This window comes from Protopterus annectens, chromosome 4.part0, assembly GCF_019279795.1.
Source record: "Protopterus annectens isolate FY-2018-M chromosome 4.part0, PAN1.0, whole genome shotgun sequence".
Classification (NCBI taxonomy): domain Eukaryota; kingdom Metazoa; phylum Chordata; order Ceratodontiformes; family Protopteridae; genus Protopterus; species Protopterus annectens.
Window position 1 is genome coordinate 614,406,807 of NC_056733.1, and position 144,179 is coordinate 614,550,985.

General features: G+C 39.7%; 1 protein-coding gene across 2 annotated transcripts in view; it reads right to left on the reverse strand.

Moving 5' to 3' along the window:
• Nucleotides 1–142,108: 142,108 nt before the first annotated feature.
• TMED2 (transmembrane p24 trafficking protein 2) overlaps nt 142,109–144,179 on the reverse strand; it is a 535,599-nt gene continuing 533,528 nt past the window's right edge. For both annotated transcript variants that reach the window (XM_044068555.1, XM_044068556.1), the window contains one exon: nt 142,109–142,398. In XM_044068555.1, the coding sequence (XP_043924490.1) occupies nt 142,274–142,398 (125 nt within the window). In that variant the 3' untranslated portion in view covers nt 142,109–142,273. The remainder of the gene's footprint in view (nt 142,399–144,179) is intronic.

Below are 144,179 nucleotides of genomic sequence, written 5' to 3' on the forward strand. Positions count from 1 at the left end.
AGGTGTTGGATTTCCACAGTTTTTCTGACACTCCATATATCAGTTCCCATTTCTCTTTTAAAGCACATAATTTTTCTACACTTTGCAGTTACTTGGGGGCGGGGGTTCCACAATTCAAATGTAATCCATACCTCTCAAACTTCAAGACCAAAAAGTCTGGACAAAGCCTAAATAATGGGGGAAGGTCAAAAAATAGGGACAGATTTTAAATATTGCTCTTATAAACTTAGGAAGTTGCTAGAATAACTGGATCTTTATTATCATGCATTTTTTCTGAAGGATAGGAAGTCTGAAACTCAATGGTCTGTCATTTAGTGACTTCAATCACTATTGCTTTGCCAGAAAATCACCACTTTTATCAGGAATAGATCAAAAATATGAGGCAGAAATCTTAGTAATAACACAGTGTAACTTCAATACTGCAATGAAAATGCAGTAAGCTACTTTTTTCAGTTTAGAAATTCAACACGATTTTGCTGTGTTTGCTTCTTGTCTCAGTAATTTCTTTGTTGAGTACATATTTCATATTGAAAAAAAAGCATTTCCAACAACTAAGCACATTCGTATCTTGATAAGTAGCCATCTAGTTATTTCATATTACTCTGTCAAAATACATAATAGTACTCGTAAGTATGCCACTGACATGCTACATGCTATTCACTTCTTTTTGAACACATTGAAACAAGTACTTACACTTGCTTACATCTGTCTCTCCCTCCCTTCCTGGTTCTGGTTGTGGCAAAAAGAAGCCTCCCATTCTGATTAGTATTCAATTAGGAATTCACTTATTGCATTTTGAGCTACACCTTTGTCAGTCTCCCAGGTGAGGGGAGGGGGACAAAACAGCAATTCCTCTTGAAGTACATATTCAAGTCTCTCTTTCTGAAAAAGCAGAGTACAAATGTAAGGTCCAAAGGAAACTACAAATCTTTCTTCAGTTATAGCAGGAAACTAAGAAATAATATCTGGCAATGCAATGAGCTAATCTATAATAATATCTCACATTTTGATTTCAGTAATATAGCCAGTTCGTTATCAGACAAATTTAGTGCTAATTTTAACCTATCCAGTGGTGGCTGGTGACTTCAAATCAAACGGGGGCTGCAAGAGATAGCTGAATGTGTGGGGCCAATGGGAAGAGGTGTGGCCAATTAGAACGGGGCGGGGCTATGTTCAAAACCACAAAAACTGGGACTTTAATTAAATACGCTGCCCTGGGTGCCAAACCATCATTATGAGAGTCCAATCAAGACAAAATGAAGTGTAGAAAAAATATTTCAATGCATTGACTACATGACAGCTTATTTAATGTCCAGATGGAAACAAAAAGGTTGTGAGGGATGAAAAAATAAATTACTTTTTAAGTATATTACTGGAATGCCAATCAAAATCAAGTATAAAAAAGCAAGCAGCACTCAACTCAAACCACTTCTCCTTGCACTGTAGTTCTAATTATAATTTATATTCAGCTTTACAAAAGTACCAAGTAACATGCTGAAAGTAGCAATTTCTGTGATAGCCCCACTTGTAAAAATGTTTCTTATCCAAAAAAGACCTGCTGCCTGACAACAGCTATCTACTTGTTTCATGGGGAAATCATGATCAAAGTAAAAAATGAACGGCAAACAAGAAATAAGCTCAATATAAATTGCTTATGGGATTACTGCACAGGTTCTGGACCACACATGATAGATTGGCATTCTGTTTAGTTTACGGGTAAAGCCTGCAAAGATGACTGCAAGTTTCCAACAAACGTAATGAGCTTCTGAAAATACTGTAATCCTGTCCTTTATTACAAATACTGTCATATGCATTTCAATACCTAAGGCTTATATGTTATCTAGTTATGTAAATATTCTCTGCATGGCAACACCAAAAAGGCTTTCAGTGTTGGGAATTCTTTAACAATATGCTTATTGAAGCTTACTTGTATCTTACAATCTCAGACAAGCTTACCTGGTGGTCATTAAAGTATTGCTACTTAAACAGAGAGGAACAGGCACTGCAACAAGATGCATTTTTTGAATAATAAGAAACATAAATCAACAGTATAAAAATATGACAGAAAAACCAGACCATTCTGCAAAATCAAGGACAGATGAAAAGCCACTGTAGTACTTGTGTCTACGTTGGATGGGAGGATAGTCTGCACACTTACACTGCATAAATGCTCCTTGCCTTGCGTAGATACATCCAGAGTCACTACATGGGGGAGGGGGGTGCAACAAGTATGTCACAATTTGAAATGTCTCTGGCTGATGGTGATGGCCCTAACACATTTGTCATGCTCTCAACCACAGAGCAAGCAATCTGGGCAAACCCATAAATAAAAGTGGAACAAGTCACAAAGGCCCAAATAAGGACAATTTTTAAATATGTACCGAGGTGGTGGTGCTGCGGTAGCGTTGTCGCCTCACAGTAAGATGCTGTCCGGTTTGATTCTCAGCTAGAGCGTCTTCTGCGTGGAGACATGCGTGAATAGGCGTGCCTTCATTGAAGGTTGTGCATCAGGGCTGGTAACTCGGCACGTAAAAATCAACTACCAATCATTAGTGGACCGGAGTTCCGCTGTGGTGACCCCTAGGGAAAAGCTGAAAGAAACAACCAACAACTCTTAGAAACTTAGACAGTTAATAAATTAGTAGGTCTTGCATTAGTATGAATTTTCTGAAGGGTATGAAATCTGAAACTCAAATGTCTGTCATTATTTTCTAGCTTCAGACTTTAATGATTTGCCACTAATTTGCCAGAAAACCACAATTTTATGAAAAATGGACCAAAAATGTGATGCAAAAATTTGTACACACACACACACACACACACACACACACACACACACACACACACACACACACACACACACACACACACACACACACACACACACACACACACACACACACTCGGTAGCAGATTTCCAGAAATAAATTCTAGAACTGATGATGGAACTAATCAGCATGACCACTTTTAAATCTTAATTAGGCTAACATAAGTGAGAATAACACTATTGTCTTGCTACAGAATTTACTATACAGTTTAATACCATGGAACATATAAAGTTTGTTTGTTTGTGTCTTTCGGCTTTTCCTGGTTAGGGGTCGCCACAGAGGAACTCCGGTCTGCTAATGATTGGCAGTAGATTTTTACGTACTGGCTTGCCGGGCCTAACGCACAACCTTCAACGAAGGAATGCCCATTCACGCATATCGCTACACAGAAGATGCTTTATCTGAGAATCGAACGGGCAACGTCTAACTGTGAGGCGACAACGCTACCGCAGCACAGTATCATACTTTTTTTTGTTTTGGTGAATGAATGTTCATTGAAATATGTAGTCTAGTTAAACTATTTTACTTGCTCCTCCTATATGGAAATCTTTTCTCTATATCACACAAAGAATATAATTTATAATATGTTGCATGGTATTGTTCCACTAGCTTTTCACATTAAATTTAGACCTCCACAAGAAGGAAAAAAATCAGCATCTGCTGCCAAAGATGTCTGAGTGCTCTTCTACAGACATTTGGTTCAAAACATCATGAACACTAGGGACCTCAGTAGAAAAAAACTAAAAATCACAACAAGGGTCCATTTATCACACTCACAAGCCTTGCATCACTGTCTGACATAAAAGAATGGTAATTCTTTACCTATACCTACTAAAACATCCAGTTTTCTATCCTCAAAGTACACTAATTAATGCCCTCATTAGCAAATAAGCTTAAAATCAACACTGTTCATCAGTCCTTACATTTTCAAGATGCTAGCTCGCATACACAAAACACACACACACACACACACACACACACACACACACACACACACACACACACACACACACAAGTGCACGCACACACACACACACACACACACACACACACACACACACACACACACACACACACACACACGAGACACGTGCACTTTCGAAGTGATTCTGAGGCAAAGATAGCAGAAACTAGCAGGATTGGTGGAAGAAAAGGTAAAATGAATTACAAAACTTTTGCTTGTGTGTGTGTGTGTGTGTGTGTGTGTGTGTGTGTGTGTGTGTGTGTGTGTGTGTGTGTGTGTGTGAAGAATTAGGGCAGTGTTTTTTTGTGTGTGTGTGTGTGTGTGTGTGTGAAGAATTAGGGCAGTGTTTTTGTGTGTGTGTGTGTGTGTGTGTGTGAAGAATTAGGGCAGTGTTTTTTTTGTGTGTGTGTGTGTGTGTGTGTGTGTGTGTGTGTGTATTAGGATGCAGACTTTCCTTTGATACTGAAAGATCTGAGCCCTGCAGGTTTTATCTTCACACACCAGCTATTCATACATACATTCCATTACTGACACTGTAGCACAGTTTAGGGGGTGATCATTGTTCTCTTAAGTCACTGTGTCTTAGAAAAACACAGAAAAACAAATGACAGTGATGTGTGTCATTTTCCTGAGATAGTGATAAATCAGATGAATGAAGAAAACATCATGAACTTGCCATGACAGAGCCAGGCTTAATTTATTCCACAAACAACATGATTAACAAATAATTATACCAGCAAAAATCTTCAAAATACAAAATAAATAACGTCCTTAACCATGGTAATTCAACTACTTTCAATCCAAAATATAAACTCAAACTTATCTTTAACTTAGTCCATCTCTCCTGAGCCTTAATTACTTTTTTCCATATAACTTGCAAGTTACATTACATGTCCCGATAAAGCAAACTTAATAATTGAATAAACATCCATATTTTTTATTACGTGTATTTTGGTGCAGGTTTGTGTATTTGATCCTGCGCTGTGTAGTAATATTGTCACTGAACGTTTTCAGTATTGGTTTTGGGTTAGAGACAGTGGAACTGTTATGATTAGCATGCATTACTGCTAGATCCTGGATCAGCTGGTTTGAAGTCAGGATTCCATCTCACCCCACCATGCAGCCAGCAAGTTTACATACCAGTATGTGGGTAGTAGCTAAGTGAATAAGTCAAAAGGGCTAATTTAAGTACTAGACCTCCCTCAAGTAATCTTATTAATACTTACTATTGAAATTATCATATCATAATCCAGAAAAAAATAGGTTTTATGTTTCAATTACGTTTGCATTATCAGTGAGGTTATATCTTACCTTAGTACTTATAATCACATGCTTTGTACTGCACAGGCACAGAATAACTGCCACCAGTCATTATTAAATTTAAAGAAATGGAAGTGAACAATGCTTCTGCAGTCTATACATAGATTTTGGCCCAACAAAGAGAAATGTGCTAGTAACTGAAAATACATTTGTTTGCTGCCACATGCTCTTGCTGGCAAGTGTCCTGACTTGAATTAGTCCAGTCCTAGTGAATTACTTAGCTTTCCCACCACCCAAGGCTACAGAATTGCATAGCCCTACCTAGTCCCTAATCCTAACCATAGCACTCCCCTCCTTAACCCTAAAGTCTCCAATCTCTCCCAAACCCTAAAACTCTACTCCTTATCCCTAAACCTAAAACTTCCAAACCTGCTCCCAAAAACTAATTTCCAATCACTCTCTAACCCTAAACTCCCCTCCTGCACCCTAAACTTAAATCCCCCTCCCGAGCACTGCTTGAAATCCTAACCTGCATGCTTCTCCCTTCCCATCGCTGCTGCACTAAACTTACCCAGACTTGGTTATTGTGATTTGGTGAACTGCAGCAAGCCCCCCTCTACCAGAGGTTGCCACACTTGAGAAAAACATGTAGTTGCATTACAGTACAAAGAGCCAGCTATATGAGCCATAAGATACCTAAGTTTCTTGAGAGAAAGTGCTATTTGACTGTTTGTGATTCAAACATTTGTAGTGCACCCAGAAGAAAGAGCATAATAACTTGCAATGTTGCATGTAGGTATTTAACAGCAGAGGGTAGACTTTATAAAGATACTGTAAGGTAATAATACTAAGAATGCAAGCATCAATTGATGACAAAACTACAATTGCCCTGTGTGTTTGAATGGTTTTAATAATGTTATAGGTCTGAAGAAGCCTAGTGGTGAAAGCTCTAATCTGTGTGTTTTATTTTTATGCAATAAAATAACGTTTGGATATTTTTACAACTTTTACAATCTCTGTTTGGCATTTGGTGTTTCGAGTACCTTGGATGAACACAGCTGTGTATTACCTAGTGTCGCTACAGCTACTATTGATTTATATTACTAAAAGATTGTTTTAAGCTTGTCTTCTTCCCCATCCTTACAGATGTTAGTCAACAACTGCAATATTGTCTCTACAATTAAATACCTCAAACCAGTTTTGGAGCAAGAAATAAATGGGCTTCCGAATGAGTTATATCACATCTTACCACAGCAATTACAAAGTAGTGTGCTCTGGTTAAATAATAAAATACTTTCAGATGATATACCCCTTACACTGTGCAAGGCATCTATTACATCACCAATATAAAAACCTAAATCAAACTCCTTTGAATGCATCTCATTAAGTTTCATACCCACAAATACTACAAACAACAATTTTTATGGCTGTCTAATGAGATGTGCTGAAGTGTTTTTTGACTGAGCTAATAAACAAGGATCATGGGATAGCCACTTGGCATTGTGAAAACTGGCTTCATATGATGGTCACTGTTGGTGTGCCACCAGACTGTTTAATATGTAATCATTGTTATATTCTCATTGGATAAATAAAGTAGCATAATTTGATCAAGTGGATTGTGCACATTAGAATAATCTACTTGTTTTCACTTCCTGACAGCAGTTATCCATGCAATGAATAATTTTCACAAAACAACTCAATGTCATCTTCATCATGTGTTAAGTTTAGTAACTTTCTTTCTTCTCCAATAAATATACTATCAAGAACTAAATAAATTTGCCCAATGTCCTCTTTGGTTCTGCAGTGCAACCACTGGCAAAGATAACCAGACAGAATGTAAGCATGCAAAGACATGGGATATTGAGGGCCAAAGAATTCACAGAAGGTGTGGTCATTATTTCCAGATGCTTCAGATTCTTCACCAATAACTTCAAAATCTTTCCAGATGGTTTGTTACATTTTCTGAACAATAAGGATGATTACCTTGAGTCTTCTTGACAGACATAGTAGAAGACGTTATATTTGAATGAACTGAAGATTTTAATTTGTCAGATCCGATCCCCGATCAAAGTTATGAACTCTGAAGTCTGACCAAGATAAAAGTACTATCTGATGCTGCAGTGCTACTGAGTGTTTCTCGCACTGGAGAGTGAGAACCAATCAATAGCCATCCAGTCATCCACGTTATCTACGTGACTGTGGACGTGGCAGTCCGATCTCCTTCCAGTTTGCTGCAGTTCAAAATGCATAGACTTCTGGGCATCACACACTAATGCCTTCTCTCCTTAATTCAGACTGCTTTTACAAGAGTCCGGATTTACAGAAACTATTTTTTTAACCCGGAATTCACCGAGCATGCACAGTTCGAGTTCCGGGACTAAGCGAGTCAATCGGACTCGCAACTAAGCAGCAGCCAGCCAGTATAATAAATAAATGTAGTAGAAGAATACAAAAATAAATATTTTATTTTTTAAAATGTTCAACTTCTTTCCTTTTCTTTTCACAGCTGGGAGGGCTGCAGTCCTGCAGCCCAATTGCACAAGCTGCCACTGAACCTATCTACACCCACTGCTACTCCAGTATCCCTGAAATGTGTCTTCTCCAGAAACCACCTAGGAACAAGTCTTACAATCCATGTCAAGGGCTGAAAAGAAGAGTGAACATATTTTCTGGGAGTGTGGTGAGTTGGCGAACTAAAAGGACCTGAAACAATAAACAATGAACCAACTCCAAAAAGTTAAAAGCTGGCTCACAACTCTGGATTCACACAACAGAATTTATTATAACAAGTAAAAAAGATAAGAGCTTTCATACAAAAATGTTCAGACTTCATTAGATAAAAAAGATTTGAAAATCCGGGCTTAAAATATGCTTTACATTTCACATGACTCAGCATTTTAAATAAAGACCATAAATTATTTAAAGCAACAGTAACACAAAACATAAAATTGTATTATCTATCATGCGATTTCCGTTTTAGTAAGCACTTAATCAATAACATATCATTAAGTCCCGGGAATTTATGCATAGGAAAATCCTTAATGTGTCTAAAGAGGGCATTGGATTGGTAGTCTTCTCTTTTCTAAACTCGTAATTGTGTTTATATATATATATATATATATATATATATATATATATATATATATATATATATATATACACATACATACAGTCTTTAATCATATGTTCAAATTTGCCTATATAAAAACTGCTGCACTGTTGACAAATTGCAGGATACACATTGCCTTTTGTTTGACAATTAAATTTTCCTTTTAGGGAGATGTTTAGATCTCTAATAATAAGGGAATTGGCCTCAAGTATAAAAGGGCATTGTGGGCATGCACCACATTTCTTCATACCAACCATAATAAACCTGTTCTTATTTAAAACGCCATGCTACCATAAACCTTTTTAAAACTTTATCCTCTTTTATAGACAATACTCAGGGCATCTCCTAAATGCTTACTCAAAGTGTGATCATTAATTAAAACTGGCAAGTTTTCTTAATGATGTTACTGATTTCTGGACTGTCAACAGATGAATTTGCCTTTTTGCTGGTGGAATAGAGTCCATTTGTGTGGTGTGCTGTTCACTGCTTGCTTGGCCCCAAAATAGTCTTCAGAAACTACTGTGACTGCTGTTGTACTAGAGCCATTAAGTTGCTAATGGAGTCATGGATACTTTCCATTTCCACAGAAGAAACCAACCACTGAGTGCCAGTCACCAGAATACCGGGACTAATGATATGTTATCAATTAAGTGCTTACTAAAATGGAAATCGTATGATAGGTTATATTTTGTGTTACTGTTGCTTTAAATAATTAAGGCTGATTCATGTGACATGTAAAGCGCATTTTAAGAGAGGATTTTAAAATGTTTTTTATCTGATGAAGTCTGAACATTTTCAGATGAAAGTGCTTATGTTTTTTACTTGTTATAATAAATTCTGTTTTGTGAATCCAGAGTTGTGAGCCAGTTTTTAACTTTTTGGACTTTAAGGATTCCCTGCACGATGCACTGTTGGAGATGCTGGGTGGGCAGATTGGTGTGACGAGAGAGAGGATTTTTCTGAGTGATGATACAGAATCGGAATTGACTAGACATGGTAATGCCTTGCTGTGTCTCATTATGGTGTCTGCCAAAAAAAAGCTGTTGCTAGAAAATGGAAATGAAAATCTAAACCAACTATATTAAAAGTAGTGAATATAGTAACAGAGATAAAACTGGAATTGAGATCTTTAGAAAAGGGTAGGAGAAAACTACATAGGAAAAAATGGGAATTGTGGGAACATTACATACAGGGGAGGAATGAGGTTTAAAAGAAGGCAGGACTTGAATACAGTGTTTGACTGAAAATGATTGGGTAGATTATAAGTGATGTATAATGTTTGCAACTGGAAGTGTGTCAATATGGTTTGTGATGTAAAATACATTTGTTTTCATTTATATAAATGTAAGATTGCCTATGTTGTAAGTGATGGTTTAATAAAGATGTTTCTTGTTAAACAAAAAAGCTGAAAATAAGAGTTCTATGCAACAAGATAACACACCAGGCTATATTCACATCAGTGCCAAGTATGCACTATCCAAGCCTCTCCTTAAAGTGTTCAACCTCGTCTATCCACAGGTTTGTGCTTAGTGCTTCAAGAACAGCTACTATGTGCAACACAAGGGTGACCTCTCTACAGGTCCAGATACCTTACAAGCCCATCAGCCTCACCAACCTTATATGCAAAGTCATGGAATGTACCATAACAGAACTCATTTATGCAGACATGAACAATTTAATTGACACAGACCACACAGTCTGTTTTTTTGAACGGCAGGTCCTGTCTTCTGAATGTAGTATATTTTTTGAAACACAATACAGAGACTATGGTCAGTGGTCAGTCCATGCATGCTGCTTATCTGGATCTGGTCATGGCTTTTGACACTATCCCCCATGCTGGAATTATTGAAAAAATAGACAAACAATTTAAGCCCCCCCCCCCACACCCACACACATTGTCTGCTGAATTGCAAATTACACCTATTCAATAGATCCCATGCTGTAAAATTTGCTGGAAACCACACTGAACACAAAATTGTAACTAATGGGATACCACAAGGATCAGTGCTGGGCCCTTTCTTCCAAGCTAATATCCCAGAAGTATTGTTGGCCAAGTCTGTTGATGACTGCACAATAGGCAATATTATATTCTTATTCACTGATACTAAACTGTACCAACAAATACCTGGTGTACTGAAAACAGTCTCAAGCTAAATGCAAAAAGGTGCAGCATAATAGCATTTGGCAAAAAAGCTGCTTCCTCCTCATATGTTATAAATGGCACTCCTCTTCAGACAGATGCACTCATAAAGCACCTGGATACTTACTTGGATAGCTCTCTCTCTCTCTCTCTCATTTGTTTATCATGGTTTAAACATGGTCAGGAAATCCTAGCTGTCTCATGTGCTTTCCAAGGGAATATCTTCAAGATCCAAAGAAGCCATCTTACCACTGTAATTTTCCCTTATCAGACCCATCACTGAATATAATGCCTCCTTTGATATATACAAAGTCAAGCCTATCATTCAACTAGAAAAGTCCCAACGATTTTTAACCACTAAAATTAAAGGCCTTAAATCCTTCAACTACCCCAATAGGCCAGCAAAACTCTCCTTACATCAGTAGACTATCATGTGCTCTGAAGTGATCTGTGTCTCGCGTTTTTGAGCCATGAAAGGTACAATCCTATTTGACCTATTTCTTCACAAGACCAGTAGCTTTACAAACACTCATACTAGAGAGTTAAATCTATGCCAGCAAATAAACAAGACTCGCATGAAGGATAGGTTCCTAACTCAGTTTATTCCCAGGCTAAGAATAAGTTACAACTACATGTCAAGCAAAGTATTATTTTGCCTTTAAGACTAATCTTGATAACTGGATGGATAGACACACCTATGTACCGAGGTTACCATGTACAGCCCTGGAGATGTGCACTATTAAATGCTTGCAAAGGATGGCAAGAATCCTTAAGTGTGCCTACTTAAAGGTATATATGGCTAGACATCTTATGGTTCTTGTAATCATTTACTTAATATTGTTCCTATGTTCTACAGACAGCGAAGTCAACTAACAATGGGTCTGTGCTTAAAGGCAGAGACATACAGATCAAAAACACAGCAAAGGTTTATATATCTAGACTGACCTTTGCCCATCAAATAACCACCAATATAGTATTAGCAACTTCTGGAGACTCCTCTTTATTATTCACTTGTGCTTTACTTAACACTGAATTATCCATTTGAAAAAAAGGTAAGAAAAACTTCTAACTTAGATCTTATCAAGTCAAAAAGTCTCTTAAAAGTATAAAATAAAGGCGGAATTTAAAAATAAGGTGGAAATAAAAGATATGGAGTTGGTTAAGAAGTAACAAGAATTATTTAGAGGGACTGACAAATGTTAAATTATTGCAGAATTGGGGGAATATCACAGAACAAGAAGAGGATTAACTTCAGAATGCTAAACAGAAAATAAGGGATTACCTCGATAATATGCACAAGTTCAGAAATATTGCTGTTAAGCAACTCATCATCATCATCATCAGCCCCCCTTTTTCCATTTTTCTACATGGGGTTGGGGTATCATGTTAACTGTTGCCAACTCTCTCGATTCAGTGCCACACTCCTGCCTGCTTCACTCATGCCTGACTGTCGCAGATCTTCTTTCACACAATCCATCCACCTCTTTGCTGGACGTCCTCACTTTCTCTTACCTTCTTCCTGTCTGTCCCAGATCTTCCTCACCAGATTGTCTTCTGCTTTTCTACACATGTGCCCAAATCACCATAATCTGTTCTCTTTGATCTTTTCTGCAATTGGAGCTACTTTGGCTTCTGCTCTTATGTCCTCATTTCTTCGTCTGTCCCACAGTGTGCATCCTACCACCTTTCTCTGGCTTTTCATTTCCATCACCTCTAGCTTCTTCAACTGTTCTGCTTTTACTGCCCAGGTTTCTATACCATACAGTAGTACTGGTCGCACCACTGTCTTGTACACCTTACATTTCAGCTTCTTTGGCATTCTTCTGTCATAGACTACACCTGATACTCTATGCCAGTTGGCTGCAGCCCCTCTGATTCTAGCTTTGACCGCTTCATTCAGACTACCCTTCTCCTCAACCACCCATCCCAGATACTTGAATCTGTTTACCTGTTCCACTATCTTCCCTTTTATCTCTATTCTCAGGTTCTTCTGATTTCCCGAATTTGCTGCCATTACCACCATCTTATCTGTACTTAGTTTCATCCCATGTGCCTTCAGATTTACATGCCATTCTCCTATCCTTTGCTGAAGTTCTAGCTCAGAGTCTGCCTGTACTGCCACATCGACTGCATACAGCATCATTGTTGATCTATCCCCTCCAGCCTGTTTGCTAATGTAGTCCATCACCAGTATGAACAGCAGTGGTCTCAAACTGAACTCTGGTGTACATCCACTCCCACTGGGAACCCCTCTGTGAGGCTGAACACTGTTTGTACTTCAGTCACTGGGTCCTTGTACATAGCCTGCAGTAATTCTACCAATTTTCTGGGACTTGAAACCACCGCAGAACTGCCAAGATCAGTTTTCTTGGGACCTTGTCATATGCTTTCTCCAAGTCTAGGAATGCCCAGTTGGACCCTCTCCTCATCTCTAGCTTCTTCTCAAGTATCTGTCTCAATGCAAACATCAGGTCAATTGTGCTGAATCTTGATCTGAATCTGAACTGCTTATCTCCCATCTTACATTCTACTACTCTGCATATCCATTTATCAATCACCCTCTCCAGAACTTTCATGCAATGTGGTAGGAGTTTGATGCCTCATGCCATTTGTTCTTGTACACTGGCATGAGTATACTTATTCTCCAGTCATCTGGGATACGCCTTTCTCTCCACACTGCTATTAGTACCCTCAGGAGCCATTTCTCCCCTATCTCACCAAGAATCTTTATCATATCTGCTGTGACCTCATCTGAGCCTGGTGCTTTCCCTGACTCCATCTTCCTTAGTGCTGTTCTTACTTCTTCTAAGGTGGGTTCCTCATCTTCTCTCATCATAGGCTGTTTCTGGAGAAGTACAGCTTCTGTGGGGGGGGGGGTCATTCAGAAGCTGCTGGAAATACTCCTTCCACCTGCCTTTGATGTCCTGTGGACTGGTGAGCAGGTTGCTGCTGGCATCCCTTATGAAGGGTATCTGACTATCTTCTTTATCTTCCTGGCTTTGCCTTGAAACCTGATATAGTTTCTTTGTGCCCCTGACTGAGTCACTTTCCAGAAGTTGGTAGAGTGCCTCCGATGCCCTATTCTTTGTTATTGCAACTTCTTTCTTAGCTTCTTTGTTAGCCAACCAGTAGTCCTTCCTAGCCTGGTCAGTCTTTTCCATCTCCCACTTCTTCCTGCACTCCTTCTTTCTTTTGATGACTTTCTGGACTTCTGCATTCCACCACCAGCTTTCCTTATGTACTTTATTTCCATACCTGGCTCAGCCACATATCTTTTCTGTAGAGCTAACAAATGCTGTTTTTAGGTGCTGCCATTTTTCTTCAACTCCACCTATTTCCTCCTCTTCTTGGGGTGCTAGAGCCCTGAGTAATTCCTTGAACTGCTGTACTTTCTCTCCAGTCATCTTCCAGGTCTTCAGCCTGTTCTCTGTTGACCTTAGAGCCTTCTCTGACCATTGCTTGCAGCTGATTGTAGCAACTAGTGGTTTATGCTGTGGGTCAACTGTTTCACTGGAGATGGCTTTGCAATCATGGATTCTACCCCAGTGCCTTTTCCTTACTAAGAGGAAGTCTACCTTAGTTGCATGTTGGCTACTCTTGTATGTGATCTTGTGACTGTCTCTCTTTCTGAACCACGTGTTGGTTACTATCAAACCATTTGCCAGACAGAAGTCTAGAATGGCTTCTCCTTCTTTATTCCTGTTGCCCCACCCATGTGGACTAAGGCAGTCCTCATATCCTGTTCTGTCTGTCCCGATATATGCATTCAAGTCACCTATTATCAACACCAATTCATGTTGTCTTGCTTTATCTAGTACGTCCTGCAACTGCTGCCTGAATGCACTGTTTTCCTCACTATCACAACCCTGCTGTGGGGCATAGGCTGAGATTATGAATACTACCCTATCATTACACTGGAGTCTGATTGCCATGGGTCTGTCATTAATTCTGATGATATCCCTCACTGCCTTCTGAAGCCTCTCTCTCACCACAATTCCTACACCATTTCTAGCCTGTCCCCCACCTGAGTAGTAGAGTCTGGATCTCAATCCAAGTGGCTTTGCTGCACTGCCCTTCCATCTTATCTCTTGGATACATAGGATGTCCAGCCTCCTCCATATCATCATGTCATCCACTTCCAAACTGCGTCCTGTCAGTGAACCCACATTAAGCATAGCAATTCTCAGTTCATGTTTGGCAGGTTGGTTGGTTTTATGTCCAGTTTTCACTCAACAGCGCTATCCCAGGTAACCCAGAATGGGCAACTAGACACCGGCCAGCCAGTAGCTTATTAACCCAGGGCTGCTGGGTTTTATGGCAGGCACACACTGGCCAACAGGGGCACATATAACCCTCCCACCATTAGCAAAGGTCCCTGGCATGGGTCAGATTAGGTCAGGTCCTCAGCTCATTTATCACCAATAACTATCCATGCCCATTTTTGGCGACATTAGTCAACATGACCGAATCACCTAGAGCCATATTTTACACTGTCGAGTGACTAGCCCTGCTATGGCACACAGTCTGTGATCCATGTTCTCCTATTTTGAAGATACTGTGCACCACAGTAGATGCCCAAAGCAGTTGGTCTGTACAACTCTTCTCCCTATAGGGCACCATGTAAGGTCTATGCTGCTGCCCAGAGCTCCATTCATTGGTGAGTTGGAAACACTCAGCATGATTTTCAGACATGGGAGAAACCCCACGGAGACACAGGAAGAACATGAAAACAAACAGGCATTGGTCGTAGGTCAGGATTGAATCTTGTATCTTGTGCATGGGAGGTAAAGACCTTAACCATTAAGCCATCTGGTCTCTTCTGCTGTTAAGCAACTGTTTTTTGATAATAACAGTAGAGCACAAAAACATTTAGCAGAACAATTCAGGCAACAGAATGTAGAAGGGTCTGTCACCAAGCTTAAGGAGCCTGTAACAAGGAAGCTAACAAAAGATCCTATAGAGGTATTAGAAATATTTTGGAAATTCTACAAAAGTCCGTATAAAGCAGAGAAATATGGAAATCCAGAAAAGATATAAATGGAAATGTTTATGGAAGAATTAAATATGCCAAGGTTAGCAGTAGATGAAGCTCAATTACTAACGGTTAGGATAGGAGGAGATGAGATAAAAATTGTGACGTATAACCAATCTACAGGAAAGTCCCCAGGAATAGATAGTATTCCTGTGGAAGTTTGGAAGCTAGGAGGGAAAAAACTGATAAAGATCTGAAAGGTTTTGTTTAACAGTATTTAATAGGAGAGAAGTACCAACATCCTGGAAGAAAGCAGTGGCAGCTGTAATACCTAAAGAGGGTAAAGATCCATCATACCCAGTTTCATACAGGTGCATTTCAGTACTAAACCATGATTATAAAGTGTTCATGTCTATAATAGCTAAAAGAATGACAAAATTAATGCCAAAATTGATAGATATGGATCAATGTGGTTTTGTAGAGGGGAAGCAAACATTTAACAACATTAGCAGAACACTGATGATCCAGAAGGAAGCAGAATGTAAGAAGATACCATTGTTGTTGGTGGGTCTTGATGCAGAGAAAGCATTTGACAGAGTAAGCTGGGACTTTATGAGCAGGGCAATGGAAGCATTTGCAATTCCTGAAAAAATAATAAGGTTGATTAGGAGGATATATGAGGGATCGGAGGCAAAAATTAAAGTGAGTGGGGTCCTCTTTGATAATTTCTGCTTGAGCAGAGGAGCCAGACAGGGGTGTCCTTTTTCTCCTTTGTTATTTGCATATATTTAGAACCACTGGCAAAGAAAATAAAGGACTCAGAAATTCAAAGATATAATTGGTATGGCAGTCAATAAAATCTAGCTGTATTTTGTAGATGATATAATTTTATACCTGACAAAACTAGAAAGAGACATTACAGTGTTGTGGAACATTTTGAGACAGTTTCAAATCTTTTCTTAATACAAAATTAATGAAGCTAAAAACAAAGGCAATAGCAGTAAATTATGTACCCACACATGAATTGGTTCAGTGTTGATTCTAGTGTGGCAACTAAGGATATGTGGGAAGAGACTAAACAAAGGATAATACAAAACTGTGAAAATTGAAGCTTTGTTATAGGGATATGGATAGTAAGATACAAGCACTCAAAATGTTTTTAGTCCTTTTAGTCTTATATGCTGTTCAGGCATATTTTTATCAACCAGAGGAGAAGTTGTGGATAGAAATTAATAAAGAGCTGAAGGACTTAATCTGGGAGGGGAAGACAGCAAGAGTCAAGTGGGATAAACTGATTCTTCCAGTAGAACAGAATGGATTGGGATTACCCAATTTGAAGGGGTATTTCAGAGCTACACAGTTAAGGCTCCTATACATAGCACAAGCAGAAAACTATAATTCAACGTGTAAAGGGATGATGTTGAAACAGGGAGGAAGCTCAAGAAACAAGGAGAGACTAGCTACAGTTGTTTCAATGGTGTCTGTGATGTATACTATTTGCAACTAAAGTGGTGTCATTTTGAATATTTTTCATTTATATAAATGCATGACTACCTGTGTCATATGTGAATATTTAATAAAGATGTTTGTTGGGAAAAAAGAAACAATGAGAGACTAGGATTTTGGATTCAGGCCTTTAAGGAGAAAAACAATAATCATTCAGAATATTATATCCATAAATTAGCAGAAAGTACTCTAAGAACTAAACCAACACAGGAATAGAGAAAGTAGATTCTGCTGATATGGATGACTGCAATTAGGGATACAGACAACAGGCAAGAAGGGGCTGTAATTTATTGGAGAAAACTGGCAAAGGAACCAAGGTATTGGGAGCAAATAACTAGAAAGAAAAAGGTAATAGAATGGGAAGTGGCCAAGAATTTATTTGAATAGCAGGTTAGAGACTGCCTTCCCTATCAAGGATTGATATCAGAGTATAGGCAAAGAGAAAGAAATGGGGGGGGGGGGTTCTAAACAAAAGACCAGCACTGATAGAGTTTTTAGTAGAATCTAGAACAGAAGCTGCCATTAAAAAAGGAATAATTAGTACAGCATATAAAATATGGCATGAAAACTATAAGAATCAATTAGAGGAGGTTAGAAGGGATTGGGAAGAGCGATTGGATAAGCAATTCACGAAGAAACAATGGGACGATATATGTATGCCTCCCAAATATGCAACAAAATCTAGACAATTTAGGATTTTTGCTTGGAAATGTTTACATAGATATTTCTGTACCTCAAGCAGACTCCAGAGAATTTTTCCTCAGGTAGGCAGAAAATGTTGGTGGTGTGACGGGGAGAAAAATGTACTTGGGAACATATTTTATTTGAGTGCGGTGGATTGGCGGACGTTAAGGATTCCTTTTTGGATGCACTGTCGGAGATGCTGGGTGTGCAGATTGGTGTGACGAGGGAGATGATTTTTCTGAGGTATGATACAGAATCGGAATTGACAAGATATGGTAAGATCTTGCTGTATCTAATTATGGTGGTTGCCAAAAAAGAAATTACTAGAAAATGGAAATCAAAATCTAAACCAACTATATTAGATGTAGTGAATATAACAACAGAGATAAAACAACTGGAATTGCGATCTTTAGAAAAGGGTAGGAGCAAACTTCATAGGAAAAATGGGAATTGTGGGAACAATATATACAGGGGAGGAATGAGATTAAAAGAAGGCAGGATGATTAGGTAGATTATAAGAGATGTATAATGCTTGCAAATGGGAGTGTACCAGTATGGTTTGTGATGTAAAATGCTTCAACTAGGATTTGTCGGTGTGGTTTGTTTTCATTTATATAAATGTATGATTGCTTATGTAGTCAGTGATGGTTTAATAAACATTTCTCATTTAAAAAAAACGGGGGCAAGAATTTAATAATTTATGTGATGTTGCTTAGGTTATATGATATATAGCATTATATGTGAAGTATAATGTTTGTTAATATTAATTTGTTAATACAGTTTGATTATTTTGTATAAATGTAAATTTGCTTATGTCACAAGTGATAATTCAATAAAGGTGTGTTTAAAAAAAGTCTCTCAAAAGCAAAAGTCTCTCAAAAGCAAATGTCAAAAAAGTCCTAAGAAGGCAGTTGACTGAGAAGCATACCCAATAGAGCTCTCCCAGTGTGAGAAAGTGTTTAAAAAGCCAGTACAAGTAACTCGTTTAGGGTAAATTTGGTTACTGGCTACTAGGCGGTATACTGTTTGAATGTCCACAAGGAAAACATCTGGAGAAAAAAAAAAATCAACTAAAAAAGAGAAGAACCTGTTCTGAATTAGAAGAACCTCAAAGCTGATCAGCAGGAAGCAGACATATGTGCATCATCAGTGCAGGAGTTAACTTCAGTAAATTAGAAGAAAAAAATAAGGTGGAACATTAAATTATCAATTCTATGAGCTGCTAAGTTTGAAGAAGTCAGAAATAGCAATGAAAGACAAAATAACAGAGACTGAGGCATCAAATGAAGAAATCTTATGGAAAATAGTAGATCTAGATGATAGATCTAGATGATAGAACACAAACAGAAAACATGAGGCTTTCTGCAGTACCAGGCGTTGGAGGGAGTAGACTGTATTAACTTTATGATGGACACATAAGTAACTGTACTAGCTGCTCCAGAGGAGGATGTGTTAATCAAAAGGGTTCAACAAGAAGCTGAGACCTATACTAGTTAAAATGCAGTCATACCCATCGGATCATAGGATCACAGGAAGTTACTAGGCTATTGGCCCTGAAGCCCTTATAAGCTTAGCCAAGAGTTTAGCCATATTTAGCCAAATCAGCATCCAATGTGCCTGTCTAGCAGGGACATAGGTGGAATCCAGGGGTGTATTTTCTGTTTCCCATCCAGTTATCCAGGTTGCACTTAAAAAGGGATAATGAGGTGCTCTGCTTGACGTGGAGACTGAGTCTATTCCACAGATGGGGGAGTCTTTGGGATACAAATCTGTCCCGCCAACAAGTCCTATTGATGTCACAGACCAGGTTGAGGTTGCTCTTGCAGGTTACTCGGGTGGAGTTTGACTTGCAGATATGCAGCAGTCCTATCAAGGCAGGGTCTGAGATTGCTTTGTATACCAGACAGAGGTCATCCATGAGGAGTCCGTATGAAACTGATTAGAGGGACAGGGCTTTTAGCCTGTCAGTGTAGGATAAATGTTTGAGGATAAGGAGTCTCCTGAAGAGGAACCTCTATGGTCTGTCCAGCTGCTGCATGTGCTTTGCGAGGTACATGGCGAGGGGGGCGTTGTACTCAATAATGAGCCTTATAAGGGAAGAATACAGGGATATTATGACCTCCTTGTCCCCGGATGAGATACCCTTACGTATAAGGTGGGCCATGTAGAAAGCTTTCCGTACAACAGAAGCAAAATGGTGGTCAGAAGTCAGGTTGCTATCAACCTGGATGCCCAAATCTCTCACAACTGATTGTGTGCTTAGGATGTTGTTATTAATGTGATAATTTGTGGGGACATCACTCTGTTGGATCTGAGGTACACATAGGTTAAGATGGATGGAAAAGACAGCATCAGATTATATGCGTGCGACAAAAAGATTTCAGTGCAGATATATGACAGAATAGCATGGTTAGGAAAAGAGGTATTATATTGATAGGAGAAGGTGCTTCAACTGCGGTAAAAGAGGAAAAAAGACAAAAATGGAAGATTTATGACAATAAGATGATACTGGCAAGTAAAGAAATTAACCTTGGCATGCATTTATAGCCCCCTTAAAACTGCAGTTACTGATTGTGAAAGAATTATGAGAAAACTAACAAGTTTTCAGCAGGGCATTTTATTGTGAAGTGGTGAACTGAATTTAGTGTGCAGCACTGAATATCAGATGGCTCTAAAAGGGAAACTACAACTAGAGAAGGTATATGACAGCATTTGGTGTGGAGGATATTTCAGGAACAGCAAAGAGGGAATTTACATATTGTCCAAGACACAACAACTAGGCTATGCTACACAGGAATTATATATCACAGCAGTTAGTGAACTATATTAAAAATGTAAAGTGCAAATAGCTATGCTGCAGGAGACACATTTGGAAAGAACTGAACATGTGAATTTGATAAAGAAACATTTTCAGGATGGTGATTCAGCAGAATACCTGGGACAAAGGAAAAGAGGAGAACTTATATTAATTGCAAGAGGAGCTCCAACAGTGATATAAGAGAATAAAGAAGATAATAATGGTAGATTTGTAGTTCTAAGGGGTACTGCCAAGGGAGGAGGACTACACTGCCATGTATTTATATTCTACCTAAAACTGCTATAATGGAGCTTAAGGAAATTCTGGGAGAAATAACCAGCTAGGAATATTACTTATAGGAGGAAACTGGAATTTGATTTGCAGCAGTGAAGATGTGTCTGGGGGGCCCCAGAAGGGAAAATATAACAAAGGAGGGTAGATTTTTGAAGAAATTTATAAAATCATTTGACATGGAAAATATGAATTCAGTAGGAGGATTATAGAGTGAATTTATTTATTTTATTTATTTTACATTTGTTAACCAGGGGTGTCTGACTGAGCCTAAAAGGCCCTTTTTCAGCAGAGGCCCAGGGAGAAAAGCTCCACACATAAAAATAATTACATACATATTATTCCCCAATGGACGGCTGCGGTGGTGCATCAGTTAGTATTGTTGCCTCACAGCAAGAGGCTCTCCAGTTCGATCTTCGGCTGGGGTGTCTTCTGTGCGGAGTCTGCATGTCCTTCCTGTGGTCATGTGGGTTTCCTCTGGGTGCTCTGGTTTCCTCCCACATCCCCAAAGTGTGCAAGTGGATTGGACACGTTAAAATTGGCCCTAGGCGTGAGTGCTTGCGTGTGTGCGCCTTCTGTGGAAGGGTGGGCGCCGGGGTGGCAACTCGACACCGTAAAAACTCCACTGCCAATCATGAGCAGACAAGGTGATTCGTTGTGGCGACCCCTAACCGGGAAAAGCCAAAAGAGAGAGAGACATATTATTCCCCAACATACAAAAACGGAGCTAAGCTAGACAGAATTTACAGTTCACAGGGACAAGTGCATTTAATTGAAAGTCCTCATATGCATTCAATAACTATTTCAGATTGTGCCAATAATAAATAAAAACACAGGGTAATTAAATAAAAATGAGACACTGCGCTTTTCCACCTATCTGTTGCAAAGAGAGGAATTTAAGTAATGGGTAGTGAAAATTATTCGAGTTATTAGAGAAGATAGAACATTTTTCTGAAAATAGAGCTAGGGAGTGGAAAAAAATTAAAGTGGAGTTTAAAAATAGGTTGAAAAGAAAGAGAGATGTGGTTAAGAGGCACTTCTATGGGCTAGGCTTGTTAAGGTTCCAGGGTCATTAGCCTAGTACACACCTATGAACCTATGAATTATTTAGAGGTACAGTTAAGGTTAAAGTATTGCAGAATAGGGGAATCTCACAGAACAAGAAGAGAAGCAACTGCAGAATGCTTAAGAGAAAATAAGGGATTACCTCAATAATATGCACAAGTTTGGAAAGACTGCCGTTGAGCAATTGTTTTTGATAATAACTCTAGAACACAAAAACTTTTAGCACAATCGACTCGGGCAACAGAATCAAGAAAGGGCTGTCGCCAAGCTTAGGGAGCCTATAACAAGGAAGATAACAATAGATCTGGATGAGGTACTAGAAATATTTCAGAAATTTTATGAAAGTCTGTATAAAACAGAGAAATATGGAAATCAAGAAAAGGTACAAATGGAAATGTTTATGGAATAATTAAATACACCAAGGTTAGAGGTAGATGAGGCTCAATTACTAACAGTTAGGAGGAGATGAGATAAAAATGGTGATGTATAACCAATCCACAGGAAAGTTACCAAGAACAGATGGTATTCCTCTGGAGGTTTGGAAGCTAAGAGGGAAAAAAACTGATAAGGATCTGGAAGGTTTTGTTTAACAGCATTTTAAGAGGAGAATTACCAACATCCTTTAAGAAAGCAGCGGTAGGTGTAATACCTGAAGAGGGTAAAGGCCAATCAGATCCAGCTTCTTACAGTCCCATTTCAATACTAAATGATGAATGTAAAGTTTTTATGTTTATAATTAGATGGCACAGTGGTGCAGCTGTAGTGTTGTTGCCTCACAGCAAGAGGTTCTCGGGTGTGATTCTTGGCTGGAGTGCCTTCTGTGTGGAGTGTGCATGTCCTCCCTGTGTTCATGTGGGTTTCCTCCAGGTGCTCCGGTTTCCTCCCATGTTTCAAAGACATGCATCTGGAGCATTTCTCCTTGGGTCTCCGCTGAAAATTGTCTTCATTCCAAGTCGGACTTTCCCAGTAAACAAATGTTAAATAAATAAATACATAAATAATGGCTAAAAGAATGGCAAAAGTGTGCCAAAATTGATAGATATGGATCAGTGTGGATTTGTGGAGAGGAAGCAAACATTTGACAATATTAACAGAATGTTGATGATCCTGGAAGAGGAATGTAAGAAAATACCACTGCTGTTGCTGGGTCTTGATGCAGAGAAAGCATTTGACAGAGTAAACTGGGACTTTATGAACAGGGCAATATAAGCATTTGCATTCCCTGATAAAATTAAAAGGCTAATTAGGAGGATATATGAGGGACTGGAGGTGAAAATTAAAGTGGGTGGGTTTCTCTTTGATAATTTCTGTTTCAGCAGCGGAACCAGGCAGGGTTGTCCTCCTTCAACTTTGTTATTTGCATTATATTTAGAAGCACTGGCAAAGAAAATAAGGGACTAAGAAATTTAAGGATATAATTGGTATGGCGGTCAAGAAAAGCTGTTTCTATTTGCAGATGATATTATTTTATATCTGACAAACTCAGAATAGGAAATGTCAGTGTTGTAGAACATTTTGAGAAAGTTTCAGATCTTTTCGTGATACTAAATTAATGAAGCTAAAACAATAGCAATAGTTGTAAATTATGTACCCACACACAAATTGGTTCAGCCATATCCATATTTATGGAGACATGATAAAATGAAGTACTTAGGAGTATGGATTAAAAATGATTCCGGTATAAAAAATGATTCCAGTGTGACAACTAAGGATATGTGGGAAGAGACTAAACAAAAGATAATACAAAAACTGAGAAATTGGAAGTTCTGTTATATGAATATGAATAGTAAGATACAAGCAGTTAAAATGCTTTTAGTCTCTTTAGCCTTATACACAGTTGAGTCATATTTTTGCCAACTAGAGAAGTTGTGGATAGCAATTAATAAAGAGCTGAATGATTTTTTTCTGAGAGGGGAAGACAGCAAGCGTCAAGTGGGATAAACTGATTCTTCCAATAGAACAAGGTGGATTGGGATTATCTGATTTGAATGGGCATTTCAGAGCTACACAGTTAAGGCTCCTATACATAGCACAAGCAGAAATCTGGAGGCTCAAGAAACAAGGAGAGACTAGTATTCTGGATGCAGATCTTTAAGGATAATAACAATAATCGTACAGAATATTATATTCATAAAGTAGCAGAAAATATTCCAAGAACTAAGCCAACATGGGAATGGAGAAAGGAGATCCCGCCAATAGGAGTGACTGCAATTAGGGATACAGGCAATAGGCAAGAAGGGTCTGGGGTTTATTGGAGACAACTTGCAAAAGGAACTAAGGTATTGGGGGCAAATAACTAGAGAGGGAAAGGTAATAGAATGGGAAGACATCAAGAATTTATTTGGACTGCAGGTTAGAGATTGCCTTCCCTAACAAAGATTGATATCAGGGTATTGGCAAAGAGAAAGAAACAGCGGGTCCTGAATAAAAGATCAGTGCTGGTAGAGTTTTTAGTAGAATCTAGTACAGAAGCTGCTGTTGAAAAAAAGAATAATTAGTAGAGTAGAGCATATCAATTATTGCATGATAACTATAAAAATCAATCAGGGGAGGTTAGAAAGGATTGTGAAAAGAGAATTTATAAGCAATTCACAAAGAAACAATGGAGGGATATATGCATACTTCTCAAATATGCAACAAAATCAGGATTTTTGCTTGGAACTAGACTCCAGATAATTTTTCCTCAGGTAGATAGCAAATGTTGGAGGTGTGGTGGGAAAGAAAGAGGCAATTGGGAACATATTTTCTGGGAGTGTAATGAGTTGACAGACTTTAAAGATTCCAGGCAGACTACTCTATCAGAGATACTGGTTGAGCAAATTGGTGTATCTAGGGAAATTATTTTTCTGAGCAATGATACAGAATCAGAATTGTCTAGACATAGTAAGGCCTTACTGAGTCTAATTATGGTGGCTGCCAAAAAAGAAATTACTAGAAAATGGAAATCAAAGTCTAAACCAACTGTACTAGATGTAGTGAATATAGTAAGAAAGATGAAACTACTAGAATTTGGATGTTTAGAAAAGGGTAGGAGGAAATTACATAGAAAGTATGGGACTTGTGGGAACAATACATAGAGAGGATGAATGAAGTTTAAAAGAATGCAGGATTTGAATGAGCTATGTAATTTTTTTCACTGACAATGATTGGGTAGATTATAAGTGATGTATAATGTTTGCAACTACAATTATGTGAATATGGTTTGTGAAGTGTAATGCTTGTTACTAAGATTATGTCAAAATGATTTGTTTTCATTTAAATAAATTTATGATTGCCTATGTCATAAGTGATAATTTAATAAAGATGTTTTTTATTTAACTAAAAAAGAATCCCAAGACCATGAAAAGTAAATGGAGGTTAAAAGCAGAATGTATTGTATTTGTTTTTAGCATTTTTATGCATGGCTTGTGTTAATTATTAATAATTTGGTCTCAGGCATTTTGTATATATTGCAATAAGGTAAATTATTTAATTTATTGATAATTTATTTATTTATTTATTTTCAGTTTGATTACCGGAGAAGTCCACTGGGCCGAATTGATCCATTTTCAGTGGAGGCCCGGGGAGAAAAGCTTCAAGATGCATTATACAATTTAGATACAACTGATAGTTAATATTAAAGATAATATTTTGTAGAATAGTTACTCATAAATGCATTCAATATCATGCATAGTTAACAAATCCATTAAGCTTGAAGGTAGGGATCATACAGTTCCATTTGAGGAAAACAGATATGTGTTAGGTGTGAAAACACTTTACATGCAAACCTTTTAAGAAAATGTAAATACGCTTTACATGCACACATCAACAGTAGAATGCTATTTACAATATTTACAAGGTTGGGCTGTATGAGGGTAGCTGTAGGAGTTGTTGAGAGCTTAGAGAGAAGTTATAGAAATTGTTGAGAACTTAGATAGGCTCATAGGAAGATAACTATGAGAGTTGTAGAGCTTGGGAACCAGAGAAAGAACCCCCTTTGCTTAGGCTGGGTGAAGGCAGGTACATTTCCATTTAGTGGACAGATGTTTGAATAGTTGGGTTTTGAAGTTTTCTGAGTTTGGTATGGTTCTTAGTGTGGAGGGAAGAGAATTCCATTTTTTGCCTAGTGAGGAAGATAGGAGAAGTTGGCCAGCAGGACGTTTAGGTTTATGAATAGTAATTAAGTTCTGATTTTCAGATCTGAGAGCTCTGTTGGGAGTACAAGGGAAGGAAGGATGTTAGAGTGGGACATTTTGTTGGGTGAAATACGAGTCTTTATGCAGTAGTGAGTTGGAGATAGTCTAGGTAGTTTGGGAGTTCAAGCCAATTCAGGGATTGTAGGGTTAGACAGTGATGGGTGGTATTTTTAGATTTAAAAGTAAATTTAGAGATTTTGTTGTAGCAGTTTTCTAGTTTGGATGTGATAGAGGAGGACAGGTTGGTTAGGAGAGGGGCTCCGTATAATAAGGAAGGAAGAAGATAAGTCTAGGCCAGAGTTTGCCTGGTAGAGTTGGAGAGAAAGCGATTATTCCTATACAGTATACCTAGCTTTTGGTGGGTTTTCTTAATATTTTGTTGAATATGAATATCAAACTTGAGGTGTTCATCTACAGTAATGTCAAGTAGTTTGGCAGAGGGGACCACTTCTATAGGCGAGTTGGTTTGACTATAGACTTTGAAGTTGTTATTATCATAGGAGAGGGTCTTTGTTGGAGGGAATAGTAGAATCTTTGATTTATTTGCATTGAGAGAGAGGTGGTTTTGGCGCATCCAGTTTTCAGTTGTTGAGAAGGCAGTTTGGGTTTTAGTCAGCAATTCAGAGAGGTTTGAGGCAGAACAGACTAAGGTTGAATCATCTGCGTATTGAATAATTTTAGAATCAGAAATAGCAGTATGAAGTTATTGATGAAGATGTTAAAAAGCATTGGCCCAAGGATGGATCCCTGTGGTACTCCAGTTGGGGTAGGTAGGAAGGAAGAGATGGAGTTCTTCCATTTGACTGCCTGTGATCTGTCTGATAGATAGCTGGAGAACCAGGATAAAGCATTATGTGAGAGATTAAGGTTTGAGAGATGACAGAGAAGGTGCTTGTGGGAAACGGTATCAAAGGATTTAGACAGATCAAGTAAAACAGTAGAAACTAAGTGTCCTGAATCTCGGGCTTGATTGACAGTTTCTAGGAAAGAGAGTAGAGTGGTTATTGTGCTATGGCCTGGACAGAAGCCATGCTCGGTAGGAGTGAGAAGATTGTTTTGGGTCAGGAAAGGCATAAGTTGGAGGTGGATGCATTTTTCTAGGATTTTGAAGATTGGTGAGAGCAAAGCAATGGGGCAAAAGTTTGAGATGCTGGTATTTTTGCCTCCTTTGTGAAGAGGAAGAATATAAGCTGAGCGCTAGAGTTTGGGGACATATGATTCTTTTATGGATTGGTTAATAATGATGCTGATTGGGAGAGCAATGCCATCAGCAGCACATTTTAGGAAAGAAGAGGGAATATTGTTGGGAGAGTTAGAGTAAGGTTTAAGTCTCAACAAAAGTTTTTTTTATAAAGTTAGTGGAGATGGGTTTGAGTTCAAACGGATGTGTTGAGTTAGAAGGAGGAGAGTGTAGAGCAGTTGGGTTATTATTGGGAAATGTCTTGGTGAGGGTAGTAATAGTTTCTATGAAAAATGAGTTAAATTCAGAGCCTAGTTCGAGGTCAGATTTACTTGGGTCAGGACAGGGATTATTCTTGGAGCCTGGATTGAGGAATGAGTTTATTGAGTTCCAGAAGTTTTTGGGGTTTTTATTGCTATTGGACTGAAGTTTGATATATTAAGATTTTTTGTCTTTGGTGATTAGTCATTTTGCATGGTTGCGGAGCTGTTTATATTGGAGCAAGGTGTTGGCCAGTTTATTGTTTTGGTAAAGCTTCCATAGTTTGTCTCTGTGGTGCATAATCTGTTTTGTCTCTTTGGATAGCCAAGGAGCAGTTTTAGTTTTTATCCTTTTGTTTCTTAGTGGGGCTAGTGAGTTTAAATTATCCAGAAAGACAGAGTTGAAGTATTCTGTAGCCTTGTCAAGAGGATGTTTAGAATTTGCCAGTTCATTTGTTTGAAAGTATTTGAGAAAGTAGTTGGGTTGAAGCTACTGAGGTTACGAGTTTGAATGTATTGATACTGGTGTGGGGAGGAACTAGTTGAGAGATGCATAAAGGCTGGGAGGTGGTCGCTAAAGGTATCAGGAATTGTGCCAGAATTGGTTATTTTATTTGGATCTGAGACTAGGATCCAGTCTATAGTGGATCCTGGAGGGTTTATTTTGTTAGGTCGAGTGATGGAGAGGATTATTTGAGTGAAGTTATAGAGATTAATGGATAGGGAGGGAGAGGGGCAATTGATTTTATTCCAGTCAATATTCACATCACCAAGGATATAAGTTTCATAGTTAATTTCAGTAAAGGCCCATAGGAAAATATTTTCGAGTGTAGAGATATTGCCAGGTGAGATATATAAGGCAATGATACAGATATTTTTATGTTTATTTAGTTTTAGAATTCCAGCAGTTAGTTCAGTGTTCTGGAATTGAGGAATTGGAATTTGGAGGGGAATTAAGGTAAGAAGGTTGGAGTAGACTAGGGCAGGTGCTGCCACCTTTTTTATTTAGTCGGTCATTTCTAAGACAATGAAATCCTGGGGGCAGAATCTCAGAGTTGGAGATAAAGGGCTTGAGCCAGGTTTCGGAGATGGCTAAGATATCTGGTTGGTTATGGCTTAACCAAGCTTGAAATTGGTGTACTTTGTTGTTTAGACTTTTTGCATTAATTGTAAAACTCTTTAGGGTGTTGAGATAGGAGGAAGAGGGTAAGGGATGAGTGTTGTTAATAAAAGATGTAGTACCAGGGTTATGATGGATATCACCAGCTTGGACTAGGTTGTTGAAGGAGATATCCTTTAGCCACATTTGTTTTAATTTATTCACTTATGTTATATTTTAAACCTTGATACATTTTGTAATAATTTTTTAAATTAAACCTAATAAAATATTTTAAGAAAAGCAGAATGTATTTGTGATGTTATGAGGTAGTGCCATCTGTACCAAGGAGAGCAGTGCAGTACATGTGTACATATGCCAGCATAGCTAGTTGGAGTTTTGTAAAGAATTTTATGTTATTTGACTATCACACTGATTTGTACAGATGTTTGAGTTACAATATATTTGTAAAGTTATTTGTGTTAAAATGCATCAACAGTAGGTCCTGCTGGACCGAAGGAATGTGTATGTATATATATATATATATATATATATATATATATATATATATATATATATATATATATATACACTGCGGTGGTGGTGCTGCGGTAGCATTGCCGCATCATAGCAAGACGTTGTCCTGTTCGATTCTCAGCTAGAGCATCTTCTGTGTAGAGGCATACATGAATGGGGCGTGCCTTTGTTGAAGGTTGTGCGTCAGGGCTGGTAACCCGGTACGTAAAAATCCACTACCAATCATTAGCGGACCGGAGTTCCGCTGTGGCGACCCCTAACCGGAAAAGCTGAAAGACACAAACAAACAAATATATATATATATGTTGCATTGTTGTAACTGATCAAATGTGTATGTTTTATCAGAGAACCCTGGAAGGGTGGAAAGTTTGAAACTGAGTTATAGCTTTCAGATGCTGCCACAGATCTTAACAAAGCTCTGTGTCTGTATTGTACCAGAGTCAGGTTATAAGAGGTGACGTTATCCTCTAACCAGCATCTGGTTTCTTTGGAAGTCTCACAGCACCACTTTGGAACCTGACAAAAAAAAATTCTGACAAGATGTATCTTACATATCCACACATACAAATAGAAACATCATCTGGCTTTTGCTGTGATAAGACACTCAGCACACATCAGCTTGCTTTGCTTAATTATGTAGTCAGGGAATAGTAATTCCTTAGTCAGGGACATTTAGTGAGAATAGTTTAGTCTTGTTTTCTGCATCTGTGAGAAACTATCCAACTGTATTATTTTTTTATATATCTCAGTGTTCTACGGTTTTCTGTTTTATTATTTATCATTAAATATTTAATGCCATTTATTGTGGCTGGCCCTTTATAGAATACTTTTAATATCTTGAGAGTACTTATGTTTGTTTTAGTGACATTGTGGCCACTCCTGAAAGCCTTGCTGCTTTGGTCACACTCTACCATTTGTATTAGTATTAATTTTACACAGTATAATTATATACCCTTTGTAAGAGTCTTAGGGTAGCTGACTGGTGTCAGCGTGATTACCTTAGAATCTGGGCAGAAAGGGGCACAGCTAGTAAATCTTTGCCAGCTTTTCCCAGGTGTGTGTGTGTGTGTGTGTGTGTGTGTGTGTGTGTGTGTGTGTGTGTGTGTGTGTGTGTGTGTGTGTGTGTGTGTGTGTGTGTGTGTGTGTGTGTATTTGAAACTCAAATATCCCAGTTACTGGAAAAAGGGACACAGAGCTTCATAGAGGTAAGTGTGGAGTTTTGTGTGGGTCTGAAAAGAGAAATAGAGCCCAGCCCTAGGTCTGGAGCATACTCCCTGTGTGCTAAGGGAAATTGTGCTTGGTGCAGGGGGCTGCATCTGAAAATACTGTGTGAATCCATCTTTGCTCTTAGTGACCATCCCTCACAGGAGTCAGGGGTGAGGATTGAGTCTTCTTGATTGCTAGCCAAGAGTAGGGACCCATCACATATTAGTGGTGGCTGGATGGGATATTAATTGAACTTCAGTTGCCAGTGGACAGTTGTTACTGAAGGTGTGAGTACTCTCAGCAGCCACAAGGTAAACATACAGAGTTTCATTTTAACAACAGTTTTATTTATTTTTGTTAGTTTAGTTTAGTCAGGGAAAGCAGGCAAAGATGGCAGCAGAGGATTATAGCAAACTGACAAAGAACCAGTTGGCCAAATTGTGCAAAGCCAAAGGACTGGTGCATGCCAACCTGACTAAAGAGGAAATGATTTCAGCCTTGGTCACAGCTGCAACACAGACCAGCAACCCAGAAGAGAACCAGTCTGGTGATGGGAATGTGCAGTCTTCAGAAAGAGGACAGTTCACCTTTTCCTCAGAGGACTTAAAAACCTGTCTGGAGTTAAAGAGTCTTGAACTGGAGACCAAACATTTGGAAATATAATCAGCGGAGAGACTGCAGCATTTGGAGGCTGGAGAGAATGACAGACTGTTGCAGTTAAAAATATGGAATTAGAATTAGCAGAAAGACTGCAGCGTTTGGAAGTTGAAGAGAATGAGAAACTGCTGCATTTGGAGGCTGAAGAAAATGAGAGACTGAGGTGTTTGGAGGCTGAAGAAAAGGAGAAACAGCACCAACATGAGAGGGAGATGCTGACTGGATGGAGGTAATGGGGAAAGGAATAACTGAACCCCAGAAGCAATAAAGGTCAGTAAATTTCTTCCACAGTTTACAGTGGGTAATTATTTTGATAGTTTTATTCATATATTCGAAAGAGTATGTAAACAGTATAATGTTGACGAAGCGCTCTGGGTACAGTTCCTGACCCCCTTATGCCATGGTAAAGCTGTAACTGCTGTTTCTAAATTGTCTGATACTGATTGTTTAACGTATGATAAAGTAAAATAATGTTTATTGAAATGTTTTAAATTAACAGCTGAAGTTTACAGAAAAAAAAGTTTTGCGAGCATAGACGCAAGGCAGATGAACGTGTATGTGATTATATTGCTGAGTTAAGCACTTATTTTTATAGGTGGGTGAGTGAGTTTCAGGTCACCACTTTTGAAAGGCTGGCAGACCTTTTGGTGAGGGAACAGGCCCTTAGCACTTTGTCTGAAGACATGAGAATCTGGTTGGCAGATCAGGAGTGTAACTCTGCAGATGAGCTGGGGAGAAAAGGGCATCTCTACTTAACAAGCAGGGCACCACTATACAAGAAGAGGATACCCAGCTCTGCACACTGTTTTAGGGGGACCCATGGTGGGCAGCCTAAACCACCCCAACAGACTACACCAGTAACATGGGAAGCCACTAGTTCAGGTACATGGCCAGGATCAAGAGTTAGATGATTTAAATGTAACAAGAGGGACCATGTAGCATACAAATGTCCACTGAGGCAAGGTGAACAAAATGTGAAGGAGCCAGCAAGTGGGAATAACAGCATGCCAGTGATAAGTTGTCTGGAGACAACAGGGGTACCATATTATCACCAAAGTTTGTATCCTATCTTAGTAAATGGACGACAGGCCATTGCTAAGAGAGGCACAGCCTCTGACATAACCATTGTGAAGCCAGCAGTGGTTAAAGAGGAAGAGTACTTGCTTGGGCAGTCCACACCAGTCAAAGCTTTAGGAGGGACCCCATTCCAAATACCTCTGGCCAAGGTTCACCTTGACTGGGAGGGTAGAAAAGGAAGCAACTAGGTAGGTATGCTTAAGGATATCCCTGCAGATGTCTTGATATGGAATGATTTTGATAATGCAGTACCTTGTGTGCATGCAGTTACACATAGTCAGGCTTGGAGACAGGCATGTGGGTTAGGTAGCCTGGGGGAGACCCATATAGGCCCCACACCTGAAGCTGGGGCTGGTGAAGTGGCTATTTCAGGGAGGGAGCTTCCCTGTAGCAGTGAGCTTTAAAGTGAGCCACAGATACTGGTTGGTACTGATGTTCCCATAGACTGGGTGATTGCAAGGGCAGAAGGTGAGTGGTAGTACCCAGGCTGACAGTGAGGCACAGCTGTCTGAACAGACTGAACTTCCAGTGGAAAGGGATCTGGGAAGGGTCACAAAGGTAGAATTGAGATAGGCTTAGCTTTCAGGCCCTACATTACAAGGCTTGAGGAAGGTAGCTAAGGAGGGACCTAATTCTCAAGGAAAAGGGGAGACTGTATACTGGAACAAAGGGTTACTGTATAGATAGTGGACCCCAGAGGGAGGGATACAGGGTGAGGTAATATAGCAGTTGGTAGTGCCCAGAGCCTGCAGGGATGTAACAAGGTACTGCAGGACCTGTGAGCAGTGTCAAAAGGTTGGTGAGGCAGGAGACAAGGTCAAGGCTTCTTTGATGCCTTTGCCTGTGATCGAGAAGCTGTTTCAGACAGTAGCTATGGATATTGTAGGGCCTCTGAGTATCCCAAGTTCCACAAGGAAGAAGTACATCCTGGTGGTAGTAGATTATGCTATTAGCTACCCTGAAGTGGTGGCTCTGCCCTTCATTGAGGCAGAGAAGGTGGCAAATGCTATGTTATAGAGATTTTCAGCAGAGTAGGATTTCTGAGAGAAATACTGACTGACAGAGATGCCAATTTTATGTCAGACCTGCTGGCCTGTCTGTGGAAGCACTGTGGGGTGAAGCACCTAAAGACCACCCTCTACCACCCCTAGACTAATGATCTTGTGGAGAGGTTAAACTCTACACTAAAGACCATGCTACTGACATTTGCAGACCAGTTTAAGAGAGAGTGGGACAAATATTTGCCCCATCTGCTGTTTGTACACAGAGAGGTACCCCAGGAATCCATAGTTTTTTTCACCCTTTGAGTTGCTTTATGGGCATAGGGTGAGGGGGTCTTTAGATTTGATTCTTGATGAGTGGGAGGTGAGTGTGAATCTCACAAAGAATCTATTGTGGCATATGTCCCAAACTTCAAGACAAGGCTTAGGGAGCTCTTGGGCTTGGCCCAGGATAACCTAGCAGAAACCCAACAGCAGAAAAAGGTCTGGTATGACAGGAATGTTCGAGCTTAAGAATATGCTGTGGAACAGGTGCTTATTCCTGTCAGACACAATAAGCTGCAGGCAGTGTGGGAGGGACTCTTCAAAATGGTAAGGAAGGTCAGTGATGTTAATTACATAGTAAACCTGTTGGCAGGAGGCAGGGGCACAAATTGCACCATGTTAACATGATGAAGCCTTACCATAATAGGGAGACTGCTGTGTTGAGTATTTCCAGTGGATGACAGGAGGAGTCTGCCTGTTACCAAAAAGCAGGTGAGGACATTCTTGGGGACATTGGGGTACTATAAAAAGTTTGTTCCCAATTACAGTATAATAGCTGCCCCTGTCACAGACCTGATGAGGAAAAACAGGCCAGATGAGTGTGGACCCCAGCCTACAAGCAGGCATTCCAAAAGCATAAAGGGGTTTTGCTTTGAGAGGATCCCCTGTGTTAGCCAGTCCAGAGTGCAGAAAATAATTTGTTGTGCAGGTGGATGCTTCAAACTAGGATTGCTCAGAGCGAGAAGAGCACCTAAGCTGTATATCTCAGCTGTAGACTCCAACCCAGACAGGGATGTTATGCAGCTGTAGAAAAAGAATAACTAGCCATTGTATGGGCACTGCAGAAGCTTCAGTCCTATCTGTATGAAAGGAAATTCACTGTGGTTACAGGCCACAATCCCTTAACATGGCTGCATCGAGCCAGCCAGGAAAATGTTAAGATATTAAGGTAGGGCCTAGGGTTGCAGGCATGTGATATGACATGACAGTGCAGCACCGTAGTGAGGTCAGCAATGCCAATGCAGATGGGCTCTCAAGACAAGGTATAGGTTAATGTGTTCCCAAACAGGCCAATTTCTCTCAGGCAATGTTTTTCCAAGGTTTCTTGAAAAACTAAATTGAGTTTTCAAAGGCGAGGAGAGATGTGATGTTATAAGGTAGTGCCATCTGTGTCAGGGAGAGTAGGACAGTAAATGTGTACATGTGTCAGCATAGCTAGTTGGAGTTTTGTAAAGAATTTTATGTTATTTGACTATCACACTAATTTGTACAGACATTTGAGTTAAAAATATATTTGTAAAGTTACTTGTGTTAAAAATGCATCAACAGTAGGTCCTGCTGGACAGAAAGAATGTATGCATGTATATTAAGTTGTATTGTTGTAACTGATCAAATGTGCATGCTTTATCAGAGAACCCCGGAAGGGTGGAAAGTTTGAAATTGTTTATAGCTTTCAGGTGCTGCCACAGATCTTAGCAAAGCTGTGTGTGTGTGTGTGTTCACCGGAGTCAGGTGACCAGAGGTGATGTCATCCTCTAACCAGCATCTGGTTTCTTTGGAACTTTTGCAGCAGCACTTTGGAAGATGACAGGAAAGATTTCTTACAGGATGTATCTCACACATCCACATAGACAAAAAGAAACATCATCTAGCTTTTGCTGTGATAAGACACTCAACAGACATCAGTTTGCCTTGCTTAAGTAAGTAGACAGGGAACAGTAATTCTTTAGTAAGTTATGGACATTTAGTGAAACTAGGCAAAAGCAAATGCACTGCACCAGATAAAGTCCAGACCAGGCTCCAAAAATATAATGCAAAAAATCCAAGCAGGCAAAGAACACGCACAGTGTAAAGCCAAACAATTTATTTAGTAAAAAACATGTAAGCGCTTTTGCATAGTACTCCTACACTTCATCAGATATAAAATTCTATCACAAGCCTAAACATTTTAAACACTGTTAAACCAATCACTGCTGGCAACCTTTTTCCCTACAATTAAATAATTAGTGGAAACCAAGTGATTTAAAGTAACCTAACACTTCAGCAAAATAAGTACATTTTAGTATGTTCCAACCACAACTTATATAAACGATTTCAGATATAATAAATAAGGCATATATTGCAAATATCTAAACAGTATAATATGCATCATGCATAATCCATCTCATCATGCTGTTGCAAATATACTGATGTTTTGGAAAATTTAATGCAGAACTGCGTCAACAAAGGCTGAAACAGTCCTGCCATCCACATTGTTAACTAAGTATTTAATTGAATTTCTTTGCTTGGATTTCTTGCATTTAGTGAGAATAGTTTAGAATTGTTTTCTGCATCTGTGAGAAACTATCCAACTGTATTATTTTTTTATATTTCTGTAGTTGAAATGTTGTTGTTTATTGTATTCAGTATTCTCCTGTTTTCTGTTTTGTTATTTATCATTAGATAATTTAATGCCTTTCATTCTAGCTGGTCCTTTAGAGAATACTTTTAACATCTTGAGAATACTTGTGCTTGTTTTAGTGATATTGTCTACCATTTATAGTACTATCAATTTTACACTATAATTGGATACCCTTTGCATGAGCCTTAGAGTAGCTGACTACTGGCAGTGTGTTTACCTCAGAGTCTGGGCAGACAGGGGCACAGCGAGTAAATCTGTGCCAGCTTTTCCCAGGTGTGTGTGTGGGGGGGGGGGGGTGTAACTCAACTATCCAAGTGGGTGTGTCAGCTACTGGGAACAGGGACACAGAGCTCCAAAGTGGTCAGTGTGGAGTTTTGTGTGGTGCTGGATAGAGAAAGAAAGTCCAGTCCCAGGTCTGGAGCATGCTTCCTGTGTGCTGTTAAGGGAAACTGTGCTTGGTGCAGGAAGCTGCATCTGAAAATACTGTGTGAATCCATCTTAGTAACCATCCCTCACCTGAGTCAGGGGTGAGGATTGAGTCTCCTTGATTGCTGGCCTGGAGTAGGGAACTGCCACAATATGAAATGTAGCTCAGCAAAAAACTTGGGTTGCTGCATAAAAAGAATTAGCAAAGGTAAGATAAAGACCGAATGAGAGATGGCAGATGCAAGACAGTTATAAAAGATATCCCGTGCATTGAATATGGGTATTGATGGGTAAAGAAGCCACTGAAAAGTGACTTTAAAGTATGCTGACTCTGGAAGGACATAAAAGGATAAGGGAAGCTTTGAGTGAAGGTTCAGAAAGACTTCAGAACTGACTCTGTACTTCTCATGTGCTTCCCCCTTCCATTACTTTCTTTTTCTATAAGCAGTCGCTGAAGCAGGGTAAATATTTCATTATAAAATAATATGATAAATAATATTTTTCAACTGTGTCAACCTAGAAAAACTTTTATAAATGTATAAGAGAAAGTTAAATGCATAAATATAGGTCTGAATAGATGTTATGCACTACACAAAGGTATTTGTTACAGAAAACAGAAGAGAGTAAGAAAGTAACTGTACTAAAGGAATAAGAAATGTACAAATGATAAAGCAAATGTAAAAACATGCTGCATTTGAATAACATAATGAAAATGGGGAAACTGTGTTCTAAGTCAGTGTGTCTGTAGGGGGAATGTGTAATCTAGTTAAAATAATCTCATTGACATGAATGATGCAGGATTGATTAGTGGGTATAACTATGTGAAGCTAAACTATAAAGCTGAGGGGAGGTAACTAGTGGGAAGTAAAGGGAGAGAGAGGTAGGATCTGAGAAAGTTGCAATTTACAGAAAACAAAGAGAAGGATGATGGAGGAAAGTATAAACAGAGACTGAAGGCGCAAAAAAGAGATGCTATGAAGTTTAAATGCAAGGCTGTATGTTAGATGTGAGGCTGGAAGAGAACATGCAGAATCGATAAAAGAACAGAAGAGAAAGAGCAATCAGGAATAAAAATAGGTCCTGCAGAGTAGGGAAATGATATCTGTCCCAAGTGCATTGAGCACTGTCATGGTAGTGACAGAACTACGGGTAGTAAGAGGAAGCATTTCAAATAGCGTAAACATGACTCCAATATAGGAAGTATATGTTATGTGTATGCACATATATGCATATATATATATATATATATATATATATATATATATATATATATATATATATATATGTATATATATATATATATATATATATATATATATATATATATATATATATATATATATATGGTACTGCGGTGGTGGTGCTGCGGTAGCGTTGTCACCTCACAGTTAGACGTTGCCCATTCGATTCTCAGTTAGAGCGTCTTCTGTGTGGCGACATGCGTGAATGGGCGTTCCTTTGTTGAAGGCTGTGTGTTAGGCCCGGCAAGCCAGCACATAAAAATCTACTGCCAATCATTAGCAGACCGGAGTTCTGCTGTGGCGACCCCTAACCGAGAAAAGCCGAAAGACACAACAACAACATATATATATATGTGTGTGTGTGAATGTATATTTGCATATATACACACAGTTGTTAGGGGGTGTTGTTATAAGACAAGCAAGGGGTGAGAATCGGTGAAGAAAGACATGGAAGGAGAAAAATGTAAAGATTAGGAAGAGAAGGAAAAAAAGAATATGAGATAATGCTTGGGGAGAAACTGAGTGGTAGGAAGGCTACATGGGAGCAATTATCACGAGTGAATTGGGGTAAAAGTATCACAATGGAATGTTAATGATTTGGGAAGTGCAGATAAAGGGATAGATAAGACGCGTTTAAGAGATTAGCAGCATAGTTCTTGGTCTTGTAAGAAACACACATCACTGAAGGAGCATAACAAATTATGTAGGAGGGGGAGTAGACTGTTAGCTAGTTCACCCTGGAAGAAAAAGAGGCATAGGAAGATGAGAAGGGAGAATAATAAAGAATAAAAGGATGGGTGGAGAAAGTGAGAATAACACTTTCACTTTACCTACCACCCAGAAGCTGCCTAGTGATTAGTGACTGGAACATGCTTACTACTGGGAAGGATGAAAATAAGGGCCCCAAGAAGAAGGAATGTTATGAAAGAAGGGAGGTCTTTAAGAGCCATGTAGAAGCAGTGGGTTGGAAAGAAGTTTGAACATAGGGATGAGGATATGTTTGAGTGACAGATATCCTTTCTTCTCTAGTAGCTATCAGAAATGGTCCAGGTTAGACCTGGGGATATATAAAGCATCAAGATGGATTGGGCAGGGCTGAATGTGACAGAATGACATTTGCATGTCACAAGATGCTTCCCGTGGAGTTACAGTTAAAGAAAGGGAGATGCCGAGGCAACTCATCATTATCAGCAGTAGAGATATAGGGGACAAACATGGGATAATTGTAAGAAAGAGATAAAGGATGAAATATAAGAGTGAATAGGACAAAGAAATAGGCAGGCAAGAAGTAATTGTTGAAGAATGTTGCAGGAGCTTCAAGATATTAGAAATGGTCCAGGTTAGACAGGGATATATACACATACAGTACCAAGAGGGAGGTGGTAGATTTGAATGTGAATGAATAAGATTTACAGATCACACAATGCTTCCTGTGGAGTTACAGTTAAACAAAAAAAGGGAGATGCCAAGGCATTGGAGGTTACAAGGCTATCTGTCAGAGTATAGGAGAAGTAGAGGAAAAATTAACAGATACAGTCAACTCAGCATTATCAGTGGTAGATGTACAGGAAACAGTCATGAGATAATTGTGAAAAAGAGATAAAGGCGGAAATACAAGACTAGGAAGGACAAAGAAATAAACAGGCAAGAAATAATCACAGAAGAATGTTGAGGAAGCTTCACAATATTCAGAGGCGAGGAAAGGACAAGACACAAACAATAAAGATAGTGAGAAATAAAACAAAAATTTCAAGCATGGGATGACCAAAAGTTACTAGAGAGAGGAGTGGGGAATGGAAAAAGTGTATTTTGGTTAAACTCCTAAAGCTACCAAAGTTCTGGCAGTAAGAATGAGACAACAGGAAATGGAGAAGGGTATATAACAGATACAAGGAGAGGGGGGAGGGGAGGTATCAAGATCACTTGAAGGCATTATAGCAAACCTGGCAAGATGCTTCTGAAAGTTGAATGGGGAGGATAGAAAGAGAGGGAGAGCCAGGAAGGTGGGGAGTCATAAGAATGGTTTGATCTGGAGCTGCCGAAGCTGAGGGAAGAACAGTGCCTAAGACTGATGGGGCCAGTTATGAATTACAAAATAAATAAAATTTGGGATAAAATAAGGAAGGGCAAATCACAGGGAGTTAAGGGCTTACCTTTGATTTATGGGGAAGTGGCTAAGCTGAAAGTGCAAAGGATATGGGTGCAACTATATAATAATATAATGCAATTGGAGGGTATACCAGATTCATGGAAAGAGGCAGTTATCACGGTGATCTATAAGGAGGCGAGAGACTCACTGCTGCCTTCCTCAAGCAGACCCATTTTGATACTGAACCATGATTATAAGCATTTTATGTTAATCATGGCACAGAAATTTGCAGTAATTCTCCCAAGAATACTACACACTGATTAAACTAGGTTTGTGGGTGGAAGGAGAACAGCGGACAATATATTGAGGACATTACTGATATTGCAAGATGCACATAATGAGTGGAAGAAGCAGGTTATTTTCTCACCGGATGTTGAAAAAGCATTCAATAGGGTGAGGTGGAAATATCTGTTGAGTTACTGGGGGAAATGGAGGTGCTCAGACAGGTGAGTTAATATGTTGAAAGCAACATATGAGGGGTCTAAAGTAAGGCAGAAAAGCATCAGTAGGGGAATGAGGCAGGGATGCCTGCTGCACCCTCCTACTTGTGCTCTGGCTACAGAAGATAAGGAATTCTTGTATAAGGGGCAGGATTATAGAGGAAAGAAGAAGGTAACTACCTTATATACTGATGATATTTTGCTTACCCTAAGTGACTCAAAGAAAGACCTCAATAAGGTTTGGATTTTTTTTGGCAAAAGTCTGGGTACAGAGTAAATTAGGAAAAAGAAAACAGTCTGACCATACATATGACAACCCATACTTTGCAGGAAAAAACAGTAAAAGAGATGACAAAGAATCAAATAGCATACTCTGTGGATAAGGCTAAGGAAAACAGTAGAGGATATGATAGAATGTGCCAATGAGAAGGTATATGAGAGTGAAGAGGCAGAAGGAGAAATGGAAATGTGTTAAAGTGGGCATGGACCAAAGGATACAGATGATGCAGCTATTTATTTTGCCTTAGTTTTTACATACAGGACAGGCATTTTGGCTGTTACCAAAAGAAGCATATCTAAAGTAAAGCAAAGGTTGAGGAAGTACTTATAGGATGGAGAAGGAGGCAATGGGTAGACCTGGGAGTACCTCACCCAGGAGAAAGACAAGGGAAGATTTTGAGTGCCAGACATGAAAATACACCTACAGCAGTGTCAGTTAACCTTGATGCTGAGGCTGCTAGATATTCAGTAACAAGCAGATTGGAAAAGCATGATTCAGGTAATGAATGAAAGACTAAGTCATGGAGAAGATTTGGTGGAACCACAAGAGGGTGGGCTGAACCTCTGCATATGTTAAAAGGGGTTCCATGTGTTTGAGCGTATATTTGTTACAGTGCACAATTAGGATGACTGTTCTTCTGAACTGTTGGTTTATCGCAAGATACTGGCATTTGTTTAGCAGAATCGCTACAAAATGGGGGGTTACACTTTCCCCACTGCTTTGTAATCTAGGAGTTTATATATATATATATATATATATATATATATATATATATATATATATATATATATATATATATATATATATATATATATATATACACACAGAGAGAGATGGATATAAATGTATATCTATCGATCTGTATATATATATATATATATATATATATATATATATATATATATTTGTGTATATAATTATAATTAGAGGGTGTGGGGGACATAGGCCCCTAGGCCTTGCCCCCTGCATAAATTGTTTCTTTTTATCCCCTGACTGACTTTCAACTATTTGTTGTCAATGTAGTGCATGCAGATTTATTGAGTCAGCGATGTAGTGAAATATAACTGTTAAAAGTGCTGCAAAACCTAGCTGGTAAGCTGTAGGAGTCAAATGAGTTGAAGGGATGGAAACAACAGTTGTTTCTCATGCGGGAGGGGGACAAAGGAGCAAGCCTTGGTGTTATGGAGATAGAGAAGAAGGCAAGAAGAAGTAAAGTACTACAGTATTGGCCACAGGGGGTAATAGGTTAAAAAGCAGGCCTGAGTTGCAGAATACATTTTACCTGCAGGAATATCAAGAAGTAATAGCCAAACGGAGAAAGGCAGACTGGGAGAAATAAGAACCTAGAGTAGCCATGAATACTGAAGCAAATTAATGTTAGAAGGATGGTTTTGGAAAAGAGTGGTGTCAAAGGGATACAAACTGTTAAAGGAGATAATGGGAATATAGACTCAAAGTAAGAAAAAAGTCTTGGAAAAAGAACTGAATGAGCAAATCCCTGAAAGGAAGTGAAATCAGACAGTGCAAGTAATTAAGGGAAGTAAATTCTGTGGGAAGAAATAGTCACAGAATTGTTATAGCTGGACTTGTATAGGCCCTAGGGCCGATAGCCTAATACCAACCTATGAACCTGTAAGTGCTAAAAAGTACAGTCGTATAAGTAAACTTACTATAACAGTAGATGTCTGAATGATCCCTGTTGCAATAGCCTTAGATACATGGGTTACTTTCTACCAAGGATATAATGGCCAGCCAGCTTCCAAAGCTTCAGGCACCTTCCGTCCACCCAAACTGTAAGGCAACTTGAGCTTTGCTGACGACTAAAAACAGCTTTGGGTATCAAGCCCTTCAAAGCTTTCCTGGAAACACAGAGATGAAGACTGAACCCTGAGAGGGCAATGCTACCAACAATAAAAAATAAATGCCCACACCCTGGCATAAAAAGCACCAAAAAAGGGGGACTGAGGGAGGGAACAGCTACTGCAGTGGTGATCATTTGAACATCTACCGTTATGGTAGGTTTACTTACACAACTGTACTATGTTCATCATAGCTTCACTGCTGCAGTAGCCTCAGCTATATGGGTAGATTACCCTCTATTACTACATTTGGGAGGTGGAAGGAGAAGAGTCCAGGCGCCCCTGGAGAATGGCCCTAGCAAAGTCTGACCTGGACCTAGAGAAAAAATCAAGCTTATAGTGCTTTGTAAAAGTATGTAGAGAGAACCAAGCAGCAACTTCTAGAGTCCAACCCTTTCCAAAAAGCCACAGATGAAGCCAAAGCCCTGGTAGAGTGGGCCTTTACCCTGCCTGGAATAGTTTTGTTATGGTGAGTATAACAAAACGTAACAGTCTTAGACAACCATTGGAAATATTCTGTTTTGACATAGGTTGTCTCTTCTTCTTCCCTTCGCAAGAAATAAACACTTGATCCAAAGATCTGAAAGATTTAGTTCTGTCAAGATAGTACCTGAGTTGTCTGCAGATGTCCAAGGTATGGGATATTCTTTTCCCTCATTTTTATATTCAAGAAAGAAAATGAGGAGATGAACCGTTTGGCTTAAAGTAAACTTGGATGCCACTTTAGGCATAAAAGAAGGATTAGTTCTCAAATAACTTCGTCCCTGTGGAAAATGAGACAGAGTTGACTCACCATACCAGCTTGCAACTCAGATACTCTTCTTGCAGAGGTCATAGTAATCAGTAAAACTGTTTTCCTTGTTAAGAACCTTAAATAAGCCAGGTTCAAATGGAGCAAGTGTTAGCTTTTCTAACTAAAATCCCATGTAGGGGCCATTGGTTTACTTGGAGGCCTCTTGTGCAAAACTCCTTTTAAAAACATTTTGACATGAGACTGCATTGAAGGAGGATGGTCCATGGGCAGGTATGCTGAAATGGCCAATAAATGAACCTTGCTAGAGGAATAAGAATAGGATAGTGACTCACACAAATATTTTAGAAGTAGAGAACGACTAGCCCTGAATGGATGCTGGTTATGTTGTTGGCTCCAACTAAAAAAAAATATATTTGCTAATATATGATTTTCTAGTAGCACGCTTTCTTGCCTCAGTTAGGGCTCATTGCATGTCCTCAGTAAACAGGTGCCTAAAAAGAATTAAGACCATATTATCCAGGCAGTCAACTGAAGTTAATCGACGTGGGGGTGTATGAAACACCCTTGTTCTTGTGTGAGTCAGTCCAGTTTGTGAGAAAGTTTGTGGTGATTGTCCCTGGCCATATCCATAAGAAGGGGGGAACACTATTGCCTGTGCCAGAAGGGAATTATCACAATGATCTTGAAGGATTCCTTCTGAATCTTCAAAAGTATCCTGGATAATAGTGGAAAGAGTGGAAAAGCATGCAGGGATATTCCTATCCAAGGAAAAGAAATGGCATCTCTCTTCCAGGCCTAGTAGCATGGAGTCCTGAAACAGAATCTTGTCAATTGATTGCTCAGAGAGGAGGCAAAGAGGTCTACTTAAGGAACTCACCACAGATAGATCAAATCTGATCTGGTTTCCATTCGTGAGGGTCTGCCCTAATTCTGCTCAGCTTGTCTGCCACACAATTTTGCTCTGACTGAATGTAGGATGCCTGGACGGTAAGATTGTGCTGTGAAGCCATATCCCAATCTAACAGGTTTAGTCTGCAAAGGGGGTCAGACCTGCCCCACACACACACTTTTTGGTGTATCACATGACAGTGGCATTGTCTGTAACAACTTGAAGAGGTCCCGGGGACCAAAGATGATTCAGACAGTTGAGTACCTTGATCAAGAGAAGCATCTCTTTAATATTTATATGCTTGTGGCTAACGTTGGTGTCCCACAACCCCTGCACTTTTATCCCTCCTGAAAGTGCTCCCCAAGCAAAGTCCAAGGAGTCTGTGGTGACTGATTGCTTTGGAACAGAGAAATAGAAGGGGAGACCGGGATGATTTCTCATCTGAAAAAAAACCCTGTACTGGTACTTGAAATGACAAAGGGTGTTGGCGCTGGGGGCCAAAGATACTTCAGATACCACTGTATCTTTCTTGTGTGGAGTTTTGCCAGGGGTATCATAGAAGTCCATGAGACTCAATATCCCATGTTATTCCCTTGCAGTGAGCGAAATATGAGTGTGCAGCCTTAATAAGAGATTTAGATATAGAATTATTTTGTTCCTGTGGAAGAAAAGCTCTTTGAACTGAGGTGTCTGACATCCAAGGAACAGAATCTTGTGTGAAGGAGTCAAAAAAGACTTTTGAAAGTTCTCATGGAATCCCAGCTTGTGTAAGAGATCTCTTACCTAAAAGGGAGATTCCTTGCACTTTGAAAAAGACACTGCAAAGGTAAGCAAGTTGTCTAAATATGGAAGAAATGTGGACATCATGTAGCCTGCAATATTCTCTATTGTATAACTGAGATGAAAGTGCTTAATTTTTTTTGGAAATAAAATGACTTTTGGTTCTACAATTCACTGGTACAGTTCTTGGAGAGGTATGGAGCTTATGGTGTGATCCACTCAGGGTCCTTTATGTTTTTTCAAGTTCCATTTATTGGCTTTTTTCTACGTTTGCTTTATTCTTTGTGGTTTCATTACATGGATTGTGGAACACACGGCTGATACCGGAACTGTTATAATTATTTGTGGAAGTGGACAAAATTATTTCCATTTATAAAGAGCATTTTTCCCACTGGAAATTCAGTTTTCTTGTGATTACAGCTTAATTTTAAAGGCATGACAAACAGTCAAACAACTGTGGTGCCCTCTTCACCTATCTTGGGCAATTCTTCAAACAGTAATGGTAATTCTACAGTGTCAGTTCACTCAGATTGTAACCCTGCTTTCACAACAGGTTAATGCCCTGGAGAAGAAAATTGATGGACTACAAATCCCAGAATGCAGTGAGACTGTAAAAAGGTTTTAACAGCTCAGTAACAATAAACAACACCAGGCAGATGAATGAGTCGGACATTTCCACTGTTAACAACCCTAATTTCAACTTTAGAGATTGGATTTAGAGGGACATTGTTTTTTCAAGGTCAGACTTCAAGATTTTATGACCACAAGCACCCTAAAACATTGGAGAGGAAAATGAAGGACTTAGAGCAAATGCTCTTTAAAGGAATACCGCACCCACAGACTCAAAAAACATGTTTAAAACATCATGGCATGATGTTTCCTACACTTTAACAGCACTCTGGGATTATTTACAGGATTTTAAATATTTTTATATGTAATTCCAGACTCTGACTGTCTGGAGGCTGGCATATTGACGTGGTTTGGATAAATCAGGTTGCCATCCAGTATCCCAGAAATCATTGTGTGGCTCAAAAATGTTACATCATGCAGGCCTCCGTTTGCCTAAAGTTCCTGTCATTTCATAGATGTTGCATCCGTACAAAGTACTGAGTAAAATAGAACAGTGTAAGTAACATTCCCTGCTGCTGGATGATTACTTAAAACAGAAACAGTGCAAATGCCACAGAACACACTCAAAGTGCTGTTTACTGCTGCCTTTTTTCATATTTAGCTTAAATGGCACTAATTTGTGAGACAATGAATTCCAGTCCATTTACTTCTCCCCTCCCCCATAACACTTAGCTTCCCTAGCTGTCAAAGTCCTGAGGGTAATTTGACTTGGTAATTCCATTGATTGGCAGATCTCAACAGGGTGCTTGACTCATGTAATTTAATCTTTGCTCTAGCATTTTCTTTGTTAGAGGGGACATTTTTTTGCTGCACTATAGCCATGGCCTTACTTGACTGCAATCACATCCAGTAAGGTCTTGCACCAAGGAAAAAAAGAATAAAACATTTATACTATTAACCAGTTTAGATCTTTATTAATTTAAGTGTTAAGGTATCACTTCATACTTCCACCTTGTTAAACATTGAGATTTACATGTGCAAAGTGTGTTGGTATGCAGTGTTTGCCTTCATATGTTTTTACTCCACTGGTTGGTTTGCAAAAAAAACTTTTGCAGTGTCCCTGGATTTGTCTTTGTACATACAAACCACATTACTATATTTTCCCCTTCCTTTTTCTTGTGTCCAGAAGTCACTTATAACAAAGTACATTTTTTATTGATTTTTTTTTTTAAATAAAGGACATGAAGGTTAACTTACCTTGAATCAGATAATGGATGCCACTGCAAAGAATCACTGTTGAAATATTTGTGCATGGACAAAATCCCTTGAATCAGATAATGGATGCCACTGCAAAGAATCACTGTTGAAATATTTGTGCATGGACAAAATCCCTTACTAAATCTATCTTCCAGCCTCCAGTTCAATTGGTGCTATGGCTTTAATATACTGTTGTGTTTGCTCATGCCTTCCAAATATCTCCACCATTACATATCAGTTTTGCAGTGTAGTAACCACCCGACATGTCCATACACCTTTAGCCATCAATATGCAGCTACTCCTGTTCATGTGAGTATGTGAATTCATTTTCAGATTTAAGGTGTGGAAGCTGCACTGAATAATTCTAGGTGTTTGTTCAGGTTTCACATGGTGCTTGCTTAGAGCTACTCTCATGTTAAGCCGCTATGAATATGTTGCATTGCCACCTCTGATACCAGGGTAATGTTTTAATCTTTCTATTCCTGCACTGCACACTAGCAGTATCTGGTGCAAATACAACAGAGCACCTAAGCATCATTTGACGTGCAGAATGTACAAGTATGTATACCAAATTTCTGTGCTTCCAAACATCGGTGTTACTACACTACTACTGAATAAAATGAACAGCACTCAGGCTGGGAGAAGGACAAGGGAGCCATGACATCACAGAATGGGTGTGTCTTATTATTTTAGTTAGAATCGGATGACGGCTGTTGTGATGTCACTTTGGGGGAGGGAACTGATTAAAAGTACCTGCACTGCCTGGCCTCGATGATGTCAGTAATTGGGCGACTCCAGCAAGCTTTCTTCAAACATGAGAGAATCATTTTGAAAGTGAAACCATCACAGTATGAGAAGGTAGGCTTCTGTTACAGAAGTAAGGGGAATTATAAAAATTGTAAATGCTTTATTGTTGTTGCTTTACAGAGGACAATGTAAATAGGGAGGAAAAGGGCCGTGAAGTTGAGGAATACATTAGAGAAACCTGTTGTACTCCTTTAAGGTACGGAATCTCCAGTGTGATAGTATTTATTTAAATGAAAGCCTAAAAAACAAGCATGTACCTAAGGGGCTAAGAATATACAAATTTCTAAATGGGCTTTCAATGGGTGACTCTGAAAGAAATGAACTTTTGTCACTTTTTGATGGTTTTGGTTTTAAGTTAATGCAGTTTATTGTTAAATGTAATGAACAATGAATTAGTGAATTGTTTTGTGAACTAGAAAAACTTAATGAGGAAATTATTAGTGACTTACTTTTTCAACATAATGCTGCTAAATATGATAGTATTGTTATAAGAGTAAAAAATAATGTTTCTGTTAATTTAGATAGGAAAAGACACAAACTGAGTAGAGATGTTCAAGACTATTCAAATAACAAAGCATACCCTTTTCCTAAATCCTATGCTAAGACTAATTATGATGAAGTACAAGCACATGGGTTGGATAACAAACAAGAGGGGGAACCTGAAGTATATTATTTATTTTGTAACATCTTATATATTTTTGCATATTTTTATATTATTTAGGACTACTGATTGGTTAAAATATTACTATTTAAGTTGTATGGTATGTTTTATGTAGTCATACTGTTAGCTGTTTTTGTATGTTACTATGTCTTTAAAAGAGAGAAAAAATGTTGGTGGTTAATGTTTGTCACACTACAAATTGCTTGATCAGTGAAGGCTTTTTAGTTCTGAAGAAGTCTCTATTGTATAACTGAGACAAAAGAGCTTAATTTTTGGAAATAAAACTACTCTTGGTTCTACAATTCACTGGTACAGTTCTTGGAGAGGTATGGTGTGATCCACTCAGGGGCCTCTATGTTTTTTCAAGTTACCATTTATTGGCTTTTTTCCGCTTTGTGGTAAAACTATCTGTTGCCAAACAGAAAAATGAAGATTCAAACTTTCTGGAAGAAAAAAGGGGACAGGGTGGGAGGGGGTCACAAGGTCTCTTGAATAGTCAAGCAGACTTGTTGGACTGTCCTTGGTTTTGAGAGGTTTGAGGCTTCTTTTAGGAACCCCATTGCCATGTCTTCTTAAACGTCTTTTCACTTGTATTTTATTCAGACTGTTATTCTACATTTTGCCCAAACTGGATGAGGAATTACAGATTCCATTAGAAAATTTTGAAAAAGAGGTCTGGAAATCTTAGCAATTCCCTAGATCAGAGTACCCCTTTCATCCGTATTTGATCATTTCTGCAGTAGAAAAACCAAAAACTAAATCGCTATCCAAAGGGGAATTTAAAATCTAATTTTTAACATAATCTGGAAGGTTTTGAGAATGCAGCCATGCACACCTTCTCAAAACAGTACCAGTGGCCATAGCCTTGGGGTAAACATCAACAGAGTCTCTCTCTCACACACACACACACACACACACACACACACACACACACACACACACACACACACACACACTGTAAACAAGGAATAGTTACCTCTGTGCAACAGAAGAAACTCAATTATTTAAAGCAGATTTTTCCTCATAAGAATAAACTGCAGACAAAACACTTATCATGCTTTCACAATTAGAACAAACTTTAGCATATAAACCTGACAGTTCAAAATTCTGAAAATCAAAGTTGCAGAAGTATACACTTTCCCCATATTTAATAATTTCCCCATCCTTATCAGAAAGAGTAGGATTGGAATTACGTGTTTAGCAGCAATGGTGTCAAGTAAAGTTACAACTGCAAGATCAGGTTTTATGATGGTGTATAAAAACTTAAAGACTGAGAAACTTTATACATCCTAGCTGCCTTTTTAGGGGCAGCTGGCTATCAGGAAGATTGCCGGCAGTAGCACACACACACTAAAAAAACACAGAACAGAAGGAATGGGTGTAAGTACTCAAAATTCCTTCTGTACTAACTCAATAGTATTTTCTGAGGGACAGAGAAATGCCAGTTTTCTCCCACTGAAAACATTAATAGATTCTAGCAATAGTCTCAGAGAAAGAGAAACACCCAACCCACATGGCGAATCAGAAACTAAGCTCTCCTTGGAGTCTGAATCAGAAATTTGAGGAGAAAACCCTGTATCTGTCCTTTCATCTTCCTGTTCCGATTCAAAATTTTGAATTTGTTCAGGAAAAGAGTTATCCCTTTTTCTTTTACCAGAGACTCATTTACAAGAAGGAGCAATAGCCTGAATTAAATCCCTCAGCCAGACGCAGTAAACTACTCCTGTCTGAAGAAATTTGAGGAGAAGTAGACACATGCTTAGTTTTCTGTTTCTTTTTTTAACAAGATGCATCTTTATTAAATTATTACTTATGACATAAGCAATCCTAGAGTTATATAAATGAAAACAAACCATATTGACATAATCCCAGCTGCATGCATTCTGCATCACAAACTACTGACACAATCCTAGTTGCAAACATTATACATCGCTTATAATCTACCCAATCATTATCAGTCAAACATTACATAGCTCATTCGAGTCCTGCCTTCTTTTAAACCTCATGCCTCCCCTGTATGGACTGTTTCTATAATTCCCACTTTTTTCCTGTGTAATTTGCTCCAACCCTTTTTAAAGCTCCCAATTTCAATTTTCATCTCTGTTACTATATTCACTACTTCTAGTACAGTTGGTTTAGACTTTGATTTCCATTTTCTAGTAATTGCTTTTTTGGCAGCCACCGCAATTAGACTCAGCAAAGCCTTACTATGTCTAGACAATTCCAATTCTGTATCATAGCTCAGAACAATAATTTCTCTAGTTACACCAATTTGGTCACCCAGTATTTCCAACAAAGTAGTCTGCAGAGAATCTTTAAAGTCTGCCAACCCATTAAAAACCCAGAAAATATGCTCCCAATTACCTCTTTCTTCTCCATCACACCTTCAACATTTGCTCTCTACCTGAGGAAAATTTCTCGAGTCTCCTTTGGCTAGAAAAATATCTAAGTAAACATTTTCAAGCAAAAATCCTAAATCTTCTAGATTTTATTTCACATTCGGGAAATATATATATATATATATATATATATATCAACCACTGTTTATTTGTGAATTGTTGATCCAATCTATTTTCCAATCCTTTCTAACCTCCTCTGACTGATTCTTACACTTATCATGCAATATTTTATATTTTATATGCTGTACTAATTATTCCTTTTTTAATGGCAGATTCTGTTCTAGATTCTACTAAAACTTTACCAGTGCTGGTCTTTCATTTAGGACCTCCTATTTCTTTCTCTTTGCCTATACTCTGATATCAGTCCTTGATAGAAAAGGCAATCTCCAACCTACAGTCCAAATAAATTCTTGACGTCTTTCCATTCTATTATCTTTCTCTCTCTAGTTATTTGCTCCCAGTACCTTGGTTCCTTTGCCAGTTTTATCCAATGAATTCCAGCACCCTCTTGCCTATTGTCTATATCCCTAATTGCAACTCATATTGGCAGAACCTTATTTCTCCATTTCCGTGTTGGTTTAGTTCTTAGAATACTTTCTGCTACTTTATGAATATAATATTGTATATGATTGTTATTCTACTTAAAGAGTTGCATCAAAAATCCCAGTCTCTCCTTGTTTCTTGAACATCCTCCCTGTTTCATCAGCATCCCTTTCCACTTTGAATTATAGTTTTCTGCTTGTGCTATGTATGGCATCCATAACTATGTAACTTTGAAATATCCCTTCAAATCAGGTAATTCCAATCCACATTGTTCTCTTGGAAGAATCAGGTTATCCCACTTGATGCTTGCTGTTTTCCCTCCCAGATAAAATCCTTCATCTCTTTATTACTTGCGATCCACAACTTCTCTGGCTGATAAAAATTACACCTGACCTGTGTATAAAAAAAGAGACTAAAAACATTTTAATTGCTTCTATCTTACTATCCATTATCCATATAACAGAGCTTCCAGTTTCTCAGTTTTTGTATTATCTTTTGTTTAGTCTCTTCTGACATATCTTTAGCTGCCATATCAGAATCATTTTAAGCCATATACCTAAATATGGATATTGCTGAACCCATTAGTGTGTGAGTACATAATTTACCACTATTGCCTTTGTTTTAGCTTCATCAATTTTGTATTCTAAAAAGATCTGAAAGTATCTCAAAATGTTCCACTATACTGTAATATCCTTTTAAGTTTTGTCAGATATAAAATAATATAATCTGCAAATAGAGCCAGCTTTTCTAGACTACCATATTAATTATATCCTTGAATTTCTGAGTCCTTTATTTTGTTTGCCAATTGTACTAAATATAATGCAAATAACAAAGGGAAAGAGAACACCCCTGCTTGGTTCCTCTGCTCAAGCAGAAATGATCAGAGAGGACCCAGCCCACTTTATTTTTTGCCTCTGATCCTTCATATATCCAAATCAATCTTATAATGTTATCAGGGAATGCAAATGCTTCCATGGCCCTGCTCATAAAGTCCCAGCATACTCTGTCAAATGCTTTCGCTGCATCAAGACCCACGAACAACAGTGGGTATTTTCTTACATTCTGCTTCCCTCTGGATTAGCAGTGCTCTGTTAATGTTGTCAAATGATTACCTCCCCTCCACAAAACCACACTGACCCATAGCTATCAATTTTAGCATCACGTTTGTCATTCTTTTAGCCATTATAGACATAGACACTTTAAAATTCATGGTTTAGTATTGAAATGGGCCTGTATGAAGCTGGATCTTTAGGTATTATAACTACCACTGCTTTCTTCCAGGATGTTGGTACTTCTCCTCCACTTAAAATACTGTTAAATAAACCTTCCAGATCTTTATCAGTTTTTGCCCTCCTACCTTCCAAACTTTCACAGGAAGACCATCTATTCCTGAGAACTTTCCTATAGATTGGTTGTACATCACCATTTTAATCTCATCTCCTCCTATCCTGTTAGTAATTGAGCCTTATCTACCTCTAACCTTGGTGTATTTAACTCTTTCATAAACATTTCCATTTGTAACGTTTCTTGATTTCCATATTTTTCTACTTTATACAGGCTTTCACAGAATTTCCAAAATATTTCTAATACCTCTACAGGATCTTGTTACCTTCCTTGTTATAGGCTGTCTAAGCTTGGCAACAGCATTTTTATGTTCTATTGCCTGAGTTGTTGTGCTAAAAGTTTTTGTGCTCTAGAGTTTATAACCTCACAGCATTAGAACCAACACAAATACCAATCAATTCAAAAAGATTCTTAAAAATTATTTTAATGACACCTAGCTTTGTTCCTGTACTACTCCAGGCTAACTAGTTTTAATAGTTCTGGTCATACTTTTTCTTCTTCCCTGACGACCTCATAATCTATGCTCTCTCTCATGTCTAGATAATCTGTAACCTTATCCTCTTCTATCCAGTTTCCACCATACTAACCCTTCCTCAGTTTACTTGAGAAACTACAATGTCTACACTACAATAAGGAATTATATCAGATGATTGTATAATACAAATGTCAGCTATAATAGCATAAAATGTAATTTATTGTGAACTGTGTGTTTCAGGCTCAGCACAGCTCCTCATTGTCCTACAGAGTGTTACAAGCAGCAGAGAGATGAAAAGAGAGTCTTTAAACAGATTAAGTATTTTTTCTCTGCCTTTCTACTTGTGACTGCATATTCTCACCAAAAAGCGAGTTTCTAGCTATTCTAATATCTGAAAAGGCTTGTTTTTTAATTTTTACTGTTCCTGCACTTCTTTAAATCGTTTTTGTGTTGTTTAACTGTTGTAGGTTACACACTCAAGTGGGCTAGCCTGTATAAAGCATTTACAATGTTTTTTTGTTCAGCTACTGTTGTTTTGTTGAAAAAAAAAATCCTTTTTTCCCACCTTTTCTGAACTAGAGTAGTCCAGATTTCAGGTTTTGCTGAATTCTGGGCTGTGGTATAAGTTCCTGTGTTGCCCATATCCTTACTTGGATAGGAGGAAGCTTCTCTGTTCACCAGTGAGAGTGGGGAGCTTTGAGCAGCCTTTCTGTCCCTGGAGGAGTGGTCTCAGCATAGCAACTAGTAGCTTATTGGCCGTTTTGGGCTAATTCCTATCTCTTTCAAGTTCCCTGCTTTAAAACCCGCATGTGTGTGGTTTTGCACACCGTGCAGCATCGCGCAGCGCCATTTAAGCTGTTTTAAAGTATTCCCGGCTCCACAAAGTCTGCTCTTCAATTTTTCCCTTACTAGTCTAACTCTCAAAGTAAGCACTCTACCTCCCTTCTGCAGCCCAGCACTTGCTGAAATACCTCAGTAAGCACTAACAAACTATAGCACTACACCCCCTTTTACTACTCTGAAGTACAAGGCTCCCTATTCATCCATCCTGGACAATCAATAAATCAGTTTTTAAACTATCCAGGCATGTCCAAAGTGCAGTTTCGGGTATACTCTCCAGTCCAGCTGGTGAATCTGGGAATCTTGAGGCAATGTTACAATTGCCTTATGTACACAGACAACCCTCTCCTTCTTCCAACAAACTCAAATGTATGTGAGAGATGCAACTATACAGCCAAACTGGAGGCCGAGCTCTCTCAAACCAAGACTGGCATAGTCAGTCAGGAGGAGAAGGAAACCACTCGCACCACACAACCAGTCTCACATAGACAAATCGCATAAGCAAACATGACACATAAACTCACAAAAACATACTCGGAGGCTGGAAATAAAAATCTGCCAAAGCAGCAGAGACCTCTCCAAAGCAGACATCCAAGCAACCACTACTCCACAACAACTTTCACGTAACACATACTTCACGCCACACAGAAACAGCCCTTAAGGCTAAATAATGCACCTAATACATTAGTAATAAGAGACTCTATTGTCAGGCACACTGACATCCCACTCACCAGACTGAACAAAGAGAAGGTCACTGTAAGCTGCCTGTCATGTGCCAGGATCCGCCACATAACACAAGCACTCAGGTCACTCCACAGCAGGTACAAATATGACTCTGTCATTGTCCATGTTGCCGTGAATGACCTGAGATGTACCTCCCTGGACTACATGAAAAGAGACATAGAGGAGCTCTCTGATCATGTAGCCCAGGCCGGTATGACCCTGACCCTGAGTAGCATCTTGCCCTCACCAAGAATGATGCCACAGTATAAAGACAAAATGATCAATTTTAACAATTGGCTAAGCTATTGGTGTCATTCAAAGGGGATCCAGTGTCTGTCAGCCTGGGATAACATGCTCGACAAGCCGCGTTGCTTCGCCAGGGACGGCTTGCACCTGTCACCCTTAGGTTTTCGAATACTGGCTAAGGCTCTTGCCACCCCCATAGTGCCTTTTTTAGGCAAGGCTCAAAAGACAAAACCACCTCCATAGACAATACCAGATACAAAAACCTAAGGGTAATGCTACTCAACCCCAGAAGTCTAAACCTCAAGATGCACACACTCGAGGCACTCCTCAGTATGGAGAAAATCGATATCTGTGCAGTAACAGAAACCTGGTTCAAGGCTCTAGAGAGCACCCCAGCACTACCAGGATTCAACTCATACCATACTTTTTGGCCCCAGAACTCAGACCAAAATACTAAAGGTGGGGGAGTATCCATCTTCATCAAGGATACCCACATCTCCAGGTTAACAGTGGGCAAATGCTTTTCAGTTTACCTGCTACAGAATTTTACCCACCGGTATTTTCTTACATTCTGCTTCCCTCTGGATTAGCAGTGCTCTGTTAATGTTGTCAAATGATTACCTCCCCTCCACAAAACCACACTGACCCATAGCTATCAATTTTAGCATCACGTTTGTCATTCTTTTAGCCATTATAGACATAAACACTTTAAAATTCATGGTTTAGTATTGAAATGGGCCTGTATGAAGCTGGATCTTTAGGTATTATAACTACCACTGCTTTCTTCCAGGATGTTGGTACTTCTCCTCCACTTAAAATACTGTTAAATAAACCTTCCAGATCTTTATCAGTTTTTTCCCTCCTACCTTCCAAACTTTCACAGGAAGACCATCTATTCCTGAGAACTTTCCTATAGATTGGTTGTACATCACCATTTTAATCTCATCTCCTCCTATCCTGTTAGTAATTGAGCCGTATCTACCTCTAACCTTGGTGTATTTAACTCTTTCATAAACATTTCCATTTGTACCGTTTCTTGATTTCCATATTTTTCTGCTTTATACAGGCTTTCACAGAATTTCCAAAATATTTCTAATACCTCTACAGGATCTTGTTACCTTCCTTGTTATAGGCTGTCTAAGCTTGGCAACAGCATTTTTATGTTCTATTGCCTGAGTTGTTGTGCTAAAAGTTTTTGTGCTCTAGAGTTTATTACCTCACAGCATTAGAACCAACACAAATACCAACCAATTCAAAAATATTCTTAAAAATTATTTTAATGACACCTAGCTTTGTTCCTGTACTACTCCAGGCTAACTAGTTTTAATAGTTTTGGTCATATTTTTTCTTCTTCCCTGACGACCTCATAATCTATGCTCTCTCTCATGTCTAGATAATCTGTAACCTTATCCTTTTCTATCCAGTTTCCACCATACTAACCTTTCCTCTGCTTACTTGAGAAACTACAATGTCTACACTACAATAAGGAATTATATCAGATGATTGTATAATACAAATGTCAGCTATAATAGCATAGAATGTAATTTATTGTGAACTGTGTGTTTCAGACACAGCACAGCTCCTCGTGGTCCTGCAGAGTGTTACAAGCAGCAGAGAGATGAAAAGAGAGACTTTAAACAGATTAAGTATTTTTTTCTCTGCCTTTCTACTTGCGACTGCATATTCTCGCCGAAAAGCGAGTTTCTAGCTATTCTAATATCTGAAAAAAGCTTGTTTTTGCATTTTTACTGTTCCTGCACTTCTTTAAATCGTTTTTGTGTTGTTTAACTGTTGTAGGCTACACACTCAAGTACGCTAGCCTGTTTAAAGCATTTACAGTGTTTTTCTGTTAAGTTACTGTTGTTCTGTTGAAAAAAAAAAAATATCCTTATTTCCCACCTTTTCTGAACTAGAGTAGTCCAGATTTCAGGTTTTGCTGAATTCTGGGCTGTGGTATAAGTTCCTGTGTTGCCCATATCCTTACTTGGATAGGAGGAAGCTTCTCTGTTCACCAGTGAGAGTGGGGAGCTTTGAGCAGCCTATCTGTCCCTGGAGGAGTGGTCTCAGCCCAGCAACTAGTAGCTTATTGGCCGGAGTGGTCTCAGCCCAGCAACTAGTAGCTTATTGGCTGTTTTGGGCTAATTCCTATCTCTTTCAAGTTCCCTCCCTTAAAACCCACATTTGCACGGTTTTGCACTTGTTTCAGACTCAGCACAGCTCCTCGTGGTCCTGCAGAGTGTTACAAGCAGCAGAGAGATGAAAAGTGAGACATTAAGCAGATTAAGTATTTTATTTCTCTGCCGTTCTACTTGTGACTGCATATTCTCGCCGAAAAGCGAGTTTCTAGCTATTCTAATATCTGAAAAAAAGCTAGTTTTTGCATTTTTACTGTTCCTGCACTTCTTTAAATTATTGTTGTGTTATTTAACTGTTGTAGGCTACACACTCAACTGTGCTAGCCTGTTTAAAGCATTTACAGTGTTTTCTGTTAAGTTACTGTTGTTCTGTTGAAAAAAGAAAAAAATATATATATATCCTTGCTTCCCACCTTTTCTTAATTAGAGTAGTCCAGATTTCAGGTTTTGCTGAATTCTGGGCTGTGATATAAGTTCCTGTGTTGCCCATATCCTTACTTGGATAGGAGGAAGCTTCTCTGTTCACCAGTGAGTGAGGTGCTTTGAGGAGCCTATCTGTCCCTGGAGTAGTGGTCTCAGCCTAGCAACTAGTAGCTTATTGGCTATTTTGGGCTAATTCCTATCTCTTTCAAGTTCCCTGCCTTAAAACCCGCATTTGCATGGTTTTGCGCTTGTTTCAGACTCAGCACAGCTCCTCGTGGTCCTGCAGAGTGTTACAAGCAGCAGAGAGACGAAAAGAGAGACTTTAAACAGATTAAGCATTTTTTCTCTGCCTTTCTACTTGCGACTGCATATTCTCGCCAAAAAGCGAGTTTCTAGCTATTCAAATATCTGAAAAAAGCTTGTTTTTGCATTTTTACTGTTCCTGCACTTCTTTAAATCGTTTTTGTGTTGTTTAACTGTTGTAGGCTACACACTCAAGTGCGCTAGCCTGTTTAAAGCATTTACAGTGTTTTTCTATTAAGTTACTGTTGTTCTGTTGAAAAAAGAAAAAAAAAATATTCTTGTTTCCCACCTTTTCTGAACTAGAGTAGTCCAGATTTCAGGTTTTGCTGAATTCTGGGCTGTGGTATACGTTCCTGTGTTGCCCATATCCTTACATGGATAGGAGGAAGCTTCTCTGTTCACCAGTGAGAGTGGGGAGCTTTGAGCAGCCTATCTGTCCCTGGAGGAGTGGTCTCAGAACAGCAACTAGTAGCTTATTGGCCGTTTTGGGCTAATTTCTATCTCTTTCAAGTTCCCTGCCTTAAAACCCACATTTGTGCCGTTTTGCACTTGTTTCAGACTCAGCACAGCTCCTCGTGGTCCTGCAGAGTGTTACAAGCAGCAGAGAGATGAAAAGAGAGACTTTAAACAGATTAAGTATTTTTTCTCTGCCTTTCTACTTGTGACTGCATATTCTCACCGAAAAGCAAGTTTCTAGCTATTCTAATATCTGAAAAAAGCTTGTTTATGCATTTTTACTGTTCCTGCACTTCTTTAAATCGTTTTGGTGTTGTTTAACTGTTGTAGGTTACACACTCAAGTGTGCTAGCCTGTTTAAAGCATTTACAGTGTTTTTCTGTTAAGTTACTGTTGTTCTGCTGAAAAAAGAAAAAAAAAACCCCAAAAAATCCTCGTTCCCCGCCTTTTCTGAACTAGAGTAGTCCAGATTTCAGGTTTTGCTGAATTCTGGGCTGTGGTACACGTTCCTGTGTTGCCCATATCCTTACTTGGATAGGAGGAAGCTTCTCTGTTCACCAGTGAGAATGGGGGAGCTTTGAGCAGCCTATCTGTCCCTGGAGTAGTGGTCTCAGCCCAGCAACTAGTAGCTTATTGGATGTTTTGGGCTAATTCCTATCTCTTTCAAGTTACCTGCCTTAAAACCCGCATTTGTGTGGTTTTGCACACCGCGCAGCATCACGCAGTGCTATTTAAGCTGTTTTAAACTATTCCCAGCTCCACAAAGTCTGCTCTTCAATTTTTCCCTTAGAACTAGTCTAACTCTTAACGTAAGCACTCTACCTCCCTTCTGCAGCCCAGCACTTGCTAAAATACCTCAGTAAGCACTAACAAACTATAGCACTACACCCCCTTTTACTACCCTGAAGTACAAGGCTCCCTATTCATCCATCCTGGACAATCAATAAATCAGTTTTTAAACTATCCAGGCATGTCCAAAGTGCAGTTTCGGGTATACTCTCCAGTCCACCTGGTGAATCTGGGAATCTTGAGGCAATGTTACAATTGCCTTATGTACACAGACAACCCTCTCCTCCTTCCAACAAACTCAAATGTATGTGAGAGATGCAACTATACAGCCAAACTGGAGGCCGAGCTCTCTCAAACCAAGACTGGCATAGTCAGTCAGGAGGAGAAGGAAACCACTCGCAACACACAACCAGTCTCACATAGACAAATCGCATCAGCAAACATGACACAAACTCACAAAAACATACTCGGAGGCTCGAAATAAAAATCTGCCAAAGCAGCAGAGACCTCCAAAGCAGACATCCAAGCAACCACTACCCCACAACAACTTTCACGTAACACATACTTCACAAAGTTAGTGTGCCACACAGAAACAGCCCTTAAGGCTAAATAATGCACCTAATACATTAGTAATAAGAGACTCTATTGTCAGGCACACTGACGTCCCACTCACCAGACTGAAGAAAGAGAAGGTCACTGTAAGCTGCCTGTCATGTGCCAGGATCCGCCACATAACACAAGAACTCAGGTCACTCCACAGCAGGTACAAATATGACTCTGTCATTGTCCATGTTGCCGTGAATGACCTGAGATGTACCTCCCTGGACTACATGAAAAGAGACATAGAGGAGCTCTCTGATCATGTAGCCCAGGCTGGTATGACCCTGACCCTGAGTAGCATCTTGCCCTCACCAAGAATGATGCCACAGTATAAAGACAAAATTATCAATTTTAACAATTGGCTAAGCTATTGGTGTCATTCAAGGGGATCCAGTGTCTGTCAGCCTGGGATGACATGCTCGACAAGCCACGTTGCTTCACCAGGGACGGCTTGCACCTGTCACCCTTAGGTTTGCGAATACTGGCTAAGGCTCTTGCCACCCCCATAGTGCCTTTTTTAGGCAAGGCTCAAAAGACAAAACCACATCCATAGACAATACCAGATACAAAAAAATAATGGTAATGCTACTCAACCCCAGAAGTCTAAACCTCAAGATGCACACACTCGAGGCACTCCTCAGTATGGAGAAAATCGATATCTGTGCAGTAACAGAAACCTGGTTCAAGGCTCTAGAGAGCACCCCAGCACTACCAGGATTCAACTCATACCATACTTTTCGGCCCTAGAACTCGGACCAAAATACTAAAGGTGGGGGAGTATCCATCTTCATCAAGGATACCCACATCTCCAGGTTAGTGGCACTGCATGAGGCATCAGAGACCCTCCAGGTGCAACTAACAGTGGGCAAAACTGCTTTTCAGTTTGTAACCTGCTACAGATCACCCACCTTGTCTCAGGACTCCCACTCGGCATTCCTGAGAACACTGGAGAATATGAAGGTCTCACCAAACACCATGATTTTGGGGGATTTCAACTACCCAAACATTGACTGGGAAAACTAGTCAAGTCCCAACTCCTTTGCCCAACGGTTCCTGGAGTTTATAAACTCAAACACCATGGAACAACTGGTCACCACTCCCACAAGAGGGGACAACATATTGGACCTGGTCATCACCAACATGGGGGATCACTGTTCCACACCAGAGGTAAACCCCTCATTGGTAAAATCAGACCACAAACTAATCACAATGGATATCCACATTCTGACCCCAAACCCGGCCAAGGAAACCACTGTGAAAAATCTCTCAAAAGCAAACTTCACACTTCTCAAGACTGAGGTGGAAAGCTTCAAAGCCCCTGGGCAAATGGAAAATGCTATCCAAACCGCAGAATCCTTTACAAATGCACTCTATGAGCACCTACAGGAATACATGGATCATGCCATCCCAAGTAAAACCAAGACTCACTCCTCCAAACACAGGAGACCAGTCTGGTGGACCCCGGCCATAAATAAGCTATACAACAGAAGGAGGGAACTATTACATGATAGGGCAAAATCCCAAAAAGGGAAGGCATCCCTGATCAGTATTAGCAAGAAACTTTGCACAATCATAAAATCATCGAAGGCTAACTTCGAAAGAAAAATCGCCAAGGACTCTAAAGATAATCACAAGGCGTTCTTTAGCTACATCAAGAATCTGGGTGGCAACTCTCAGATCTGCTCTGAGCTGGTGCAAAATGGCACAAAATACACTGAACCCACTGACATTGCCAACATCCTGGCAGACAGGTTCCGTGCAAACTTTACCCCCCTCCCCCCCCAAAAGGGCCTGTGTCTATCCCAGAAGAATGCAGTCCCCCAGTCATCACAAATACACAGGTAAAAGCAGCCCTTTCCAAAGTAAAAAATACAGCATCAATGGGACCTGATGGTATCACGGGCTGCGTCTTACACGAGCTCCAAAAAGAACTAAACCCTCACATAAACTCTCTGTTCCAACTCAGCCTTACCACAGGTTATGTACCCAAAGAATGGCGTACCACAACAGTAATCCCGCTCCACAAAAGTGGCGCCACAACGGATCCCGGGAACTATTGCCCCATAAGCCTGACTAGCCTGGTCTGCAAGGCTATGGAGCGCATTATCATGGATCTCATAAACAAAGACATTGGGAACCTCCAGACACTGGACCCTGCCCAATTCGGCTTTGTTAAAGACAGATCTTGCCTCCTAAACCTAGTTGACTTTTTTGAAATAGCTACCAAAGCCATAGATGATGGAAAGGTAGTCCACACAGCCTACCTGGACCTTGCAAAGGCCTTCGACACAATGCCCCACTCTGGCATCATAAATAAGCTTACCAGCTTAAATATCAACCCATATGTCACAAGATGGGTTTCAAACTGGCTCAGGGATAAAACTCACATGGTCAGAGTTGCGGGTGCCATGTCTGACTCTAAACCGGTTACAAGTGGCGTCCCACAGGGCTCAGTCCTAGGACCCCTCTTGTTTGGTATATACTTCTCTGAGGTACAGGCAAGCACGGGAGGACTGTGGCTGACCAAGTTCGCAGATGATTGCAAGCTGGAAGCCATAATCAACTCTCTGACCGACACAAGCATCTTCCAGAAGGGTCTTACAGAGACGGATACCTGGTGTCAAAACCATGGCCTTAAACTAAATGCTAAAAAGTGCATAGTCATCCCTTTTGGGAAAAACAAAGTGCCCACAAACTACCACATAGGAGGTAATCCACTAAGTACGGAAGAAGTAATTAGGGATCTGGGGACCCAAATAGATAGTAACCTCTCCTTTGACAATCACTGCCAAAGTGGTTAGAAAAACCTTCTATATAGCTCACCTAATCACAAAAGGGTTCACATCTAGATCAAGAGAGGTCATTGTGCTCCTCTACTCATCAATCATCAGGCCCTTAATTGAGTACAATGCCCCATTTGGGATGTATCTTACCCGACACTTGCAGCAGCTGGAGAGACCTCAAAAGTACCTCACCAAGAGGATCATGGGCCTCAAACAGATACCCTATGCTAGTTGTCTAAAGAAACTCCAGCTCTACTCAGTTGCTTACCACCTACTCAGAGGCGATTTCTGCCTGACATACAAGGCCATGTCTAACCCAGAATTGATGGACATGCTCCACCTCAAAAAAGCCAAATCCATTAGAGCTACACGCTCCATGGATTTAAACCTCAGCACAACAATAAATAGGACGTGCTGGAGGGACAGATTCATATCCCAGAGGCTTCCCTCGCTCTGGAATAGAATCCCGGTTCATGTTAGGCAGAGCCCCTCGCTGACCCTCTTCAAGAGAAATCTTGATGAGTGGATGGGAAATCGTAAATTTACTCCTGGGATCACTTCCATGGCCCTGCTGGACAGAGGCTCAGGAATCTAGTCTAAAAGGGTGGTGAAAGCCAACACATTCTGGCTAGGCTTATAAATGCCCTAGGGCAGATAGCCTAGTACCTACCTATGAACCTATGTCTTGTAAATTTTTTGTATAATTTCTTGTGTAAGTTATGTATAATCTCTATATGTGGAGCTTTTCTCTCCTGGTGTTCGCTGAAAATGGGTTTTATCCTAGTTGGAGTTTCCTGGTAAACAAATGTAAAATAAAATAAACAAACAAACAAATAAACAGTTGCTTAACAGCAATCTTTCTAAATGTGTACATAGTATAGAGGTAATCCCTTAATTTCTGTTTAGCATTCTGCAGTTGCTTCTCTTCTCTTCTTGTTCTGTGAGACCCCCCCCCATTCTACAATACTTTAACATTTGTCAATCCCTCTAAATAATTCTTGCTACTTTTTAACCCTGTCTCCCTTTCTTTTATTTCTACCCTATTTTTAAACTTCACTTTAATTTTATCCCACTCCCTAGCTATATTTTCAGAAGAAATTTCTATCTTCTCTAATAGCTCCTGAATAATTTCTACTACCCATTCCATAAATTCCTCTCTTTTTAATAGATAGGTGGGAAAGCACCAGTGTCTCATTTTTATTTCATTACCCTATGTTTTTATTTTAGTTATTAGTGGCACATGATCTGAAATAGTTATTGGGTGCATATCAAGACCTTCAATTAAATGCACATGTTCCTATGAAATGTAAATTCTGTCTAGCCTAGCCCAGTTTTTGTATCTTGGGGAATAATATGTAAATTCACTCAACTCCTAGTACTGAATTCACATCTTCCATGCCAAATATTTTCATAAATTTCTTCAAAAGTCTGCCCTCCTTTGTCATACTTTCCCTTCTCATTTCCCCAGATACATCTTCACTGCTGCAAATCAAATTTCACTCTCTACCTATAAGTAATATTCCTTGCTGAAAGCTGATTATTTCTCCCAGAATTTTCATAAGCTCCATTACAACAGTTTTAGGTGGAATGTAAATGCATACCAGTATAATCCTCCTCCCTTGCCAGTAGCCCCTTAGAACTGCAAATCTACCATTATTATCTTTTTCATCCTCTTCCATCACTACTGGTGCTCCTGTTGTAATTAATATAAGTACTTCTCATTTCTTTTGTTCCAGGTAGTCCACCGAATCACCATCTTGAAAACTTTTCTTTATCAAATTCACATGTTCAGTTATTTCCAAGTGTGTCTCCTGTTGCATAGCTATTTGCACATTTTTAATATAGTTCACTGCTCTTTCTTTTTTGTATTTATCTCCAAGACCACTGACACTTAAAGACATTACAGAAAGCATCATTGCATTAAAAAGGTATTATTCCCACCTTTTATAACAACTTTTTTGTTATATGCATACACTGGTTGACAGGTTGAACTTTTATACAGTTGTTTCTTGTCATATCCATTTCAGGCTATGTCACATCTTGCAAAACTTTTTGTTTTACTTAAAGCCATAAAGAAAAGAACACATCCCCAATACCCCCATACAATCTATTAACATTTTCAAATATTGACGTTTTACCCTCCTAATAGGAACAAATGTCCCACAATGACAGCCACACTCAAAGTTAAGTTAACCTAAAAGAAAGGTTTTCCATGCTAAGACACATGCTTCAGCCTGTGCTTCTATTGTTATCTGGTTTTGTTTGATCATTATAGTTCTTCCAACTGGGAAACACCTGAACAATTTCAGAGAACATTATCTCCTAGCCAGTTTATCTTTTTTCTACCCAATTTCTCTTTATCAGATTGTCTCCATGGAGACACGAGGACCAGATACAGAATACTACTAAGTCTACATTTATTTGCTAGAAAAAAGCCTTATAATATTCAATATTCTTTTTCATTTACTTGCTTTCTCTTAAAACGTATTACTAGATCAAGCTAAGGGCCTTAATTCAGTCATTTTCCCCATGCAAGAATGAGAAAAAGCACATTCATTTTTCTTTTGTCATGCTTTTTTAACCAGACTTTTTTTATATTGGAGTGCCTAAATTTCTTAAAACTGAAAAAGGAGAAAGAGAGGAGAAGAAGGGAGAAGGAAAAAAAATAGGAACACATGTTTACAATAGTATATCCATTACACTTAAAAACAACTGAAAGAACTTTATAGCATGGAAAGAAAATCATACATTGTAAAAATAGTACTAAGAAAAAATTTTTTATTTACAGCTAACTTTCTCCCTCCTCTTCCCTTCCCCTAAGTATTTTCTGAACCTGAATGACAAAGTAGGGCATATACTTCCCCCGCAAGTCCAACAAAGTCCAAAAAAAGTCTAATATTTCCAAATTTTCTTGTTCTGTTATATTTTACAAATATAATTATTGCTTTTTAATCCCACATTTGTCAATTTCCAAGTTACTGTTTCTATTCCTGTTCATTTCTATCTCCCAAATTCTGTCTCTGCATCATTTCCGACATACTCTCAACAATTCTTCTAGTCAACTCTTGTGCTCCCTTCCTTATTTCTTCAGCATTTTCTGTTGAAACATTGGAAAAGGTTTCACTGCCACAGTCTCTCTGTGGTCTTTATTATCAGAAGAACAAGAAGTATAATCTCATTCTGTTTCACAGCTAACTTTCTATTGGACAAATTTTTGTATTTCCTTGTTAGCATGTACTTCATCAAAAAATGATTTTGTTCCTCCAGGGAAGAATATTTTGAAGATAGCTGGGTACAGCAGTTCGAATCTCACACCTACTTCTCGACATTCCCTGAATAGTGGAATAAATTCACTCCTGCCTGGTGTACAATGAGTAATCATTCTCCACACGCACTGTGCTGTCTCCCACTTTTAGTACTTTGTCCTTCTACCACAGCTTTGTAAAAATCAACTCCTTTTGCTGGTAAGATTGCATCTTTACTATTAAAGGTCTAAACTGCTTTCTCATAGCCAGGTTTGGAGCATACTCACAACGTGCCCTTTCAATGTTGTGGAATACCAGTCCAGTTGCTTATTTGTGCTTTCATAAAATTAATATAGTCTGTTCCTTCCGGCTTCCCGGTACAGCTTAAAATCTCAGGTTTTCCCTACGTGCTCTGTTCTCAAATTCTATTGTTTTTGAAACATCTCTTCTTGAGCAATCTCAACCTTTTCTTCATTTCGACCTTTGATTTTTCCAGTTTTATTACCCAATCTGAATATCTGCTTAAAGCTTATTTCATTTTTTTCAGCCATTTGTTGTTTGAGTTGATATACATCATCACTGTTTTGTTTATTTAACCAGGTCTGTGTGCAGTTGTCTTATGCTTTCCTCTATGTTACAAGAAGTAATGTTTGGAGCTTGCACTGCTTTTTGGTGAACAGCTGTAGTACTTTTCCTAGTCAGTGTTTTTCCTCAACTTTTGTAGTTGATTTTCCTTCAAGTCCTGTGTATTTCTTTTTCTGGCATCCAGGCAGTGCACTTACTAGCCAGTAACAGAAATTTACCCAGAAACATAAAAGTCCACTGGCCTTCTCTGTTTCTGTTTTCACTCTGGGAGAGCTAGAATTAAGTTGTTACTCAATGTGCAGCCATTCTGGAAGTCCCAGTTTTCTGTTTCTTTTTGACATTAAAAATAAGACCAAGCATATTACTAATGGCAGCAGCAGCTTACCCAGGAATGGAGAAAGCATTGTGACACAACAGGGAATCCCAGGATTGACAACAGTGTCTCTCTCTTGCTCACTAAGGGGACCCCAACAGCCACAGAGGACATGGATAACCCCTGGTCCACAGTGACTGTGGGTGCTACTCCAGAGGGATATGGAGTAAAATATGAGTTGGTCTAAGGTACAACAAATGGCCACAGCACAGTCATATACCTAAGGCTGCAACAAATTGCTAGCCTGCTGTGGTGGCAAAGGTTGTTTGCTTAACTTTTTCTTTTCATAGCTGGAGGAAGGATCGATCATGAGACCAGTACTTTGTTCAATGGTCAAGCCAAAATGGTGCCTCTTTCTCAAGGAAGACAAGCAGCAAATGCTGGTAAATACAACAGGTCTTTAAAAGTCAAAATTTTCACAGAAATAACACAGTAAAAAGCATTTTAAAACACTTTGCCAGTCTTAAAAAAGTAAAATAAACACAAGTCTTTCACAGAAAACATGGTTTTCAGTTACTTTTACACAACTTTTAAACTGGCAGGAAAGAGTGCTCCCATTTAAAAGTATGATACAATCTTGTGGCTGTCCATTAAAACACAAAACAGGTCTATATTATAAGCTTGAAGGTTGAAAACATCGAACACCATATGGTCGATACCATATGGCTGATGTCTTCAGCCATCGAACTGATAATAACAACCCCCCAAAAAAGACAAAAGTACCCTAATGGGTTTAAGCAGGGGGCAAGCCCTCCTTCACCCCCCACTCCCCCCCGCTACTTAAATATACCAACTCCGAGACCACACTACATTGCAGTAAATGGAAATCTCCCCTTATGGAGATTTCTGTTTACACTGTCGATATTCTCAGTGTTCGCTATTCTCGTGTCGACAATATCAGATTCTATATTGTTGGCTTTCAAGAATATAATATAGACCCCACAAAACACCTAGCTTTAAAATAACTTTTCTGAAGAGAAAAGTGATAAAACACAAACAATATTTAGAAAATGGAAGTTTTCCCCCAAAGGGAACTTAACTGCTCAGCATGGGAGCAGCAACAACAAGCCAACCATCGATCCTCAAAAGCCATATAAGAGCATACTTTTTGGCAGTAGTAAAGCTCTGAAGGGCTGGGAACCCAAACTTGTCTTTTAGGCAGCTCAGCTCAAGCTACCTGACAGTTTGGACATGTGGAATGTACTGTGAAGCTTTGGAGGTTGGCAGGCCATATAACCCATATAGCTAAGATGACTGCAACAGTGATTGATACAATGTACATCTGCTACTAAAGTAAGACAGTTTAGGATATATCTTGGCATTGATTGCATAAGTACTTTTATATGCTGGCAAGACTGGCTAGAATGTTTCTTGGAGCAGAAGATAGGTGATGGAGATGTGGAGATGGTGGGGGTGAGATGGCCCATTTATTTTGGAAGTGACAAACTGAATCCCTTTAAAGAACAAATGCAGAAAGTGTTGGATAAGGTATTTGAAGGGAATGCTAAGATGGACAAAAAAGTTGCTCCTATTAAGATATGAGTGTGCACTGGTAAATAATGGTCACTTAGTGGGGATGGTAATGACATCAAGAAAAAATTTATTAAGAATAGATGGAAAACATAAAACATTTTAAAAAAAAGAACCCTGAGACCTAATTATCTGGTCAGCAAATATGGAGAAGGAAATGCTTGTGAAAAAGAGCATGGTGGTATTCGGTAAAATGGAGCCCCTGGGAACAGAAAGATAAAAGCAGGATGAATAAGTAGAAAGAACAACTAGTGGAGCTCCACAATGATGTAAAGAAGTGAGAGATAGGTAGAGGCAATTTGGTAACTACAAGGAGGAACAAGGAAGGGAGAAGGGAACTAGCAAAAGAAGGACTGAGCATAAGGATGGTTATAAAGAATAGTGCCTGTCTTAAGGGGTGAAATGATAAAAGAAAAGTAGTATTGTTTGCAAAGAGCTGCAAGGGGTTATTTAAAAAGGGTTAAGTAGATTAGTTAGTTCAATACTAAAGTAATTAAACACAGTGTACACTACTGGGAAGGACCTTTAAAATGCAAGCAAAGGGAAATATGTTAAAGGGCAGAGAAAGAGGAGAGTCTGATGTAAAAACCATAATATGGGCCTATAGTGAACTAGAAAAATTACAGGGGCTATATGATGAACTGAATATAGTATTTCTCCTTTTTATCTCCTTTTAATATTTTTCTCATCTTTAAGGTTTGCATTATGAGCAAAGGGGAAAAGAAGTGGCAAGAGATGTGAGCACCAGTTTGTAGCTGTAGACTAATGTATTAGGGTTAGCACTGACACATATTGTGAGAGAATGTTTAAAAAGTCTGGCTGCTGGTGTGAAAGGAGTGTATCATACAGATAAGCAGTCTATGTCAATTTGTAATAAAAAATTTCCATTTAAAAATATATATTAAGTTAGAATTGGGGAGTCCACCTCTACAAAGAGGCCAGTCACAAGTGGAGCCCCTCAGGTATCAGTCCTTGGACCGCTCATTTTTGGCATTTAGATGATTGCAAATTAGGAGCTGTCATTAAATCTCCCATGGACACAAATGTTCTCCAGGAGGGGCTGACACAGCAAACAATTGGTGTCAGAGACACGGACTAAAACTAAATACCAATAAATGTATAATAGTATCCTTTGGGAAGTCATCCATCCCTGGTAACTATTATATTGACAACACACCCCTTAGAGCTGACCCAGTAGTCAGGAACTTAGGGTCACATATAGATAGTAATCTAGCCTTTGGTCATCATGTGTCCACAGTGGTGAAGAAATCATTCTATGTTGCGCAACTTATAAACAAAGGTATGACATCTAAGTCCTTAGAAGTCATTGTTCCACTGTATTTGGCATTCATCAGAACTATCATGGAGTACAATGCCCCCTTTGGTATGTACCTAACCAGGCATATCCAATAACTGTAACATCCACAGAGGTTCCTCACTAAATAAATACAGGGCGTAAGTAATATGTTCTGTGTAGACTGCTTCAAGGCCCTATCCCTGTATTCTGTCTCCTACAGTCTTTTGAGGGGAGAGCTATGCCTGGCATACAGGGCATTATCAGACCCACTCTGATGGACTTCCTGCATATCCACAAAACAAACAGCACCAGAATTACCTGTTCTAAAGACTTAAACCTTGCCTGTGATATAAATAGGACCTGCTGGAGAGATAGGTATGTATCCCACAGACTATCCTGTCTATGGAACAGGCTCCCCATACATGTAAAGCAGAGTTCCTCACTAACCCAATTCAAGTGCAACTTGGACAATTGGATGGGAAACCAAAAATTCATCCCTGGTTTGGCACCTATGTCTCTAATGAGCACAGGTAACCTGTAAATGGTTCATCTCCCAGGCCTACACTTACACTTATCAAGGGTATCAGAACTTGTCAGAGATTTGGGATGCATGGCTAGGCTTAAAAAGGCCCTTGTAGTCGTTAAGTAAAATTCTGGAAGTATTAGGGCAGATAGAAATCTTTCCAAAGGGAGTGGCTAAGACTTGGCTACAAATATGGACTTTTAAAGTATAGTGGAATTAAGGGAGAAAGAGTTGGGAGAGAGAACTCATTTAGAAGGGCTGGCAAAAGTTAATGTTGCAGAGGAGAGGGCCTAGCCAGCCTTAGGCATAGGCCAACTAGGTGGCTGCCTAGGGCACGGCTCTAGCAGGGGCACTTTTCCAATATTTATTTGGTGTAGGTAGACCAGGATGGGGGCACCAGGTGGTGTGGGGGTGATGCCATGGAGCCCTTTTGCCTAGGGCACCAGCTGACCTAACACCACTCTGGGAGAGGGAAGCATACAGATCAAGACGAGGAACAAAACTTTTGAACAATAAGCGTGCATTTAGGAAAACTGTAGTTATACCATTCTTAGACCATAATCCCAGAACACAGAATTTTTTTCTGCAAAAGCTTAAACAACAGAATTTGGGGAATGAACCCTATGATAAGAAGGTTAACTTGTAATCCTGAAGGAATCAATGAGATAGTTTGGAATTTTATGAAAATCTATATAAAGCAAAATAGTGGAGAAATCAGAAAAAAGACACACACAGAAGCATTTTAGGAAACATTAGATATTCTAAAGCTTGGAAGAAGGAAACTTAACAATTAATAGTCACAGCAGATAAAAGACAAACAAAAAAAGTATTACCATGCAACAGGGAAATCTCCAAGGACTCACAGAATTCCCAAAGACATTTTGAAGTCAGAAAGAAAGATGGCGACTGATGCAAATTTGGAAGTCAATGTTTAATCATGTTTTGAAGGGGGTAAGATACCTGCATTGTGGAAAAAAGTAGCGATGATAGTATTACCAAAGGAGGTCAAGGATCTTGCAGATCCTGCCTCATATACCCTAATTTTGATTCTAAGTCACAGTTACGAATTGTTTATGCCTGTATTAGCTGAGAAATTTCCTAAAATGTTACCAAAGCTGATAGAAATGGATGGACATAGTTTTGTGAAAGGGAGACATAACATTTCATAACACTAACAGACCAATGATGATTCAGATGGAATCTGAATACAAGGAAATCTGTTAATGTCTGTCAATTTAGGAGCAGAGAAAGCATTTGGAAAGTTTTGCCAAAATTCTTGGGTAGGGCATTAACATTTGCATCCCTTTAAAGTACCCTGAGTTAATGAGAACATAAGGAGGATAAGCGGTAAAAACAAAGGTATGAAGAGTCCTTTCTGACAACTTGAGTTTGAATAATGGGACTAGTAAGGAATGCCACCCCTCCAATTTACTATATACTTGGAAACTTTAGCTAAAAAGAGAAGGGATTCACAAATTAGGGATATAATTGGTATGGTTACCAGGAAAATAGTTTTGCTTGCAGATGATCTATTCAGATATTTGACAAATCCTGAATCTGACATTAAGTTATTGTGGGAAAGCTTAAGACAGTTTAAAGTTGTTTTCAGGGTATAAAATAAATAAAGGTAAACTAAAAGCTATAGTAATAAATTACGTGCCTAGACATGAAGTAATTCAACAATACCCACTTTTATTGGGACATGAAAAGATTAATTATTTGGTATATGGATTAAAAGGTACTCTGCTGGGGCAGGTAAGGATGTGCAAGAAGAGAGTAACCAGAAGGTTATTTAAAAAAAATTAAGATCTTCACTGCTGCAAATCAAATTTCAGTCTCCATTTATAAGTAATACTCCTTGCTGAAATCTGATTATTTCTCCCAGAATTTTCTTAAGCTCCTTTACAGTACCCTGAGTTAATAAGGAGAACATAAGGAGGATAAGAGGTAAAAACAAAGGTATAAAGAGTCCTTTCTGACAACCTGACTTTGAATAAATAAAACAAAATCAATATTAAGTGTTTTATTAACATCCACTTTTCGTTCAAGAAAACTGAACTTCTTCAGACAAACATCAAAAGGTAACAAATGTAAAAAAACTCCTTAAATACACAATTAACAACACATGGTACATTTGAATGGACCAACAAACTGGTTAAAACTCGCTGACATCAATGTGTGGGAAAAAAACTGATCTCAAAGCTTCTTAAAGTGCTACTGCATACAAAAGTCAGGTCTTTACAAATTGTGTTTTAAAATCAAACAACTGACCAAAATAAAATGAAAAATTGTCAATGAAAATATGTCTGGACATAAAATATTTAAAACCAAGAAAAACAAAACATGATGAATGGAACCGATTTGCTGACAAAAAATAAGAAGTAAAACATAAAAAATGAGTCATAAATGAAGAATAAAAATGAAAAATAATAAAATTAATAAAATTAAAGTTTAGCTTGCATTTTGAAACTCAGAAGTATGCAGAGGTAATTTTATTATTTTAAATTTTATTAACACATTGATGTCAGCGAGTTTTAACCAGTTCAGTTTTCTTGAACGAAAAGTGGATGTTAATAAAACACTTAATATTGGACTCTTTGCTGCTGGTTCTGCTGACGTGGATTTTGTTTTATTTATTTTAGTTTGTTTCAACTTCTGTTACTTCAACCTGAGTTTGAATAATGGGACTAGTCATGGACAGCAAGATAGAAACAATGAAAATGTTTTTAGTTCCTTTAGTCCTGTATACAGATCAGGAATACTTTTATCAGCCAGAGGAAAGGTTGAGGATGATAATTAATAAAGAATTTGAGAAGGGAAAGGGGCAATAGTAAAGTGGATACACCGGTTCTTCCTAATGAACAGGGTGGCATACGACTACCTGATTTGAAAGGATACTTCAAAGTTATGCAACTAAGGCTTTCATATATATGGCACAAGCAGATGGCTATAGATCAAAGCAAAAATGCTGATGATGGAGTTGCGGGGGTGGGGGGTGTAAGTAAGAGAGATGCAGAGTCATGGAAGCAAGTACCTAAGGGGGAAAAATATATATATATGTGTGTGTGTGTGTGTGTGTCTGCGTGTGTGCATGTGTGCATGTTTACACACACACACACACACACACACACAAACATAGATACATGTATGCACATATTTATGTAGCAGATATTATAAAGACTAAACAAATGAAGGAGTGGTAAAACAAGATTCTGCCACTAGAAATACATACAAATAAAGGATACAAGGATACAGAAAAAAAGGCAAGAGATGGCAGGAAGTAACAGAATGAAACTAAAACAAGAGCTGCACTACTGGGAGCAAAGTTAGAAGGGAAAGTGACAGAGTGTGAAGTCAAGCAGGTGTTTGACCTGCAGGTCAAAAAGTGCCTTCCATTTCTGAGACCGTCGGCAAGATACAGACAAAAACAATGGGGGGAAGGGTTGGTATCAAGTGAAAGACCAGGTAGGGTTTAATGGAATCAAGAACACAACATGCTATTAAAATGAATAATTGGTAAGACATTTAAAATATCACATAACTATAAAATAATCAATTTAAATTAAAAAAAGACAGTGAGGGAAGATTATAACACACTATAAAACAGTAATTAGAAAAAAATTTGTAAGGCCTCTTCGTATGCTATGAGAAGATTTAAGACATTTGCATGGAAATGTTTACACAGGTACTTTCATACACGTAGACTTCAAAGAATTTCCCCTCAAGAGGAGAGCAGATATTGGAGATATGAAGGCAATGACAGTGGCAAGCAGGAAATTACAGCTGTTAAGTAAACCTACCATAACGGTATATGTTCTAATGGATCACTGCTGCAGTAGCCTAAGCTATATGGGCTTATTCCCCCCTTGCACTGGCCAGCTTCACATAGCTTACATAAGAGTAGAAAATAAGGGAGGAGGCCATAATACTCAGGAGCCCCTGGAGTATAATGGTCCTAGCAAAGTCTGTTCTAGACCTAGAAAAGGAATCCAGTTTGTAATGCTTTGTAAAAATATATAAAGTGGACCAAGTTGTTGCTTCTAGAATATTTCTAGAGTCCACCCCTTTCCAGAAAGCCACAAACAATGGTCTTGCGGAATGAGCTGTAACCCTGCCTAGAAGTGGCTTTTTGTGATGAGCATTACAAAAAGTGATAGCATGAAATAACCAACTTAATAGTCAACTTGGATACTGGTTGTCCTTTTATCTTAAGTTTATAAGGGGCAAGCAGCTGTCCAGCATTCCTAAAAGGCTGATCTTTGCCTAGGTAGTATCCGAGATGTCTGTGCTGTGCATCCAGAGAGTGAATAAATCATATCACCCCCACCCCATTCTTTGGTACAAGAAAGAAAATCTGGAGATTAATAGTCTGGCCTAAAGTCGGAAATGATTTTAGGCATAAAGGTAGGATTTGTTTTCAAAGAACAAAAAAGTCTTTGCAAAAAATGAGGTAGGTATGACTCATTATAAATGGTTCCACTCATACTTGCCCTCCACATGTCGGAGCAATAAGTGACAGTGTCTTCCATACTAAGAAGCACCACAGAACAACACCTGTTGTCTTGCCTAGTTGAGAGAGTTTATCTATTATGCTCAAGTGGGGAATAGTGTCAAAGGCTTTGGCCAGGTCAAGGTAGGTGGTGACTGTCTCAAAGAAGTCGACCCGATTTAACAGACATGACCTCCCCTTGACAAAGCCAAACTGTGTAGGGTCGAGTGCTTGGAGGTTGCCAATGTCCCTGTTAATGAGGTCCATAATAATCCATTCTGTGGCCTTGCAGATCAGGCTAGTTAGGCTGATGGGTCCATAATTTCCTGGATCAGTGGACACTCCACCTTTGTGTAAAGGATTGACAGTGGCTGTCCTCCACTTGGCTGGGACAAAGCTGGTACTCAGGCTTTGGTTGAATAGAGTGCCTAATGGTACTGCAAGTTCATGCCTGAATTCATGTAGGATGCAGCCTGTGATGTTATCGGGTCCCATGGAGGCTGTATTTTTTTGCCTTTGAGAGGACAGTGATGACCTATTCCCTAGAGATAAGGAGTGGGGATGTCCTGATTTACTGATGAGGGGGACAGAGGGGTGAAGTTTTTGCTGAATCTGTCAGCCAATAGGTTGGCTACATCTACAGCATTTGTGTACATGGTGTCCTTGACCACCAGTTCTGAACAGATCTGGGTGCTTCCTTTATGATTGCGGACATATGTGAAGAAGGTCTTATGATTGTCTCTAGTAGATTTGGACTCAAAGTTGGCTTTAGAGGATTTCACAAGTGTTCTTATTTGCTTGTTCAAGCTAAGGAGAGATTACTTCCAATTGGGCACCTGCTCCTTCTTGGTCCTGGACAGCATTTTTTCCTTTTGTTATATAGTTTATTTATTGCAGATGTCCACCAGACAGGTTTACTCTTCCTTGTACAGGATGATTTTGTCCTGTCAGGTATTCTTGATTCCATGCATCTACATAAATGCTCATATAGTACTTTGGTGTAGATTTCGACATTGGTGCCGTTTCCTACAGAGGAGGAGGGGGCTGTGAAGCTTTATATATCATCCCTCAGAAGGTTGTAATCAGCTTTGGAGAAGATTTTTTTGTTTGACCCTAGCTATGGGGGGGGGGGGGGTCAGGGGAGATGGTGACTTCCAAAGTGAAAGCTTTATGCTTAGATCTTACCAGGAAGCATAATACTGTAGGGGTGCTGCAGTGGTTACTCATGTTGGATAATACCAAGTCCAAGATATTATTGCATGTTGTAGGGGTATCAACTAGCTGTTCTAAGGCATTTGCATTGATAAAATCAAGGAATCTCTGGGCATTTGTGTTCTGGTATGAGCAGTTTTTCCAGTCTATGATTGGGTAGTTAAAGTCGCCCAGGATCAAGGTAAAGGGTTGAATCTTGATAGATTCAAAGAGGTCCAGATAGGTGGATTGGGCATCTTGAGTCAAATTTGGGGGCCTGTAGCTAGCTATGATTTGAATAGGTGTCTTGCCAATGGTTAACTGCACCTGGAGTGCCTCCTGTGAGTCACACTGTCTGACCAGCTTGGAGGTGTGTGTGTGTCTCTTTAATATATATTGAAACTCCACCTCTTTTGGCTTTGCTGCCCACAGTTTGGGATCTGAATGTATGATAGGATGAGTAACCAGGTAAGGCTGGGGTGCTGTCTGCAGCTTTGAACCAGGTTTCTGTGATTGCACAAATGTCAGCATCTTCCAGGGTTAAGAATGCTTGCAATGAGTGCAGTTTCATGTTTAGACTCATAGCGTTTAACAGCATGACCTTTCATTTGCATTTTGTTGAAATTTTTATGTTAGTAGTATCGACCTCATGATTTTTTCTAAGAAAGATACTATGGAGAGGCAAGGGCCTTTGCCTGAAGCTCAAGTGAGACAGATGCAGGCCATTTCTAGCAAAGCATCGTGGTCTGTTGATCATATCTTCCCAGGCTGTCAGGTACTGGATCCCCCTGGAATGACACCAGAAACTAAATCAATTGTTAAAGTCAATCATATTTTGTTTGTATTGAGGCATCATTCTGTGTGATGGTAGAATGCTGCTTAAGGCTAGGAACATACCTGCCTGGGACACATACTCACCAAGCTCAATGATGTTTCAGCCCCACTCTTCAGACTGCATACATTCCGTCAGAGAATGGGTGTCTATCCTGGTCCTGCTGAGCTTGTCTGCAATATGGCTTTACTCTGGTGGAATATATGCAGTCTGAAGTGTGAGGCTGAGATGAATTATTACCTCCCAGGCCATGACAGCCAGTCTGCAAAATGGGTATGATCTGGTACCTCCTTGTTTGAGTACCGTATCACTGAGGTATTGTCTATGTGCACTAGCAAAGCTCCTGGAGACCACAGATGACGCAAAGCCTTCAAATTGCTGATAGCAGCCAACATCTCCCTGACATTTATGTGCTTCTGCCTGTTTACAGGATCACACAGAGCTTGAACTTTTACTCTTTTTGATTTTGCAAAACACACCAGGTCTAAAGCATCTGTGTTTACTGATGGGAGAGGGTCAGAGGGGAGATTAGAAGACCTGGATTGTGCCCAATCTGGTTTACCCACCAACGCATCTCCCGCTTTATAAATCATAAAACAAGAATTTGAAAAGTGAAAGTGTGTTAATGTTGGGTCCAGACTGATTTGAGGTACTAATGTATTCTCCTAATGTAGTGTGGCAAAGGGAAGCATTAGTATTATCGATGCCATGTATCCCAGAATTCTGACAAACTTCACTGATGATGCTTTGTTTATGCTGGAGAAATTCAGGAAGAACTGCTGGAACATTTCTCCTTTATCTGCACGGAGAAAGGCTCTCACTTAAGGCATAGTCCAACAAACATCCCAGGAAAACTATTTTGTGGGACAGGATGAATGAAGACTCATGCAAACTGATTTGAAATCCCAGACTGAGTAAAAGCTCATGTACAGTTGTTAGACACACTTCAGAGCTGCAAAGAAAGTCAATAAAGATAAGAAAGTTTGGTTTTCTGAACAGGAGGGAATCCTATGGAAAGGAGGGAGGGATTCCCATTGTCAAGAGCACCCTCCTTGGATTATCCATAGAACCTATGTGTCTGAGGTTATCTGAAGCCAAACGAAAAGTTGAAGTCTGTGGGACCTGAAAAAGTTGCCCAGGTTGGGGGGGGGATGTCTAAACTGGAAGACAATCATGCTGACTGAGAAGGTGGTCCTTGATTTTTTTTTTGAAACTTTTCCTTCCCTTTGGAGTTTCCTTTCCATTGCCACTCCTCTACCCCGGTTACTGGCTCATTGTTGTTTAAACTGTTTGTTGGGGAATGGAGCTGAGGAGGGGGTACAACTATAATTAGGTTTGAAAAAGCTGTGTCATTCCTTATGTCAGATTTTCCCTTTTTTTTCACACTTCCTGAACACCCCAGCTGCAGAAGGGCCAAATAAGGGGTCTTTAAGGAAGAAACAAAAATCTCAGATTTGACTTCCATACGGAAGTTTTTGAGATTGAAGCAATGCAAGTCTCCTCAAATGTGATCCGAAAGCAGATGTTCTGTAAGCAAAATCAGTGGCAATAAGCACAGTTAAAGATAATTTTTAGTCATCTGAGGAACAGCTGTCATGGAGCCATTTAAAGTAATTTTACCTCAGAAATGGGAAGTCTGATCAATGATTTCTGCAGTCTATAACACCAGCAAATACTTTATCATGCAGGCTTGGTAATTTAAAATCTTGTAAGCTAAATTATTCAAAGAATTCATATGCTTCCCTAATAACTTCTTTGCTTTCCCATGTTTATCAGGAGGAATGGGAATTGAAGCAGTAACCTGTTTGGCAGCTGCAGAATTAGAGAGAAATGACTGTTGGGTCTGTTTTAGGATTACACAACTGGTACTTGTGTGTCTGGGATACCTTACATAACTTATCACACCTCCTGGAATCCGAAGACTGTCTGTCAAATGTACTGGCTGCAGTAAGAAAAACATTCTTTAAAAATGCAGACAAAACAGAATAAGAAGTTATGTAGATACCATAATGTTCCATGTTAGTTGTCTTCTTCTCGCCTTCTTTCTTGCTGGTTGGGTTCAGAGCCGATCCTCGGCTCCGACTCGGCCATCTTCTAAAGCTCGAGAGCTATTTACTGGCTCGAGGCCTCCCTATATCCCACAATGCCTAGTGCTAGATCCCCAGATCTTGTTTGGTAGACCTAACTACAGACAAATATAAGGACACCTGTCCTAACAGTATAAGTTTAGCTACAGAGCTAAAAGGTTGAGGGAACAAACCAGATAAGACCCAGCCAGCTAAAAGGAACTCAGAGGGCAACTCTTCTCAGTCTATTAGGATAGGGGGATGGAGGGTGGGACGCAAGAAAGAAGATGAGAAGACAACTAACATGGAACATTATGGTAGGTACATAACTTCTTAATGTTAAGTTGTCTATCTCGCCTTCATTCTTGCTGGTTGTGACAGTGTCCCTAGCACCTCAGTCCTGAGTGGCTCATTGGAACAGACTCTTCAGCACAGTGGAACCAAAATCAGCTATGCTCCTAGAGGCCACATCCAACTTATAATGAGAAATAAATGTATGGGGAGTGGCCCATGTAGCTGCCGCACAAATGGCTTCCATTGGTAATCTTGCCTGAAAAGCTACAGAAGTAGCTAAAGCCCTAGTAGAGTGGCCTTTTGGTTTAGGAGGGAGCTGTTTGTTCCTCAATTGATAAATCAAGGTAATAATAGAAGTCAACCACCTAGATAGAGTTACTTTAGACACTGGTACACCTTGTTTACCTTCAGCATAGGAAAGGAAGAGCTGATCTGATTTTCTAATTTGTTTAGTCCTATGCAAGTAGAAATGTAATTGTCTATGAACATCCAACTGATGTAATTTATGTTCAGCTTTGTTGGAATAATTTGGGAAGAAGACCGGAAGATCAATGGACTGATTCAGATTACTCTCAGAAGGTACCTTAGGAAGGAAGGAGGGAGGGATTAGTCCTGAGCAAAACTCTGTCATTATGGAAAACTAAATAAGGAGGGTGAACACAAAGGGCCTGGAGTTTGGAAACTCTTCTGGCTGAGGTAATTGCCACAAGAAAGAGGGTTTTCCAAGAAAGAAACTTTAAGGAACATAAAGCTGTGGGTTCAAAGGGGGGCAATATTAGGGAAGCTAGTATCAAATTAAGATCCCACGGAGGCGGGGGATCTCTTACTGGGGGCCAGAATAAAGTAGTCCCTTTGAGAAAAGCTTTGCAAAGCTTATGGGACATGATACTAGTTTCAGATAGGCCTGTATGAAAATTTGAAATTGCGGCTAACTGAACTCTAATGGTGGCAGAAGAGGACCCAGCCTGAAAATGTTCCGCTAAGAAATCTAAAACATGGTGGACCGGGGCTGAAAAGGGATCTATGTTTTTAGACTCTGCCCAGCAAGAGAAATGTTTCCACTTACTAGCATAAGTTTTTCTGGTGGTAGATTTGTGCGAAGATAAGATGATTTCACGCACCGATTGGGAAATGTCTGGAAGCCTGGCTAAGGTTGGAAGTGGAGCAACCAAGCAGTGAGGTTGAGAGATAGCAGGGATTGGTGCAGCCCGCCCAACTGATGGATCAGGAGGTCTGGTACTGGTTCCAGGGCTGCTCCAGGAGGTGATGATGCAGGAACGGAAACCAAATTTGTCGAGGCCAGTAGGGGGCAATGAGGTTCATCTTGCATCCCAGTGTGGTAGCTTTCTGTATTAGTTTGGGAATCAGGGGAAATGGAGGGAATGTATAAAGAAGCCCCTGTGGCCAATCGTGGATTAGAGCGTCTCTGGGAGGGTATCTGGGAAGAGGGAGGAGAGAAAAGAAACTGTTGCACTTGCTGTTGAAGGGGGTGGCGAAAAGGTTGCAGCAAGGCTGACCCCATTTGCGGAAGATTTGGTCCGCCACTGTCTGATTGAGAGACCACTCGTGAGGCATGAGAATTGCTCTGCTTAGTCTGTCCGCTGTAACGTTGGACTTCCCAGGGATGTGCGTTGCTATCAGAAACCGCTGGGAAGAGATCGCCCATTGCCAGAGTCTGAGTGCTTCTCGACATAGGGGGTAGGACTTGGTTCCGCCCTGCTTGTTGATGTACCACACTACCAACATATTGTCTGTCTGAATTGCAATGGTCCCGGTGGGAAGAGAGTTCTGAAGAGTTTGCAATGCTAAAAGCACAGCTCTCATCTCCAAGACATTGATATGCAGATGGTACTCGTGGGGTTGCCATGTGCATTGGTCTGTTCTGCCCTGAAAGTGCCCCCCCCCACCCAATCAGGGAGGCATCCATGGTGACCGTGGCTACCGGAGGAGGAAGAACAAATGGTCTGCCCTGGGGGTACTGACGGGGAAACCATCCACCAAGCAAGCTGGTCTTTGCAGGTCTGAGTAATCATAATCATGTGAGACATTGGAAGTTGTAGAAATGACCATTGGGTGAAAAGCAACCACTGAAGAATCCTCATATGAAAACGAGCCAGGGGGACTAATATGATCGCTGCTGCCATGAGGTCCAATGTCTTTAGGACGAATCTGGCCTGAATTTTCTTGCATCCTAATAACACCTGTACATGTCGGCAAATATCTAATACTCTGTGTAACGGAAGTCTCGCTGACATGTCTTTTGTACTTAAACTTGCGCCTATAAAGGTTATAGACTGACAAGGTGACAATGCAGACTTTTCAAAATTTATTGTGATACTTAGCTTGGAGCAAGTTTGGATGGTGTAGTCCCTGGCTCGTAGCAGCTGATGTCTGGTGGTAGCAGTAAGGAGCCGGTCGTCTAGATAGGGAAACACCTGGAAACTTGCCGTCTCAGGTGAGAGGTAACTACTGCCATACATTTGGTGAACACCCTGGGGGCTGTGGTGAGACCAAAGGGCAGAGCTCGGAACTGATAATGACTGACTCCCAGCCGGAAGCGGAGGAATCTTCTGGAGCGCCTGTCCATTTTGATATGGTAGTACGCATCTTGAAGATCTATAGAGCACATCCAATTGTCCTGACCCAAAAAGGGTAGAATGGACTGAAGTGTGACCATACAGAACTTCGTTCTTTGTACAGACCTGTTTAGTCTGCTGAGATCCAAAATGGGTCTTCAGTCCCCTGTCTTTTTTGGTACCAAAAAGAACCTTGAGTAAATTCCGGTTCCTTGCTGGTCTGCTGGGACTCGTTGGATGGCTCTTTTTTGTAGCAGTTTTGAGATCTCTTGGACTGCTTGTTCCCTTAGACTGGGTGGAACATCTGGAAGGGATTTGTTTGACCTTAAGTGGGTATGAACAAAGGGAATTCTGTAACCTCCGGATATGATAGACTGTACCCATCTGTCTTGAGTTATGTCTTGCCAGGCATTTGGGTTCAGAGATAATCTTCCCCCGACTGCCTCCGAAGGCGGGCAGCTGGGCAGCCCCTCAGGGATGCTGGAAGGGCTTGTCAGAGAAGAAATCTCTGTTGCCCTGATTTTGCAGGCCCCCTCTGCCTCGAGGGCAGCGTCTATTGTTGTTCCCTCCTCTGCCCCTGGAGGGAAACTCACCACGTGTGTCAGGCATGGCTCCCTGGGGTTTCCGGAACCACATTTTGCCACTTTTCTGACCTTTGGGGTATGGTCTAGAAGGAGTGGAAAAACGGACTCCCACAGCAGAGAGAGTCTTGCTTTCCTGCTCACACCTGGTAAGGGTATCCTTCACCTGTGGTCCAAAAAGAGCAGAACCATCAAAAGGGGTATTGGTGAAAGATGCCTTAAAGGGGTCCGCAAAGTTACATAACCACATCCAAGTGTGCCCTCTCAAGGCCAGACCTGTGCCTGCGGCTCTACTCGCCCCATCGGCCACATAAGAAATGAGCTGCATGGAGGAGTTCCCTATCGAATTAAGAGTTGCCAACTGGGAGGTATTCTTATCCTGGGCCCCTGATGGATCTTGAAGGGTATCTCCTAGCTCCTTAAGGAGATCCCTTTAAAGGCGTGTAAAATGGCACAAATAGTTCAGCGACCGCATGGAAAAGGTCGCTGAGGAAAACATCCGCTTCCTGTATCTGTCCATCCTCCTAGACTCCTTATTAGGGGGATGGACAGATGAAAAAGTCTCAGCCAACTCCTTTATCGTGGCCACTGCTACCACCATAGCATCAACAGGGACACCCTTTGTCAAAAATTGCTTGTCTTGTGGTGCTGTGATGAATTTCGTGGGCCTTTGGGGAGTTGGTTCCACTGTGTCTGGGGCTGACCACTCCTTTTGAGCCACCACTGCCATCAGTGGATCGAAAGGCGGAAACACCCAGGAGGTGGAGGGGCGAGAACCAAACGTGTCCAGATATACCGACTCATCCTCAGAAGGGTTAAGGGTAGTCCAGTTCCCCCTCTGCCTAAGCATCTCAAGGATGTCTGAGAAGGAGACATCTTCAGAGGGGGACCTTGGGGACCCTTCTGAATCCTCTAAGTCGGTATCCAAAGTGACAGACTCAGGGGAGTCAACATGCTTCCTCTTACATTTCCTCTTTCGAGGGGGCTCCTTTGAATGATCAGGGGAGGCCTCGGAAGAGGAGGATGCGCCCACTGGGGTGACCTGGAGCACTTGTTCTCCTCACTTGAGGTCTGGAGGAGGGGCAGAGGCAGGAGCAGGCACCATGGCGGGAGGAGCCGAAGAGGCTGATCATGGGGCTGACTGAGGGGCCAGCACACTCCTCATGACCTCGAAGACACCCCTTCCCGGCAGAGAAGAAGGCTCAGGCTCCGAAGAGACCAGAACCCTCCCCGGCACCAACAGGGATGGCTCCGAGGCCGATGTGGGAGCCGAGCTCACCTGCGACGAAGCTCCGAGAGGGAGAACGGGGTTAGACAAGGGTCCGATGCCACTCGCCCCCTCGGAACCGACGAGGGAGTCTTGGTGCCCAGATCCCTCCAAGGACGGCGCCATGGAAGTGATCGGAGCCAAAGGAACTGAAAGGGTAGGTATCAGCGCCGACGGTTCCATGATCCGAACCCCAACCAGCTCTGGCTCCGAACTCAAGGGGTGAGTCAAAGGAAGAACTACTGTAGAGATGGGCAGAGCCGAACCCTGATGAGGGGGGCTGGATAGCATTTTAGCCAGGGCCTGCGATTTCAGAAGTCTGCTCACCACTCTCTCCAAGTCATGGTCAGACAGTCTTGAAGACCGAGAAGAGTGAGATCGGTGACTTCGCTCTGACTGTAACAGAGGCGACCCCGGAGCCGAGCGAATTCACTCTAGGGATGGGGACCTAGAATGTTTTCGGCTCCCTGAAGGTTCCGACACCAGGATCGGAGCCGACTGAGAGGCAGGTACTTTGGTTCCGGCTCTGAGCTGGGAACCGATGGCTTGGAGGGTTTCCCTGGCTGAGTCTTAGCAGGTGACCCTTCAGGTTTTAGTAATCCTCTAAGGATTAAGTTATTCCTACGCTCCTGCAGGACTCTTGGACTAAAGGCGTGACACACTGAGCAAGAGTCCTGCAGGTGTAGGGCGCCCAAGCAGTAGACACAAGAAGTGTGACCATCTGTCAGAGACATTTTCTGACAGCATGAGTCATACTTCTTGAATCCCAATACCTTAGTATCTTTGGACATCCTGTAAAAAGAAAAATCACAGGAAAAAAAGGGCCAACAGTACAACAGTAGGTAACAAGTATAAAGAACCGTACACACACAAAAAAAAAAACAGTTATCACACCTTAACAACACACACACACTAAAACTATAATATATATATATATATATATATATATATATATATATATATATATATATATATATATATACTATAAAAAGTAAAGTACTACTTGAAAACACTACAAAGGGTATTTTAGAGAACAAGGGTTAGCCTCTAACTAAAACGGCTATCTTGAAGAGAAAAAAGAGAGGGGGGGACTCTAACAGTAAAAACAAGTTTTTCTAAGGGGATGGGATAGATCTAAAACTACACAGAGACAAAAAGTACTAAACTACTATAATGAGAACTAAACGCTATTTATATGAAAAATTTTTATATAAAACCTATCAAAAGACAAAAATACGACCTGAGCCAGCAAAAGCAACCTCGTAGCAGAAGCGGCAAACGAGATCTGGGGATCTAGCACCAGGCATTGTGGGATATAGGGAGGCCTCGAGCCAGTAAATAGCTCTCGAGTTTTAGAAGATGGCCGAGTCGGAGCCGAGGATCGACTCCGAACCCAACCAGCAAGAATGAAGGCGAGATAGACAACTTAACATTATGTGTTAACTTAAGGCAAGTGTAATTGCAGTAAATCATAAACTCTGCCTCAACCGGAAAAAAGACTCCCTCATATTAGATAAAATCCAAGTGAAAAAAATGTCTCCAGTAAAGAAATCAGAAAGTTCTGACTCAATAGAAACTCTTGAGGTACACCCCTATGAAGACTGCTCCTCTGTCTACAAATTCCTGTCAGAATGAGAAGGAACCCTTTTGCTTTTCTTGTCTGATATTTTTACCTAGCTTGAAATAGACAGAAATCAACATTTTAGTATAGCCCATTACACCCACCCTACAAAAGAGATAGAGATAGCATGTTGAAAGTTTTTCTCACCAAGCACAGTGTCCCCCAGTAAGGCTTGCCCATTAGGTACAATGGTCATAGCTTCCACAATCCTCTACCAGCAAAGTGAAGACTCTTCACCAATTCCTTCCTCAGCTGACAACAAAAGCCCCACCATGGGTTCCCCTATAGCTGCTGGTGATGTGGCTATCCCCTGGTCTTTGGTGGCTGCATTGAATAACTTATGTAATGTTGTTTAGGTTTTATGACATATAGCAATATATGTGAAGTATAATGTTTGTTAACATTAATTTGTTAACACAGTTTGACTACTTTTATATAAATGTAAATCTGCCTAAGTCACAAGTGATAATTCAATAAAGGTATTTTAAAAAAAGTGGACTAAGGGAAGATTGGTAGTCTGAGGAACAAAAGACTGGCATAGCAGAGTCACCCTCAAAAATCACACAGAAGTCACTAAATTCGCTAAAATTTAATCAGAAGCTTTCAGGCTATCCACCCTTCATCAGCATATAAAACTAATAAATTCATCACATTTAAATAGAGGTCCAAATAAAATCACATGATCAAGCCAGCCATACAAATCCCACATATACTTTGACATCAATCAAATCATAAATTATGCATAAATAAATACTTTTCAACATATTCAAACCATATATTACTTATAACAACTTACTAATAACTATATAAAAAATATCATAAACAATGATGTCAGAAATATTAAAAACCTAAAATCTTCAGGTGTACATATGATAGTTCTTCATATATTTTCTCTCTGCCTTTTTACCAATATGGGATTCAGACTAACAGTACTATTCAAGCCTGGTGGTATATCAGCTTGTAACCTAACTATCCATTCATATTCTCTTAATTCTAGGATGTTATTTACATCACCCCCTCTTAAACCCATATTCAATACACATATACACCTAAATTTAAACGTATGTGTATGAAACTCCATAATGTGCTTATATAAACCATTATTCAGTACTTTCCTTTTTATTTCTGACTTATGTTCAATTATATGGTCTTTTAATTTTCTCATCGTCTTTCCTACATAAAATGCCATACAATATGTACATGTAGCTAAATATACTAATTTTGTCGTGTTACAATTTGCTTTACAATTAAAAGCAAACTTTTCCTTAGTAACAGGATGCTGAAAGCATTCATTTGAATCGAGAATATCTGTACAGCATGTACAATTGTGGCATTTATACGTTCCCACTCTACTTTGAGATATCACTTCTTTATTTTTAAAATCTTTATAACATAGCATCTGCTTAAGTGTCTGATGGTTTCTATAAGCAAATCTGGGTTTCAAACCTATCAAATCTTTTATGTCTGGCATTGCCAATAATATTATCCATTTTTTTTCTATAATTTTACATACTTCTTTTGTGTTCCCATTGTATGTAGTTACATATCTTACCATATTATTATTCTTATTTATTTCTTGCAACCCCATCTCTTGTGATAATTCTAATGTATTATCACTAAAGGTGGGTTTATATTTATCTTTCCTACCTAAAAGTACCTCATTATGTATAGTATTTATACTCTGTAACGGATAACCATTCTTAATAAATTCTTCCTTCATCTTATTAGCTTGGTCTACAAAGTTATTATCTTCTGTATTTAATTTACTAACTCTTATTAGTTGTGATTTGAGAATTCCCTTGAATGTATGTGGGGCATGCATGCTACTCCTTTTCAAATATCTAGCCGCATGTACTTCTTTCTTATAAACCATGGTTTCCACTTTGTCCTGTTTCCTATATAAATTCACATCTAGAAATACTATATTCTGAGACAAAGAAACCATCTTACATTTCAAAAAACTTGTGGTGTCATTTAAATATGCAACATAACTTTTCAAATCTGTATTTGTACCATTCCAAATAAAGAAACAATCATCCACAAATCTACAATAACACTTCACATTACTATTAAGCCTATTACAATTACTTAACACATATTGCTTTTCCCAATGATACAACACTAAATTTGCAAATGTATTCGCCACAGGTGTGCCCATGGCTACACCTGTTGTTTGTAGGTATGGAACATTATCAAATATGAATACATTTTTAGTCAAAACCAGTGCAAGATGCAAACAGATGTTCTCCACTTCACGTGGTTGTAAAGCTGATTCTGCATAAAGAAAATTCCTTATTGCTTCCACTCCATAATCTATGGGAATGACTGTAAATAATGATGCTATGTCAAGCGTTACGAACAAGAAACTAAAATTAGTTTCCCATTCATACCACATGTAAAGCTTTTCCAAAAAAATGTGTAGTATCCTTTATAATGCTAGTACATTTGGGTAAATACCTGGCTAGTGTTTTCTGTAAATATTTAGATATGGGCTCAGTTATCCAGCCTTTACCTGAGACTATAGGCCTCAACGGCGGATCTTCCAAAGATTTGTGGATCTTGGGAATTCCATATATTTGTGGTACTTTAGGGCAAGATACTGTAAAGTAATTAAATAGTTCTATGGATATGTCTTGATTCAATTGCATCTCATAAATTGTCATGTTTACTTGTGAAACATGGCTTTTTATCTCTGCAAAGGTTATTCATTTAAATGTTGTCATATCTGCCAAAAAATTCCTAAATTTATCCATATATTCTATCTTATCCATTACTATAGTTGCCCCACCCTTATCTGCTTGCTTAATGATTATATCATCATTACTTTTTAGTTGTAATAGAGCTTTATATTCTTTATAAGACAAGTTATAACAATTACTCATATTTCTTTTCGCATATAACATTCTTAATTCCATTTCTACTATATTCGTGAAAGCTAATACCACTGGACATAGTTGTGGCATGAAAGTACTCAAGTTTGTACAACCATAATCACTATCAATAGACTGTTTAAAAACTAATTTTAATGTTAAATTCCTTGCGAACAGTTTTACATCAGTTATTGCGTTCGCTATATTGTCTCTAGCAAACGGGATAAATTTCAAGCCATTTCCTAATAATCTAAAATGTTCATCTGTCAAGCTTTCTTTTGATAAATTAACAGTACCTTTTAGCAGTTGCACCGTTCTATTTATCGACGAGCTGTCTTGCTGGATGTTATCGGACTGTCGTTCTTCCTTTTTGCTCCTGGCGTTGGCTGTTGATACTGTCTCTGTACTAGACCTTTCTCTAGTACTTGCTTGTGCTGTAATACTACCTTTTCTGGTTGTTTTAAACAAAAAGATAAAAAAGATGATATCTCCGTTTGCTTTCTTTTCTCGTTTGGGTCTATTTTCGATTGAATTTGTGTTTGCTCATTCCCTACCAGGGTAGTGGACACATCACTTGTTGTCAAGTCATTCGTGGCCGACTTGTTTGCTTCAACTACCCCCCTCAAAGGATTTTGTTCACGCTGACTAGCCAGGATACAGCCAACGCCAGGAGCAAAAAGGAAGAACGACAGTCCGATAATGTCCAGCAAGACAGCTCGTCGATAAATAGAACAGTGCGACTGCTAAAATGGAATTCCCAAGATCCACAAATCTGTACATGCTGTACAGATATTCTCGATTCAAATGAATGCTTTCAGCATCCTGTTACTAAGGAAAAGTTTGTTTTTAATTGTAAAGCAAATTGTAACACGACAAAATTAGTATATTTAGCGACATGTACATATTGTATGGCATTTTATGTAGGAAAGACGAGAAAATTAAAAGACCGTATAATTGAACATAAGAAATAAAAAGGAAAGTACTGAATAATGGTTTATATAAGCACATTATGGAGTTTCATACACATACGTTTAAATTCAGGTGTATATGTATGTGTATTGAATATGGGTTTAAGAGGGGGTAATGTAAATAACATCCTAGAATTAAGAGAATATGAATGGATAGTTAGGTTACAAGCTGATATACCACCAGGCTTGAATAGTACTGTTAGTCTGAAGCCCATATTGGTAAAAAGGCAGAGAGAAAATATATGAAGAACTATCATATGTACACCTGAAGATTTTAGGTTTTTAATATTTCTAACATCATTGTTTATGAAATTTTTATATAGTTATTAGTAAGTTGTTATAAGTAATATATGGTTTGAATATGCTGCAAAGTATTTATTTATGCATAATTTATGATTTGATTGATGTCAAAGTATATGTGGGATTTGTATGGCTGGCTTGATCATGTGATTTTATTTGGACCTCTATTTAAATGTGATGAATTTATTAGTTTTATATGCTGATGAAGGGTGGATAGCCCGAAAGCTTCTGATTAAATTTTAGCAAATTTAGTGACTTCTGTGTGATTTTTGAAGAACCCTGTAACCAGTTAATAGCAGAGTCACCCACCAGGCAGACAAATCCTAGAAGACTCCTTTACAAGTTTCTACTTTTTTGTGCACTGGGGAAAATATCACCACAGACACCAACTGCTGCACCATTGTTAATATGAGAAAGAAGAATGGAAAGTAGGTAGCATAAATGAGAAGAGATATAAAGGAAAAAAGACAAGAATGAGTGGTTCTAAGGTAAGTATACAATTAAAAGTCCAATACAAGCACAAAATTCTTTCCTCAACACACTATTAAAACTGTCTAGGTGTTTAGTCATAAAACAAACATTTTCCTCACAAAATGTTCAGAGAGGTACCACCATGCTTTATTATGATAAACAGCCATTCACTTTCTCTTTGTTTCACAAGCACTAACAGAATTCTTGGCAAATAAATAAACAATTTCCACAGAAAGTTAAAATTTAAAAGGAATGCTTTTCCCAAAGGGGACTTGTCTGCCCAAAATGATGATAACAGCCAACTGACAGGAAAGTACAGCTGTGCAAGTATATTTACCATGACAGTAGATGTTCAAATGATGACTGCTGATGCCAAGCCCTTCAGAGCATTCTTGACAACTGAAAGAGGGTGGCCAGAGCCCTGAAAGAGATCAATGATTGGTAAGGAAAATCCTCACCCTGGCAACAAAAATTATGCAATAATAAGGGGGATAGAGAGAGGATAGAACCAGCTACTGCAGCAGTGAACATTCAAACTACTGTCTGGGTAAGTTTATTTACACAAGTGTACTATGCTCATCATTCAATCACTGTTGCAGTAGCCTTAGCTATAAAGATAGACTATCATAGCTTATAATAACTGGGAGAGGGAAGAATGAGTCCAGTAGCTCCTGGAGAATGGCCCGGGGCTTGATCTGGAAAAGGAATTTAGTTTGTTGAACTTTGTAAAGGTATGCACAAAGTACCAAGTTGCTGGTTCAGGAATACTTCTAGAACCCATCTCTTTCCAAAAAAAAACCCCACTGATGAAGCCAATGACCTGATAGAATATGCCTTGATGCTGCCTAGAATTGACTTATTGTGGCAGGTATAACAAAATGAAGCAGCATGTGGAAACCATTTGGAGATGATCTGCTTTGATACATTCTGTTCTTTTTCTTACAGTCATGCAAAATGAATAACCAATAAGAGTTCCTGAAGGTTTTACTTCAGTCAAGATAATATATGAGTTGGACTTCCAAGATGGCTGCACATTGATCAGGAGGTTTAATTTCAACTCTCCTCGAGTGAAAAAAGAAACTGAGAAATAACAGCCAGTGATATTGTCAGCTTGAGTAAAATTCACTTACTGAGTAGTAAGTACACTGCCTGGATGCCAATAAAAAAAGAAATGTAGATATCCTGAAAGAAAATCAACCAGAAAAAGTGAAGAGAAAACACTGGCTGGAAAAAATCCTGCAGCAAAAAGCAGTTCAAGCTTCAGCTTTGGTACGACAGATGCCTTCCAGTAATTTAGGGGAAAAATAAATCAGTTGTACTCAGAGGTGATTAAAACAAATGAAACACTGAAGGAGCTTAACTCAAATGCCAAAAGGCTGGGAAAATAGAAGTAGCTTTAACTAGTTATTTCGATGAACTGATATAACTGCAAAAATCAGAGGCTGAAATGAAGAAAGGGCTGGCTAAGTATGACACTTCTCAAGAGGAGCTGTTTCAAAAAATGGTAGAGTTAGAAGACAGAGCACTCAGAGAAAACCTGAGATTTTCTGCAGTACCAGAGAAACTGGAACAGACTATTAATTTTATGAAGGCACAGATAAGCAACTGGACTGGTAATCCACACAGGATTTGTTAATTGAAAGGTCTCATCAGGTGAATGCTCCAAACCTGTCCACGAGAAAGCAGCCAAGACCTGTATTAGTAAAGATGCAATCATGCCAGCAGAAAGAGTTGATCCTGACAAAACTGTGGCACATGGCAAAAGTATTAGAAACTGGAGACAGCAGAGTATTTGTGGAAAATGATTATTTACTGTACATTTGGTAAGAGAATCAAATTTATCCCAGTAATCGGGAATGTCAAGAGGTGGGTGTGAGATTCAAGCTGCTGTATCCAGCTATCTTCAGAATATATTTCCTATAGGATCAAAGATATTTTTGGATGCAGAATAGGTTAAGGAGGAAATAAAAAAGTTCATCCAACAAAATGCAAGGCAGCAAACAGAAGGGGACTCGGCTTCTTATTCTTCTGACAAAGCTTATAGACTTTGCCAGTAAACCCCTTTCCAATGTTCCAAAGAAAAATGCTTGAGAGAGAAAAAAGCACAGAGGTTGAGTAGAAGAATCAGGAGTACATTGGACTTGAACCAGATTCTGGTGGAGATAGATATGAATAAGAGAAGATGAGCAACAATGAAACTGGTAAACAGATGGGAGACTAGAATGCATCAATCACATTTGCAAAATATGGCTTTACAGAAAAAGTGGCTAAGAAAAACTGGACTTTTGTTGACTCTGTTATACTGGTAGGTGGACTGTAAAGCATATATCCCACTTTATGTCAATGTTTACAATAACACTAAAAGGGAAAACTGTAAGTGAAAATGTTTGCTGTTATTATGATGCGTACAAAACGGGTCTATATTATAAAGACGTAAGCTTACTTATCCGAATATCTAAATGTCGATAAATATTCCTTGAACCGCATTTACCCCCTGAATGCCCTAAACCGCAAAATTCAAAAAGTCAAACTGTCATAATTGTTCCACCCCACCGCCTGCAAAATGCTACCTACACAAACTAAATAAACCACATACATACACTAACCAAAACCCTACTTCTAACCCTAAACTAAACCCTACACTAAATCTTACATATACCACCATGTATGCACTTAACCCGCCAACCTAACCCTAAGGTCCGTAACTATTGCACACTTACCTTAAAAAGCTAAACCCAAACAAACTAAATAATCCACACACACGCACTTAAAACCCTACTTCTAACCCTACACTAAATCTAACATACATTACCATCTATGCACTTACCTTAAGCCACACCCTAACCCTAAGGTCCGTAACTATCGCACACTTACCTTACAGAGCTATACCGCAGAAGGGCCAACCATGACGATTCGACATTTCTGCCTTCACACTTTTGGACAATCGATGTTTTCCCGGTTCAATGAAGACGGATCGACATTTAGGTATTCGGGTAAGTAAACATTCGTCTTTATGATATAGACACATACAAAAAATGTCATAATCCAAACTGCATGTTATGCTGAGTAAAGCAATTTTATGTAGAGTACAGTCAGAGTTATTTTAAATGTAGGGAAAGTCTCGTCTGTTGTATGCATAAAGGTACTACAGTAAATGATGACTTTTATTTATTTGTAAGATGTGTAGGCTTTACATTATAACAAGAGAAGAAAAGCTGGACAAAAGCAACTTTAATGTAAATATGTTGTGATCTTGGGCTGCTGGGTTGGTACTGTAGTGTAAACATTTACAGATTATACTTCATGTAGAACTAAGACATTTTCTCTTGTTTTACAGGGGGTGAATGTCTAGATTAATGCTCTTGTTTTTTTTTTTTTTTTGTCCATAATAAATCTTTATTGTTATATACTTTTCATACAAAATTATAAAATACAAACTACTAACTAACACTGTAACAATCACACCAAACAATATACAAGATTTACAAGAATGCTTCCATATAAGACATTAGAAATATAAGAAAAACATAGGAATAATTAGTAAGTTTCCAATATTGAACAGTTTGATTAGACATTTCTCTCCAAATATAGCAATGATTATTACTACCTTCAATTCAAAAGTTTTATGCTAATATAATATTAAACATCTTTTCCCAAATTGATACCCTTACTAGGTGAATTTAAAAGTAGTTTATGAGCTAGTATATGTTTTGTCGCCAACACTCTGAAGTTTTGCCATGATGTTTTAGTTGGGTCTAGCCAATTTGAAGGTATATAAAGCTTCATTAGTAAGAAAATATTAATATGAACTATTAATATGAACTATACACTGTGATCTGGTAAGTTCCTTCGGGGGAATATGCAAAATCATAAATTTCCAAGACAGTGTTGTACTTTGGTAGCCCACTTTCTAAAGTTGAATTTTAAGGGAATTCCACAGTTTGTATATACACTTACAGCTCCAGAACATATGAAGAAGATCAGCCGGTTGAGTTTTGCAGTATGGACATGTTGCAGTTTTTAGAATTAAATTTATACAGGGCAAGGCGTGTATAATATGCATTATTCCAAATCATCAGCTGGGTATATAACAGTTTTTGAAGAGAAGCAGATTTAATAGTCAATTCAATTGCCTTTAACATATTACTTTTATCTGTCAATAATATTTTCTCTTCCCAATAATTTGATAATAAAACTTTACCTTGAAATTTAAGTTCTTTAATTAATTTATTTGTTGCTGTTATACATTTAATATCCTGTTGGAGAGCTTGCCACAACTCAGAGCATTTATTTATAGTCTCTTCATCCAGTTTAAAGTTTTGGTGGTAACTTATAGTAAATTATCTAATCTGTCTAAGAATAATCAGGTAATTTTTAGGTAAATTAAATTCTTGTCTTATTTGGTTGGGCGATCGATGCAGATATTTATATATATCGATCATAGTTAAATTAACAATTAATGGAAACTTTTTTAGATCAATTAATTGGTTGTTCAGCTTTACATTTGGGTTCCTGTGAAAGGGCTGAAAGACCATCATATGCTGAAGTAAATCCAATGATTGAAATAGACTCTGTAAAGATAATATTTCAGTTTTAATGTGTTCCTCAATCCCATATACCTTCAGAATATCTTTACCCAAAAAGGGCATTGCTTTAGGATTAATGTTCAACTTTAAAATATATTCATAGTTCAGGGTTAGCCAAGTTGGTGTCTACTTAGTACTAGTTATCTCATGATTGGCCATTCTTAAAATCCTATTAGAATTCACAATCAGATAATACATTTTAAAATTAGGCAACTCCAGACCTCCTTTACCTTTTGGGGTCATTAATTTGTCATAAGATACCCTAGTTTTCTTTGGTTCCCAAATAAATTTAGCCAAATCTTTATGAATTTGTTTAAAAAATGTTCTTGAGAGGGATAAATGGGCTGACCGAAAAATATACAATAACCGTGGCAATACATTCATTTTTATAATATAAACTTTTGCTAGTACTGGCAAGTGCAAATTTTTCCATCTCTCAAAATCAGAAACTATTTGTTCCCAAACTATTTTAATGTTATTATTATAAAAATATTTTATTATCTGTGGAAAACACAACACCTAGGTATTTAATATTATCTTTGAATGTTACCTGCCCCACTAAAGGTAATAATGAGAAAGGTTTAGGTGTCTTTAAAGGGAATATATAGGTTTTCCCCAAATTAATTTTATAGTTAGAAGCCTCTGAAAAATCATTAACTGCTTTCAATACCTTCTCAGTGTCTGATATTGGAGATGCACAATAAATATTCAGATTACCAGCAAAAGCTGCCATTAATATTTTAGTTCCATACATTATTGGGACATTATGATAAACCTTCTGTTTAATATATAAGAACAAGGGTTCAAGATAAATATTAAATAGTAAAGGGGACAAAGGACAACCCTGTCGCGTTCCCGACCTAATCTGTATTCTTTTGGAAAAACTTCTGTTAATATACAGTGTAGTATGAGGATTACTATATAAAATTTGTAAGATTTGAACAAATTCAGGGGATATATTAAAATAAGGTAAGAGATGAAACAGAAAATTTGTGTCTACCCTATCAAAGGCATTCTGTGCATCTATTATAAGAGCATATATATTCAGATTATTTTGCTTAGCATGCGCTATCATAGTATGTAATGAAAGTGAATTATCACTTGTTTGTCTACCTGTCATAAATCCAGCCTGTTCTTTAGATATTATATGAATCGTGATTTTCTTCAATCTAAATGCTATAATTGAGGTTAAAATTTTCATGTCTACGTTAATTAATGATATCGGTCTATAATTATCTGGGTTATGGGATCTGAGTTAGCTTTATGTATAAGAATAGTTTTGGAAGCATTAAGATGAGGATCATGAATTTTATTCCTAATTATATAGTTAAACACAACTGAAAGTATCTTACCGATAGACTCTGCAAACTTCTTGTAAAACTCAACTGTCAACCCATCAGGACCTGGTGATTTCTTTGGTTTAATATGCTCAATTATATATATTATTTCTTCTTCTGAAATCGGTTTAACCAAATCATTATGAATAGCCTCTCCTACTTTTGGAAACTTAATCAGGTGTAAAAATTGTTCATAAACTGTATTAGAGGATATATCCTTCTGCCCCTCATAAATATTAGTATATATTTTCTCAAAGATATCAATAATATCTGCAGTTTTACGATGTATCTTATTAAGTTGTATTTCTGAAATTTGCCCAGTTGTTTTTGATTGATTAATGATCTTAGTCAGCACTCTCGATGGCATTTGAGCATGATTAGCATACTTAACTAGAGTCTTATAATCTTGAAATGTTACTCTAGAGTTTTGAATTAAGAAGAGATCCTTTTGACATTTAAGCAACTCTTTCTCGGTTTGCTCGTTAAAGTTTAACATTAGCTCTTGATCGAGTAGTTTAATTTTGGATTCCAAGTTTTGAATGTCTTTACTTAATATTTTTTTTATAATAAGAGGCTTTTTGCAAAAGGACCCCTCTTATTTGCACTTTAACTGCAGCCCATTCAATATCTGGGGCATTCTAATGTTTATTTAAACCAACCGGTAAATCTTTAAGGTAATTTGAAATCTCTTGTAATATATCATCCTTATTTAGCAAGTTTGGATTCAGAGACCAATTATACCCTCTTTGTCGTAAGATATCTTTTACTTCTTTAGCGAAACTCAGCGAAATTTTTGAATGATCTGATAGGTATCTGGCATGTGTAACAACTGTAGGGTCTAGGTTAATCAATGATCTTGAAATCAGAAAAAAATCTATTCTGGACCACATTTTGTGACATGGGGAATAAAATGTAAAATTATTAGTACTATTATCATTATTTAAATAGTGAAAAGGGCCATATAGTTGAAAATCTTCTTTTATATCATTCAGTGCTAATACAGCATGCTTATTAAATGCTCTTTATGGACAAGATCTATCCAACTTCAGATTTTGGTAAGCATTCCAGTCACCTCCCATAATTACATAGTGTCTATCGAATTGCGTTAAAATAGAATATAATGATGTTATAAATATTTGTTAGTTATTACATGGCGCATAGATATTAAAAAGTACTATAGGTTTATCAAATAGGGTAGACGAGAGGGTGACATAACACCATCTCCCATCTTTATCTGAATTAGAGTCCAAAATCTTCTCTTTATATTGATCTTTAATAATTATAGCTACCCCCGCACTATTTGACTTACCTTCCGATGTTATTACCTCTCTGATCCAATTCTTTTTTTTAATATCCGCCCATTGATCATTCATTAAATGAGTTTCTTGCAGTAAAATAAACCACGCCTTAGCCTGCAACAATACATAAAACAATAGTTTCCTCTTCCTCAAGTTCTGGAGCCCTTTAACATTCCATGAATCTAATTCCCACATTTAAAAGGTTGGCTATACAGTAAAAGGTTTGGAGAGAAAACATAGGTAAACAGATACAATAACTTCAAAGTCATACATATATTGGAAGCAATTCTTATATCCCGTCCTACCCCAGCGCTTACCCACTCTAACCCCGGACCACGATATATATAGATCTTATATAACATGTAATACCTAAGGTATACAGAAAAAAAAATATATAAAACACTACATTATCTAGTTTAAAATGTGTTCCATAGTTAAGATCTATAAACTCTAACTTACTTATGACAAAGCCTAAACTAAGCATTCCCTAACGAACACTGCCATGAACTACCACTCTATGGTTACCTATTAATTAAACAATTCAAACTGCACATATAATAAGACAGTACATATAAAATATATTATGAAAAGGGGAATTTTTTTTCCCTTTTCCTATACTGAGATTAGCTATCTATACATAGTCCGCGTGAGAGAGAAAAAAAAATACCATACCCTTAAATAAATAAAAAAAACTACTTGGTAACATCCTTGCTTATAAGTTCACTTTAACCTAGTTTAATAATAAAACAGACTACTAACTAATTAAGTAAAATATAGTACCATCTATACACAGTACATTAATAACTATAATGACAACTACATTGTACTAACATAATAATATCCCTGCACCCTCTGTAACTACTATAATTACAAGATTTAAAGTAACAGTTATTAGGAAAGCATAACAAGTGGGCCTATGTGTTTAATTTACCAAACATCATGTTTTTTCACTGTTAAAAAAGCAAAAATTTTGTTTAAACAGTTCCCTTTGGTTTCCCAAGGCAGGAAACGCTATAAAATATTCGTGATGGGGGACCGCTTTAACAGACGGACACCTGGAAGTGTCACATCAAATTCGACACCCTCAACAGCATTTTAAGCATTTCCTATCTTCCTCAACGGAAACAGTTTGTTTAAGCCATAAAATGTTGGAAAACGAGCGAAAGTAATCCAGATAAGGAAAACAAACAGTTTTATTACTCTGAAAGGGGCCTGCAGCTTTTCACATGAAAACAAAGGATTACACAGACCTGGAGACACAGTAGATAATGGATCCCATCTCAGCAGCCTGCCAGTCTCAACGAAGGTTCAGTTCAAGTCTCTGATGCAGGTAATGCCTTGAAAACTTTAAGAAACACAGTTTTAGCCTCATTTTTGGTAGAAACAGAATGTTTGATTCCATCCATTGTAAAAAATAAGCACATTAGGGTATTTCATTTGAAACTTAATTTGTTTATCAATGAGGAATTTGCAGTATGGAAATAAAGCCTGTCTGACCTGCACAGGCAAATCTTGTGACAAAGATATTTTATTATTTTCACACATAATATAACCACCAGCTTGTTTTGCAGTAATAAGTATTTTACTTGCATCTTGATAGTTCAGTATTTTAGCATATACAGGTCTCGGAACGTTAGATGCTTGTACCTCTCTTAAAGCTCTGTGTGCTCTTTCAATAACAATCTGTTTCATCCCCTCAGAGTTATTTAACAGCACTGCAAATATTTGTAGTATGGATGGAATTAGCTCATTATACTGGATAGATTCTGGAATCTCTCTGATGATAACATTGTTTCTTCTGGATCTCGCTTCTACGTCTGTAAGCTTGTTTTGCATAGCCTGTATATCCAGATCATGTAGATTTGTTTTTTTTCCAGTACAGTTATTTTATCCTCATTTTCCGAAATTCTAGCTTCCGTCTTATCCATTCTTTCCAGCAACTGAGTACATGTACTTCCAGATGACTGTATTTGAGAAGTCAGTTCATTCAGTGCTTCTTGAATAGGCAGCAGAGCACTTTTGATGTCTTCCATATTTAAGGGCTGATCAGGTTTAGCTTTAATCCCGGTTTTCTGTTGTTCCTGCATTTTGGTAATTTTTTGTCTTTTGGAAATCCCATCTTTTTCAGGTGATTGTAATTCCGAAAGTTTGGTTTTAGTCGTAATTGTCTCCATACTTTTTACTTCTTTAGACATCCTGTTAGTACAGAAATCCTTACAGTATAGAAAGCACACGGTCCCTTTGTTTACTTCTCTCTGCAGAGCCAGCTAATCTATTGCAATCCAGTGAAATATATTCCTTTTTTCCTGGTTTTTCTCCTTAATATAGGATAATTAAGTGTAGATAAAATTATTTCTCAAAGATTTGATGTTAAAAACCTTGTGGTATCAACTCAGGGTTTTGAATTTCTCAGGTTAAATGGAGAGCTGCAGTTCAGCAGTGTTCAGAGAATGGCAGCCATCTTTGAATCCCCAAATGCTCTTGTTTTAAGCTATAAACCAGTGATTTTTTGAAAGCAAGTATGCTTGAAAAAAAAAAAACAACTAAAACCAAATGATGAAAGCCATAGAAAATGCAAAGTTTCTTATATCCTCAAAGAAATTAGCTTGTTTTTTTCCATTAGCAAATGTTCAGTCAGAGTCAGGAGGTCTCCCCAGCTGATGGCAACTGTACATTCTGTTTTAAGTAAAACTTCATTGCTGACTACTTTTACATGGAGACAAGCTGCTGGAAGTGAAAGCAATTAATTGAGCATTCCTTGTCTAGTGAAATGCAAACTTTAAGGTATTATGACAAGATGTTTAGTGAAAAATAAAGTTTGAAATTATGGGATGTTAATAAGACATTTAATAAAGCACTGTACAATTTTGTTTTATTCAAAGATAGCCAGTGCTATTTTTCCTAGTGCTAAAAGTTAACTTTTTTTGAAAGCATACATGCTGTTTTTTCACAACTGGGATAGGAACAGAAATAAGAAAAGAACAGACAGCAATCAGTGTAAATGAGAATGAAGTCTGCAGCTTGCACTTTAGCATAGATAACCTTAATTTTAGGTAAGGTAATGCCTAGGGTGCAGCTGACAATTTGGGTCAATTATTTCTACCTGGAGGGCTGTACTTAATTTTCTGAAGATGTACATAGTTTTAATGTTTGGTCTAAGTTAATAGGGGGATGGGGATGTTGTGAAAACACATTATTTTTTGTTTGAGGGTTTTTATTACAACAAAAAGTCTTGAAAAATGTGACATAGGTTCAAAAGAGGTGAAAAGTGACAATGTATTAATGATCAGCCTGCAAACATCACTGTGTATACATAACACAGAAGTTGGAAAAAAACATTAAAAAAATCTGCCATGTATAATAGGTGGGAACAATACCTTTTTATCACAATGGCTACACTTCCTATATTATCTTGGAATGTAAGTGACCTTACAAGTATATGCAAAAAGGAAGGCATATTGAACTGTATTAAAAAATGCAGAATGCAAATAGCAATGTTGCAGGAGACACGTGAAAAGAAAAGCGGCTTTTAATTTGGCAAAGAATGGATTTCAGAATGGATATTCAGCAGAATATCAAGGCAAAGGAAAAGAAGAACAACTGCTAGGGGAGCTACAACAGTGATAGATGAAGGGGAAAGACAATAGTGGCAGACTTGTGGTAGTAAGGGACTGTTAGCAAGGGAGGAAGATTATGCTCTTACATATTTATATTCCACCAAAAATGCCATTATAGAGCTTAAGAAAATTTTGGGAGAAATATTTACCTTTCAGCAAGGAATATTTCTTATAGGTGGGGACTGGAACTTGATTTGCAAAAGTGAGGATGTAGCAGGGGGACCTAGGAGGGAAAATATAACACAAGAGGGTAGATTTCTGAAGAAATTTATGAAAATACTTAGTATGGAAGATGTGAATTCAGTAGTATTAACTTGGACAGAACTTGCATATTATTCCCCAAAATACAATAATTGGGCTAGACTAGACAGAAATTATATTTTAGAGGAACGTGCATTTAATTGAAAGGTTCGACACACATCCAATAACTATTTCAGATCACGCATGGGATAAAAACTAAGATAAAAATTCAGGCTAATGTAAAAATGAGAAACTGACAGTTTCCCACCAACCAGTTATAAAGAGAGGAATTTAAGGAATAAGTAGTGGAAATTCTTTGAGCGTTATTAGGGAAGACAAAAATAACTTCAGAAGTTACAGCTTCTGAGTGGGATAAAATGAAAATGTAGTTTAAAAATAGTTTAGAAATGGAAAGACATATGGTTAAGCAGTAATATGAATTGCTTATACGGGATGACAAAGTTTAAAGCATTACAAAATAAGGAGAAACTCACAGAACAAGAAGAGGAGCAAAAGCAGAGTGCTAAAGAGAAAATAAGGGAGTATATGGATAATATGCATGAGTTTAGCTATATTGCTGTTAAGCAACTATTTTTTTATAATTGCAGAGCACAAAACTTTTATCACAACAACTTAGGCAACAGAAAGTAGAAAGGATCGTCACCAAACTTAGGGGGTGTATAACAAGAAAAGTATTCATATATCCAGTATAGGTATTATCACAGATGTTTTAGAAATGTTACAAAAATTTGTATAAAGCATAGAAATGTGGAAATCAAGAAAGAGCACAAATGGAAATATTTATGGAAGACTTAATTAGGCCAGGATTAGAGGAAGATGAGTCTCAACAACAACAGTTAAGATAGGAAGAGATTAGATAAAAACAGTGACATTGCATCAATCTTCAGGAAAGTCTCCAGTAACAGATGGTGATCCTGTGGAAGTTGGTAGTAGGTGAGAAGAAACTGATAAAGATCTGGAAGATTTTTAAGAGTATTTTAAACAGGGGAAGCACCAATATTATGGCACAAAGCTGTGGCGGCCGTACTACCTAAAGACGATACAGACCCATCAAACCCAGCTTCACACAAAACCATTTAAAATTAAAACCATGATTACCAAATGTTTATGGCAACACTGGCTAAAAGAATACTAAAAAAAGACCTGCCAAAATTGATAAATATTGTCAGTATGGTTTTGTGTAGGTGAGACAAACATTTGACATTAATAGAGCAGTTATAATACAGAAGGATGCATAATGTAAGAAAATGCCACTGTTGCTAGAGAGTCTTGATGCAGAAAAAGCATTCCATTGAGTAAACTGGGATTTTATGAGTAGAGCAATGGAAACATTTGCATTCCCAGATACAATAAAGTTAATTAGGAGGATAAAATAAGGATCAGAAGCAAGAATTAAAGTGGGAGGGTTCTTCTCTGATAAGATGTGCTTGAACAGAGGAATCAGGCAAGGGTGTACTCTTTTCCTGTTGACATTTCCTTTATATTTAGAGACACTGACAACAAAAATAAGGGACTTAGAAATCCAATGATATAACTGGTATGGTAAACAAGAAAAACTGGCATTTTTTGCAAATAATTTATATCTGATAAATCCAGAAAAGGACAGAAACCAATTTCAAGTCTTTTCATGACATAAAATTAATGAAGATAAAACAAAGTCTATAGCTGTAAATTATGTATCCACCCAGGAACTAGTTCAGCAATACCCATATTTATGGGGGTCTATATTACATGAATGAATGCTTAAAATTTTGAGTACAACATGCTCAACAGCTTTTAAGTGAACATTCAAATAAACAAAACCCCAGATTTTTTAAACAAAGAGTTTTGGAAAGTTATAGTTGGCCAGCCGTCAGGAAGCCAATGGCTAACGGCTAAAATGTACTGTACACCATTAAAACCTCCCCTCCAAAAAAACAAAACAAATCAACAAACAAAATTAAGTGGGGGCCTTTGCCCCCACCCCCCCCTACTTAAATATACCAACTCCGAGATCACACCACAGTGGAGGACTGTCATAACATTACACAGGGTGAACGACAAAACTGCACCACAGTGGAGCACTGTAAGAACGGCTAGACAGGGTGAATGTTCTGATGTCAACTGTTGGCTTCCTTATGAATGGCCAACTATAACTTTTTGAAACTCCTTCTTTCAACATTCTGAGGTTTCACTTAGATGAACTTTCACTTAAAAGCTGTCGAACATGTCATACTAGACATTTTAAGCTTTCATTCATCTAATAGGGAACCTATTTATGGGGACATGATAAAATAAAGTATTTAGAAGTATGTATTAAAAATGCTACTGTTATGGCAGCTAATGATACATGAGAAGAGGCTAAACAAAAGATAATACAAAAGGTGAGAAACTTTAAGCTTCTGTTTATGGATATGGATAGCAAGATCTGAGCAGTGAAACTGTTTTTAGTCCCTTTAGCTATATATACAGGTCAGGCATACTTTTATCATCCAGAGGATAAGTTGTGAGCAATAATTAGAGTTGAAGGAATTTTTCTGGAATGGGAAGAGGGCAAGTGTTAAGTGGGATAAGCTGATTCTCCCAATGGAACAAGGTGGTTTAGGACTACCTGACTTTAAGGGATATGTTAGCTCTACACATTTCAAGCTCATACACTTAATACAAGCAGAAAGTTACACTTCAAAATGGAAATGGTTGATGAGGCAGGGAGGAAGAAAGAAATAAAGAGAGATTGAGATTTTGGATGCAGATCCCTAAGGAGAATATGAATATAATATTCAGCATAACACCAAGACAAATATGACTACGAAGGTAAATGGTCCACTCAACAGTTTAAAAATAACAAAAAATTCAAAGAGTGGGACCAAAGCGGGTTGCAGGTCTAAAAATTATTTAATAAAATAGAATAGAAAAATAAAAGATGGCGAGTACTTTCACAACATAAACAGTTGCTTCATCAGACCAATTTAATGTTACACTTCAGTGAAACATTTGCATAACACAGTGTCACCAATCATAGAAGGTGTAACAAAGTGCTATAATTAATCATAGCACACATTTGCTATCCATTTGATAGCCATTCAAATTTCACTAGCTGTAACAATAAGACCAATCAGAAAAGACATAAAATAAAACTTTACCATCAATAATAGGTGGCTTAACATAACATTGTAACTAATCACACTACACATTTGTTAACCATTCATTGGCTTAGAACATAGTAATACAGCCACTCAGATTCCACTAGTGTAATATTACAACCAAATGTATAATTCCTTACAATGAATTTTCAACCAATCGCAAGTGCAAAGGAAAAACAGTATAACCACGGGTTGGGTCACAGAAGAAGCGCAGATGGGCAGTGTAATACTAGTAAAAGAGTAGGAGCCAGGAGAACTCGCATCTGAATCTGCACTGAAACTTCCTCATCATATTCACATCAGCTTCTGTCAGCCTCCTTGAAGAATGACAGGATGAGGCTACTGAAGGGGACCCAGAATGTTGGCATCTCTCCAAAAATGGGGATGGCACTCAAGAAGGGACCGGATTCAAAGAGGATGCATACCCAGTTAGAGGTAAATGTTTTGGATCCAAGATGAAGTAGATCAGACAATCCAACACTGATGGATCAGAAGATTTAATCTTTGATCAGAGTTGAGACTTTCTTGAAGGTTTGCGAGCAGGCTCCATGGTCGAATTAGAGGACAAAGTGGAGAACTCAGATGGATCTGATGGCCTTTTTCTGTGCTCTTTCTTGTCAGGCTTGGAGGGGTGAATCCCAGATATTGATTCTGAGAAGGTTATAGGGAGGAGATCTTCCAGAATAAGCATACTTGTTTGGTTTACTAAAACACAGGGATTAAATGCATTGTAGAACTCATAATCAACTTTTAAATGAGCAGGGCCCAAACAGACAGAGAAATTGCGCACATCAGAAAGAGGAATCTTGTGCCCACACTGATTACACATTTTAAATCCTGAAGGCTTTTCAGCCATCTTAATGAGATATCTATGAGACAGAGCAGAGATACTTTTTTTTTGGGGGGGGGGATTACCAACTATGGTAACTGAAAGGGTAAAGGAAAATACCAACAATGGTAATAATGTAGAAATACACTAAAATAGTGTAGGATAACGCAGGATAAATATAAGGCAATTTGCACAAGACAAGGAGAGAAAAATATAAGAAATTAAGTATTAAATTCACTTACCTAATTCATGCTTGAGAGCTCACAGCAACCACATCCATACAGGAAGATGGCAAACTGAGGTATGTTAGGGGAATAGTGTATTATGGGTAAGGGAGGAGCTTGAAAGTTCTAGCAACCACAAGCTGTAAAAAAAAGCAGCAGAGTTGGATCCGAAAGTCGAATCAGAACCCACCTGTTGAGGAATGAATGAAAATTGACAAAATCACATCCAATGTTGCCTGAGCCAATAGGGAGTCACCACAATCATCTTTGAAACAGCCCTTCTAAATCATCAAAATAACTCTGGATAACAGTGGAAAGGCATAAATGAACATTCCTATCCAAGAAAATGAAAATGCATCTGTTTTCCAGGCTTGTTTGCAAAGAATCCCGGAGCAGAATTTTGCCAGTTGTTGTAAATGGAGGTACAATTATCTACTTGAAGTGTTTGCAACAGCTGGATAAAATGTTTTTATCTGATTTTGTTTTCCAGGGTACAGCACTGATCTCCATGGATCTTTTTCACACTGAGCCCAGGAGCAATGTCTGGCTAAGCAACTTGCTCAGACTTGCACAGTTAGGCAATGGATGCTGAGGGAATCAAACCTTGCACCTCTGGACAACAGGAAACTACTAGTTCCTGAAAACCACCTGATTCAATTTCCATTTGTGAGGGTCTGCACCATATTTTGCTCTGATGGGGTGTAAGATGCCTGTAGAGTGAGTACTGTGCTAAATTGCAATAATGCTGGTTACCATGGCTAGTCTTCACAAAGAGTAAGATCTGAATCCCACCTGTTTCAGTATTGCATCATTGCGGTGTTGTTTGTAATCATATGTAATGGCCCATGGAACAACAGATGATTGAAGGAGATGACAGCATTTATGACTGCCTAAATGACATCTCTTTAATGTTTGGGTGTTTTCATCTTCCTTTTTTTTGTTTCAAAGACCCTGCTCTTTTACACTTACAGACACTGCAAAGTATGATGCATATGTAGTTCACACACAGTGCGGGATCTGGAAGGGAAAACAAGACACGTGGATTCTGATTTTTTTTACAAGTCCTGAAACAGCAATCTAGAATGTCAGGAAGTACTGATGTTGGGACCATAAAAACAACAACGAAAAGAGAAATCTGTGGTATCCCTCCAAGTCTCAGAAAAACCCAGTATGCAGCATACTTCTCAACATATTAGAGCAAGAAATCTGGACAGAGGCCTAAAAATAGGAACACACTTTTTAATTATTGCTCTTACAAACTTATAAAGTGGATAGAATAACAGGTTATGCATTAATAAGAAGTTTTGTACTCACCATAACGTTCCATGTTTGTTGTCCATAATCGCCTTCATTCTTGCTGGTTGGGTTCAGAACCGAGCATCGGTTCTGACTCAGCCTAATACTAAAGCTCGAGAGCTTCCACTGGCTCGAAGCTATACCTTATCCCATCATGCTTAGAGAAGATAACCCAGATCATGTTTGCAAGAACACATCTGAATTTTATATACCAAAAATCCCAAAGGTAATAGCTATTAGCGTATGCCTCAAGAGGCAGAAGGGAAAGCAGAGAACACACTTTGCAACCAATAACAATTTCTTCTCAATCCTCCAAGAACAAAGGTTGGGGGAAGGAGGGTGGGACGCAAGAATAAAGGTGAGAATATGGACAACAAACATGAAATGTTACGCTGAGTACATAACTTCTTAATGTTATGTTGTCCCATCTCACCTTCACTCTTGCTGGTTGGGACAGTGTCCCTGGCACCTTCTTTCTTGGGTGGCACAAGAGAATAAACTCTTCAGAACAGTGGAACCAAAGGAAGTCCTGTTCCGGGAGGACATGTCTATTTTGTAATGAGTGATAAAGGTATGGGGTTTGACCCAAGTGGCTGCAGCACAGATAGAATCCATAGGTAATCTGGACTGAAAGGCAGTCGAAGTTGACATGGCTCTTGTTGAGCGGCCTCTGATCTTTCCTGGCAGTTGTCTATGTTCGGAATTATATGCATGGGTAATAGTGTCAGTAAGCCATTTTGACAATGTAATTTTTGATATTGGAGCACCTTTCCTGTTATCTGAAAAGGAAACAAATAACTGGTCGGACTTTCTAATCTCATTTGTTCTATGCAAATAGAAGGGTAACTGTCTGTGTACATCCATAATTGGTGTAGAGAATATTCTGCCTAGTTGCCATAGTTTGAAAAGAAAACGGGTGAATGGATTGATTTAAATTGGTTTCAGAACATACTTTAGGAAAAAATGAAGGATTTGTTCTCAGACTTTGTCTTTGTGAAAAACCAAGTAGGTAGGGTTTATGGACAGAGCTTGAAGTTCTGAAACCCTCCTAGCTGAAGTAATGGCTACCAGAAAGGCAGGTTAGAAATTTTAGTTGGCAAGAGGAAGTTGGCTCGTATGGTGAGAGAATCAGAGTAGTCAGCACCAAATTAAGGTCCCAAGGAGGTGGTGGTTCCCTTAGTGGAGGCCTTAGTAAAAATGTACCTCTCAGGAAGGCTTCGCACAATCTGTGAGGCATTATTTTTGATCCCATGTCTCCTATGTGGTAGTTAGATATGGTGGCCAATTGCACTTGTATGGTAGTTGCTGCTGCGCTTTCATTAAAAACTTCTGCTAAGAACTCTAAAATTGTACTTACAGGGGCTGTGAAGGGATCTATGTGATTCCTGGAAGTCCAAAAAGAAAATATTTTCCATTTGCTAGCATAAATCTTTCTAGTTGTCTTATAAGCTGAAACTAGAATATGTCTCACTGCAGGGGATATGTCTGGAAGCCTGGCTAAGATTGGATGTGGAGCAGCCAAGCTATCAGTTTGAGGGTCTGGATGAAGGGATGGAGCATCCCTGACTGATGAGTCAGAAGACCTGGTACTGGGTCCAGATTCTACAGCTCTTCTTGGAGATGGGGCCATAGGAAAGGAAACCAGATCTGATGAGGCCAGTATGGAGTGATGAGTATTAACCTGCAACTCAATGCTTTGACTTTCTGTAAAACTTTGGGGATTTAAGGGAATGGGGAAAAGCATAAAGGAGTCCTGGAGGCCAATCGTAACTGAGTGCATCCCTTGGTGACTCCCCCTTTGGGGAATTAGGGCAAAGTAGCTGCTGCATTTGGTGTTAATGGACTTGGCAAACAGGTCGCAGCAAGGTTGGCCCCAGTTGCTAAAAATCTGGTTCGCAATTTCCTGTTTTAGGGACCACTCGTGAGGTATTAGAACTGTTCTGCTCAATTTGATTGCTATCATGTTGGATTTCCTAGGAATATGTGCTGCAATCAGAAAACATTAAGAAGAGACTGCCCACTGCCATACTCTGAGTCTCTTGACACAGGGGGTAGGATCTGGTTCTACCTTGTTTGTTGATATTCCACACCACTGACATGTTGTCTGTCTGTATTGCAATCGTGCCCAGTGGAAGAGAATTCTGGAGTGCATGCAATGCCAGAAGCTCCACTCTCATCTCTAGGACATTGATGTGCAAGTGGTACTCATGTTCCTGCCAAGTTCCTTGGACAGTCTTTCCCAGATAATGCCCCACATCTGGGAAGCGTCCGTGGTCACTGTGGCTACTGGTTGGGGGAAGAGTGAACGGCCTGCCTAGAGTTATCTGTGTGGAGTGAAACCACCAATGTAGGTCTTTCTTGCAGGAGTTTGTAGTGAAGATCTTGTGTGACATGGGTAACTCCTGCATGTACTTCAAGGAAGCAGGCCAGCACACAAAAGTGTGGAATTCAAATACCAAGTTTAATCAACACACCATAAGGGTAAAGTCAAACACCATACCCTGCTGATAAAAAATCCAGACTGGTTTTGGCTGAAATATTTACCTTCCTCAGTGTAAATAAGTAATTTAAACATATCAGTACTTTAGATACATCCTGGTAACCACACCAAAAAAACCTCTCATTGGTTAGTTATAATTGCTCATGTAATCCTGGAGGAAACAACCCTCCCAATTTAATGATACAATTTTTTTCTTTCTGATTTAAAATAGTATACCACCCCAGTTTTGCTGGTCCTGTCTCTGTGTATTTTATCTATAACAGTAAATCTAAAATGTGCAGTGGTGTGTTTCAAAAAGTGCTTTTATAAAGCAACAGAGTTTCTCTTGTTCCTAATATCACTGTGTTCTGTAATGTGTAACTGTAAAGGTCGAGATGTCTGGCCAATATAAAATGCTGAACATGAGCATGTTGCTAGATAAATAATCCAGTCAGTGCTACAGTTAGCTAAAAATTTAATACCCTATACTAGAGATGTATTTTTGCTTGTAAATTGCTTCGACCTAACATTGGAACAATGACTGCAGTGTCGAGAAGGGACACATCCATAAAATAGTTCACCAGTGATCATAAGTTGTTGTAGGTGTAATAGGCTCAGACCATTTTTTGTAATGGCTAAAACGGGATCCTAATGTTTGTCCCCTATGAAAGGAGAACATACACTTAGTGCTAAGTATATCTGATAGTCTGTGGTCTGCCATTAATATGTTCCAATGTCGATTGACACTATCCATAAGTAAATTGGTATTACGACCAAACGTGGTAACTAGACAAATGTCTGAGGAACCCATATGTTGTTGTTCCTTATATTTTAATAACTCATTCCTGTCTTGTTCAGAGGAGCAGTTGATGGCTAATATAATAGTCATGTTTATAACCCCTAATTTGAAATCTTTTGACGAGATCCTCCCTGTCATGTACAAAGGTGTCTAAAAACTGTGATTTCAGAATATTGCATATAATGTGCTGTGGATGGAAACTGATGGCATGTAACAGTGTGTTGTATTCAGGAAATTTATGGTATACTTGGCTAGCAAGACTGTTATCAATGTTCCTGGTGATAGTAACATCAAGAAAGTTGATCTGTTGCAGATAATTGACTGTAAATTGTATCCCCCACTTGTTACTGTTCAAATAATGTACAAATTCCTGTAAATAATTACTATCTGCCCTCCAGACCATCCAACAGTCATCCAAATAGCTTCTCCATATATCTATTTTATCCAGATATATGTTGTGACTGGGGTCATAAATCAGTTGTTCCTCCAAAAAAGCCATAAATAAGTCTGCATAAATGGGAGTAAAAGATGCTCCCATTGCAGTCCCGTGAACCTGTCAAAAACATTTACCGTGAAAACAGAATGAATTTTTGGTGAGCACATGTTCTGCTAAACAAACCAAGAAGGTGTTAAACCCAAGTGGATATAATTCAACCCTATCAAGCCAATACTGCAGGGCCTGTAAGCCTGCCCAATGGGGGATACTGGTATATAGTGCAGTCACATCAAGAGTCCATAAATACCAACCATGCTCCAACTGCATATCAGAAATTATCTGCAGGAATTGTGTCATATCTTGTATACAGGATCTGACCCAACTCAGCAAAGGTTTAAGAAACTTAGTAAAAAATTGTGAAAGGGGTTCGGTAAGAGAACCCCTACAAGAAACTACAGGTCTGCCCAGTGGATTGTGTAGATCCTTGTGGATTTTTGGTAATAAGTACAAATATTGATGTTTTGGATCCGGAACAGTAAGGTGATGTAAATTAGAGTCAGTAATAATCTCTTTTTGAAGAGCAGCAAGAAGGAATGAATCTATTTGACGTTTGAATCTGGAGGTAGGATCTAAAGGCATGTGCACATAACATCTACCATCCATCAGTTGTCTGAGTCTTATTATAATATCTAGCCCAATCCATCAACACTAATGCTCCAACCTTGTCTGCCGGTAAAATGACCACATTCTTGCTAGTTGTTAAGATTTCTAACCACCTGCTGTTCAACCTTTGAGAGATTATGAGGTAAAATTTGGTATTCACTGGTATTGAAATGTAGATCTTTGAGCAGATTAGTCTTGAACATGGCAACATGCTTATGTATAGGTGGCATGAAGGTAGAGTTATGAAATTGATTAGTGCTTATATTTTGATTCCACATCAAACGTTATCTTAAATTAAGTAACCAACAAAAGGAAATAACATCTTGAGCCAATGAGTCCTCACCAACAAAAAAATCCTGGTACAAAATTCAAGCATTTATTTAGAAGTTTTAATTCAACCTCAGATAGAGGTACAGATGATAAATTATGGACATTTTCAGTACCACTTAACGCTGTAACATTATTTTAAAAAAGGCTTTCAACATTGCTTACCCACCCTGTGCTTCTTACCTCCCCTACATTTACCCCTAAAGGGTTGCCCAACCTTCATCTTTTAGGGACTGGGGAGTCCTGAGTGTGGTTAGTGTCTACATCTGTGGTAGAGGATGATTCATCCCGATGGCCCGGTATTAGAAAATCTAAGCTTCTTAAGGATACATTTGGGTCTCTTCCTCTTATGTGTGGAAGACCTAGTATCAAAATTACCACATTTAACATTCTTTGTTATCCCAAAGGGTTTACCCCTTTGGTAATCCCCCATGTGTATACTGAACTTTTAGCATCTTTTTATCTGAGTTGTTTCTCAAGATTAAGTAATTCCTTGCTTAACTGGTTTAAACAGGAAACATAATAAGCTTGCCCTTCATAAGCTTTAGTTTCCTCACATATGGATGTCACTTCTAAGAAATTTTGATCAATAGATCATTCATAATATGCTGCTAGTACATCAACAAAAGCCATGGAAGCTTTCTGCTGTGCCTGGGTCCATTGTTCAGTTAGAAACGCATCAGAATTACTAACCAAAGGTTGAATTTTCACTCCAAGACCCCTCGGGATAATACCCCTAGTTTAGTAAGCTTTAAATACCAAACATTAGTTCTGAGTTGTTTCATACTTTTAGTTTCTGAAAAATAAAGATTGCAGGCATCAGCTGGATCATTAGTATGCACATTAACTTTATCCACAGTAGAGGGACCCTACCAAAATACTTATCTTTATCCGCTGAGACACCTTGTAAAATTGTAATAAGATCCATGATAACTGATCCTAAATTATATATATATATATATATATATATATGTATATCGAAAATATTACAACTGACCTAAATATTAACCCTGAATTATAAGTATTTGAGTCCTCTAGATATTTCTTTAAAAATACGGCCCCCCCAAAAAATTCTGGCTATAGTATAATCTAACAATAGCACAAAGAAACCATTATAGAAGCCTCAGGTCAACCATGCAGAACAGTAATTAACTGTCCTGAAATTTGTAATCCATCCAAAAAATAGTAATGTGTCACCACCGCATATATTTAAATGTCAGTAGTATAAATTAAGTTAGCATAGCACCTAAACAAACCAAGGATAAATGATAAGTGCAAAGACCAAGGGGAGCAATAATAGCCCTCGTGTATACTGGTACATCAGAAATCCAACCAGTCTGAAAAGTAAACCCAACAAACTTTGGTATTCAAACATATTCAAATTAACATCAAGTTAATTCAATACAGTTATCTTTTGGTACGTGATGTTACGTTCCCCTGTTAAATCCAAATATACATCAGATAAACAATATAATCACATATATTAATATATCAGCATATAAAATGTGGAAACCTATATTGTTTATCCTTTTATTTTGAGCCTCAAGACTTGCATGCATTAATGATAGTCCACTAGGAGAACAATAATAGCCAATGCGTATTGCTAGAACTGAGGAGTCCCATCAGTGTGATGTAAAGCATCAAAGTCCAGACAGGTACCAATAAAGTTTGATCTTCCACAGTTGTTGTATTAAACCGCATGCTACGTACGTTCCCCTGTTATAGGCTCATGTTCCAAACACTAAAACATAAGTCAAAAATGATATAACTTCCCCACACCTACATGTGTCTGAAACCCAATTAAAACCATAGGGGGCAATAACGACCATACACCAAGACACATAATACAAAATGGAAGTTAAACAAGAACTAAATATGTAAAGACCTAATGCAAAACATTAGCATATTGATGTTCATAAATTTTAAATCAGTTACTCTTTTAGCCCAGGCCCAAAGTTCACCTTTCAGCATATAGTATTGTTCCTTACAGCAAAGAATCTCTCAACCAGTGTTCACCATATATATCCATGAGATATTGGCCAGTTCCGTAGTGTTCCTTCAAAATAACATGCAGCACCAGAAATAACACCACTATAACATGCTTGTAATAGTTCCAAATAAGCCTATTCCCTAAGGTTATATGGACGACCAAAGTCAGTGTGAGCTAACCAAATACAAAAGATTGCTGAAAAGCCGTCTTCTCCGTATGCGATTCACCCAATACACCGCAAAATCGACTGGGATGTATCCAAAAAAAGACAGTTAGGTATCAGAAAGTAATTCATTTAGTAATCCGCCACAGATGTAGATAAAAAGCACACTACGAGCCAACAGTAAGGAAAACTCAAATCTCCACAGTAATCCAACCCTCGCAAGTACGGCAGGTGCACAGGTGAAAAAAATCAAATTGTACTTCAAGAAAGCAGGCCAGCACACAAAAGTGTGGAATTCAAATACCAAGTTTAATCAACACACCATAAGGGTAAAGTCAAACACCATACCTTACTAATAAAAAAAATCCAGACCGGTTTCAGCTGAAATAGCCTTCCTCAGTGTAAACAGCAAGTCATTTAAACATATCAGTACTTTATATACACCCTGGTAACCACACACAAAAAAAACTCATTGGTTAGTTATAATTGCTCATTTAACCCTGGGGGAAACAACCCTCCCAATTTAATGATAAATCAGCCACTGATGGACCCTCATATGAAGACTTGCCAGTGGTACTAATGTTACAGCAGCTGCCATAGTGTCCAAGTCCTTTAGAACCAACCTTGCCTGTACTGTCTTTTTTGAGAACAAGATGGACACTTGATGCCGCAGTGTTTGTACCCTGTCGTGAGGCAATTTTGCTACCATGTCTACTGTGTGTAAGTCTGCTCCTATAAACATATGCTGTTATGTCAACAAGGCAGATTTTTAGAAATTTATGGTAATGCCCAGTTCTTTTGCCTTGGTTAGTAGATGCTCGGTGGTGGTGGTCAGGAGCCAGTCATCTAAATATGGAAACATCCAGAATCCTAGACGCCTCAAGTGAGTCGTAACTACTGCCATGCCTTTGGTAAACAACCTGAGGGCTGTAGTGAGATCAAAGGGCAGAGCTCAGAATTGATAATGACTGACTCCCAACCAGAAGCATAGATGTCTCCTGGATTGCCTGTCCATTTTTATATGGTAGTACGCATTGTGAAGATAGACTGAGCACATCCAATTGTCTTTTCCCAGAAAGGGAAGTATAGACTGCAGTGTCACCATCTGGAACTTTGATTTTTTTTATGGACTTGTTTAGTCTGTGGAGATCCAAAATGGGTCTTCTGTCCCTTTTTTAACTATAAAGAACCTTGAGTTCCAGATCCGGTTTGGTATGCGGGTACGTCCTGGATGACTCTCTTTCTTAGCAACTTTTGTGTCTCTAGAGTTGCTTGATCCCTTTGACCACGTGGAATGTCTGGGACTGATCTTGTTTTTGGTGGTGGGGTGGAGAAGGATATGTTGTATCCCTCTGATATTATTGACTGTACCCATTTGTTTCAAGTGATATTCGGCCAGGTTTTTGGGTAGCCTGCCCACGACTGCCTCCAGAGGTGGACAGGCGGGCCTCCTTTCAGGAGCAGTGGAAGGGTCTGGCAGAGAACGTATCTGTTTCCTTTTGCAGACCCCCCTCTACCGCAAGGTCGGTGTCTTCCATTATTTCCCCCTCTGCATCGGGGGGGGGGGGTGGTGGATTCATCATGTGCATCTGGTGAAGCTCTGAGATTTGCAGAACCACATTTTTGGCCTTTGGGATAAGGCCTGGTAGGGAGGGAAAAGCTTACTCCCACTGCAGAAGTTTGCCTTCTTGTTTGCACCTGGTCAGAGTCTTTTTAACCTTACACCCGAACAAGGATGAGCCATCAAAAGGGGCGTTAGTGAAGGAAGACTAAGGGCTCAGCAAACTCACAAAGGCACATCCAGGAATGCCTCCTCAGAGCAATTCCTGTACCAGCTGCCCTACTCGCACCATCAGCTGCATAAGAAATGAGCCGGATAGAGGAGTTGACTACAAGCTGGCCGGTTATTTTGTCTGGAACCCCTCCAGCTGTGGAACCTTGCAGGGTGTCTTTAAGCTCCTTTAGGAGATCCCTCTGAAATCTGGTAAAATGGGTCAAATAGTTCAGCGATCTGAGTGTAAAAACCGCTGACGAAAAAGTCAGCTTCCCATACCTGTCCATCGTTCGAGACTCCTTATTCAGCAGATGGACAGATGAAGTCTCAGCTAACTCCTTTATGGTGGCTGCCGCCACCACTACCATAGCATCTACTGGGACACCTTTGGTTAATTAATTTTTGTCTGATGGAGCCGTTATAAATTTGTTGGGCCTCCTCGGAACAAGTTCCACGAATTCTGGAGAGCCCCATGCCTTTCGACTAATAACGTTGAGGAGCTGGTCGAAAGAAGGAGACATCCAAGAGGTGGAGGGTCAAGAACAAAATGCCTCCAGGTGTACAGACTCGTCTTGAGAAAGGGTGAGGGTCTTCCAGCCACCTCTCTTGCTTCAGGATCTCTAGGATGTCTGAGAAGGGGATCCTTCTGAATCATCCAAGTCCATATCTGAAGTGACCGACTCCTCAGGGGAATCCACGTTTCCTCTTGCATGTTCTCTTCCAAGGGACCTCACTGGAGGGATCTTCTGAGGAGGTTTTGGAAGAGAGGGACTCACCCAATGGGGCGTCCTGGGGCATTGGTTCTCTACACCGGGAGGAAGGATGGCAGAGAGACAGACACCGGCATTTTTGGGGGAAGAGTGCTAGGATCCATGAGTGGAGCCATCGAGTGTGCCAACACTCATCACCTTGAAGGCACCACGGACCCAGGTCCAAGGAAGCCTCCGGCTCCAAAGAGCCAGGAAACTCATCTCGCACCAAGGAGGTGGGCTCTGAGGCAGATGTAGGCACCAAGCTCACCCGCACAGATGCCCCGAGAGGTAGATTCAGATCAGACAGAGGTCCGATCCGACTCTCCTCCCTGGACCAGACGGGAATGTCAGCTACCAGACCCTTCAACCGAAGATGGTACCAGAGAGGTCGGAGCAGTAGTCTGGATCAAAAACCCTGGGGTGAGTCTCGAACCAGACGGTTCCACCACAAATACATCCAAGCACTCCGGCTCTGAAACCTCTTGGGTCGGAAGAGAAACATAAGACGGGGCAGAAGACTGTTCCCATTCCTTTTGGGCTGGACTTGAAAGCATCTTGGTTAGAGCTGGAGTCTGAAACAACCTCTTGACCACCCGCTCCATGTTGTCATCTGATAGACTCCTGGATGATCGAGAGGATGGGGCCGAGGATTGTATACTGCTAGCCACAGACTGTAAGATGGGTGACTAAGGAGACTGGCTCCAAGGTTGGGGACCGGAGGAGACCAGCTCCAAGATTGGAGACTGGGGGATTGAGGAGATCAGCTCCAAGGTTGGGGACCCTCTCTGTACGATTCCTAGTCAGTTTCGACAAAACTGGTGGAACCGAAGGAGCAGTCTTTTCGGGCCCGAAAGCATTCGGGTCTGAAGTCGAATCGTTCAATAGCTTTTTAGCCGGCTCAGAAGCAGGAGCCAAAGAAGCTGGTCTTAGTAGACTTGTCCGATTTTGTTGACTGGCATGATTTTAAAGAGGTCTGGTTCCCTTCTAGAGCCTCAGCAAAAGGAAGCAATCCCTTAATCATCAGTTTGTTTCTATGTTCCTGCAGTACCCTGGAACTGAAACCATGACAGACAGAACATGAGTCTTGGAGGTGCACTGCACCTAAACAGTAGACACAACTAGTGTACCCATTGATTAAGGACATTTTCTGAGCACAGGAGTCACACTTTTTAAGGCCTGACTGTTTCACTTCATTGCCTTCCTTGGACATAGTAAACACAGCAACAACAAAGAACACTGCCCAGGAACTAGGTAAGAGATAGAGATAATAATGTTAGCAAACTACTATCATTTATGAAACACCACACTAAACAAAAGGTAATTATATATAACTTCTACTCTTTTTTTTTTCTTTAACACTCAAGCAGGGGAGAGAAAAGGGCTAGAGGAGAGGTCTCTAGCTAAAATGACAATCCCCTCTAGCCAGAGGAGACGTCTCCAAGTTAAACAATGAAACCTCTTAGGATGAGGTAGAAGGAGAGAGGAAAAAAAGATGAGCCCTCTAACTTAAAACGGGTTTAAGTTTTAAAATTTTAAAGATGGGACAGGGAGTTGTAGGCCTAGCAAAAAGCAATGGCCAGTCACCACAAACACAACAAGCAAGAAACCTTAGGAGTTCACCACAGTGAAACAACCTAAAAACTCTGTCAATTAGCAACAAAAGTACAGTTTTGTACCTACCATAAATGTAGATGTTCGAAGATCCACATTGCTGCAGTCCTTACACTTGGGTAGTCTGCTGTCCTCGGTCGGCCCGAATATCAAAGTATAAGGCTGACGTCGGTCAAGGCGCATTTGACTGACATCAGGACGTCAGGATACAAATGCGCATGCCCGACGTCATATCCTCAGTCTTTTCTTGCCCCAGATGTCAGAAGACCCTAAAAATAAAAGGTCAAAACCAAAAGACAGCAAACTAACAACCAACCACCCTTGCACTAATTACATGTACAATATATACAATATACACAATATTTACAACCCAACCCACACAACCACCTCTAAGTACAGAGGGGAAGGAGGGAGGGTAAATTGGACTGCAGCAATGTGGATCTTCGAACATCTACATTTATGGTAGGTACAAAACTGTACTATGTTCTTCATCTCACATTGCTGCAGTCCTTACACTTGGGTAGAATCCCAAAGCAGAGGTAAGGGAGGATGGCCAAACTACAAGGAAGCAGGAGCTGCCAAAATGCCCTGCAAAACAGCAGTGGCAAAACCAGCCCTGGATTTAGAGTAAAGTGGTAGGTGATAATGCCTAGAGAAAGTATGCACTGAACTCCAAGTAGCTGCCTCCAAAATATCCTTGGTTGCCACTCCCTCAAAAGGCTGTCAAGTGGCAGTAGCCCTAGTGGAATGAGGCCTAATCCCAGCCGGAATCTCCTTGCCATGATGGGAATAACAGAAAGCAATGCAAAACCCAATCCACTTAGAAATAGTTTGTTTTGACACAGGCTTGCCCTGAGAACTCAAAGCAAAAGAAACAAACAACTGCTGAGACTGCCTGAACCCTTTAGTTCTGTCCAAATAATATCGCAACTGCCTGTGTACATCTAAAGTGTGCAAAATCTTTTCCCCTTTATTTTGGGGATTTGCATAAAAAGTAGGCAAATGAATAGTTTGGTTTAAAGCCACACTAGAAACCACCTTAGGCATAAAGGAAGGATTAGTACGTAAAGATACCCTATTCTTATGGAAAATCAAGAAAGGCTCCACCGCCATAAGGGCCTGCAATTCAGAAACCCTTCTTGCAGAGGTAATGGCCAACAAAAAGGCAGTCTTCCATGATAAAAATTTCAACTCAGAAGTAGCTGCAGGCTCAAAAGGTTGTAGAGTGAGTTTCTCCAACACAAAATTGAGATCCCAAGCAGGAGTAGGAGCTCTACGTGGGGGTCTTATATTCTTTGCCCCTCTAAGAAATTGCTTGAACAAAGGATGAGAAAACAATGGAGGGTCACGTTCATAGTGAGCTGAAATTGCTGCAGCATGAACCTTAATAGAAGAGAAGGACAAACCTTTGTCCAGTAACTCAGTAAGATATTGAAGAGCCACACTTAAATTAGGCTCAGAAACATCAAAATCCTTTGCTGCACTCCAAAACAAAAATCTCTTCCATTTATCTGCGTACACTTTCCTTGTACTAGACCTTCTAGCTTCCAAAATCACATTCAAAACTTGTTGTGGAAGTTGAGACCCTCTATGGTTCAAAACAGAATATGCCAGGCTGTTAGGTGAAGAGAGTGAAGTTTGACATTGAGCAAATGGCTGTCCTCCTGTGACAACAGGTGTGGAATCGAAGGCAAAGGCCATGGAGGCTTCCGTACCAGACTTCTCAGTAATGGGTACCAGTGCTGTCGAGGCCAATCTGGAGCTATTAAAATCATCCTTGGCTTGTCCTGTCTGACCTTTAGAAGTACCTTTGGGAGGAGAGGCAGAGGTGGAAAGGCATACACATGAAGATTGCTCCAATTGAAAGAAAGAGCATCCACTTTCCAAGCTGTGGGATGAAACCTTTTGTGCAAAACTTTGGCAGCTGATGGTTTAGTGGAGAAGCGAACAGATCTATGTCTGGAGTTCCCCATGACACTGTCAATTTCTGAAATACATGAGGATCCAATTTCCACCGTGGGGATCCATAATTGCCTGCTCAACACATCTGCTAAGGAGTTCTGTGCTCCTGGCAGAAACCTTGCCTGAAGATTGAGCTGTAAACTGAGAGCAGTCTCCCACAAAATCATTGCTTGCCTGCATAGAGGATAAGAATGTGTTCCCCTTGCTTGTTGATGTACCACATGACAGTTGTGTTGTCTGTTAGAATCAACACCTGCCCTGGAAGAAGTAAATCCTTGAAAGCTATTAATGCAAACTGGACTGCTAACATCTCCTTCAGGTTGATATGTAGATGTTGCAGTCTGGCAGGCCACTTGTCTTGTATCCACTTTCCATTTAGATGAGCTCCCCAAGCTTTGTCTGAGGCATCTGTCGTTAAAATCTGACTCGCCTCTGGCCAGGTCACAGAGAGTCCCTTGTTTAGGTGACATTCCTGAGCCCACCACAAAAATTCCTTTTGAATGCAAGGTATTATTTGAATGACAGTGTCCAGATCCTGGCAGTGCTGTGTCCATACATTTTTGAGATACCATTGCAACTTCCTCATATGCAGTTTGGCATTGGGAAGCACCAGAATACAAGATGCCATGAACCCTAAGGCTTGTAGGACTGTCCTTGCAGTCAGCCCGGACTGATGAGATAGTTGATGGAAGTAAAGGGAAAGATTCTTTTGTTTGTCCGGGGTTAAAAAGGCCATCTGGGATGCTGTATTCAGTCTTACACCCAGAAAGCACATGTCCTGAGAGGGTACTAGACTGGACTTTATTTCGTTCACAGAATACCCCAGGCATCTTAGCACTGCTATCACATATTCCAAATGATGAAGAAGCTCTTCCCTTCCTTGAGCCAGAATCAGGCAGTCGTCCAAATAAGGATAGATCTGTATTCCTTTTAGCCTGAAGAAAGCTATCACTGGAGCCAGAACTTTCGTGAACACTCTGGGCGCAGTAGATAAGCCAAAGGGCAATGCAGAGAACTGATAGTGAGAAGTCCCAGCTCGAAAACGCAGATACTTCCTGCAACTTAGTCTGATAGGAACATGAAGGTAAGCCTCCTTGAGATCCAAAGTTACCATCCAATGATCTTTGCCCAGCAGAGGTAAAAGCTGTTGTAACGTCAACATTTTGAACTTGGGAATGTCCAGATAAGTGTTGAGGATAGATAAATCCAAAATTGGTCTCCACGTGTTCCCCTTCTTTGGTACTAGGAACAGGCGAGAATAAAATCCTAGGCCCACTTCTGGCATAGGGACCGGCTGTATGGCCCCTAGTTGAAGTAACAGAGAAATTTGCTTGTGAGCCTCTATTCTTTGTTGAGGAGGAACGTCTGGCATGCCTCTGAAAGGAGGCAAGGTATGGAAATAAAACCTGTAACCTCGGTGTATGATATCCAATACCCATCTGTCTTGGGTAATTAAACTCCAATTTTCTTTGAAAAGTGCCAACCTTCCTCCCAAAGGTGCTGCCAGACAAGAAGGCTCTGGCAGCTGAAAAGGTAGGTCATTGGGTCTGTTTATGAAAGGACTGACCCCTGCCCTCACCAGAAGACTGTGCAGGAGAACTCCCTGTTCTAGGCCTGAAAGAGCCCTGAGCTCTGCCCCTACCACGCCTAGATCTACCCCTAGACTGGGAATCATAAGAAGGATACGTCCACCCTTTAGCAGGCCAATTTCTACTAAACTTCGGAGGCTGAAACTGCAAAAAATCTTTAACAGTCTGCATAGACTTAGCCTTGTCCTCCATTTTCTTTAAAACTGCCTCAACAGGAGAACCAAACAACACATCAGATTGTAAAGGAGCATCTAAAATCCTTGTTTTAACATGGTCAGATAAATTTTGATCCCTCAGCCAGGCGTGCCTGCGAAGAACTGACCCAGTGGCAGCCACCCTAGACGAGGCCTGTACAGCATCAAAACCACATTGCAAAGAATGTTTCCCCACCTGTTCAGAAACATGTACTAAATCTTGTAACTCTTTACAATCAATACCTTCCGCCAGAGCATCAACCTTAGACTTCAACTGTGAAAGGAGACAGTTTTGGTATTTTAACATGTGAAACTGGCAATTCAAAGCCCTCATAGCTAGAGTGGAAGAAGTATAAACTTTCTTTCTCCATCTATCCAAGGCCCTGGCTTCTTTATCTGCAGGAACCGGATTCTTGACAACAGAAGCCTTAACACCTTTAGGCCCCTGGCTAACAGTTTCTGGGTCTGCCCTAGGACTCTTAAAAAGATACTTATGAGCTTCAGGCACCCTGTAATACCTATCCGGTTTAACAGGAGCAGGAGGCAAAGAATCAGGATTAAGCGAAGCCTCTGAAAAAACATCTTCCACTACATCCAAAACAGGAGGTATAGCCAAAGGCCTATGCTGGGGTAAAAACAAAAATTCCCTAAGCCTTTTCCTGGAATCAGAGAAGTCCTGACCTTCCCACTTAAAATGCTCCCTCATGGAATGAAGAGTTTCTGAAAATGAAAAATCCTCAGGAGGAGAAGCAGAAGGAGTAGAATCATCCACATCAGAATCAGAATAAGGAGAGTACTCCTGCAAGTCTTCAGCCGAAGACTCTGAAACATCCGAAGCCTGCTCAAAACTCCCTAGCTCAGGCTCCACCCTAGGTCTCTTATCAGGAGGGGGCAAAGAACCCCTAATCAAAGAAATCAAATCTTCTGCCATTTTAAGCATATGCTTCTTGGGCACAGTTCCAGAAGAACTAGGGGTGACACCAACTGAAGCTAAACCTGGCCTGCCTCTAGGAGAAGCCTTAGAAACAGAAGGAGAGGGCCTAACCACCCTAGGCAGGGAGGGGAGTATAGTAACCTGAGAAGCCCCATCACCCTGACCTGCCTCCTGAGAGGCCACATCCTGCAATAACAAGGTCTCTCCCTGGGATCCCAAAGAAACCTCTGGTGGAACCACCGGCTCCACCGACACCTCTAAAGAACCGGCGTCCGGTACGGACGGTTCTTCTAGCCTAGGCTTAACTGCTTTGTCCTTGCGCTTCTTCGAAGAAGCGGGCGTCGGAGCATCCGACGGCATTTTATAATTACACCGCTTCCCGAAGACTAACCTGGCACAATCTAATCTCCTCTTTATAGTGCGTTTATTAAATCTAGCACAAGAGCGACACCCAACAACGTCGTGCTCAGGCCCTAAACAAGGAATACACAAAGTATGATAATCTCTATGCGGTATCTGTTTCCCACAAGAAATGCAGTTATTCACTTTTTCTGACATCCGTTTAACCACTGAGGCAAGAAAAAACCAAAATATTCCCCAACGGGGTACTTAGCCAACTTTGACTCTGTCTGAAACTCCGGAATCGAAAAATTTCAGAACGCCAACCGGCACTCGCAATAATGCTTCTGCATCGGACCATGCGGCAAAAAAGACTGAGGATATGACGTCGGGCATGCGCATTTGTATCCTGACGTCCTGATGTCAGTCAAATGCGCCTTGACCGACGTCAGCCTTATACTTTGATATTCGGGCCGACCGAGGACAGCGGACTACCCAAGTGTAAGGACTGCAGCAATGTGAGATGAAGAACATCAATATATTACAAATTACTTCAAAATAAATGAACATCCAAAAAAGTATTTCACTTAGCCTGAGCCTAGTGAGAAGCACCCGATCTAGTTTAGTGGCAAACGAGATCTGGATTATCTTCCCTAAGCATGATGGGACACAGTGTATAGCCTCAAGCCAGTGGAAGCTCTCAAGCTTTAGTATAAGGCCAGGTTAGAACCGATGCTCAGTTCTGAACCCAACCAGCAAGAATGAAGGAGAGATAGGACAACTTATGTTATCCTAAGGATATGAAGTCTGAAATTCAAGTGTCCCATTATTTTCTGACTTCAGTCCTCAATCATTTGCCAGAAAACCACAATTTTATGAGAAACAGACCAAAATAGAAGGCAAAAATCTGGACTTTCTTCAAAAATCTGTAGAGTTGAGAGGGATGGTATGTAACCTATAAAATATGTGCTAGAAAATAATCAAACAGAAAATAGTAGGTAGTCCACAGTTGAGCTAAAAATAGAATATCCTTTATTGAAAATTCCACACTGCAAAGTTTTCTTCTTGGTTTGATGTTGGGACCATACAGATTTTAGGTGCCAATGAATCTTTCTCATGTGGAATCTGACTAAAGGAATCATGATGATCATGGATGTCATGAATCACAGCATCCCAAGAAATTTACCTTGCTGAGGTCTTAGATGGTGTGAAAAAACTCCTGAGAAGATCTACATACAGACCTACTTTGTCCTGTGGAAGAAAAAGCTCTTGATTTGGGATATCCAAGACACACTTCAGAAAAATAATCCTGGGACAAGGCATCAAACAAGACTTTCAAATGTTCTCTTGAAACCACAGTCTGTGAAAGATAGCTTTGACCCAAGTGTAAGACTCATGACACTTGGGAAAAAAAAACTTTGCAGAGAGGACTTGGCTAAATAAGGAAAATGAGAATACCTAGCAGTCTACAACAGGCCATCATTGGGGCTAGACTTAATACCGCGGTAGCAGTGGGCAAACCAAAGGAAAATGCAGAGAATTGAAAGTGCAATGCACAAACAAAAAACTTTAAGAAACATTTGAAATATGAGGCTATACGAATGTGATCATCTTTTAAATCTAGCTACTAAGGAACTTAAAAAGGGAAATCGGTAACAGGTCAAGTAGGGATATAATTTTGAACACTGCAACTTTTTTTAAACTGGTTTAGAAATGAAGTATCTAAAATTGGTCACCAAGTGCCTTCTTTCTTTAGTACCAGAAACATTCATGAATAAAAAACTTTCCTCATCAGAGAAAGAGGAAAACTTTTATTACCTCACAGTCAGCAGATGCTGAATAAGTACAAAAAAAAAAAAAAAAAGAGGCATGATCTCGTGGATGAGGAGGAATCCCCTGAAAAGGAGCAAATTCCCACCGATATATCCCTGATGTATCACCTCAGAACCAATTTGTCTGAGATCATCTGCTGCCACAGAGAAAAGGGGTGACAGATAAGCAGAGAGAGACTTTGGGGAAGACTTAAAGGTTTGCTAAGGAGAGGGTTACCATCTGCAGGCATTCAGACTTGGTGGACTGCCCCAGTTTCTCTGGGGGGGGGCAGTTTTTTGCAGCACCCTTGCCATTATTTTTTTGAATATCTACTTGCCAAAAGTTAATAAATTTGTTGATGAAAGGCTGAAAAATCTAAATCCCTGAATCAGTATCCCTCTCATATCCCACTTTTTTAAGGACCTCATAAGCAGATGGTCCCAAAATAACCTCTCCATCTAAAAGATAATTCAAAATTTCAACTTTAACATCTTTTGTTAAATTTTGCGCAAGTAAACACGCAGAACTTCTCATAACAATTCCAGTAGCAGCTACTATGGAACAGGCATCACGAGTCATAAGCACATTTCAGGAGTGTTTTTTTCACTTGAAACAGAAGCAATAAGTATATTCACAGAAGATTTTTCCTTAGAAGAGAGAAACTGTCTATGCATTTCCCCATATTCTCAAATGACGCGAGTAAAACTTTAACATGTGAGCTTAGCAATTAATTCTAAAAATAAAGTGTGGTACAAGAATACACTTTCTACACAAGGCTTTTCCATCCTTTTCAAAAGGGGAAAGATTAGCATCTACATGAAGTGTAGCAGCAGGATTTGGCAAGGAAATCACTGCAGTGTCAGATATGGGATTAAAAAAACAAAAAATAGCCAAGACTGAGGAAATGTATACATTTATCTGCTTTCTTATGGGCAAGCAGGCTGACAGACTGAAATAAAAACTGCCTCGAATGCTGGAAGTACAGGTATATGTAATAGTAGTGGTTTCAGGAAATACCAGCTGTAACAAATCAATTTTTTTCAAGAATACTACAGTATTATGTTCCCAATTAAACAGTGTTCATTCTGGATATGGTTTCAAACAAAAAGGAAAATTCTTCTACAGAACTATCAAACTCTCTCCTCAGAATCAGTCATTTGAGGACAGAAAACAGACGTTATCTCAAAACAATTTCCCTTTTCATTAGACTAGGGATATGCAAAAAAAAAAAAAAAACATCTAGCCTCAAAGTCCCACAAGAGAAGCATGCTTAAGTAGCAGGAAAGCTATGAAGGGCTTGGTGTATAAACAGTGGATTGCCTTTAGTTCATCTTGAGCTATCAATGGTTTGAGCACATGGAATGTGCCATTAAGCTCTAGAAGCTGGCCAGATGTTCTATCCTGTGCATGATATAACCCCATATAGCAAGAGCAGTGCAGCAGTCAGTATTCAAATGAACATATACGGGAATCCTTGATTAGAAGCATTTGGTTCTGCAGCAAAAAAGTTCTGAAGCTTTTAGCTCTCCACCTGCCTTACTGAGATATATAGCTATATGAAGTAGCACCCTGTGCATGCCTGGCAGGCGGAGTGCATGGGAGGTACACAAAGTGCTGAGAAGCTGGCTGGTGCTGGAGGCAACAATCCCATATAGCATAGCTTTGGCTACTGCAATGGTGACTCATGAACATTACATTTTCTGGAAATACAGAGTTAACTGAGATTAAGGACTCCCTACACATTGTCCTACAACAGTTGTTTGGGGCAGATACTACATTAACCAAGGATATGATTCTATTGAGTTGGTGTCTATGTTTAGAGTTGTTGAGAAATATTAAGGCCTTAAGTTTAACATTATTAGTAGCCAAAAAAGAGACATTTAAAAGTGGAAATCAAACACTGAAACAGCTGTAAAAATCAAACACTGAAAACGTCTGCAAATTAAGCCTTGTGTCTGCCATACAAGGCAACCTCCGACCAAATACAGATGGATTTACTGCACATCAGTAAGTCAAATGGCATCTTGGGATCTAAACTCTTCTGCAACATCAATATAATGGTTTAGGGGTTAGGTACACCTTAGCGGATATTGCTGCTTTGGAACAGGCTCCTCACCCACATAAACAAGTAGTTATGTACTCATCATAACATTCGATGTTCCATCTCGCCTCACATTTTTACCCGTGGGTTCGGAGCCGAATGTCGGCTCCGACTCGGCCATACTTTTTTAGCTTGAAGTCTTTCTATTGGCTGGGCTAAGATGGTATCCCATGCTGCATTGCTCTTTATCCCCAGATCTAGTTTGCTGCGAGCACTAGCACTCATTCGCCATGCATAACAATACCCAAAGGAAAGGAAGAACAAACCAAAAATGAAGGGAGCTCTGAAACCAGACCTAAACTCCAGATCCTCCAGGACGGGGGAAGGAGGGGGGGGGTAAGAATGTGAGGCAAGATGGACTACATACATCGAACGTTATGGTGAGTACTTAACTTCTTGATGTTATGTAGTCCAATCTCGCCTACATTCTTACCTGTGGGACAGCGTCCCCAGCACCTAAATCCTGGGAGGCTCAGTGGAAAATACTCCTGAGCACTATGGAACCAAAGGAAGACCTGCCCCTAGATACCACATCTAACTTGTAATGAGTAACAAAGGTGTGAGGAGATGCCCAAGTAGCCGCAGCACAAATATCATCCATAGACAATCTGGTCTGAAAAGCTGTAGATGTAGATACAGAGTAGAGTGAGCCCTCACCCGGAACAGTAAATCTTTTCCCCCTGAGGAATAAATGAAAGCAATACAAGTGGAAATCAACCTGGACAACGTGACTTTGAAACAAGAAACCCAATTTTGTTTTCCGAAAATAAAACTGATCAGATTTTCTGAGGTTTTTCGTTCTGTGCAAATAAAAATGTAATTGTCTGTGCACATCCAATTGGTGAAATTTGAATTCTGCCTTGTTTGAGAACTGGGGAAAAAACACTGGCAAGTCAATAGTTAAGGTTACTGACGCTACTTTAGGAAGAAAGGAGGGGTTCGGTCTGAGAGAAACCCTGTCCTTATGAAAAATCAAATAAGGGGGTTTTGATTGATAAAACTTGAAGCTCCAAAACACGTCTGGCTACCAAAAAGACAGTCTTCCAAGTTAAGAATTTTAAATCGCAAGTGGCTGCAGGCTCAAAGAGGGGTGAAGTAAGACCCTGTAGAACAAAGTTCAAGTCCCAAGGCATAACAAGTTCCGATACCAGAGGAAAAAGTAAAGTGCCCTTCAGGAAAGCCTTACAGAGTCTATGTGCCATCAGACTAGGCTCGTCTGCAACATGAAAGGTAGAAATTGCCGCCAATTGGACTTTAATGGTTGCGGCCGCTGAACTCTGGTTAAAGAGCATAGATAAGAACTCAAATACAGACGAAATTGGAGCTGTGTAAGGGTCAGTCTTTTTAGCATGCACCCAGATTGAAAACCTCTTCCATTTGCTATAACAAATCTTCCTAGTCGAGGGCTTATGAGAGGAAGATAAAATATGAACCACCTCCGGCGAAAATTGATGAAGCCTAACTAATGACGGAAGTGGAGTAGCCAGGCTGTCAACCAGAGGGTCCGAAGAGAGGGATGGAGCTGTCCTGACACGTGTGTCAGTAAGTCTGGCTGTGGGTCCAGAATCCAAGGAGTGTCCATGAGATAGGGATGGAGAAAGGGGAACCATATTTGACAAGGCCAGTGTGGGGCAATCAGAATCATTTTGCTTCCCAAGGATTGCACTTTCTGAATAACCTTTGACAGCAAGGGGACCAGAGGGAAGGCTTATAGTAGACCGGAGGGCCAATCGTGGACTAGAGTGTCCCTGGGTGTCTCCCCCTGAGGGGGGATCAACGTGAAGTAGCTGCTGCATTTGGCATTGAGGGGGCTGGCAAAAAAGGTCACAGCAAGGCTGACCCCACCTGTGGAAGATATGCTCCGCAACTTGACAGTTCAGGGACCACTCGTAAGGCATCAGAATAGCTCTGCTTAGCCTGTCTGCGATCACACTGGACTTCCCCGGAATGTGTGCTGCCACCAGAAAACATTGGGAAGACACTGCCCACTGCCACACTCACATGACCTCTCTGCAAAGGGGATAAGACTTGGTTCCTCTCTGCTTGTTCAGATACCACACCACTGACATTGTCTGAGTGGACTGCAATAGTCCAGAGAGGAAGAAAACTCTGAAGTGCTTGCAACGCTAGTAGCACAGCTCTCATCTCCAGGACACTGATATGCAGATGCATCTCGTGCTCTTGCCACGTGCCTTGGACTGTCCTGACTAGATAATGCCCCCCCATCTGGGAGGCATCCGTGGTTACAGTGGCAACTGGGGGCGCAGGAACAAAGGGCTTTCACGTTGTCGGTGCGAAGCCACCAACTGAGATCCTTTTTGCACCTGTCTGCGAGTAGAATAGGGTGAGAAAGTGGAAGACGTTGAAGAGACCACTGGGCAAAGAGTAGCCACTGAAGGAGCCTCATATGTAACCTTGCCAGAGGGACTAACAATCGTAGCAGCCACTGTCCACAACAGTTGGAGGACCCATGTTGCTTTCACTGAGGGAGCAAGGCGTAAACCTGTTGTTGCAGGACTCTGATTCTTTCCTGTGGTAGAAACGTCCGCATGAGGATGGTGTCTAATTCGGCACCTATAAAAGTGACATGCTGTGAGGGCAAAGAGGCAGATTTTTCCCAGTTCAATGTGATGCCCAACTGTTGACATAGGTTAATAGTAGCATCCTGGTCTGAAGTAGTAGATGCCTGGTGGTGGCAGTAAGGAGCCAGTCGTCCAGATACGGAAACACTTGGAATCCCTGATGTCTCAAGTGAGCAGTCACCACTGCCATGCATTTGGTAAACACCCTGGGGGCTGTGGTGAGACCAAAGGGCAGGGCTCAAAACTGAAAATGACTGGCTCTCAGCTGGAAGATTAGGTGACTTCTGGATGTCCTGTCCATCTTTATGTGGTAGTAAGTATCCTTGAAGTCAATGGAGCACATCCACACTTCTTTTCCCAACAATGGGAGAATAGACTGCAATGTGACCATTCGGAACTTGTACTTTTGCACATGGGTGTTCAATTGACCGAGATCCAATATGGGTCTCAGGTCCCCTGTCCTTTTCAGCACCAAAAAGAATCTGGAGTAAGTCCCTAATCCGATCTGGTCTGAGGGGACATTTTGGATGGCTCCTTTTTCTAGCAGCTTTGAAACTTCTGAAGCTGCATAATCCCTCTGACTGGGTGGAACATCCAGGATTTTCTTGATTTGAGGGGGATTTGATGAGAAGGGGATGACATATCCTCTGGAAATTATTCGTAGAACCCACTGGTCCTGGGTGATGTCTTGCTAGGCCTCCAGGTATAATGAGATATGACCCTCAACTGGCTCCGGAAATGCACAGTCGGGCCTCCCATCAGGAGTGACGGTAGGGAGAATCATGAAAGGAATCGTGGTCTCCGGAGTTGCAGGGGCCTCCTCTGCCCCTAGGGCAGCATCTCCCTGAATAACCACCCCCTCCCCCTGCCTCTGGAGGGGGGGTCACCTTGTGCACCGGGAAAAAACCTCAGATTTCTTGAACCACATTTTGCCACCCCTCTGGGCCTTGGGATAAGGCCTAGAGGGAAGGGAAAAACGGACTCCTATGGCAGACAGAGTTTCTTCCTCCTGCTCGCACCTAGTGAGAGTTTCTTTCACCTTGGTTCTGAACAAAGAGGAACCATCAAAAGGGGCGTCGGTGAATGAAGGCGTGAAGGTCTCCGCGAAATGACAAAGGCGCATCCAGGCCTGCCTCCTAAGAGCAACTCCTGAACTTGCTGCCCTATTCTCTCCCTCGGCTGCATAGGAGATTAGCCTCCTGGAGGAGTTTGCAATGGAATTGAGGGTAGACATCTGAGTGTTGACCGTCTGGGCCACCGCCTCAGAAACGTTACCCATGAGAGCATCTCCAAGCTCCTTGAGATCTCTCTGGAGCCATGTAAAGTGTGATAAGTAATTCAGTGACCGTAAGGTAAAGGTCGCTGAAGAAAAATTACGCTTCCCGTACCGGTCCATAGTCCTAGACTCCTTGTTAGGGGGGATGGACGGTGGAAGAAGTCTCAGCCAATTCCTTCTGGGTGGTAGCTGCCACCACCATGGCATCCACAGGGACTCCCTTGGACAGAAATTCCTTATCAAGAGGAGCATACAAAAATTTATTGGGTCTCCTGGGGGACTGGTTCCAGAGAGTCAGGAGTTTCCCACACCCTTCGACAAACCAAATCCAGAAGCTTGAAGGGTGGAGATACCCAGGAGGCGAAGGGCTGAGCACCAAAGTCCTTCAGGAAGACCGACTCCTCCTCGGAGAGGGCTTTGGATGGCCAGGCACCTCTTTGTTTCAAAATCTCTAGGATGTCAGAGAAAAACCTCCTCAGAGGATGACTTAGGGGACCCCTCAGATTCCTCGAGGTCTGTGTCTGATGTGAGAGACTCATCCTGGGAATCTATGTGCTTCTTCTTGCACATCTTCTTTCTGGATGGCTCCTCAGGCAAAAACTGAGGGGCCCTCAGAAATATGGTGACCACTCGTGGGGGTACCCTGAGGTCTTGGGGCTCTGCTGTCCAGCGATAGATGGTGATCAGAGACCTGCACCGGTGTAGTAGGGGACAGAATGACCGACCCGTATGATGCAGCTGATGACCTGGCCAGCGAGCTCCGCACGGCCTCAAAGGCTGGTCCTCCCAGGTCCACAGAATGACCAGCCTCTGAAGCCAAGTCAGGAGCCAGACTTCCCCATGCCAAAGCAGAGAGAGGGAGACTAGGAGCCGAGAGGTGTCCTGAAGCCTCTCCCTTGGGTCCGACCAAAGCATCCTGAGTCCTGAGCCCCATGGACGGCACCAATGGGGTCAGAGCTGACATCGGAACCAATAAGCCAGGAGGGGCTGTCGGAACCGACCTAGGGAGATCACACAGAGCCGAGCACTCTGGCTCCGAAAGTTGAGATGTGCTTGGAGGAGGAAGTATCGAAGCAGGTTGAGCGGCTGACTGGGTCGGAGCCGAGAACAATTTTGCCAGTACCAGTGACTGAAGAAGTCTCTGCACCACTCTATCGATGGCCATATCCGATAAGGTCCTGGAAGATTTGGAGGATAGAAAAGGAGATCAAGACCTCCTCTCTGAAGGGGACCTGCGAGGAGGGGATACTAGCCTAATGCTAGGCGATCGGCTCCGAACAGGTTCCAAGAAGATTGGAGCTGAAGCAGATTCCATAACAATTGACACTTCCTCCTGCCCCAAGGACAATGGAGCAGAGTATGTCGAAGCAGACTGCTATTTTCTCCGGTGGCTCGAGGAGACTGATGGAGCCAGAAATCGCTTTTTTGCTTTTGAGAATTTTGCCTTAGAGCTGGAAGCACTCTCCAGACCCTCCTCGAAGGAGGGTTTCAGACGTCCCTTCAAAATCAATTTATTCTTCCTTTCCTGAAGAACTCGCAGACTAAAGGCATGACAGAAACTGCACGATTCCTGGAGATGAATCACTCCCAGACAATACACACAGAGTGTCCATCAGTAATGGACATTTTATAACTGTACCTAGAGCATTTCTTGAAGCCCGAGGGCTTATGCTCCTTAGTATCTTTGGACATAGTTAACCAACAACAATTAACCACTGAAAATTCGACCAACGGTCAAACAGTCACAAGGCAGGAAAAGGCCTACAACAGACAGAATACCGCAAGATCTCTAAGTTAAACGATCCTCAGACACAAACACAAGTGGGGGAGGACTAATTCCTCTAATTTAAACGGTTTTAGTCCCGGGAAACGTTTAGAACACAAGGAAAGCAAGGGGACAGACTAGGTTCTCTAACTGAAACGGGCCTAGCCCATTGGTAACAGCTAGTGGGATACCACAGAATAAATAATCAAAAAACACAACTTTTCCACAATACAGACAAGAAGACACACAATAGCTATTAAAATAGTTTTTTTGCAAATAATTCTCTGATAAAGAAAAAAGGTACTTAGGCACAGCCAAGAGTGAGACCACATCCAAGCTACATGAGCAGCAAAGGAGATCTGGGGATAGAGAGCAGTGCAGCATGGGATACCATCTTAGCCCAGCCAATAGAAAGACTTTGAGCTAAAAAAGTATGGCCGAGTCGGAGCCGACATTCGGCTCCGAACCCACAGGTAACCATGTAGGCGAGATTGGACTATATAACACGCAATGTTCATCCCTGTTCATATTCAAATGCAACTTCTATGGCTCTATGGATGAGAAGCAGACAATTTACCTTAGGACTGTGCCCTGTACTACTAATGGACACAGGCAGCCTCAATGTTTTATCCCATGCACAGATTCCTTCAAATTATCTATGGTATGATCCCAGTTAATTATATATTGTGTCTAATGAAACTATCAACCACAGGATGGGTAAGGCCAATCTCTAACCAAATGGGATAAGGTTAGTTTGAGCACAAAAAGGGAAATTAGCTAGGTTTAAAACGGCCTGCAAGGGCAGCTAGTCTAGTTCTTACCTATGAAGTACTGAATATGGTAAAGGAAACACAAGAAATTAGATCACTGAAAGATGGAGGAAGCAATTTTCATAAAAATAAATGGTGTGTTTAAAGAATATATGCAAAAATAATGCTTAAAGGACCAGCAAGTTCGTAAGAATCAAAAAGTAGGAGTATGATCTTATGCACAATGATAGAACAGGCGCTATGATGGAATATGTAAGTATATGTTACAAGTGTTACTGAGATTTTTCATTGATATTATTCTAAAAGAATGTCTTACAGTCTATAGTCCTTTTCTTAGGTCATAAATTCTGACATTTGATTTAATTCCCTAAAGGCCCTAGCCTCTCTCTTGAACATATTTTGTTTCTCTATCAAAAGCTGTTACGGCCTTCTACACTCAGGTCAGCTGTGGATCCTTTCAGACTGTCCCAAAACTTTAGCACCACACACTTCATAGCAGTCACTAGGAGGAACTACACACACTACCTTTATGTACAAATGCTCAGATACCCTTGTTAAAATATTTCACCAAAGAAGTACTGTTGCCTTTCACTACCGCCTTTGGAGGTTTATATTGTAGTGATCTTTGGTTGAAAGCCCACTACACAAGTTTAATTCTAGAGCTACTGACCATGTACCTATGGACATTAGAGGTGGCCCGACCTCTCTTCTATTAGAGAAACTTGAATTAATGTGGCAGTTAAGAGCAAATTCTTCCCACCCCCCAGGCTTGAATGAAATGTGTTTGTTGGCTTATGTCCTAAAACTGAAAAGTTTAGAGGGGTGACAATAATAAAGGTTATAATTTAAATCTGTTAAGTACAGTTGTGTACCTACCATAAATGTAGATGTTCAAGTGTATTCACTGTTGCAGTCATTACACTTGGGTTATCCTGCTGACAGGCTACCCTCAGTAGGCCTGAATTCCAAAGTCCTTGTCCGGCGTCGGTTGCTGTTGCCTCTTCCCTGACGTCAGTGCGCCAGGGGTATATAAGATGCAGTTGACACCATTTTCTTCAGTTTTTCTTGCCCCAGATGTCAGGCGCCGCCAAGAAGGTAGACATATTGCTTACAAAAAACATACAGTAAAATAAAAACAAAACCTTTACCTACAAGCAAATACACCACATAGGTTGTAGAGGATAGAGAAGTATAGACAAGTCCCAGCAAAGAAAGGGGGATGGAGGGTGGGCAAAATGGACTCCAGCAGTGAATACACCGGAACATCTAAATTTATGGTAGGTACACAACTGTACTATGTTCATCGTGTTTCACTGTTGCAGTCATTACACTTGGGTTGAATCCCAAAGCTGAGGTAGGGAGGCTGGGTCTAAATAGGATTAGGAGTGGCTATGGAGCCCTGCAGAATTGCAGTGGTAAAGCCTGCTCTGGATTTAGAGTAAAGAGGCAAGTGGTAATGTTTGGTAAAAGTGTGCACTGAACTTCAAGCAGCAGCCTCCAAAATTTCCTTGGTTGGTACTCCTCTGAGGAAGGCTGCTGAAGTGGCTGCTGCCATGGTGGAATGTGGCCTAATATTCTTAGTTACTGACTTGCCATGCTGTGCATAGCAGAAATGAATAGTGTCCTATCCATTTTGAAATAGTCTGCTCAGAGATAGCCTTTCCTTGTGATCCTGCAACATATGCTACAAACTGTTGCTCAGTTTTTCTGAAAGCTTTTGTTTTGTCCAAGTAGAAGCGTAGCTGCCTGTGTATGTCCAAAGAGTGCAGAAGTCTCTCCCCTTTATTCTGGGGATTTGGATAAAATGTTGGCAAATGAATGGTTTGGTTAAGAGCCACACTGATACTACCTTTGGCATAAATGTTGGGTTTGTCCTTAGAGAAACCCTGTCCGGATGAAAAATGATAAAATGTTCCACTGCCATTAATGCCTGTAACTCAGACTCTTCTTGCTGAAGTTATCACTAGGAGCAGAGCAGTTTTCCATGTTAAGAATTTTATGTCAGCTGTATTGGCTGGCTCAAAAGGAGGTAGTATGAGCTTTTCTAAAACAAAGTTGAGGTTCCATGTAGGTATCGGTACTCTCCTTGGGGGTCTTATGTTTTTTGCCCCTCTGAGGTACTGTCTTAGCAGTGGATGAGAGAAAATAGGAGGTTCCATATTGTAATGAGCTGAAATGGCAGAGGCATGGATCTTAATTGATGAGAAGGATAAACCTTTGTCCAGCATCTCAGTTAGGTATTGTAAAATCTGAGGAATATTTGGACCAAGTGATTCAAGTCCTTGTGCCTGGTTCCAATCACAGAATGTCTTCCATTTTTCTGCATAAGATTTCCTGGTGCTGGGCCTCCTGGCTTCAAAATGACATCCATAACAGCTTTAGAGAGAGGTGTGTTCTGAGTCGATATATTATCCATCATGCTGCCAGATTTAAGGTTCTGAGTTGGCTGTGCAGGATCGGATTGTTTTGTTGAGTCAGAAGATGAGAAATTAGAGGTAAAGTCCAGGCTGGGCCTTGAAACAAGCTCTTTAGGATTGGGTACCAGTGCTGGTGTGGCCAGTCTGGGGCAATCAAAATCATTTTTGGCTTCTCTTGTCTGACTTTTAGGAGCACCTTGGGAAGGAGAGGCAGTGGTGGAAAGGCATAAGCTGTTAGGATTTTCCAGCTGAAAGATAGAGCATCTGCTTTCCATGCTTGTGAGTGATAAGTTCTAATCTCTGTAGTTGGTAGTTGTGAGGGGAGGCAAAGAGATTTAGGTCTGGGCATCCCCATTTCCTTGTTACCATGCTGAAGACCTGTGGGTTTAGTTTCCACTCATGTGGGTCCATGAGGTTTCTGCTTAGTTAGTCTGCCAGAGTATTTTTCTTTCTTGGCAGGAATTGTGCCTGCAGATGTACTTGATAAGTCAGTGCCGTGTTCCACAAAGTCATGGCTTGCCTGCAGAGGGGGTAGGAATGTGTGCTCCCTTGCTTATGTACCACATAACTGTAGTACTGTCCATCTTTACGAATAGTTGTCCTGGATGTAGTAGATCCTTGAAGGCTGTCAGGGCATTCTGTACAGCTAGATCTCTTTTTGATTGAAGTGAAGATGCATTTGGCCTGTGGGCCACGTGCCCTGAATACATTTTCCTGCCATGTGTGCTCCCCAGGCATAATCCGATGCATCTGTTGTTAGTGTCTGCCTGGCTGTGGGTAAAGTGAAAGGCTGTCCCTTGTTGTGGTGACAGGCCAGTGCCCACCATAGAAACTCCTGTTGCAGGCAGGGAATAAGAGTTGTTATTGTTTCCAGGCTGTGGCAATGTTGAGTCCAAACACTTTTTAGGTACCATTGTAGCTTCCTCATATGCAGTCTTGCATATGGAATTAGCAGGATGCAAGATGCCATGAAGCCCAAAGCCTGCAGAATGTTTCTTGCAGGTAGCTGGGTCTTTGTTGCCATCATTTGAAAGTAATGAGTCAGTTGCCTTTGCTTGTCTGGCGTGAGATAAGCCATCTGGGCAGTTGTATTTAAGCTTGCACCCAGGAATATTATCTGGAGAGGGCACTAGTTTCGATTTCTTTTCATTTACTGTGTACCCTAGGCAAATTAGTAATTCTTTTACAAACGCCAGATGCTTTAGTAGAATGTCCTTGCTCTCTGCTTGAATAAGGCAGTCGTCCAAGTAGGGATATATTTGAATTCCTTTTTGTCTGCAAAATGCAATTACTGGTGCCAGGCATTTTGTGAAGACCCTGGGTGCAGTAGATAAGCCAATGGGCAGTGCAGAGAATTGCTAATGCATTGAGCCAGCTAGGACTCTTGAGGTATCTTCTGCAAGATTGTCTGATTGGGACATGCAGATATGCCTCTGAGGTCCAAAGTAACTAGCCAAGCCTTCTTGCCCAGCATTGGGAGAAGTTGCTGCAGTGTCAACATTTTGAATTTTGGAACATCCACAAAAGTATTTAGAAATGACAGGAAATGACAGGTCCAGTATTGGTCTCCAGGCTTTGTCCTTTCTGGGTACCAAGAAAAGTCTTGAGTAAAATCCTTGCCCCTGTTCTTGCTGTGGTACTTTTTGAATAGCTCTCATGTCCATGAGAGCAGAAATTTGTTTTTGTGCCTCTGCCCATTGGTTTTGTGGCAGGTCTGGCATACCTTTTGACCTTGGCAGGGTGTGAAAATGGAACCTGTAACCCTGAGAAACAATATTCAGTACCCATTTGTCCTGGGTAATCGTGCCAATTTTGTAAGAAAAGTGCTAGTTTTCTCCCTAAGGGTGCTACCAAAAGGGAAGTGCTTGGCTTTTGTAGAGGGAAGTCATTGGGACTGTTTCCTATAAGGTTGTGATTTATCTTCTCCGCCTTTGGGGGCTGAAGCACCCCATTGTTTAGGTCTGTATGAGCCTTGAGGCTGAGATCTGCCTCTTGGGCATCTGTATCTGCCTCTTTGTGGCCTGACACTGGAAAAGACCAATTGTTAGAAGGCCAGTTCCTGCTAAATATAGGTGGCTGAACCTGTAACAAATCCTTTACTGTCTGCATTGATTTTGCTTTATCCTCCATTTTCTTTAACACCTCTTCTGCCTTAACACCAAACAAAGTATCATGCTGTAATGGAGCATCCAATAATTTTGCTTTAACATGATCAGGTAAACTTTGTTCTTTTAACCAAGCATGCCTTCGAATGACAGAGCCTGTAACTGCGGCTCTGCAAGAAGCCTCTAATGAATCAAAACCACATTGCAGAGTATGCTTTCCCACTTGTTCAGCTGCATGCAATAAATCCTGCATTTCCTTAATGTCAGGACATTCTGAGCTTGTAAGCATTTTCTGTTTTAGCAAAGACATTCGGTATTGTTGATATTTAAGCATGTGAAACTGACAGTTTAAAGCCTTTACAGCTAAAGTAGCAGAAGTGTAAACTTTTTCCCCATCTATCCAGTGCTCTAGAATCCCTATCTGAGGGAACAGGGTTTTTTGCAGTGGAAGCCTTGACCCCTTTGGGACCCTGAGAAATTGTTTCTGGGTCAGCAGCAGGGTTTTTATAAAGAAATTTATGAGAGTCTGGGACCCTGTAGTACCTATCTGGCTTGACAGGTGCAGGGGGTAAAGAATCAGGAGACAAACTGGATTCAGAAAAAAACATAGTCAACAATATCTAGAACAGGGGGGATAGCAAGGGGCCTGTGCTGAGGCAGTATAAGAAAGTCTCTGAGCCTTTTCTTGGATTCAGAATAATCCTGGCTCTTCCCAATGGAAATGGTCCCTCATGGTGTGCAGGGTTTCCTCAAAAGAGTAATCCTCAGGAGGAGAGGCTGAAGGGATAGATTCTCCAGCATCAGAGTCCTCATAGGGAGGAAGAGAATATCCCTGGTTTGAAGAGGAATCAGAGGAAATAGAAACCTGGTCAGAGGAGTCATAGTCAGTGTCTTGCCTAGGCCTTTTATCAGGAGGGGGAAGGGAAGCCCTGATCAAAGTAATTAGGTCCTCGGCCATTTTAAGCATCTGTTTCTTTGGCATGGATGACTGCCCAGGAGAATGCTGTACTTGTTTCTTTGTCTTTAATGGTGTTTTAGACTTTGCCTTGGCTGCTGAAGTTGACTTGATAGTAAGCTGTGTAGGTCTGAAAACACCCTCAGAAGCAGATGCCTGCTCAGCGGCTCCGGACCCATCTGAGGGAATAGTTTCCATAGGCCCAATACCTCGAGTTTCCAGAGGCCTAGTTGTCTCCATGTGGGAGTCAGAGGCGGCCTGTGGCTCTGAGGTAGTGGGTGTCAGGGGCTGCGAAAGCACCTCACTGACAACCGGCGACTGGCCTAGAAGAGGCTTCGTCGTCGGTTTTGGACCTCGGATGCCTGTCCTTTTCTTTGTGTTTATTATGAATTCCGGTCGTCGGTTGTTCCGACGGCATTATGCAGTTAAACCTTCGGCCAAAGTAATGTAAAGCAAAATCAAACCGACGCTTAGTGTGTTGGTTGAATCTAGCACAAAACTGACAACTAGCAACGTCGTGGTCAGGGCCTAGGCAAGGAATACAGTAACAGTGAAAATCCTTATGGAGGTATTTGCTTCCCACAAGAAATACAATTGTTAACTTTTACTGACATCGGTCTGGAGCAAGAAAAAGTTTCCACAATGGGGTACTTAGCTTTATTGAAGACTTCGGTTCTGAAATTCAACTTAGAAAATCTCAGGAGTTGGCCGACTGGCACTTGTGAACTGCTTTTGCTTCGGGCAACGCGCGGCAAGAAAGACTGAAGAAAATGGCGTCGGCTGCATCTTACATACCCCTGGCGCACTGACGTCAGGGAAGAGGAGACAGCAACCGATGCCGGACCAGGTCTTTGGAATTCAGGCCAACTGAGGGTAGCCTGCCAGCAGGATAACCCAAGTGTAATGACTGCAACAGTGAAACACGATGAACATCCTGTATTAATTTTTATTTTTTATTTCTGAACAATGAAATTGCCCCATTTTTTTATAATCTGGGTTACATACATTAATACACAAACATGTTTTATAATTAATATATACACTGGTTTTATGTTTTTAAGAGAGTTGTATGTAAACTGGTACAATTTATTTCTATTAAAATAATATATGATGCAGGTAAGCCTAAGTACTACAGAGTAGATTGGATTTAACATATAGTTTTAGCCCTTTAAAAACTAATTGATCTTGATTACATGCTTAATTGAACCCACTGGATTGATTTAAAAGAAGGGTTTTACTTTGGCTAAACTTCTTCAGATACAAAGCACATGTGCTAAATGAAAAGTGCTTTAGTTTGAGTTCTATTTTAATCTTTTTATTTTTTATTGTTGAATTTATACAATAAAGAAGAGTTCTGGTCAACGGAGAAGGCGCTTTTGTTGTTCGGAGTTTGCTACTTCATCTCTCTGTCAAAGAGAGAAGCCAATGTCTCTCTCTCTTTCACTGACTCTCCATTTTAGAACAGGGTACAGCCTCCTACACTCAGGTCAGGTGTGCATCCTTTCAGACTGTCCCAAAACTTTAGTCCCACACACTTCACAGCAGTCACTAGGGGGAAACACACATACCCTTTACATACAAATGCTCAGATACCCTTGTTAAAATATTTCACCAAAGAAGTACTGTTGCCTTTCACTACCTCTTTGGAGGTTTATATTGTAGTGATATTTGGTTGTATTCAAGATTTTACACAGTTTAAATATGCTGAAGTGTCTACAAAATGGCCAGACTAGGAGTCTTTTCTGATCTTACTTTGGCCTTGGGCACTTCCAACAGACACCACTACTAGCATTTTATTTAGTATACAAGTAAAAATGTAAACTAGGTCTAGGTTTTATGGAACATATTTACAAAATTTAATTTTATACAACTCAGTACTACACATCTGTTGTCAATTCTACTGTACAATAATCTGTTTACTAACTGCACATCTAGCAGTAAAAAACCTAACAGTAATGTGCAAGCCATCTAAATGATCACTATTTGGCAGTCAGCTAGGTCTGATGGAAGGATTAGTGGTTGGCTAGACCTGGAAAAACCCAATATTCGGTAAGGGTGTCCTGGGAGTGCCTAGCTAGTGCTTCTGTGGAAGATAAGTTTATCACCAACCTCCAGACATGTATAATGAACTGGTGAGGACTTGGCAACTGGAATCTGAATAGATCCCATTAAATAAAACCTTAACAGATGAGGCAGTGCAAGGCACTGTAGCTAAGACATGGCCAATGCTAGTCATGTCAGTAACCCTAGAAGCCAATGGTGGATTACAGTAGAGAGAAATGATAAAGTCAAAGAAAGTGGGCTTTAGTGTAACATTACCCCGGGGGCATCCAGATTTGATCTGAAAGTTAGAGGGTACAGCATAAGGCCATAGAGCAGGACTTTTTGATTGTTTGATAGTTTTTTTTTTTCAGGGCCAAGATATCAAGGCACATTCAAGGTACAGAATGCATTGAAAGTTGCATCTCCATTGCTTGCAGATGATCCTGTCCAGCTGGCCTCAAGTAAACAGCTTCAGTGTGTAATGGAGTGAGTTTCTGCTGAATATGAAAGTAAATGGGATGAAAAATTATTAGAGATCACGATTTGCTTCTAGAAAAAAATCAAAATAATAAAAAAAAAAAAGTAAACTGCTCTTTCCAAAACAGAGGAGCTATTACCTCAGGTGAAAGAGTTTAAGTATCTTACAGTTTTGCTCACAAGTGAAGGTATCTAGGATCAACCAGCAAACTGGTGAAGTAACAGTGATACTGAAGGAGTTGTACTGGACTGTGATGCTGAAGTGAGAGCTGAATTATAAGATAAAACTCTCAATTTACTAGTCAGTTAATATCCCCATCCTCAAATGTGGCTGACATCTAGATAATGACCAAAAGGCTGTGATCACGGGCATACTGGAAGAAATAAGGCTTCTCAGCAAAACAGCAGTGCTCACCCTCATGAGTGATTCAGAAAACTGGAAAGACTCATGGTACAGCCACTGCTCCTCTGTGTTGAGAAGTGTCAGCTGAAGTCTTGTGGGGATGTCCACCAAGTGCTTCCTATGACAAATGAACCAGGTATTGTCCACCTGTAGTAGGTCCCAAGACTCTACAATGTCAGTGATACAACAGGTAGCACACTTGCCTCTGGTGTAGAAGGCTCTGGGTTTTAATCCTACACCAGCTAGATGAACTGATGACACTGCAGTGCAGAATAAAGGGGTGGCTGCACTCCTGAGTGTTTCACTCTCTGGATGAGATGTTAAACCGAAGTTCCATCTGCTTGAGTAGGTGACAGCTTAGGTGGATGTAAAAGAAATCTACAGAAAAGACTAGGGGAAGTTTCTCAATGCCAAGGCCAATACCACCTCTGGTATCCCCTGAAAAGGGGCCACTAGCCTAGTGGGACTAAACTGGTCAACAAAGGATAACTAAATAAATAAAGTTGGATAGAATATTGCTAGACTTGCCTGGGAACACCTGGGGATCGCTCTGGATGAGATGAGGACTGCTAGTGGGGAGAGGAAAAGTCCAGTCCATCCTCCGTAGCTTGCTACCACAGTGACCCTCACCAGGATAAGCAATTTACAACAGGAGGACAAGGACAGAATAAAATGCATAACTTTTTAATTCATAACACTTAAGTGTATGCTTACCATTATTATTCTGTAATACAGCCATGCTTTATAATCTCAGTTTATGCTACAAACAACCTTGGTTCTTCACCCAGTAACACCAAAATATTAAAAAACTGTACAATATATTCAGATAAAGTGAAACATCTTACAAAGAATACCAAGTACACTTTTTTTAAAGAATGTTGTCTTTATTATATATTGAACCTGGATACCATTTCTGATGTATGAATAGATTCAAATTTACACCTTTAAATTGCTGGACATTTCACCAAAAATATTTCAGGACTGCCAAAACAGTCACATCACTGTAGCTTTAGCCTTTTGTTACAGACATGACTATTGCTACATACTTGCCCAAAGTAGTAAACGTTTACTTGGAGCATTCAACAGTTACAAACTGTAAATTAAACTATACAAAATGTTTTACTTGTAGTTTATATTTTCTCTTCAAAATGAAACCAAAAAAGTTCAAGTAATTAATTTATACCAAGTCTCTATAGCCCCATCTTTACCCACACCTTTTAAACTAACAGTGCTGGCATTCTTATCCAATCAATTATAGTATTAAAAAGAAAAATAAAATATCCTGTACAAACCAAAAATCACATGTGCTAGAAGCTGAGACAGCATAATGCATGGGCTTTTTAATATACACATGAAACAGTATGCAAATGAAAAATACCACTTTAGATCAAACCACAGTTTGCTTTTGGACAGCAAGCCTTGTAAGATTCTCAGTGTTCAGTAATTCTGTTTCTGAATAAATGGAATCAGACATAAAAACTTCCCATCTTAATTCTTCTCTGTGATGGACAAGAAATGCTTTTTAGATTACGGAAGAAATCCTCCTACACAGGTTTGTATGACAGCAAAGGAAATAATCATACCCAGGAATGGAGTAATCCTGTTCTCAGGAAACTGTATTCTGTGTTGGTGCTTGCTTTGCCATATCAGTTTAACATAAATTCTGCAAACTATGCAGACTATTATGAAACAAACCAGAGAGAAAGGATTCACAGGCAAATGGATCGAAACCAGAACTGCTGCCTGTCTTTCTGCTTTATACAAAAGTACATACCTATGGATTCCCTCCATTTGCCCTACTCATTCCAGGTTTACAAGGGCTCCATCTTTACCCTGGTCTTCATGCAATGCCCCAGGGTTCTTCTAGAGGCAAGTCTTTTACTGGTGATCTCAAAGCGATGGTACACGGCAGGGTCTACTTCCCACTTTTGGGGGTTTGCTCTTCATCAGTGGAAACAGACTAACCCCCAACAAACTGGGATAATAAAAAGAACAAAAAAAAAAAAAAAACTCCTCTGTGCATCACATCAGAACTTGGCAACACACTAATAGAAATTCAGAACAAAATTATAACTATTTTGGTAAGTAATAAAGAAACCCACAGTGTAATAGTTTATTGTACAACAAATATAAAAAGCCTCCTCTGAAGTACAAAGAAGTTGAAACAGTGAAATGAAATAAAGACTGAAAAGGTTGAACTTAAGTTGCTTCACTCAAGGTATTTTGGTAACCATTAAATTGTGTATATGAAATGTCACCAAATTCTAAACAACTCTTCGTACTTCAAAAAACCTCTTCAAGTAGTAGATCTGTCCAAGTGTCATTGCAACCAGTACCAAGGCTTCAAAGAAGGACCACAGAACCACTCTGCTGTTTGTGTTGTCATTAACTGTTGGAAAAGAAAAATAATACTGTATTACTTTAATACAAAATGTTTGCCTTCAGCTTTCTGCAGTCTCACCAACCCTCTAAACAGTGAATTTGTAACTTTTCATTTTCAAGTCTTCTGAACAAAAAAAAGGCATGTTAGGACAACTTGATTCCCAGTAAACTCTCACTAAAGGCAATGAGAAAATACAGGCAAGAAAAAGCTCTATAGTTTCACCTGGATAGTAAGATCAAATGGACTGAAAGTATCCTGCCATGCTATAACATGATCAGAAGTAGTCTTTTAAACTCTCAAGGTCTATTTCAATGACTGAAACTGCACCACAGTTAAGCTAAACTCAGTGTGTGTTAACAGCCAACAAAGATTAAACACAATGATCCTGTTAAATCAAATATGACTTGAGATTTTTTTTTTAACAGTTATGCGACTAAGTCTACCAAAGTTGTGATTATACAATAGTTTTCAGTAGATTTTATAGTGTTCATATTTTTAAAAGATTTGTTTAACAAGCGCACTTGTTATTATAAATAATTAATCAGTATTTAGCATTTTGTACAAAATACACACATACTTGAAATAATTTGTGGTACAACTACAACTGACCAGCAATCGATCTTTTACTAATATATGTATTTAAGATTAACATGCACCAAAGATTTTAGCAGTTTAGTTGATTTAAAGTATATTTATTTGTGTATCTATTTAATATTTATTTATTTTAACTTATGACTGAGAATTTTATATACACATAACTAATTAGCTCCTTAATTTAATGAAGTTTACAGCAACATTATGCACGTTAAATTGTGCACAGGAGATCAACTCATTCAGGGTCACAGTTTTGCACAGGTATATATATATTTTATATTTTCATTACTCTGAGTTATTTAAAGTCACGATTTACAACTTTGGTTTTATAAAGTTTTAAAAAGTTGTTAAGAACTTTTAATTTTACTTATTGCAATAAGTAATAAGCTTGAAAGCAAGCTGTTTTTATTTATCTACTAATTTATTATTTTTATGAGTTGTTATTAGTACTTAAACTTCTTGCATTTAAAGTGTTGCACAGTGAAGTACATAGAGTGTATATTACAGTTTCTTGTGTTTATCACTCACACACTGCAGATCAATTTGATCAATTATTTAATTAAGTTAACATTTTAATTAATTAATTTGTGTTTGGTAGACTAAGCTCATTGAAATTCAAAGATGGTTGTACTTGAAAAAGCCCGGTATTACCGGGCTAAAGCGCTTGTGTTTTATTACGTTTGCCTTCATTATTTTTTTCTGCTTATGACAATTAAAAGTTCAACTTGATTCATCACGTTGGTTTGGAAATTACTCTACTGTGAACTGGGTAAATTTACCTTTAAGAAGAAGTGACATTTGTACTTGCTTCTTATTCTTGCTGTCTTGAATATTTGGATTTGGTGAGGTTTTACGTTTTTTAGTTCCTGGTTTCTACATATTTTTCTTGGTTCATTACACAATAGCACCTATCTGGTGACTCACATTCATTGTCAGTTTATGACCTACAAATGGACTAAATTACATTTTGTCTTCATCTGTGACAGTTTCAGATGGAGACAGGTGAAGAAAAAATTACTTCAGTCAGAGCAGTGGTCACTATTGCAGAATATGCAAACATGCATCTACACAACCTATTCCGGATTTGTGATATTCCATTAACATGTCACAAAATTAAACCTCATACCATCAAACATCCAAGTAGTCTAAATACAAATCGACTACACAACAAAACAAAAGCCAAGTTCCCCTGC